At 39.9% G+C, this 130,590-nt stretch overlaps 1 protein-coding gene and 1 long non-coding RNA gene across 2 annotated transcripts; one reads left to right on the top strand and one right to left on the bottom strand.

Annotated features, from left to right (window-relative positions):
- Positions 1-28,629: 28,629 nt before the first annotated feature.
- On the top strand, positions 28,630-100,656 carry LOC140629714 (BCL-6 corepressor-like). Its single transcript, XM_072819293.1, has 12 exons — positions 28,630-28,769; positions 57,810-60,598; positions 62,735-62,921; positions 72,582-72,830; positions 73,298-73,540; positions 75,646-75,944; positions 76,340-76,594; positions 77,694-77,860; positions 94,649-94,794; positions 97,488-97,565; positions 97,772-97,931; positions 99,522-100,656. The coding sequence occupies exons 2-12, from the start codon at positions 57,857-57,859 to the stop codon at positions 99,811-99,813; spliced, it is 4,818 nt and encodes a 1,605-aa protein (XP_072675394.1). The 5' UTR covers positions 28,630-28,769; positions 57,810-57,856; the 3' UTR covers positions 99,814-100,656.
- LOC140629715 (uncharacterized) lies at positions 62,706-70,151 on the bottom strand. Its single transcript, XR_012027521.1, has 3 exons — positions 70,056-70,151; positions 69,632-69,756; positions 62,706-62,842 (listed from the first exon to the last, which is right to left on the bottom strand). It is a non-coding gene; the product is annotated as an uncharacterized lncRNA (long non-coding RNA).
- Positions 100,657-130,590: the final 29,934 nt, after the last annotated feature.

The following is a 130,590-nucleotide window of genomic DNA, read 5'->3' as shown; positions in this document are numbered from 1 at the left end:
ACAGCAACATGAGGACAGGTCTCTGTGAGCTTATGGTTCTCCAGAGGAAAGAAAGAACCCAGAGTGGGCAACTAGCCCCGTCCCCCTCCCTGCCACTAGCATTGTGGGTCACTTGTGGGAGGTGCCACTCTGACCTCACAACATGTAGACTGCAAGGGAGTCTGCAGGACCCAGCCACTGGGAATCTGACTGTGATGGAGAAGGGGGAGGGGCTCGCAACAACCAGCAAGCACAGCGGTCTTGGCAGACCAAGTGCATACCTGCAGTGCCCAATATTCCCAGCTGGTGGCTTTGCTCATCTGCAGAACCAAGCTGAGGCTCTGCTCTGATTAAGGAACCCAGCAGGATGCAGGTCTGTGTGACTTGGGTCCTTGAGTGCTGCCAGCCATAAAATTTGGTTGGCTCCTGTGCAGCAAAGGTGCTGAGTCACACACACCCCCGTCGCCCCCCCTCTGCTGTGGAGACTGCTTTCCAGCCCCAGCTGAACTTCAGGGATGCTGACAACTTTTAGAAGTTGTGTGACCCAGTGGCAGTTGAACTCAGAAGCTGACAGGTGGAACCAATAATTTGCAGAACAAAGTCAGTGGCCCACCTCAACCAGGGAAATTGGGATGCCATTTGGCTTGACTTAAGATGGTAAATGAAGAGATCTGTTGGCTTTAGAACTGTTTCCCCCACTGTGCCTGGGAAGGGAAGCTAAATTATAGTGTCTCTCATCAGTGAATACAGACTTCTTTCAGCCTATCCTACAAAGAAACTTGACAACATGTGAAGCTGTGTAGCCCACTCAACAGCTGTATGTACAGTGGCACTTGAAAAGAGAGCACAGCCTGTGGCCTTCCCCAAATACAGAGCAAAACTGGTGGCCTTCCCTGACTAGGGAATTTAGTGCATACTCAAGCCTCATTTGGGCCCTCTAGCAATGAATGGTACAGGACATGGGTCCCTTCCGGCTGCCCTGCCATGTCAATGCAGCTAATTTATTGTCCCGCTGAGTATAGTACCCAGTCTTCACAATCTACGAAGTGTGGCCACAGAACCCAGGCAATGTAGAGTCCATCTTACAGCCTCACTTGTGTAGTGTTACCTACATGTTGTCAATTAGAGACATACCCTCTACCCCTGTCCTCAGAGCCCCCATGCCTGCCCAAAAAATATGCTCTAATGGTTGGTTGGCTCCATTTCCAGCAAAGTAAACCTGTAAAGTCTAGAAGAGGAGCCACATTACTCAAATGCACAGATGCCAACGTAAAGAATCAAAAGATGACAAGAAATCAGGGAAACATGCTATCACTAAGTTTCAAAGGAAACTAATACAGCTCTGATAACTGACCTTAAAGAAATGGAGAACAGTGAGCTCTCAAAGAATTCAGAATAATCTTGTTAAGGAAGGTTACAGAACTACAAGAAAACACACAAAAACAAGTAAATGAAACAGAAAACAATGCAGGAACAAAATGAGAAATTTGCCAAGGAAATAGTAACCATGGAAAAAGCCAAAAGAAATCCTAGAGCTGAAAAATACAACAGCTCAAATGAAGAATTCAACAGAGTTTCAAAATCAGACTCAACCATGCAGAAGAAAGAATAAGTGACCTGGAAAATGGACATTTGAAATGCTCCCCTGAGAGAGGAGTGAAAAAAAGAAAAAAATAAAACATGAGAAAGAGAAAGCCTATGGGATTTCTGGGACACAATGAAAACAGTATTTGCATTGCAGGAATTGAAGAAGGAAAAGAGAGAGAAAAGGACAGAAAATATATTTGAAATGCAAGCTTCCTGAGTCTGGGGAGAAAAATGGGAGAAACATACAGATGCATGAGGGCCAAATAGGGTTACACAGAGACACACTGTAATTAAATTGTCAAAGACAAAAAGAAGGAATTCTGAGAAGATGGAGGATCCTATTCTCATGTCACCCCACAGACGCACCTTGATAACACCCACATCAGAGCAGATAACCCAGAAACAGACCCACAGGACTGTCCACAGGAGGGAGGGACACCTTGGGTTTGAAAAAGGATGAGGACCACATCCCCACACCACTACACCTGGCACCCAAGGCGTGGGTGACCATAACTGTGAAGACAAATGTCCGTAACATTTGGCTTTGGAAATCAGAGGGGTTTAACTTTACGAATCCTTAAAACTAGCACAGTTCAACACCTGGAACTTTTTAAGTATCAGTGGGCTCAGCTCTGGGGAAGTTAGAGGGTGTGAGGAAACAGTCTCTACCCATAAAAAGACAGTACGACAAACAGCACAACTGAGATACAGCATAGGAGCAGCAGTTTAAAAAATGCATGGGGGCGGGGGGATCCCTGGGTGGCTCAGCAGTTTAGTGCCTGCCATTGGCCCTGGGCGCAATCCTGGAGTCCCAGGATCGAGTCCCATGTCGGGCTCCCGGCATGGAGCCTTCTTTTCCCTCCTCCTGTGTCTCTGCCTCTCTCTCTCTCTCACTCTCTATCATAAATAAATAAATAAATAAATAAATAAATAAATAAATAGGAAAAAGAAAACAATGCATGGCGTATTTGGGAGGGACATTTGTTTGCTAATCTCAGAAGCATGTGCTGGAGGGAGAGGGATCTTTGGGGGACTCCTCCAAGAACAAGAGCTGGAGGGCATCGTTTCAGTCCCCTGCCCTGGATACTCAAGAAATCTGCACAGCATGAACACTCATCATCTAGTTGGCTAATAGCACACTCTGCCTCCATACTCTTCTGTAGGCCTGCATCCTCTGACTTTCCCTGAGCAATTCTCCAAAGCACCTACGGTTGCCTCCCACAGGAGACCTGTGCAAACCTTGCCAAAACCATGCACCCCAGCCCTGCATTCTCCTGCAGACCTGACATCTCCCTGCCCCTCTTGACCAGAGTCCAAATCCATAGAGATGCCACAGTATGGCAGCATGTAAGCAGCCCCTACAGGGACCAGCACCACTCTGATGTGACCCTTGCCCCAGGAAAAGATCACTATACACATCCGTCAGACTGTAGTCTTAGCAGTGAGCTGGGTGCATATATCTGGTCTGACTGCAGAGAGAAAATGAGGATGTAGAGGAATACCAAAATCTCAAAAGAAAGAACAAGGCAAAATCACAGCAAGAAAGCTAAATAGAATAGAGATAAGTAATATATCTGATGAAGAATTTGAAGTAAATGTCAAAAAGATATCACTGGACTTCAGGAAAGAGTGGAGGATTTCAGAGACCCTCAACAAAGATAGAAAACAACAACAAAAACAATCGGAAATGAACTCATTAGGAAATTAAAAATGCGCTGGAGGGAATAAAGAGTAGACTAGAAGAAACAGAAGAATCAATCAATGAGCAGCTGCAAGACGGAGTAATGGAAAGCAACCAATCTGAACAGGAGAAAGAAAAACAGGATAATAAAAAAATGAGAATAGGCATGGGGTGCCCGAATGACTCAGCTGAGTGTCAAATTTTGATTTTGGCTCATGTCATAATCTCAGGGTCATAAGATCAAGACCCACATCCAGCTCCATATTCAGTGGGGCATCTGCTTCTCTCCCTCTCCCTGTGTCCTTCTCCCTTACCTCCTCACCCCCTCCCCCTCACATAAATAAAGACATTAAAGAGAGAGAGAGAGAGAGATTAGGTTAAGGAAATCAGTGACTACATTAGGCATAATAACATTCACATTTAGAGAATCCCAGAAGAGAAGAAAGAGAAAAGTGGGAAGAAAGTTTATTGAACAAATAATAGCTAAAAATATCCCAAATCTGAAGAAGGAAACAGAGTTGAATCCAGGAGGCACAGCAAACTCTCATCACAATTGCCCAAGGACATCTACGTCAAGACACATAGTAATTAAAATAGCACATAGTAGTGATAAACAGAAAAATTTTAAGAAGTTACATTCGAGGAGAACTTCTAAAGGGTTTAAGTTGATTTTTCAGCAGTAGCACCGCAGGTGAGAAGGAAGTGGCATGATATATTCAAAGCGTTGGAAGAAAAACAAAAAACAAAAACAAATCTGAAGCCAAAAATACTTTATCCAGCAAGGTCATTTTTCAGAATAGAAGCAGGGATAAAGAGTTTCAAGGACAGAGAAAAGTTAAAGAAATTCATCACCATCCACCTGGCTTTACAACAAATATTTCCCTGAGTGGAAACAAAAGACCATAAGCAGGAGTAAGAGAAATAGGAATCACAAAAGCTATGAGATTTAACATATCAATAAATATACACAAGGGATTCACACAAATAAGAGAATTTAAAGTATGACTTCATGTACCTAAACTGTTGGGGCAAAGGAGTAAAAACTTTTGTGATTTAAAGATGGGTTAAATTTAAGTGGCCATCAAATTACCAAATACACCAAAGGGCAGCCACAAATCAGGCACGGATAATAGATATGCAAAAATAAAACTATTCCAAGTACAACAGTAAGAATCTTCAATCATGAGAGAACTAGAGAAGCAAGAAACAAAGAACTACAAAAACAATCATAAAAACACAAGTAACAAAATGGCAGTGAATACATACCTATGAATAATTAATTTCCATCTAAATGAATTAAACACTCAAAGTGGGGATCCCTGGGTGGCGTAGTGGTTTGGCGCCTGCCTTTGGCCCAGGGCGCGATCCTGGAGACCCGGGATCGAATCCCACATCGGGCTCCTGGTGCATGGAGCCTGCTTCTCACTCTGCCTGTGTCTCTGCCTCTCTCTCTCTCTCTGTGACTATCATAAATAAATTAAAAAAAATTAAAAAAAATTAAAAAAAACACACTCAAAGTAAAAGACATGACAAAAGAAACAGCTCTCACATTTGGGGAATATAAATAATAGTGAAAGGGAATAGAGGGGAAGGGAGAAGAAATGGGTAGGAAATATCAGAAAGGGAGACAGAGCATGGAAGACTCCTAACTCTGGGAAACGAACTAGGGGTCATGGAAGGGGAGGAGGGTGGCGGGTGGGGGTGACTGAGTGGCGGTCACTGAGGGGGGCACTTGACGGGGTGAGCACTGGGTGTTATGTTGGCAAATTGAACACCAATAAATATAAATTTATTATTTAAAAAAAAACGAAACAGCACTCATCTCTATGCTGCCTACAAGACTCAACTTACTTAAGAAACTTGCAGATTCATATATCACGATTAAACATTAGCAAATTATTTCCATTTCAGATAGTTAACTTGGCTTGGGAAATTAAACTTTAAATAAATTTTAAATAAATTTTTCTAGAATAAGAAACTGGATTCTATAAAATCTTAAGGAAAAGAGCCAAGATTAATTCTTAATCTGTTAGATATTTTGTAACATTACAATATTCCTTATCTTAAAAGAATTTGATTTATTTAAGTTGTTTTCATCACCAACTACAATCCACATACATGTGTGGCTATGGATATGAACTCTCAGTGTACCACTGCTGGCAAGTTTCTGGCCACAGTAAGGGCAGATTTTCTCCTTTTCTCCTGTATGTGTCTAAATGGAAAGGAATAAAAAGGGTTCATGATAAATATAAAGATTTCGGTAAAGATGATTAAGTGCCTCTGACAATGTAAATCCTTTTTGTCCAGGATTATGTTTCATTAAAACGATATAGTATCACAATGAGATTTTAAACAATTTATCGGGAGTATTCCCACTGGTTCGAAAAAAAAAAAAAGGCTCAAACCCTTAGATCATAAATTAGTGCTAATTTGAAAATAATTCTGCAGTTTACTTTTTAAGCTTCTATGGAGCCCCCAAGTAAAAATGATTAAGTTATACAAAAACCAGTATATGTTGGCAAAACCACGTAATCAAAATGGGATTACAGCTGCCCTTGGCTGCTGTCAAGAAACACTTCCTTAGAAACATTTTCCACATTCTTTGTGTGTATTTAACTCTTGAGAACAGAATTAATCTCAATAAAGTAATCTGTTATTTGCATTAAAAAAATGAAACTTGCAGATTCAGAGTGAGGTGATGGAGTAACATGTATCATGCAAATGGAAGTGAGAACTCTAGGGTAGCAATACATATAAAAAAATAGGTTTTAAGGGTGGAGAAAGATAGCAGAGGAGTAGAGTCTTCAATCACCTGATCCCACCAACTTTAAAAAAAAATTTCTTTAATTGGACTTCAATTTGCTAACATATAGCATAACACCCCAGCTCATTTCATCAAGAATCCCCCACAGTGCCAATCACCCAGTTAGTCCAACCCCCCACCCACCTCCCTTCCCGCTACCCCTTGTTTGTTTCCCAGAGTTAGGTGCTTTCATGGTTTGTCACCCTCATTGATATTTTCACTCATTTTCTCTCCTTTCACTTTTATTCCCTTTCACTAACTTTTCTATTCCCCAAATGAATGAGACCATGTAAGGTTTATCCTTCTCCGATTGACTTATTACACTCAGCATAATATGCCCCAGTTCCATCCACGTTGAAGCAAAAGGTGGGAATTTGTCGTTTCTAATGGCTGAGTAATATTCTATTGTATACATATACCACATATTCTTTATCCATTCATTTTTCAATGGACACTGAGGCTCCTTCCACAGTTTGGCTATTGTGGACATTGCTTCTATAAACATCGGGGTGCAGGTGTTGCAGAGTCTCACTGTATCTATATCCTTGGGGTAATATCCCAGCAGTCCAATTGCCGGGTCATAGGGCAGATCTACTTTTAACTCTTTGAGGAATCTCCACACAGTTTTCCAGAGTGGCTGTACCAGTTCACATTCCCACCAACAGTACAAGAGGGTTCCCTTTCTTCACATCCTCTCCAAAATTTGTTGTTTCCTGTCTTGTTAATTTTCCCCGTTCTCACTGGTGTGAGGTGGTATCTCATTGTGGGATCGATTCGTAGTTCCCTGATGGCAAGTGATGCGGAGCATTTTCTCATGTGGTTGTTGGCCACATCTATGTCTTCCTCTGTGAGATTTCTGTTCATGTATTTTGCCCATTTCATGATTGGATGGTTTGTTTCTTTGGTGTTGAGTTTAAGAATTTTTTTTTATAGATCTTGGATACTAGCCCTTTATCTGGTAAGTCATTTGCAAATATCTTCTTACATTCTGTAGGTTGTCTTTTAGTTTGGTTGGCTGTTTCATTTGCTGTACAGAAGCTTTTTATCCTGATGAATTCCCAATAATTCATTTTTGCTTTTGTTTCCCTTGTCCTCATGGATGTACCTTTCAAGAAGTTGCTGTGGGTAAGTTCAAAAAGGGTGTTGCCTGTGTTCTCCTCTAGGATTTTGATAGATTCTTGTCTCACATTTAGATCTTCCATCCATTTTGAGTTTATCTTTGTGTATGGTGTAAGAGAGTGGTCTAGATACATTCTTCTGCATGTGGATATTCAATTTTCCCAGCACCATTGATTGAAAAGACTGTCTTTTTTCCAGTGGATAGTCTTTCCTGCTTTGTCGAATATAGTTGACCATAAAGTTGAGGGTCCACTTTTGGATTCTCTATTCTGTTCCATTGATCTATGTGTCTGTGTGCCAGTACCACACTGTCTTGATGACCACAGCTTTGTAGTACAACCTGAAATCTGGCATTGTGATGCCCCCAGCTACGGTTTTATTTTTTAAAAATTTCCTGGCTATTGATGGCAAGGAAGGAAGCTGAGGAAAAAAGAGAAACAATTAAAAGATCATGAGAAAAGGTTAAGGGAAATAAACAAAAGCCTCAGAAGGAAAAATCTATGTTTAATTGGGGTTGCAAAGGATGCCGAAAAGGGACAGAGGACCAGAAAGTGTATTTGAAGAAATATAGCTGAGAACTTCCCTAACATGGGGAGGGAAACAGGCTCAGATCCAGGAAATAGAGAGATCCCCCTCCAAAAAAAAATCTGTAAAAACTGTTCAACACACCAACATTTCATAGTGAAACTTGAAAATGCCAAAGGAAAGAGAAGTTCCTTTAAGTAGCAAGAGACAAGAGATCCCTAAACTTTATGGGGTGAAGTATTAGGGTAACAGCAAACCTATCCACAGAGACCTGGCAGGCCAGAAAGGGCTGGCAGGATATTTTCAGGGTCCTAAATGAGAAAAACCTGAAGCCAAGAATACTTTATCCAAGGCTCTCATTCAGAATAGAAGGAGAGATAAAGAGCTGCCAAGATAAGCAGAAACTGAAAGAATATGTGACTACCAAACCAGTTCAGCAAGAAATATTAAGGGGGACGCTATAAAAGAAAGAGGAAGTCCAAAGAAACAATCCACAAAAACAGGGACTGAATAGGTATCATGATGACACTAAATTATAACTTTCAATAGTAACTCTGAACGTGAATGGGCTTAGTCACCCCATCAAAAGGCACAGGGGTTCGACTGGATAAAAAAAGCAACATCTATCTATTTTCTGTCTACAAGAGACTCATTTCAGACGTAAGGACATCTACAACCTGAAAAAGATTAGGGAACCATGTACCATTCAAATGGTCCTCAAAAGAAAGCAGGGGTAGACATCCTCATATCAGATAAATTAAAGTTTATCCCAAAGACTGTAGTAAGAGATGAAGAGAGACAATATATCAGACTTAAAGTATCAATCCAACAAGAGGACCTAACAATTATGAATATTTATGCCGCTAATGTGGGAGGTGCCAAGTATATCAATCAACTAATAACAAAAGTTAAGATATACTTAGATTATAATACACTTATACTTGGTGACTTGAATATAGCACTTTCTACAATGGCAGATCTTCTAAGCACAACGTTTCCAAGGAAAAGGGAACTTTAAATGATACACTGAACCAGATGGATTTCACAGATATCTACAGAACTTTACATCCAAATGCAATTGAATACATATTCTTCTCAAGAGCACATGGAACTTTCTCCAGAATAGACCACATACTGGGTCACAAATCAGGTCTGAACCGATACCAAAAGACTGGGATCATCCCCTGCATATTCTCAGACCTTAATGCCTTGAAATTAGAACTAAATCACAACAAGAAGTTTGGAAGGACCTCAAACACGTGGAGGTTAAGGATCATCCTGCTAAAAGATGAAAGGGTCAACCAGGAAATTAAGGAAGAATTAAAAAGATTCATGGAAACTAATGAGAATGAAGATACAACCGTTCAAAATCTTTGGGATGCAGCAAAAGCAGTCCTAAGGGAGAAATACATCGCAATACAAGCATCTATTCAAAAACTGGAAAGAACTCAAATATAAAAGCTAACCTTACACATAAAGGAGCTAGAGAAAAAACAGCAAATGGATCCTACACCCAGCAGAAGAAGAGAGTTAATTAAGATTCAAGCAGAACTCAATGAAAGCCAGACTAGAAGAACTGTGGAACAGATAGCCAGAAGCAGGAGTTGGTTCCTTGAAAGAATTAATAAGATAGATAAACCATTAGCCAGCCTTATTAAAAAGAAGAGAGAGAAGACTCAAATTAATAAAATCATGAATGAGAAAGGAGAGATACTACCAACACCAAGGAAATACAAACTATTTTATTTTATTTTATTTTATTTTATTTTTACAAACGATTTTAAAAACATATTATGAACAGCTATACGCAAATAAATTAGGCAATCTAGAAGAAATGGACGCATTCCTGGAAAGCCACAAACCACCAAAACTGGAACAGGAAGAAATAGAAAACCTGAACAGGCCAATAACCAGGGAGAAATTGAAGCAGTCATCAAAAACTTCCCAGGACACAAGAGTCCAGGGCCAGATGACTTCCCAGGGGAATTCTATCAAACGTTTAAAGAAGAAACCATACCTATTCTACTAAAGCTGTTTTGGAAAGATAGAAAGAGATGGAGTACTTCCAAATTCATTCTATGAGGCCAGCATCACCTTAATTCCAAAACCAGAAAAAGACCCCACCAAAAAGGAGAATTAGAGACCAATATCCCTGATGAACATGGATGCAAAAATTCTCAACAAGATACTAGCCAATAGGATCCAACAGTACATTAAGAAAATTATTCACCATGACCAAGTAGGATTTATCCCTGGGACACAGGCTGGCTCAACATTCATAAAACAATTAATGTGATTCATTATATCAGCAGGAGAAAAATCAAGAACTATATGATCCTCTCATTAGATGCAGAGAAAGCATTTGACAAAATACAGCATCCATTCCTGAATAAAACTCTTCAGAATGTAGGGATAGAGGGAACATTCCTCAACATCTTAAAGCCATCTACGAAAAGCCCACAGCAAATATAATTCTCAATGGGGAAGCACTGGGAGCCTTTCCCCTAAGATCAGGAACAAGACAGGGATGTACATTCTCACCACTGCTATTCAACATAGAACTGGAAGTCCTAGCCTCAGCAATCAGACAACAAAAAGACATTAAAGGCATTCAAATTGGCGAAGAAGAAGTCAAACTCTCCCTCTTCACCGATGACATGATAGTCTATATAGAAAACCCAAAAGCCTCCACCCCAAGATTGTTAGAACTCATACAGCAATTTGGTAGCGTTGTAGGATACAAAAAAAATGCCCAGAAATCAATGGCATTTCTATACACTAAAAATGACACTCAAGAAGAGAAATTAAGGAGTAAATCCCATTGAAAATTGCACTGAAAGCATAAGATACCTAGGAATAAACCTAACCAAAGAGGTAAACGATTTATACACTAAAAACTATAGAACACTTCTGGAAGACACAAAGAGATGGATAAATATTCCATGCTCATGGATTGGCAGAATTAATATTGTGAAAGTGTAAATGTTACCCAGGGTAATTGACACATTAAATGCAATCCCTATCAAAATACCATGGACTTTCTTCAGAGAGTTAGAACAAATTATTTTAAGATTTGTGTGGAACCAGAAAAGACCCCGAATAGTCGGGGGAATTTTAAAAAAGAAAACCATCTCTGGGGGCATCACAATGCCAGATTTCAGGTGGTACTACTAAGCTGTGGATATCAAGACAGTGTGGTACTGGCACAAAAACAGCCACATAGATCAATGGAACAGAATAGAGAACCCAGAAGTGCACCTTCAACTTTATGGTCAACTAATATTCGACAAAGCAAGAAATACTATCCACTGGATAAAAGACAGTCTCTTCAATAAATGGCGCTGGGAAAATTGGACATCCACATGCAGAAGAATGAAACTAGACCACTCTCTTTCACCATATGCAAAGACAAACTCAAAATGGATGAAAGATCTAAATGGGAGACAAGATTCCATCAAAATCCTAGAGGAGAACACAGGCAACACCCTTTTTGAACTTGGCCACAGTAACTTCTTGCAATATACATCGACAAAGGCAAAAGAAACAAAAGCAAAAATGAACTATTGGGACTTCATCAAGATAAGAAGCTTTTGCACAGCAAAGGATACAGTCAACAAAACAAAAAGACAACCTACAGAATGGGAGAAGATATTTGCAAATGACATATCAGATAAAGGGCTAGCTTCCAAGATCTATAAAGAACTTATTAAACTCAACACCAAAGAAACAAACAATCCCTTCATGAAATGGGCAAAAGACATGAAGAGAAATCTCACAGAGGAAGACATAGACATGGCCAACAGGCACATGAGAAAATGCTCTGCATCACTTGCCATCAGGGAAGTACAAATCAAAACCACAATGAGATACCACCTTACACCATTGAGAATGGGGAAAATTAACAAGGCAGGAAACCACAAATGTTGGAGACGATGCGGAGAAAATGGTACCCTCTTAGACTGTTGGTGGGATGTGAACTGGTGCAGCCACTCTGGAAAACTGTGTGGAGATTCCTCAAAGACTTATAAATAAACATGTCCTACGACCCAGTTATTGCACTGTTGGGGATTTACCCCAAAGATTCAGATGCAATGAAACGCTGGGACACTTGCACCCCGATTATTACAGCAGCAATGTCCACAATAGCCAAACTGTGAAAGGAGCCTCGGTGTCCATCGAAAGATGAATGGATAAAGATGTGGTTATGTATACAACGGAATCGTCCTCAGTCCTCAGAAAGGACAAATACCCGCCATTTGCTTCGACGTGGATGGAACTGGAGAGTATTATGCTGAGTGAAATAAGTCAATCGGAGTACAAAAAGTGTATGTTCTCATTCATTTGGGGAATATAAACATAGTGAAAGGGAATAGAAGGGAAGGGAGAAGAAATGTGTGGAAAATATCAGAAAGGGAGACAGAACATAAAGACTCCTAACTCTGGGAAATGAACTAGTGGTGGTGGAAGGGGAGGAGGGCGGGAGTTAGGGGGAGAATGGGTAATGGGCACTGAGGGGGGCACTTGACAGGATTAGCACTGGGTGTTATTCTGCATGTTGGTAAATTGAACACCAATAAAAAATAAATTTATTTAAAAATAAAAAGAAAAGAGAAAGGAGAGATCACTACCAACACCAAGGAAATACAATTGATTTTAAAAACATATTATGAACAGCTGTACGCCAATAAATTAGGCAATCTAGAAGAAAAGGACGTATTTCTGGAAAGCCACAAACCACCAAAACTGGAACAGGAAGAAATAGAAAACCTGAACAGGCCAATAACCAGGGAAGAAATGGAAGCAGTCATCAAAAACCTTCCAAGAGACAAATGTCCAGGGCCAGTTGGCTTCCCAGGGGCATTCGATAAAACGTTTAAAGAAGAAACCATACCTATTCTACTAAAGCTGTTTGGAAAGATAGAAAGAGATGGAGTACTTCCAAATTCATTTTATGAGGCCAGCATCACCTTAATTCCAAAACCAGACAAAGACCCCACCAAAAAGGAGAATTAGAGACCAATATCCCTGATGAACATGGATGCAAAAATTCTCAACAAGATACTAGCCAATAGGATCCAACAATACATTAAGAAAATTATTCACCATGGCCAAGTAGGATTTATCCCCGGGACACAAGGCTGGTTCAACACTCATAAAACAATCAATGTGATTCATTTTATCAGCAGGAGAAAAATCAAGAACTCTATGATCCTCTCATTAGATGCAGAGAAAGCATTTGACAAAATACAGCATCCATTCCTGATCAAAACTCTTCAGAGTGTAGGGATAGAGGGAACTTTCCTCAACATTTAAAAGCCATCTATGAAAAGCCCACAACAAATATAATTCTCAATGGGGAAGCACTTGGAGCCTTTCCCCTAAGATCAGGAATAAGACAGGGATGTCCACTTTCACCACTGCTATTCAACATAGTACTGGAAGTCCTAACCTCAGCAATCAGACAACAAAAAGACCTTCAAGGCATTCAAATTGGCGAAGAAGAAGTCAAACTCTCCCTCTTCGCCGATGACTTGATACTCTACATAGAAAACCCAAAAGTCTCCACCCCAAGGTTGCTAGAAGTCATAGAGCAATTCAGCAGTGTGGCAGCATAGAAAATCAATGCCCAGAAATCAGTAGCATTTCTATACACTAACAATGAGACTGAAGAAAGAAAAATTAAGGTACCAGTCCCATTTACAATTGCACCCAAAAGCATGAGATACCTATGAAGAAATCTAACCAAAGAGATAAAGGATGTATACCCTAAAAACTACAGAACCCTTCTGAAGGGTATTGAGGAAGACACAAAGAAATGGAAAAATAATCCATGATAATGGACTGGAAGAATTAATATTGTGAAAATGTCAATGCGACCCAGGGAATTTATACCTTCAATGGAATTCCTAACAAAATACCATGGACTTTCTTCAGAGAGTTGGAATATCGTTTTACAATTTGTGTGGAATCAGAAAAGACCCCCAATAGCTAGGGGAATATTGAAAAAGAAAACCAGAGTCAGGGGCATCACAATTCTGGATTTTAGGTTGTACTACAAAGCTGTAGTCATCAACAGAGTGTGGTACTGGCACTAATACTGACACATATACCAAGGAACAGAATAGAGAATCCAGAAGTGGACCCTAAAATCTTTGGTGAACTAATTTTCAACAAAGCAGGAAAGACTATCCACTGGAAAAAACAGTCTCTTCAATCAATGGTGCTGTCAAAATTGGACAGCCAAGTGCAGAAGAATGAAACTAGACCATTCCCTTATACCATACACAAAGATAACTCAAAATGGATGAAAGAGCTAAATGTGAGACTAGAATCTATCAAAATCCTAGAGGAGAACACAGGCAACACCCTTTTTGAACTTGCCCACAGCAGCTTCTTGCAAGGTATATCTAGGAAGGAAGGGACACAAAAAAAAAAATGAATCATTGGGACTTAAGATAAAAATCTTCTGCACAGCAAAAGAAACAGGCAACTAAACTAAAAGACAACCTACAGAATGTGAGAAAATATTTGCAAATGCCATATCAGATAAAGGGCTTGACCAAAATCTATAAAGAACTTATTAAACTCAACAGCAAAGAAAGAAATAATTCAATCATGAAATGGGCAGAAGACATGAACAAAAACCTCACAGAGGAAGACATAGATATGGCCAACAAAGCACATGAGAAAATGTTCTGCATCACTGGCCATCAGGGAAATACAAATTAAAACCACAGTGAGATACCACGTCACACCAGTGAGATTGAGTTAAAAATAGAACTGTCCTAGGACCCAGCATTTGCATTGTGGGGATTTACCCCAAAGATACAGATGGATTCAAACGGCAGGACACTTACACCCCAATGTTTATAGTAGCAATGTCCACAATTACCAAACAAGGAGCCTCAGTGCCCATTGAAAGATGAATGGATAAATAAGACATGTTTATATACACAATGAAATATTGCTCAGCCATTAGTAATGACAAATACCCACCTTGTGCTTTGATGTGGATGCAAAGAGTGTATTATGCTGAGTGAAATAAGTCAATTGGAGAAGGAATATGGTTCATTCATTTAGGGAATATACAAAATAGATTAAGGGAATAAAGGGGAAAGGAAAGAAAATTAGTGGGAAATATTAGAGAGGGTTTTAGAACATGAGAGACTCCAAATTTTGGGAAACGAACCAGGGATAGTGGAATCAGTGGTGTGTGGGGTGATTGGGTGATGGATACTGAGTGGGGGCACTTGACGTGATGAGCACTGGTGTTATGGTGTATGTTGGCAAATCGAGCTCCAATTAAAAATATATATACGGGCAGCCCATGTGGCTCAGTGGTTTAGTGCCGCCTTCCACCTAGGGTCTGATACTGGAGACTGAGATCCAGTCCCATGTCCTGCTCCCTGCATGGAGCCTGCTTCTCCCTCTGTCTTTGTCTCTGCCTCTCTCTTTCTCTCTCTCTCTCAGTCTGTCTCTCATTAATAAATAAATAAAAATCTTAAAAAAAATAAAAAAATATATACAATAGATAAATAGATAGATAAATAAATAAATAGATAAATAAATAATAAAATTTGGGGACAAATATATGAAAATAAAAGGATGGGAAAAGATATACTATACAAACAGTATCTTAAAGAGAACTGGAGAAGATGTGGTCTGTATACACAATGTAATATTATTCAGCCTTCAGAAATGATGAACACCCACCATTTGCTTTGAGGTGGCTGGAACTGGAGAGTATTATGCTCTGTGAAGTAAGTCAATTAGAGTAGGACAATCATCATATGGTTTCAGTCATACTGAGAATATAAGAAATAATGAAAGGGATTATAAGGAAAAGGAGGGGCTACGTGGGGAAAAATTAGACAGGAAGACAAACCATGAGAGACTCCTAAGTCTGGGAAATGAACAAATGGTTACAGAAGGGGAGGTGGGTGGGAGGTTGGGGTAACTGAGTGATGGGCACTGAGGATGGCACTTGATGGAATGAGCACTGGGTGTTATATGTTGGCATATCAAACTTCAACTAAAAAAATTAAAAATAATTTTAAAATAAATAAAAAATAAAGTATAGGTTAGCCCCAGTGGCTTACTAGTTTAGTGCCACCTTTGGCCCAGGGTGTGATCCTGGAGACCCGGGATCTAGTCCCACATCACACTTCCTGCATAGAGCCTACTTCTCCCTCTGCCTGTGTCTCTTGCCTCTCTCTCTCTCTCTCTCTCGCCCTCTCTCTTTCTCTCTCGCTCTGTCTTTGTCTATAAATAAATAAATAAATAAAGTACATATCTTCATTTAATTTGGAAAAAAAGATAAACTAGAAAATACTGCATTTTATGAATGTGTCATCAAAGTCATTGCTGGACATTTAGATAGTTTGTAGAACTATAACAACAATACTATGTTCAACCTTATGCATCATCTTAGAATATCTTCTAACTAAAAAAGTGTTTGAATTTTATTAGAGTAGGAGATAAGGAAGTTGGCTTCCTTGGGAAAGCAGATAGTAAAGGTTAGGATTATTAACATTGGAGCCTGCCCTGGATGACTGCAGTAATGTGATTTACCACATGGCAAAGTGTGGGCTTAAAGGCCTGGCATGTGGTAGTTTCTGCAGAGAACTCAGCTGCACCAGCCAGACTCACTCTCTTCCTTCAGGTTCCTAGTTTGTTGGTAACTGTGTGATTACCAACTTGGAGTCAGGGGCTTGCACTTGTCCCATAGACTCAGCTGTGGTTACTGCTTTTTCTCCCGACCTGCCTTATCAGGGAGTTCTCAGTGTCTGTATGCAATATGCCAGAACATAGTTGCTTGCAAAGAGCATAAAATCTGGAGAGCTTGGGGTTACCAGGAAAGGGAAAATGCACAACAGATGGCAAACAGCAGCTGCTTGATTAGCACCTCCCTAAGTGGCTCAAGACAAGTCTGGAGTCAACCTACTAGAATCTGGACTGAAAACCCTTGTCCAGTGAAGGGAGACTGGATAAAAGCCACACATGATGAACAGACCACCAGATTTCCTGAATAAAACAGTTAAGAGACTGAATAAGAATACATTGTATGTCACTGCTTTAGATTGTACCATGTTTTATAATCACAGGATCCCCTACGAGCAAAACTCTTATGTTTGTCTGTCTGATACCCTCCATTTCTCCCAATTGCTGGTTATACTTTGTCTGGATACAATTAAAATATAATTTCATCCTTGCATAGCAACAAGTGTACATTTCACATTCCATCCTCTAAGCTGCTGAGGTTTAATTTCCCTAATAATATGGCAACACAATATGCAGGATAAGAGGTCTTTATGAAGCAGCTCAGTCTCTGCTTCTTAATTGTATTTTTTAACATCCTCATTTTATTTATTTATTTACTTTTTAATAATAAATTTATTTTTATTGGTGTTCAATTTGCCAACATACAGAAAACACCCAAAGTTCATCCCGTCAAGTGCCCCCCTTAGTGACTATCACCCATTCACCACCACCCCCCCTTCCATCACCCCTAGTTCGATTCCCAGAGTTAGGAGTCTTTATCTTCTGTCTCCTTTCTGATATTACCTACCCATCTCTTCTCCCTTCCCTTCTATTCCCTTTCACTATTGTTTATATTCCCCAAATGAATGAGAACATACACTGTCCTTCTCCGATTGACTTACTTCACTCAGCATAATACCCTCCAGTTCCATCCATGTTCCATCCATCCATCCATCCATCCAAATACCCAAGCAAATGGTGGGTATTTGTCATGTTCCATTGTATACATAAACCACATCTTCTTTATCCATTCATCTTTCGATGGATACCGAGGCTTCTTACACAGTTTGGCTGTTGTGGACATTGCTGCTAGAAACAACAGGGTGCAGGTTTCCCGGTGTTTCATTGCATCTGTATCTTTGGGGTAAATCCCCAGCATTGCAATTGCTGGGTCGTAGGGCAGGTCTATTTTTAACTCTTTGAGGAACCTCCACACAGTTTTCCAGAGTGGCTGCACCAGTTCATATTCCACCAACAGTGTAAGAGGGTTACCTTTTCTCCACAACGTCTCCAACATTTGTGGTTTCCTGCTTTGTTAATTTTCCCCACTCTCACTAGTGTGAAGTGGTATCTCATTGTGGTTTTGATTTGTATTTCCCTGATGGCAAGTGATGCAGAGTATTTTCTCATGTGCATGTCGGCCATGTCTATGTCTTCCTCTGAAAGATTTCTCTTCATGTCTTTTGCCCATTTCATGAAGGGATTGTTTGTTTCTTTGGTATTGAGTTTAATAAGTTCTTTATAGATCTTGGAAGCTAGCCCTTTATCTGATATGTCATTTGCAAATATCTTCTCCCATTCTGTAGGTTGTCTTTTTGTTTTGTTGACTGTATCCTTTGCTGTGCAAAAGCTTCTTATCTCGATGAAGTCCCAATAGTTCATTTTTGCTTTTGTTTCTTTTGCCTTTGTCGATGTATCTTGCAAGAAGTTACTGTGGCTGAGCTCAAAAAGGGTGTTGCCTGTGTTCTCCTCTAGGATTTTGATGGAATCTTGTCTCACATTTAGATCTTTCATCTATTTTGAGTTTGTCTTTGTGTATGGTGAAAGAGAGTGGTCTAGTTTCATTCTTCTGCATGTGGATGTCCAATTTTCCCAGTGCCATTTATTGAAGAGACTGTCTTTTTTCCAGTGGATAGTATTTCCTGCTTTGTCGAATATTAGTTGACCATAAAGTTGAGGGTGCACTTCTGAGTTCTCAGTTCTGTTCCATTGATCTATGTGGCTGTTTTTGTGCCAGTACCACACTGTCTTGATATCCACAGCTTAGTAGTACCACCTGAAATCTGGCATTGTGATGCCCCCAGAGATGGTTTTCTTTTTTAAAATTCCCCTGGCTATTAGGAGTCTTTTCTGATTCCACACAAATCTTAAAATAATATGTTCTAACTCTCTGAAGAAAGTACATGGTATTTTGATAGGGATTGCATTAAATGTGTCAATTGCCCTGGGTAATATTGACACTTTGACAATATTAATTCTGCCAATCCATGAGCATGGAATATTTTTCCCTCTCTTTGTGTCTTCCTCAATTTCTTTCAGAAGTGTTCTATAGTTTTTAGAGTATAGATCCTTTACCTCTTTGGTTAGGTTTATTCCTAGGTAACTTAGGAGCAATTGTAAATGGGATTGACTCCTTTTGGTGCATTTGTCAATGGGATTGACTCCTTAATTTCTCTTTCTTAAGGCTCACTGTTAGTGTATAGAAATGCCTCTGACTTCTGGGCATTGATTTTGTATCCTGCCACACTGCCAAATTGCTGTATGACTTCTAGCAATCTTGGGGTGGAGGCTTTTGGATTTTGTATGTAGAGTATCATGTCATCGGCAAAGAGGGAGAGTTTGACTTCTTTTTTGCCAATTTGAATGCCTTTAAGGTCTTTTTGTTGTCTGATTGCTGAGGCTAGGACTTCTAGTACCATGTTGAATAGCTGTGGTGAGAGTAGACATCCCTGTCTTGTTCCTGATCTTAGGGGAAAGGCTCCCAGTGCCTGCCCATTGAGAATTATATTTGCTGTGGGCTTTTTGTAGATGGCTTAAGATGTTGAGGAATGTTCCCTCTATCCCTACATTCTGAAGAGTTTTGATCAGGAATGGATGCTGTATTTTGTCAAATGCTTTCTCTGCATCTAATGAGAGGATCATATGGTTCTTGGTTTTTCTCTTGCTGATATGATGAATCACATTGATTGTTTTATGAGTGTTGAACCAGCCTTGTGTCCCGGGGATAAATCCTACTTGGCCATGGTGAATAATTTTCTTAATATACTGTTGGATCCTATTGGCTAGTATCTTGTTGAGAATTTTTGCATCCATGTTCATCAGGGATATTGGTCTCTAATTCTCCTTTTTGGTGGGGTCTTTGTCTGGTTTTGGAATTAAGGTGATGCTGGCCTCATAGAATGAATTTGGAAGTACTCCATCTCTTTCTATCTTTCCAAACAGCTGTAGTAGAATAGGTATGGTTTCTTCTTTAAATGTTTGATAGAATTCCCCAGGGAAGCCATCTGATCCTGGGCTTTTGTGTTTTGGGAGATTTATGATGACTGCTTCCATTTCTTCCCTGGTTATTGGCCTGTTCAGGTTTTCTATTTCTTCCTGTTCCAGTTTAAGGTAGTTTGTGGCTTTCCAGAAATGCTTCCATGTCTTCTACATTGTCTAATTTATTTGCGTATAGCTGTTCATAATATGTTTTTAAAATCGTTTGTATTTCCTTGGTGTTGGTGGTGATCTCTCCTTTCTCATTCATGATTTTATTAATTTGAGTCTTCTCTCTCTTCTTTTTAATAAGGCTGGCTAATGGTTAATCTATCTTATTAATTCTTTCAATGAACCAACTCCTGGTCTTTTTTATCTGTTCCACAGTTCTTCTGATTTCTATCTCATTGAGTCTGCTCAAATCTTTATTAACTCTCTTCTTCTTCTGGGTGTAGGATCTATTTGCTGTTTTTTTCTCCAGCTCCTTTAGATGTAAAGTTAGTTAGCTTTTGTATTTGAGTTCATTCCAGTTTTTGGATGGATGTTTGTGTTGTATGTATATCCCCCTCAGGACTGCTTTTGCTGTATCCCAAAGATATTGAATGGTTGCATCTTCATTCTCATTAGTTTCCATGAATCTTTTTAATTCTTCCTTAATTTCCTGGTTGACCCTTTCATCTTGTAGCCAGATGGTCCTTAACCTCCACGTGTTTGAGGTCCTTCCAAACTTCTTGTTGTGATTTAGTTCTAATTTCAAGGCATTATGGTCTTAGAATATGCAGGGGACAATCCCAATCTTTTGGTATTGGTTAAGACCTGATTTGTGACCCAGTATGTGGTCTATTCTGGAGAAAGTTCCATGTGCACTTGAGAAGAATGTGTATTCAATTGCATTTGGGTGTAAAGTTCTGTAGATATCTGTGAAAACTATCTGGTCCAGTGTATCATTTAAAGCTCTCGTTTCTTTGGAGATGTTGTGTTTAGAAGACCTACTGAGTATAGAAGGCACTGGATTCAAGTCACCAAGTATAAGTGTATTATTATCCAAGTGTGTCTTAATTTTGGTTATTGATTGATTGATATATTTGGCAGCTCCCACATTCGGGGCATATATATTGATGATTGTTAAGTCCTCTTGTCGGATAGATCCTTTAAGTATGATATAGTGTCCCTCTTCATCTCTCACTACAGTCTTTGGAGTAAATTTTAGTTTATCTGATATAAGGATGGGTACCCCTGCTTTCTTTGAGGACCATTTGAATGGTAAATGGTTCTCCAACTTTGTATTTTCAGGCTGTAGGTGTCCTTACGTCTAAAACGAGTCTCTTGTTGACAGCAAATAGATGGGTCCTGCTTTTTTATCCAGTCTGAAACCCTGCGCCTTTTGATGGGGTCATTAAGCCCATTCCCGTTCAGAGTTACTATTGACAGATTTGAGTTTAGTGTCATCATAATATCTATTCAGTCATTGTTTTTGTGGATTGTTCCACTGGACTCCTTCTTAATGGGGAATTTTGAGAGTCCCTCTTAAAATTTCTTGCAAAGCTGGTTTGGAGGTCACATATTCTTTTAGTTCCTGCCTGTCTTGGAAGCTCTTTATCTCTCCTTCCATTCTGAATGGAGCTTTGCTGGATAAAGTATTTTGGTTGCATGTTTTTCTCATTTAGGACCCTGAGTATATCCTGTCAGCCCTTTCTGGCCTGCCAGGTCTCTGTGGAGAGGTCTGCTGTTACCCTAATATTCCTCCCCATAAAAGTCAGGGATTTCTTGTCTCTTGCTGCTTTTAGGATCTTCTCTTTATCTTTGGAATTTGCAAGCTTTACTATTAAATGTCAAGGTGTTGAACGGTTTTTATTGATTTTAGGGGGTGATCCATTTCCTGGATCTGAATGCCTGTTTCCCTACTTAGATTAGCAAAGTTTTCAGCTATGATTTGTTCAAATACATAATCTGGACCTCTCTCCCTTTTGGCACCCTAGGGAACCCCAATTAAATGTAGTTTTTTCTTCCTCAGGCTGTCACTTATTTCCCTTAATCCTTCCTCATGGTCTTTTAATTGTTTGTGTCTTTTTTCCTCAGTTTGCCCTCTTTGCCATCAACTTGTCTTCTATGTCACTCCCTTGTTCTTCTACCTTGTTGTTAGGATTTCTAGTTTGGATTCCATCTCATTCAATTGATTTTTAATTTCTGCCTGATTAGATCTAAATTCTGCAGTCATGAAGTCTCTTGAGTCCTTTATGTGTTTTTCTAGAGCCACCAGTAGCTTTATAATAGTGCTTCTGAATTGGCTTTCTGTCATTGAATTGTAATCCAGATTTTGTAACTCTGTGGGAGAGAGGACTGTTTTTGATTCTTTCTTTTGAGGTGAGATTTTCCTTCTAGTCATTTTGCTTAGTGCAGAGTGGCCAAAAACAAATTGTGTTGGGAAAAGGAGAAAAAGAGAGAAGAGAAAGAAGGAAAGAAAGGAAAGAAAAGAGAAAACAGGAAGAAAAAAAAACAAGCAAACAGAAATCAAAAAGCAAAAAAAAAAAAAAAAGAAAAAAAAAAAAAAAAGAAAAGAAAAAAAAAATGAAAGGAAAAATAAAAAACACGGGGGAGTATCCCCTGATTCTGTATACTGTAAGTCCCTCGACTTCCCCTGGAACTTTCCAGTGCTGCTTGGTCAATAATTTGTTTTTGCCCTGTCCATGTAGCTCGTCTTTTGGCTAAATCAGTTGTGCTGATTTTCAGGTGTTAGCACTTGTGGGAGCTAACAAGTGCCTGGGAGCCCCCTGCCTGGTGCAGGGCTCAGTGGGGGTTGTTTACCCCGTGAGGCCCCAGGAGGAACAACCCCAGTGGCGGGGCCAGCTCTGGAGCCCTGGGTTCAGACCCTGCAGTATCTCCGGAGCTCTCCGTCTGCAGGGCCTGGAGGCTCCGGGGCGGGGCCGCTGATCTGCTCAGCTCCGGGCAGGAGCGTCCTTGCTGTCCTGGGCCCTCCCGGCCTCTGCCTGTCCCCGGGGGAGGTCGGATCCTAGGGTGTGTCCCGGCGCCCTGTGCTCGGGGGCCTGCACTGTTGTATTCGCGCTCCCGGCCGCGCAGCCCTCTCTGTGGAGCCGCTGCCCGAGCCCCTCCGACCTGCTCCCGGAGCCGCGCAGCCCCCTCTCCGCGGAGTCGCCGCCGATCCCCTCCGAGCTGCTCCCGGCCGCGCAGGCCCCTCCGCACGGAGCCTCTTCCTCTGCCCGAGCCCCTCCGACCTGCTTCCGGGCCGCCCAGTCCCCTCAGCGGAGCCGCCGCCGAAGCCCCTCCGAGCTGCTCCGGGTCCAGCCGGGCATGCTGCAGCCCTTTAGGGAGCTCCGCCGCGGGTTGTGGGGCTCTCCCCCGGGCGCAGGTGTCTGTTAGTGTCCCAAAGAGCCCGAGGGCATCCCCGTCCTTTCTGGGGTCCTGCTCTAACTCCCTGCGAGCCCCTTTCCTCCCGGGAAGGTTGGTGCAGCTCCTGCTTCTCCGGATCGGAGATTTCCTGCCCTGGGGACACTCGCCCCGGCCTTAGCCGGGCTCCTTGAGGGGCCCCTCCCCCTTGGATGCCTTTTGTATCTTTATTTCCTTTTTCCCTGTCTTCCTACCTTGATAGAAGCGGGAACTTTTCTCACTGTAGCATTCAGCTGTTCTCTCTTTAAATCTCAGGCTGAATTAGTAGATTTTCAGGATGGTTTGAACGGTAATTTGGTTCGCACAGGTGACTTGGGGACCCTACTCTTCCTCCATCTTGCTCCTCCCCCTGCTTCTTAATTGTATTGATGGTAGTTGGGAAGTTGTATAAAACAGTATTGTTCTTCAGCTTTTGTCTCTCCAAATCTCATCTAATCAGATTCAGGACTAATTAAATACTTGACCATCTGAAATAGATGAAGAAAATATCACATTCTAATTTCTACCAAGTTCCATTCAATCTCCTGTAGAATTTTGTTTCCTGACAATGATATTTTTTAAATTTCATGGAGTTGAAAAATGTATTTCTTACAAATGAAATTTAATTCCACCCACCTACTATAAAGTGGAGATCACTTTTAAAAATAACGAATGGCTGAAAGAGCAAATTACATCAAACACAAATTTGCTGGCCTGTTGGTCTCTATGAACAATTTTTCCTATAGTCAGCCCTTCACACAGCCTTTCCCCTTTATAACATCCCTCCTATTCATTGTACTACAGTACTTTGAAAGTTATACAAGGAGACTTCTGTCAGCACCCCAGACCCCTACCCTGAAGGACATAGGACTCAGAGAAGCAGTAGGCCTCAGGCTGTTGGTGAGTTCCTGGGTTTGCTATATAAAAATAAATAAATAAAATAAAACAAAAACCAAACAAAAGCTACAGGCCCCAAAAAGCATCACTTAGGCCAAGTCAGCAAATTAGGTCTTAAACATCCAATTTAATTGCAGTTGCAACACCCACTCCTCCCAAAATGTAATCTTAAGTGGTCAATCAGGAACTTTATGGTAGGTAAGCACTCTTTATCCAATGAGGTGATTTACCTAATAAAGCCCCTTGTCTACCCCTTTTCCTGAAAGAAGTTGACCTTGGTCTGAAACAATTCTGAAATAGTATCTGCTAATTCTCCTGCCCATTTTTGCATATAAAAGACACCATTTTTTATATGAGGAATAGAGGAGAACTCTGAGGAAGCTCCCCTGTACTTGCAAGATGGGATGCTACATGACTCGCAAATCATTATAAAACCAATTTGATCTTCAAATTTATCTAGTTGAATTATTTAACACATAATCAAAACTTTGGGGAAACTTTGCTTTTCAAGCAGACTGGAGAAACAAGAATATGTTTCTGTACCTCCTCGGTGTAGCCTGATGCACTTTGAAGAAGCTGTGGTGAGCTTTGTTCACCCAGGCCAGTATTCCCCTGCAGCTCACAGACTACTTCCTTAGAGCCAAGATCGGAGAGTTTCCTCAGAAATACCCAAGTACATCATTAAATTGTTTTTGAATGGTTTTGATTTTAAAAAATGCTTTAAGTCTTTTCTCTGTAACTTTCCTGTGTTAAGTCTAATTTAGTGTTCATACCTAAATGTCTTTGTAAAAAAATAGTTTTATAGCATAATAATATCCTTACTTTGTGCTTGTTAAGATTTTTTAAATCTGTTGGATTAGTTAATGGAGAGACAGTCACCATTAAAAAGGAAAGAAAAGAGTGGTGTATTCTATTTTGCCTTTGAGCTGAGAGTGTACACAGAATCTTCATTGGCATTCCAGGCCACTACTTCTCTGAGGTACTTTCGTTTTGCATCAGTTGTTATAAGTAATTCTGGAGCATAAATAATTAGTAGTGTCTTTATCTTAGGATTTCAAAGGGTTGGGATGTTTAATTTCTGATATGAATATGGACGCTATTATACCTATGTGCTGAAAAGTAAGTAGAATGAATACAACCCAACCTAATTCCTATTGTTAGTAGTATATATAACTTTTAAAAGGGTAAATTTTTGGATGCCTGGGTGACTCAGAGGTTTAGAACCTGCCTTCAGTCCAGGGTGTAATCCTGGAGACCTGGGATTGGATCCAACATCAGGCTCCCTGCATGGAGCCTGCTTCTCCCTCTGCCTATGTCTCTGCCTCTCTGTGTCTCTCATGAATAAATAAACAAATAAAAATTTTAAGGATAAATATTTTCTAACTAGAGCTGGTTTTAGTCTTGCAAATAACTTGATGTGCTGTTATTTCTAAAATGAGGGTACTCCAGGATATTTTAAAACTTTCTTTCACTGTAAATTTAGGACCCGCCTCAATTTCAGATTTATGGTCTCACCCAGGCAGTACTATCCTAGTACATAGGCAAAGAGACTTCTCAAAGAGAAGATACATGTGATGCCTTGGACACTGATGTTCTAAATGGCAGTGCACTTAAACACTGTGCACTTAAACAGGGACATTTCTTGCCAGTCCTACGTTTGCTTCAGTTTCATGAACTGGGGCGTCTCTGCTCAGTATAGGGGTCGTGCACTATAGGAAGATGAGAACTTTGCATTTTCTTTTCCCCTTCTCATCTGGAAATTCTCTCCCTTGCCTCATACCTAGAGCAGTACTGTACAGATTTGTACCATCTTACAAGAGTAAAATTAGAAGATGAGAAGTGTAAGCCAAAAACTCCTAACAACGAAAAATAAAACACTTAAGAAAATCTTGAGAGGGTAGGAATAGGAATCAGGACAGATAGTCCAGTCATGTGAGCTGTACATCCAGAAATGCTTGTGAATCATGAGAAATTAAGGCAGATGTGGGCTACTCTACCATCTGTACCCCTACATTACCATATGTTCCACTGGTATTAACATTTTTCCTCATCGAAATGTTTATTTATTTTTTAAAGATTTTATTTATTTATTCACTAGAATACACAGAGAGGAGAAAGAGAGAGAGGCAGAGGCACAGGCAGAGGGAGAAGCAAGCTCCATGCAGGGAGCCTGACGGTGGAATTCCATCCCGGGTCTCCAGGATCATGCCCTGGGCTGAAGGTGGCGCTAAACCACTGAGCCACTGGGCTGCCCTCATTGAAATGTTTAAAAACAATTTTTACATGATTGAAATGTTGGAGGAATTCAGACATCGAATATGGGGAACCACCACACTGCCTGGGTGTTCTCTTGTAGGTCTAAAGAGAGAAACGTGAAACGTGAAGAAACGGTCCTCAGGTAAGAAGCCAAGGTAGGGGTGGGCTCGGATTTATCAGCCTTAGCTAGTTTCAAAGGGTAGCAGATGCAACCACAGTAGCGCCAGAGGAGAGAGGTGGCTGACACTGGTATTTGGTATCACTGGCTGAGTGATTTGGTATCACCGGCCTTCTGGAATAGTGAATAGATAGATGGGGCATGTCGGAGGGAGCCAGCATTGTAACTTCAGATTCCTGCTGCTCAGGCGCTATGAGTAGTGGTGTCTACCACTGCCACGCAATTGGTTTCTTATAGTCAATTTTGCCTGAATGAGGAAGGGGAGAGCGAGAGTTATGTATTATGCTGAGTGAAATAAGTCAATCGGAGAAGGACAAACAATATATGGTCTCATTTATTGGGGGAATATAAAAAGTAGTGTAAGGGAATACAGGGGAAATGAGAAAAAATGAGTGGGAAATATCAGAAAGGGAGACAGAACATGAGAGACTCCTAACTCTGGGAAATGAACTAGGGGTGGTAGAACGGGAGGTGGGTGGGGGGTGGAGGTGACTGGGTGGCGGGCATTGAAGTGGGCACTTGACAGGATGAGCACTGGGTGTTATTCTGTATGTTGACAAATTGAACACCAATAAAAAATAAATTTATTAAAAAAAAGTAAACGGTTGTTCTGAAGCGACGCTTGACTCAGATAGATTAACTAAAGTGAAACGGGTATGATTGGGAATCATGATTGCCAATGAAAGAGCCAAATATTCCTTCTGTTATCAATAACATCTTCGGAAACCCCACTGCCAAGATGTCGAGGAATAAGACAAGCCTTGGGGAGTTCACACCTGGAACTGGAGATAGCAGAGGGAAAGGTATGGCAGAAGACAGTTTTCTGAGCTCTGCACCTGTCAGGGGTAGGTGTGTATAGATGGGAAGGAAAATAGGCCAACATGGAGTGCAGTAAGATGCTGTGAGATTTTAACAAAGAATAGGTAACTGACAAAATTGTATGCCTAGGTCAGGAGGACCAGAGCAAGCTCATTTCCTGTTATTTGTGTGCTGACTGTTTTCGTGGAAGATGATCCAAGGCCCATATAACAACCAAGAAAGTGAGGCAAAGAGGAAGCCCATATAACAACCAAGAAAGTGAGGCAAAGAGGAAGCTCCCAACCTTCTTCAGGGTCTCACGAGGCTGTATTTATACACCAAAAGGGAACGTGCAGCCATTTATCCACTTAGGCTGAGCCCAGAACTTTTTTTTTTTTTTTTTTAGATTTTATTTATCTATTAATGATAGACATAGAGAGTGAGAGGCACAGAGACAGGCTGAGGGAGAAGCAGGCTCCATGCCGGGAGCCTGATGTGGGCTCCATCCTGGGTCTCCAGGATCGCGCCCTGGGTCAAAGGCAGGCGCCAAACCGCTGAGCCATCCAGGGATCCCCCCATAGTTTTTAATAGTCAAGCAGAAGGCCACTTAGATGGGTACAAACTGGCCAAAGAAGCAAAATCATGTGACGCACCCAGAAGAGGCTAAATGGCTCAAGTCACCCTTTGTTAGCTGGTTTCCGTGCTTCATAGCATAGGTCTTTTGATTTTTCAAATGCCCCCAGTCATGAAACCGTCCTTCCCATCCAGTTTTTGCCACTTGTAAGCTCCTGGGTGTGTGTGGGAGGGAGGGTCTCAAGTTTTGTTTCTACTCAGTGTTTGAGTACTACAAATCACTGTGGTAACATCTTCAGGTCGGTGAGGTCAGTGGTGAGCGGACGCATTGTAGGCTGTGGCTGACTGCATCCCCTGGGGCTCCAGTCTAGGTTTGTTCAATTATATCATTAACCTGTGAAGGTTTTTGTCTTCATATTTATCTTTAACTTTCTTACTCACTTTACTTACTTTCGTTTTTATTTATAGCTATAAGTAATTAAAAACAGCCAGTTTAGCAGCCCCATGTAGGTAACCAGGAGGGAAGCCTGTGAAAGGGAATCTGCGATTTTGGATAGGAGTAAGTCGCAGGAGACATTTTTTATGACGAAAGAAGTGATGTAGGATGGAAAGATTTCCTCAGTTCGCTCTGCAGCAATATTATAGTGGGTGGGAAAGGCAGTGCACTTCAGCTTGCTTTGTTCTCTGACTGGAGGAAATGCACAAAACACTCTGTGTTCCGCACTGTGCCTTTCCGCCGCCGCCAGGTAGTTCCCTCCTAATTCAAGCTACCGCGCGTGCGTGCGTAAGGTTCTGTTACTAGCGGTGCTAGAACCGTAGACGCCTGCTTACTCGTGGCGCAGTGTTGTGGGGGCGAGAGTCACGTTTTTCTTTCTTTGCCTTCTCGGCTCTTCTGGACATAGAAAACCAAAGATCGGGAAACAGTACAGCAAGAGATTTGGATTCTCTTCATTGGCTGTCAGAATAGTGTATTGGTAAGTACATGGGCTTTTAAGGTTGTTTCCACCCTCCGGCGTTCATGTTTTTAGTATCCGTTACGCGTTATTCGACTTGGCGGTATAATACAGTTGTACTTGTCCAACAAGGCAGGAGGATGAGCACGTATGCAGAACTTTACTGTACTAACTGCGCTGCTTGCCACAAGCGTTCTTTTGCACTTTCATTCCTAAAGGTACTTTCCAGCTTTTTAGAGAGAGAGAGAGATCTCCGCTAGTTTACGGTTTAGTATGAGAGAGACAGAAAGATATGTATCGGCGCCCGTCTATACGCTGGGACTAATTAAGACATAGTTTAGTATTATGATAGCGAGATCTCCACTAGTTTATACACTACGATATATTAAGACATAGTTTAGTATTATGAAAGAGATCTCCGCTAGCTTATACTCTGGGACTAATTAAGACACGGTTTAGTATTATGATAGAGCCAGACACACATATCTCCGCTCGTTTATTGGCTGGGACTAATTAAGACATAGTTTAGTATTATGATATATATATAGAGAGAGAGAGATCCCCTATAGCGGAGAGAATGGGCTCCGCTAGTTTATACTCTGGTATTAATTAAGACATAGTTTAATATTTGAGAGAGAGCGCGCGCGCTAGATCTCCACTAGTTTATATGCTGGGACTAAATAAGACATGGTTTAGAATTACGACAGACAGACAGAGAGAGAGAGAGAGAGAGAGATATCTCCGCTAGCTTATACTCTGGGACTAATTAAGACATGGTTTAGTATTATATATATATAGAGAGAGATATCTCCGCTCGTATTGGCTGGGACTAATTAAGACAAAGTTTAGCATTATGATACACATATATAGAGAGATCTCCGCTAGCTTATAGGCAAAGGCTAATTAATTAAGACATAGTTTAGTATTATGAGAGAGAGAGATATCTCCACTAGTATATACTCTGGGTCTAATTAGCATTGAGAGAGAGAGAGAGAAGTCCCCTAGTTTATACGCTGAGATTAATTAAGACATAGTTTAATATTTGAGAGAGAGATAGAGAAATAGCTAGATCTCCGCTGGTTTACATGCTGGGACTAAATAAGACACGGCTTAGAATTATGACAGACAGAGAGACAGAGACAGAGAGATATCTCTGATAGTTTATATGCGGGGACTAATTAAGACGCGATTAAGTTTTATGAGAGATAGGGAGGGAGGGAAGGAGGGAAGGAATCTCTACTAATTTATACGCTGGGACTAATTAAGATATAGTTTAGTATTGTGATAGAGAGTGAAAGAGACATATCGCTATTTTATACGCTGGGACTAATTAAGTAGCGGTTTAGTATTATGACAGAGCTCCCCTAGTTTACAGCTGGAACTAATTAACTCATAGTTGAGTATTATGACAGAGAGATCTCGTCTCCTCTAGTGTATACAGTGGGACTAATTACAACACAGTTTAGTATTATGAGAGGGAGAGAAATTTCTCTGCTAGTTTATACACTGGGACTAATTAGGACATAGTTCAGTATTATGAGAGAGAGAGAGAGAGATCTCTGCTAGTTTATACACTGGGACTAATTAAGACGTGGTTTAGTATTATGAGAGGGAGAGACAGAAGAGATATCTCCGCTAGTTTATACACTGGGACTAATGAAGACATAGTTTAGTATTATGACACACACACACACAAAGACAGAGATATATCCCTGCTAATTTGTATGCTGGAGCTAATTAAGACATAGTTTAGTAATATGATAGAGAGTGAGAATCTGCTAGTTTATACGCTAGGACAAATTAAGACATAGTTTAGTATTAGAGAGAGAGAGATCGATCTCCGCTAGCTTATACTCTGGAACTAATTAAGACATGGTTAAGTATTATGATAGAGAAAGAGAAAGAGATATCTCCGCTCATTTAAGGGTGGGACTAATTAAGACAAAGTTTAGTATTATGATACATATATAGAGAGATCTCCGCTAGTTTATAAGCTAGGGCTAATTAAGACATAGTTTAGTATTATGAGAGAGATAGAGAATGAGATAGAGAGAGAGAGAGAGAGAGAGAGAGCTCCGCTAGTTTATATGCTGGGATTAATTAACACATAGTTTAATATTTGAGAGAGAGATAGAGAGATAGCTAGATCTCCACTAGTTTGTATGCTGGGACTAAATAAGAAACAGTTTAGAATTATGAGAGAAAGAGAGAGAGAGAGATCTCCGAGAGTTTATAGGCTTGGACTTATTAAGACACAGTTTAGTATTATGAGACATAGAGATATATCTCTGCTAGTTTATATGCTGGGACTTATAAGGCATAGTTTAGTGTGATGACAGATTGGGGGGGAGAGAGACAGAGAGAGAGAGATATCACTGGTAGTTTATACACTGGGGGTATTAAGACATACTATAGTATTATGATAGAGAGAGAGAGATCCCCACTAGTTTATATGCTGGGACTAATTAAGACGCGGTTTAGTATTATGACAGAGAGAGAGAGAGAGAGAGATCTCCACTAGTTTATAGCTGGGACTAATTAAGTCATAGAGCAGTATTATGACAGAGAGAAAGAGAGAGATATCTCCGCTAGTTAATAACCCGGGAATAATTAAGATACGGTTTAGTATTATGAGAGGGAGAGAGGGATCTCCGCTAGTTTATATGTGAGGACTAATTAAGACACTGTTTAGTATTATGAGAGAGAGAGATCTGCACTAGTATTTACACTGGTCCTAATTAAGACATAGTTTTGTGTTATGAGAGATAAAGAGAGAGAGCGCTCTACTAGTTTATACAAAGTGATTAAGACAGTTGAATATTAGAGAGAGAGAGAGAGAGAATCTCCACCAGTTTATATGCTGGGACTAAATTAAGACACATTTAGTATTATGAGAGAGAGAGAGAGAGACATATCTCCGCTGTTTATATGCTGGGAATAATTAAAACATGGCTTAGTATTATGAGAGTGAGAGCCAGATCTCCGCTAGTTTATATGCTGGGCCTAATTAAGACATGGTTTAGTATTATGCGATGTATCTCCATTGGTTTATATGTTAGGACTTATTTTTTTATTTTTTTATTTTTAATTTTTTTTTTTAATTTTATTTATGATAGTCACAGAGAGAGAGAGAGAGAGAGAGAGAGAGAGAGGCAGAGACACAGGCAGAGGGAGAAGCAGGCTCCATGCACCGGGAGCCTGACGTGGGATTCGATCCCGGGTCTCCAGGATCGCGCCCTGGGCCAAAGGCAGGCGCCAAACCGCTGCGCCACCCAGGGATCCCTATGTTAGGACTTATTAAGACAAGATTAGTATTATAACAGCGAGAGAGAAGGGGGAGGAAGAGAGAGAGAGAGGGAGTGAGGGAGGGAGAGAAATTCTGCTAATTTATACGCTGGGACTAATTAAGATATAGTTTTGTATTACAATATAGAGTGAAAGAGATATATCGCTAGTTTTTACGCTGGGACTAATTAAGATGTGCTTTAGTATTGTGACAGACACAGATTCCACTAGTTTAGAGCTGGAACTATTAACTCGTAGTTCAGAGCTGGAACTATTAACTCGTAGTTCAGTATTAGGACAGAGAGAGAGATAGAAAGAGATCTCTGCTAGTTAATAGGTGGGACTAATTAAGTCATAGTTCAGTATTATGACAGAGAGAAAGAGAGAGATCTTCGCTAGTTTATACAGTGGGACTAATTAAGACACGGTTTAGTATTATGAAACAGAGAAAGGTATCTCCACTAGTATACGCTAGGACCAATTAAGACATAGTCTAGAATTCTGAGAGAGAGAGAGAGAGAGAGAGAGGAGATATCTCCGCTAGTGTATACACTGGGACTAATTAAGACATAGGTTAGCATTATGAGAGAGAGAGAGAGAGAGAGAGAGAGAGAGAGAGATCTGCTAATTTGTACGCTGGGGCTAATTCAGACATAGTTTAGTATTGTGATAGAGAGCGAGGTCTCCACTAGTTTATTTGCTAGGACTAATTAAGACATAATTTAGTATTATCACAGAGAGAGAGAGAGAGAGAGAGAGAGAGATCTCCCCTAGTTTAGACTCTGGGACTAATTAAGATACAATTTAGTATTAGAGAGAGAGAGCGATCTCGCTAGTTTATACGCTGAGACTAATTAAGACGTGGTTTAGTTTTATGAGATATATATATATATATATCATGTGTATATATATATACTAGTTTATACGCTGAGACATATTAACACATAGTTTAATATCATGACAGAGAATGAGAGATCTCCGCTAGTTTATAACTGCAACCAATTAAATCATAATTCAATATTATGATAGAGAGAGATCTCCACTATTTTATAGCTGGGACTAATTAAGTAATAGTTCAGTATTATGACTGAGAGAAAGAGAGACTTCTCCGCTAGTATACACACTGGGGTTAATTAATACCCGGTGTAGTATTATTAGAGGGAGAGAGAGATCTACACTAGTTTATACGCTGGGATTAATTAAGACACAGTTTAGTATTATGATTGAGAGAGAGAGAGATCTCTGCTAGTTTATATGCTGGGTAATAAAGACACGGTTTAGTAATGTGAGAGACAGATCTCCGCTAGTTTATTTATTTATTTAATTTTTTAAAATTTATTTATGATAGTCACACAGAGAGAGAGAGAGAGGCAGAGACATAGGCAGAGGGAGAAGCAGACTCCATGCTGCTTGGAGCCCAAGGTGGGATTCAATCCCGGGTCTCCAGGATTGCGCCCTGGGCCAAAGGCAGGCGCCAAACCGCTGCGCCACCCAGGGATCCACTAGTTTAAATGCTGGGACTAATAAAGACATGGTTTTGTAATGTGTGTGTGTGAGAGAGAGAGATCTCTGCTAGTTTATACACTGGGACTAATTAAGACACGGTTTAGTATTACGGGAGAGAGAGACATCTCCGCTAGTTTATATGCTGCGACTAATTAAGACATCGTTTAGTAATATGAGAGCAAGACAGAGATCTCCACTAGTTTACATGCTGGGACTAATTAAGACATAGTTTAGTATATGAGAAGAGAGAGAGAGAGATCTCCTCTAGTTTAAATGCTGGGACTAATAAAGACACGGTTTAGTAATGTGTGAGAGAGAGAGAGATCTCCCCTAGTTTATACACTGGACCTAATTAAGTCACGGTTAGAATTATGACAGAGGAGAGAGAGAGAGAGAGAGCGCGCGCAAGAGAGAGATTTCTGCTAGTTTATACGCTGGGACTAATTAATGCACCATTTAGTATTACGAGAGAAAGAGATCTCCGCTAGTTTATAGCTGGGACTAATTAAGTCATAGTTCAGTATTATGACAGAGAGAAAGAGAGAGATCCTAGTTAGTTTATACACTGGGAATAATTAAGACATGGTTTAGTATTATGAAACAGGGAGAGAAATCTCTGTTAGTTATGCTAGGACTAATTAAGACATAGTTTAGTATTATGACAGAGAGAGATATCTGCTAATTTGTATGCTGGGGTTAAGACATATTTTAGTAATATAGATAGCGAGATCTCTGCTAGTTTATACGCTAGGACTAATTAAGACATAGTATTATGAGAGAGAGATCTCCACTAGCTTATACTCTGGGACTAATTAAGATACGGTTTAGTATTATGGTAGAGAGAGAAAGAGAGAGAGAGATCTCCACCAGTTTATATGCTGGAACTCATTAAGACATAGTTTTTTTAAAAGATTTTATTTATTTATGCAAGAGAGACATAGAGAGAGAGAGAGAGAGAGAGGTAGAGACACAGACAGAGGGAGAAGCAGGCTTCACTCCATGCAGGGAGCCCGACATGGGACTCAATCCCAGGTCTCCAGGATCCCACCCTGGACTGAAGGCGGTGCTAAACCGCTGAGCCACCAGGGCTGCCCAAGACATAGTTTAATGAGAGAGAGAGAGAGAGAGAAAGAGAGAGAGAGAGAGAGATCTGCTTGTTTATACGCTGGGAGTAATTAAGACATAGTTTAGTATTATGATAGAGAGAGATCGATCTCCACTAGTTTATATGCTGGGACTAATGAAGAAGAGTTTAGTATTATAAGAGAGAGAGTGCTCCACTAGTTTATATCCTGGTACTAATTAAGACATATTTTAATATTGTATATATATATAGAGAGAGAGATCTCCGCTAGTTTATATTAAGACTCAGTTTAGTATTATGAGAGGGAGAGCCCCATCTCCACTTGTTTATATACTGGGACTATTTAAGACACGGTTTAGTATTATGAAAGAGAGAGAGACAGAGAGAGATATCTCTGCTAGTTCTTTAGCTGGACTAATTAAGACACAGTTTATTATTATGACAGAAAGAGGGAGGGGGGGGAGAGAGAGAGAGAGAGAGAGAAAGATCTGCTCGTTTATATCCTGGAAATATTAAGACATTGTATAGTATTAATATATATATATATATAGAGAGATCTCCACTAGTGTATATGCTGAGACTAATTAAGACACTGTTTAGAATTATGACAGAGAGAAAGGGGGAGAGGGAGGGAGAGAGAGAGAGTAAGAGAGAGATCGATCTCTGCTAGTTTATACACTGGGACTTATTAAGACACAGTTTAGGATGATGACAGAGACAGAGAGAGACAGAGACAGAGAGAGAGATCTGGTACCTTATACACTGGGACTAATTAAGACGGGTTTGGTGTCATGACAGAGTGAGAGATCTCTGCTAGTTTATAGCTGGGACTAATTAAGTATAGTTAAGTATTATGACACAGAGAGAGATCTCTGCTAGTTTATACACTGGGTGTAATAAAGACACGGTTTAGTATTATGAGAGAGAGAGAGAGAGAGAGATCTCCAAGGTTTATATGCTGGGACTAATTAAGACATAGTTTAGTATGATGAGACAGAGACAGAGAGAGAGGGAGAGAGAGAGAGATAGAGCCCACACTAGTTTATACGCTGGGACTAATTCAGACATAGTTTAAAACTTGAGAGAGAGAGAGAGAGAGAGAGATCTGCCTTGGTTTATACACTGGGACTAATTAAGACACGGTTTAGAATTATAACAGAGATATAGAGAGAGGTAGAGAGAGATCTCTGCTAATTTATATGCTGGGACTAATTAAACACAGTATAGTATTAAGAAAAAGAGAGAGAGAGTCAGATATCCGCTAGTTTATATGCTGGGACTAATTAGGTCACAGTTTAGTATTATGAGAGAGAGAGAGCCAGATCTCCGCTTGTTTATATGCGGGAACTAATTAAGACACGGTTTAGTATTATGAGACAGAGAGAGAGAGAGAGAGAGAGAGAGAGAGAGATATCTCCACTACTTTATATTCTGGGACTAATTAAGACATGGTTTAGGGATCCCTGGGTGGCGCAGCGGTTTGGCGCCTGCCTTTGGCCCAGGGCGCGATCCTGGAGACCCGGGATCGAATCCCACATCGGGCTCCCAGTGCATGGAGCCTGCTTCTCCCTCTGCCTGTGTCTCTGCCTCTCTCTCTCTCTCTCTCTGTGACTATCATAAATAAATTAAAAAAAAAAAGACATGGTTTAATATTATGAGAGAGAGAGAGAGAGAGCCAAATCTCCACTACTTTATATGCTGGGACTAATTTGACACGATTTAGTATTATGAAAGAGAGAGCAAAATCTCCACTAGTTTATAGGCTGGGACTAATTAAGGCAGGTTAGTATTATGAGAGAGAGAGAGAGAGATCTCGGTAATTTATAAGCTGGGACTAATTAAGTCACGCTTTAGTATTATGAGAGAGAGAGAGAGAGAGAGAGATCTCCGCTAGTTTATATCTGGGACTAATTAACTCATAGTTCAGTATTATGACAGAGAGAGAGAGAGCGAGATCTCTGAGATCCCTGCTAGTTTATTGTGGGACTAATTAAGTCATGGTTCAGTATTATGACAGAGGGAAAGAGAGAGACCTCCGCTAGTTTATATGTGGTACTAATTAAGACACGGTTTAGAATTATGAGACGTAGAGAGATATCTCTGCTAGTTCATACACCTGGTCTAATTAAGACATAGTCTAGTATTATGAGAGAGAGAGAGATATCTCCACGGTTTATACACTGGACTAATTTTGACATAATTTAGTGTGGAGAGAAGAGAGACAGAGAGAGAGAGATCTCCTCTAGTATATAGCTGGGACTAATTAACTCATAGTTAAGTTTTATGACAAGGAGAAAGAGACATCTCTGCTAGTTTGTACAGTGGGACTAATTAAGGCACGGTTTAGTATTATGAGAGGGAGAGAGAGATATCCACTAGTTTATAAACTGGGACTATATAAGACATAGTTTAGTATTATGACAGAGAGAGAGAGAGAGATATCTCCACTAGTTTATATACTGGGACTAATTAAGACAGTTTAATATTTCAGAGAGGGAGAGAAATTGAGAGAGAGAGAGAGAGAGTTCTCCCAGAGTTTATACACTGAGACTAATTAAGACCTAGTTTAGAATTATGAGAGAGAGAGAGAGAGAGAGAGAGAGATCCTCACTAGTTTATATGCTGGAAAATTAACACATGGTTTAGAATTATGAGAGAGAGAGAGAGAGAGAGAGAGATCTCCGCTTGTTTATGTGCTGGGATTAATTAAGACACGGTTTAGTATTGTGAGATACATCTATAACTCCGGAAGTTTATATGCTCAGACTTATTAAGACATAGTTTAGTATTTTGACTGAGAGAGAGAGAGAGGGAGGGAGAGAGAGAGAGAGAGAGATCTCCTCTAGTTTATAGCTGGGACTAATTACATCATCGTTCAATATTATGACAGACAGAGGAGAGAGATCTCCACTATTTTATAGGCTGGGACTAATTAAGAAACAGTTTTTTATTAGAGGAATAGAGAAATAGAGAAAGAATAGATTTCTGCTAGTTTATCCGCTGGACTAATTAAGACACGGATTAGTATTTTGAGAGCGAGAAAGAGAAATCTGCTATTTTATACACTGGGACTAATTAAGACATAGTTTAGTATTGTGAGAGATAGAGTGCTCTGCCAGTTTATACGCTGGGATTAATTAAGACATAGTGTAGGGATCCCTGGGTGGCGCAGCGGTTTGGTGCCTGCCTTTGGCCCAGGGCGCGATCCTGGAGACCCGGGATCGAATCCCACGTCGGGCTCCCGGTGCATGGAGCCTGCTTCTCCCTCTGCCTGTGTCTCTGCCTCTCTCTCTCTCTCTGTGACTATCATAAATAAATAAAAATTAAAAAAAAAGACATAGTGTAGTATTATGACAGAGAGAGAGAGAGAGATTTCCGCTAGTTTATACGCTGGGAATAATTAAGATCCTAGGACTAACGAAGAGACAGTTCAGTATTATGAGATAGAGATAGAGAGATCTCTTCTAGTTTATATGCTGGGACTAATTATGACACGGTTAAGTACTATGAGAGAGAAAGATAGAGATCGAGAAGGAGATCACCACTAATATAAACTCTGGGACTAATTAAGACCCGGTTTAGTATTATGAGAGAGAGTGAGAGAGAGAGAGAGATCTCCACTGTTTATATGCTGGGACTAATTAAGACACTGTTTAGTATTATGAGAGAGAGAGTGAGATCTCTTCTAGTTTATATGCTGGCACTAAATAAAACAGATTAGTACTATGAGAGAGAGAGAAATCCGCTAGTTTAAACGATGGGACTAATTAAGACATTGTTTAGTATTAGTAGAGAGAGAGAGAGGGAGATCTCCCGTAGTTATACGGTGGGTTATAGAGACATAGTTTAGTATTATGACTGGGGGAGAGAGAGAGAGAAAGAGAGAGAGAGAGATCTGCTAGGTTATTTATTTATTTTTTAAGATATTTTATTTATTTATTCATAGAGACACGCAGAGAGAGAGAGAGAGGCAGAGACACAGGCAGAGGGAGAAGCAGTCTCCATGCAGGGAGCCCGACATGGACTCGATCCCGGGCCTCCAAGATCACACCCCAGGCCGCAGGCAGCGCCAAACCGCCGTGCCACAGGGGCTGCCCAGATCTGCTAGTTTATACGCTTGGCCTAATTAAGACACAGTTCAGTATTATGACAGAGAGAGATATCTCTGCTAGTTTAGATGCTGGGACTAATTAAGAACCATTTAGTATTATGACAGAGAGAGACAGAGAGATCTCCGCTAGTTTATATGTGGGGACTAATTAAGAGGCGGTCTAGTATTATATGCTGTGACTAATTAAGACACAGTTTAGTATTAGAGAGAGAGAGAGATCTCCGCTATTTTATACGCTGCGACTAATTAAGACATAGCTTAGTATTATGACAGAGGGAGAGAGAAATAGAGAGAGATCTGCTAGTTATACGCTGGGATTAATAAAGACACGGTTTAGTATTATGAGAGAGAGAGATCACCATTTGTTTATACACGGGGACTAATTAAGACACGGTTTAGTATTATGAGAGATATGTATATCTCTACTAGTGTATACGCTGGGACTAATTAAGACATAGTTTAGTATTGTGATAGAGATAGAGAGATCTCTGCTAGTTTATACACTGGGACTAATTATGAGAAGGAGAGAGAGAGATATATCTCAGTTTATACGCTAAGACGAATTAAAATTCGGTTTAGTATTATGAGAGAGAGAGAGAGAGAGATCTCCCGTAGTTTATGTGCTGGGACTAGTTAAGTCTTGTTTTAGTATTATGAGAGAGGGAGAGGTCTCTGCTAGTTTATACACTGGGACTAATTAAGACATAGTTTAGTATTCTGAGAGAGAGAGAGAGAGAGATATCTCCTCTGGTTTATATGCTGGGATAAATTAAGACGTAATTTAGTATTATGACAAAGAGAGAGAGAGAGAGAGAGAAAGATCCCTGCCTTTTGTACCTGAGGACTAATTAAGACATAGTGTAGTGTTGAGAGAGAGATCTCTGCTAGTTTATACCCTGGGATTAATTATCACACAGTTCAGTATTATGACAGAGAGAGAGAGAGAGATTTCTGCTTGTTTATATGGTGGGACTTTAAGACTTGGGTAGGATTATGAGATAGAGAGAGAGAAATCTCCCCTAGTTTATATGCTGGGACTTATTAAGCCACAGTTTAATATTATGAGAGAGAGAGATCTGCTAGTTTATATGTTGGGACTAATTAAGACATAGTTTAGTATATTGAGAGAGAGAGAGAGAGAGATTTCTGCTAGTGTATATGCTGGGAATAATTAAGACATAGTTTAGTATTATGACACAGAGAGAGACAGAGAGAGATACACATATCTGCTACTTTGTACCTTGGGCTAATTAAAAAATAGTTTAGTATTATGTGAGATAGAGAGAGATATCTCCATTAGTGTATATTCTGGGACTAATTAAGACATAGTTTAATGTTGAAAGAGAGAGATCTCAGCTAGTTTGTACTCTGGGACTAATTAAGACACAGTTTAGTATTATGAGAGGAGAGAGATCTCTGCTAGTTTATGTGCTGGGACCAATTAAACACGGTTTAGTATTATGAGAGAGACAAAGAGATCTCCTCTAGTTTATATGCTGGGACTAATTAAGACATAGTTTAGTATTATGATAGAGAGATCTCCACTAGTTTATAGGCTGGGTAATTAACACATGGTTTAGTATTATGAGAGAGAGAGAGAGAGCGTGCTAAGGGGAGAGAGAGATCTCCGCTCGTTCATGTGCGGAGACATTAAGACACAGTTTAGTATTATGAGAGAGAGAGAGAGAGAGAGAGATATCTCTGCTAGTTTATACGCTAGGACTGAATAAGGCATAATTTAGTATTAATTAGGTTTTCCCCAAAAAAGGTCATGATTTCCGCATACAAGTTAAGAGTCTCTGTGCTCTACCAGAACAGTGATGCTTCGTGGATAACTTGAAAGAAAGTATGAGGTCAATGTCAACCTACTGTTTCCTTTCTCTCTGTAGAAAGTATGAGGTGATTTTTCAACAAATATATTTAAATACTAGGAAGATTGTATTTGAAAAACAGTTCATAAAAAGAAACTGGCACATTCAAACATTTATGAAGATTAATAGTACAAACCTTTTCACCCTAAGGCATAGAGATCTGTTTGACCTAGGTTCCCTCATCACCTTTTCAGGGAACAGAGTAGGGGAGAACAAGTGATATTTGGATCCTACAGAAGTTTCTTTCCATATCAACAAAGGATAAAAGAGACTCCGTTCAAGGTGATGCTGGATATCACCGCAGGGGTAGTTGAGTTTTACAGATTTGGTGGCCTGAGAGTTAGGTTAGTCTGAAAACTGACACTTCAGGTGTTACATTAATGGTAATAATAGAATTTCATATATGCAAGACTTTTAAATAGACGGTGATTAAATATAGACTTTACTTCTTTGAGCTTCTTCTATGCCCTTTTTAATGATCTTCACACCTGTTGCCTTGTCTGGGCTTTGCAATCTTACTCCTGTTTATTTGGATGTGTATTTCACTGTTTGAAAGAAGATGGGAGATACCAATGGTTTATTTTTTATTTTTTACCTTTATAAAATTTTTTTATTGGTGTTCAGTTTGCCAACATACAGAATAACACCCAGTGCTCATCCCATCAAGTGCCCACCTCAGTGCCCATCACCCAGTCACCCCCACCGCCCACCTCCCCTTCCACCACCCCTAGTTTGTTTTCCAGAGTTAGGAGTCTTTCATGTTCTGTCTCCCTTTCTGATATTTCCCACTCATTTTTTCTCCCTTCCCCTTTATTCTCTTTCACTATTTTTTATATAATATTCATGACTCAAGTTCATTCTAAGACTACACTATAGATCTGTGGCAACAAGTGCACGAATTGCCTATAATGAGGCTATACTCCTAAGGGTTTTCCTTTGGGGCTGAGGGGCCTACAGTGTTGTCATTGGAAGCTCTCACCAGTAGGTATCCAGTGTTTACCAAACAATTAGTTGCTTTGCTCCATGGTCATTCTCTCCAAACATTTTATTTTTTATTTTTTTAAAGATTTTATTTATTATTTATTCATGAAAGACATAGGGAGAGAGACAGACAGACAGACAGAGACACAGTCAGAGGGAGAAGCAGGCTCCATGCTGGGAGCCTGACGCGGGACTCTATCCTGGGACTCCAGGATCGCGCGCCCTGGGCCAAAGGGAGGCGCTAAACCGCTGAGCCACCCAGGGATCCCCTCTCCTAACATTTTAAAGGGCTCCCCAAACTCTGCGTTTGTAGGTTTCAACTGAGAATACAGCTTCTGGGAAGTGTGAATTTGGCAGTCAGGGGAGTATCTCAAGCTAGCCTAAGAAACTTCACTGGCCTCACAGTGCAGTATAGCTAGCAGGTGGACACACTCAGCATCTTGTTTCTTCTCTCAGTCAGTTAGACACAAGTCTTTAACTTGCTGTGGCTGTCATTACAGCCTGTTCCTCCAAGTGTTCTTTCCCAAAATTTCTTTTATTTACAATATTCTTTGGAATATGTTCCTGAAACATTTTAAGTAGAACACTTGTGCTCCTCACCCACTTAGAGATTAAACAAGGTAAAAACAAAGAAAAATTATGTATACTTAGAGACACATACAAAACTCAGAACTGTGGCTGTATATAGGAGACCAGTCAGACCCCAATGCAAGGAACTAAGAAGGAGCATTAGGCACCACTGGCAGCCACGGCCTGTACGTTTCCTACCATCAACATTGAGACTCTCTCATGCTTATTCCTTGTGAAAGATATTGGTCCAGATACCAAAGCAGGTTTTCTGTTTTTTTTTCTATTTTTGATATACCTTTGATATATCTGTCTAGGCACAAATGGAGGCAGCATCTTCACTGAAGAAGCAAGAGAGGAGAGAGTTTGGTAGATGTGGAAACAGTGCTGGAGGGGTCACTGACACTTGGGAGCAGTAATTTTGCAAAAGCTAGCCAGTAATGGCTCCTGGAGCAAAGTGGAGGGAAGACTACTTGAGTGTTTTGCTTTTAACCTGATAAAGTGTCAGTTGTATACTGGAAAACATGGAGAACAGAACCTAGTGGAACATGATGCAGAGTATCCCCCATGGGGAAGGGGACATCAATGTCAACCTACTGTTTTCCTTTATCTCTGTTTCATGTCCAGGCATATCAGCCTGGATTCTCTGACAGACAGAAACCAGGTGCTAAAGGGTCTAGTTTGACTAAGTTAGTACTGATGGAGAAAATGTGAACATATCCAATGGGCATAGTCCCTTAAGAAAGTGACTTTGGCACAGGTTTATAGAAATCTCGGGATTCCCAGAAATTATTAATGCTGGTGTTCTATGGCAGATATACTTGCAGAACTCAGATATCTTCAGAGACCTAGAGAAAACTGATCATCTCAAATATAAACTTGGATATGCAAATACAGAAATGTAAAGTATAGCTCTATTTTGAAAGAAAAACAATTTTATTGAATTTGGGGCACAATATTTGTTGAATTCTAAGCAGAATTTTTCTAAGATGTTTCTAGAAACAAAAGGCAATGTAAATATGTTAAAATATTGTTAAGAATTGATAAACATGCACACACAAAAAAAGAATTGATTAAACAATCCATCTTTAGATAAACAAGCTGAATGAGAAAAATACTTTGATGCCTAGGGAAGACTTCCTTGTTAACTAACACCAACACAGGCATGAGAGTATTAATAATACAAGTACATTCACACAGTCATTCACACTGAAATAATGTACATGTGACCAGAAGGAAACTGAGAAGGCACTCCATTGGAGGTGGCATTCTGCCATACTCTTGGATGGCCTTCAATGGTTATGATTAGTTCTTTTTTTTAAGAATGCATTTTAAAAAAAATTCTTTAAATTCAATTTAGTTAACATAAAGTATATTGTTATAAAATATATTGTTCATTTCTGAAGTAGATGTCAGTGATTCAACAGTTGCATAGAATACCCAGTTCTCATTACATCAAATGCTCTCCTTAATGTCCATCAGCCAGTTACCCCGTCCTCCTACCCACCTTCCCTCTAGTGACCTTCTGTTTGTTTCCCAGAGTTAAGAGTCTCCTACAGCTTGTCTCCCTCTGATATCATCCTATTTTATTTTCCTTGCCTCCCCCTATGTTCTTGTCTTCTGTTTCTTAAATTTTACATATGAAAGAAGCAAATAGTAATACCAACAAATACTTAGTTCTTGGTGTTTCCTTTGCATCTGGTAATAGAGTATGTATTAAACATAATGAAAGTTTTTCAAGAGATTTTGAATTTTTGACCTTCAGTGGATGTGTGATGGTAGAAAATGAGAACTTACCTACCTGTCTTCTTTCCCTCCCTGCCTTCCTCCTTCCCCTCCAACTCTTCCTCCTGCTCTTCCTCCTCCTCCTGCTCCTCCTTCTTTAAGAGGAGAGAGACTATGTGCATGTGTAAGTTTGGATGGTAGTGCATAGGGAGAGGGAGAGAGACCGTCTTAAGCACACTGTGTCCCTGGCATGGAGCTCCATGTAGGGGGTCAAATTCACAACTCTGAGATCATGAGCTGAAATCAAGAGTCAGATACTTAACCAACTGAGCCACCACTCAGGCACACCAAGGAGGAATTTCTACTTAATTGGTCATGAGGATATTACTTGTGGTTCTTTTGCTCAGGTGGTACAGGGCATAGTATGCAAGGAATGATAGAATGGAAAGAAATGAGGCTTCTCGAAGGAATAAAGGGAAGTTATGCTTTCATTTCAAATGCTTTTTCTCAAAGTGATGAGAGGATGGTATGTGTAGAGTAGATTAGCAAATCTAAATAACCCTAGGCAGTCATCTAGGGTGGGGTGGCAGCAAGGCTAGCCTGCAGGCTGGGTAAGTGGCATGTAATGTTACCTGACCTTAGCATAGTGAACACAGTCCTACATCAGCCCTGACATTGCTACTCTGGCAGTTTCGTGGAGGGCCTTGAAACTTGGGGGCCTGCCAGGCCAGGTGGGGTGTGAGAAATATAGTAGTCTACTTTGGTCACTTTATTCCATTCTTCTGCCTCTGGGCCAAACATACCCTCTACCAGTCCTAGATGAGAGGAACTCAGAACACTATTTATTAGGGTCACTTTCCAGCCCTGAGGGCTCAGTGGGACTAGAGAGGGATGCTTCAGCCAGAAAGCAATTTTTTCTGGCTTTCTGCTTACATGAGTCCACAGCAATCCCCTCTTAACAGTTTAGGCCTGGTAGGAAGACACACAGAGGGCATGGTAACCATTGCTGCCTGTTTCTTTGCCATGTTTATGGCCTGTGGGATTACTTGTTTTGCAAGGCCAGCTATTTTGCTGATGCTGGACTGAGAAGCAGTCTCTTTAAGACCTAAGCGAGCCATTGACACATATCTTTGCTTATTCTTAGTGTGTTCCTTGAGAAAGCATATTTGACTATTTTGTTGAGTAAAGAGTCCATTGAGGGTATCAGAAATGAGAGGATACTCCCTTTACTTTTTACAGACATGTTTTCCCTAGCCAACAGCCTTTCAGGGCATCTACACACGGACCTCCTGGTAGATAGGGAATAGGAAAGTCTGGTGAGAGAAAAAATTCTTGATAGAATAAAGTATACTTGTGAGTTAAAGACGATTGGAGGCATGTGAAATTAAAGACATAAAATAAATTAAATCTTTTCAGGTGCAGGCGAGAGCAACTGCACTAGTGTGAGTCTAGTCAGGTTGCCAGGGGCAGAGCTGATGAGGGGTCACTAATTTGGGAGTAATCTTTACCTTTTTGATAATACTAGTTACGTTGTATGGGATGTTTATAGGATCCCTGGTTCTTTAACACCATTTCTGACACCTCCAACTCCTCCAACACAATTAATAAAAACTTACATCTTAAGTGTTATAATTTTAAAAGAGTATTCGATGTAGTGTAAGTGGTCGAGTTTTTTTTTTAATTTATTTTTTATTGGTGTTCAATTTACTAACATACAGAATAACCCCCAGTGCCCGTCACCCATTCACTCCCACCCCCCGCCCTCCTCCCCTTCTACCACCCCTAGTTTGTTTCCCAGAGTTAGCAGTCTTTACGTTCTGTCTCCCTTTCTGATATTTCCCACACATTTCTTCTCCCTTCCCTTATATTCCCTTTCACTATTATTTATATTCCCCAAATGAATGAGAACATATGTTTGTCCTTCTCTGACTGACTTACTTCACTCAGCATAATACCCTCCAGTTCCATCCACGTTGAAGCAAATGGTGGGTATTTGTCATTTCTAATAGCTGAGTAATATTCCATTGTATACATAAACCACATCTTCTTTATCCATTCATCTTTCGTTGGACACCGAGGCTCCTTCCACAGTTTGGCTATCGTGGCCATTGCTGCTAGAAACATCGGGGTGCAGGTGTCCCGGCGTTTCATTGCATTTGTATCTTTGGGGTAAATCCCCAGCAGTGCAATTGCTGGGTCGTAGGGCAGGTATATTTTTAACTGTTTGAGGAATCTCCACACAGTTTTCCAAAGTGGCTGCACCAGTTCACATTCCCACCAACAGTGTACGAGGGTTCCCTTTTCTCCGCATCCTCTCCAACATTTGTTGTTTCCTGCCTTGTTAATTTTCCCCATTCTCACTGGTGTGAGGTGGTATCTCATTGTGGTTTTGATTTGTATTTCCCTGATGGCAAGTGATGCAGAGCATTTTCTCATATGCATGTTGGCCATGTCTATGTCTTCCTCTGTGAGATTTCTGTTCATGTCTTTTGCCCATTTCATGATTGGATTGTTTGTTTCTTTGGTGTTGAGTTTAGTAAGTTCTTTATAGATCTTGGAAACTAGCCCTTTATCTGATATGTCATTTGCAAATATCTTCCCCATTCTGTAGGTTGTCTTTTTGTTTTGTTGACTGTATCCTTTGCTGTGCAAAAGCTTCTTATCTTGATGAAGTCCCAATAGTTCATTTTTGCTTTTGTTTCTTTTGCCTTCGTGGATGTATCTTGCAAGAAGTTACTATGGCCGAGTTCAAAAAGGGTGTTGCCTGTGTTCTTCTCTAGGATTTTGATGGAATCTTGTCTCACATTTAGATCTTTCATCCATTTTGAGTTTATCTTTGTGTATGGTGAAAGAGAGTGGTCTAGTTTCATTCTTCTGCATGTGGATGTCCAATTTTCCCAGCACCATTTATTGAAGAGACTGTCTTTCTTCCAATGGATAGTCTTTCCTCCTTTATCGAATATTAGTTGCCCATAAAGTTCAGGGTCCACTTCTGGATTCTCTATTCTGTTCCACTGATCTGTGTGTCTGTTTTTGTGCCAGTACCACACTGTCTTGATGAAGGTGGTCGAGTTTTATTCTTCTGCTTGTGGCTCTCTAGTTTTCCAAACATTATTTGTTGAAGAGACTGTCCTTTTCCTATTGGATATTTTTTCCTGCTTTGTTAAAGATCACAGAGTTGAGGGTCCATGTCTGAGCGTTCTTTGTTCTGTCCCATTGATCTGTTTTTGTGCCAGTACCATATGTCTTGATGATCAACAACTTTGTAATACAGCTTGAAGTCAGGCATTGTGATGCCCCTAGCTTTAGTTTTCTTTTTCAATATTCCCCTGGCTATTTGGGCTCTTTTCTGGTTCCAGATAAGTTTTATGATTATTTGTCCTAGATCTGTTAAAAATGCTGGTGTTATTTTGATAGGGATTGTATTGAATATATTGACTGTTAGGGGTAGAACAGGTATTTTAACAATGTTCTTCCAATCCATGAGCTTGGAATGTTTTTCTATTTGTGTCTTTCTGTTTCTTTCAGAAGTGTTCTGCAGTTTTCAGAGTACAGATATTTTACCTCTTTAGTCAGATTTATTCCTAAATACCTTATGATTTTGTCTTTTGTAATTTTTATTTTTTTTAAATTTTTTATTGGAGTTCAATTTGCCAACATATAGCATAACAACCAGTGCTCATCCTGCCAAGTGCCTCCCTCAGTGCCCATTGCCCAGTCACCCCAATTACCTGCCCACCTCCTTTTCCACTACCCTTTATTTGTTTCCCAGAATTAGGTGTCTCTCATGTTTTGTCACCCTCACTGATATTTTCACTCATTTTCTCTTCTTTCCCCTTTATACCCTTTCACGAATTTTTATATTCCCCAAATGAATAAGACGATATAATGTTTGTTCTTCTCCAATTGAGTTATTTCACTCAGCATAATACCCTCCAGTTCCATCCACGTCAAAGCAAATGGTGGGTATTTATCGTTTCTTATGATTTTTGGTGCAGTTGTAAATAGGATCAATTCCTTGATTTTTCTTGGTGCTCCTTGTTATTAGTATACAGAAATGCATTCTGTATGTTGATTTTGCAGATCTGCAAAATTTTGCAAATTTACTGCATTAATATATCAGTTCTAACAGTTTTTTGGTGGTCTTTTGAGTTTTTTAGATATACTATAACATTATCTGCAAATAGTGAAAATTTGACTTCTTCCTTGCCATTTTGAAAGCTTTTATCTTTTAGTTGTCTGATTGCTGAGGACTTCTAGTATTGTGTTGAACACCAGTGATGAGAGTGGATCTCCCTGTCTTATTCCTGATCTAATGGGAAAGGCTCTGTATTTTCCCATGAGGATGATATTAGCTGTGGGTTTTTCATAGATGGCTTTTTTTTATGTTCAGGTATCTTCCCAGAAACCTACTTTGAAGATGTTGTACTTTGAATGGATGGACCATGAATGGATGTTGTACACTGTTAAATGCTTTTTATGCATCTATTGAGAATCATATGATTCTTACCCTTTCTTTTATTGTGGTATATTTTGTTGATTGATTTGTGAGGGTTGAATCACCCTTGCAGTGATCAAGTGGAATGATTCTTATAATGTACTGTTAGATTTCGTTCACTCTTATATTATTGAGAATCTTTGCATCTGTGTTTATAAGAGCTAATTAACCTATACTCTATCATGGTGGAGTCTTTGTCTGCTTTTGGATTCATGCTGGCTTCATAGGATGAATTTGAAAGTTTTCCTTCCATTTCTATTTTTTGGGATAATTTGAGAAAAATAGATATAAATGCTTCTTTAAATGTGTGGTAGAATTCACCTGTGAAGATGGCTAGTCCTAGACTTTGTTTTTTTTTAATATATTTTTAATTAGTGGTTTAGTTTCTTTCTTTGTTAGTTATTGATCTGCTTAAGTTTTCTGTTTTTCTGTTTTGGTAGGTTTGCCTGTTTCTAGGAATTTGCCCGCTTCTTCCAGATTCAGAGCCCTTGTTTCCTTAGTGATCTTCTGCTTAGATGATCTGTCCCGTTCTGAGTGGGGTGTTAAATTCTCTTACTATTTTTTTTAAAGATTTATTTATTTATTCATTCAGAGAGAGCGAGAGGCAGAGACACAGGCAGAGGGAGAAGCAGGCTCCACACAGGACGCCCAATGTGGGACTCGATCCCGGGTCTCCAGGATCACACCCCGGGCTGCAGGCGGCGCTAAACCGCTGCGCCACCAGGGCTGCCCTCTCTTACTATTACTGTATTATTATCAGTGAGTTATTTTATGTTTGTTATTATTTTATTTATTTAGGCTCTCCCATGTTGAGAGCATATATATTTACCAGTGTTAGATTTTCTTGTGAGATTGCTTTCATTATTATGTAGTGTCTTTCTTTATCTCTTGTTATAGTCTTTGGTTTAAAGTATTTTGTGTGATATAAGTACTGCTACACCAGCTTTCTTTTGAGGTTCATTTGCAGGTAAATATTTCTTCATCTACAAGTTTCAATCTGCAGGTGCTTTTAGATCTAAACAAGTCTCTTATAGGCAGCATATAGATAGGATTTGTTTTTTTAAGTCCATTCTGACACACTGTCTTTTGATGGAGTGTTTACTGCATTTACATTCAAAGTAATTGTTGGTAGATACATACTCAGTATCATTTTATTGTTTGTCATTGTTTCTGGAAATCTTCTCTGTTCTTTTTCTCTTTGTCACTTTTGATCATCCTTTCCACTCAGAGAGTCCCATTTTATATTTTTTAGAGGGTTGTTTTGGTGGCCTTTAGGTTTTTGTGTTTTTTTTTTTTGAAACTGTATCCCTCCTTTTATGCTGAATAACAGCCTTGGTGGGTAGAATTTTCTTGGTTGCAGATTTTTCTCATTCAGCATGTTGAATTTGGCCTGCCACATTTCTGTGGAGTGTTTTGTTGCTAGCCTTATGGGCCATCCTTTGTCAGTTTGGGACTTCTTTTGTTTTTCTAATTTTTATTATTTTTCCCTATCACTATATTTTACAAGCATAAGCAGATTGGTTTTGTTGTTGTTGTTGTTGTTGTTGTTGTTGTTTTGGATTTGCCTTTTGTTGATTTTGATACCAGTTCTCTGTGTCTCTCTGTGTTCTTCAGATTTTTAGATGTCTTCAGCTGTAATTTCCTCATATAAACTTTTGCTTGCTTTTCTCTCCTTCAGAGACTCCAATGATATGAATGTTATCATATTTGATGGAGTCATTTGGTTCAGCAAGTATATTCTGTTCTATAATTCTTCTCACTTTTGCTCATTGATTTCCATAATATTGTGCTTTATGTAATTTATTCATTTCTCCTTCTTTTCATCTTTGTGTTCATTCCATCCAGCCTGTTGAAGTCTCAGTCGTTGCATTTTTCATTAGTGATTTTTAAAATACTTTTATCTCTGTGGTCAGGAACTCCCTGAAGTCTGAAGTCTTCTGTTCTTTTCTGAAACCTGTAAGTACTCTTATTGTTTCTTTACATTCCACATCAGGCAGGCCATGTATATTTGCTTCTCTTACATATTGGACCACCACCTTATCTTCTTTCTTTTGAGATTATTTTCTCCATCTTGACATTTTGTCTAAGTCTCTGCCTTGTCTGTGTTAGAAAATTCTGTTGTGTTTCCTGCTCCTGGCTCTATAAAGAAGAGGTCAGTAATGTCCACTCCAGGGAGTATCTCTCATGTGTTCTGTGTCACTCTGCTGCTGTGTTTTGGCTGCTCTGTCCTTCATGCTGGTGATCTGCAGAGGCTCTCCTTGCCTGTATTGGGCATTGTTTGGTCCCTGGCATGAAAGGGTTTTAATTGGGTATGCTCTGGTCTGCTTTGGGAGTGATACCTAACACGACTTCCACCAGAACTGAGGTCTTGCAGAAGTCTCTGGTGATGTGGACAGGGCTTTGTGCTGGTCTTCTTGGGAAGGTGTCCACTTCCCTAGGAGTAAGGCATGCTTGACGGACTAGGTCAGAGCCATCAGAGTGCATGATATGTGACTTGGTTTAAGCAAGTTAGGCAACCAGGGTGGATGCTGTGCTGCTTCCAGTGATTGGTTCTGTGTTTATACTGAAGGGTAGGGAGGGAGAGGTACCAACCAGTTGATTCATCTTCCGAGAGGTGATTCCATGAATACTCTTCTTAGTGATGCACTCCAAGAAGAGCACATAATCTTGATGTATGTGCCACAGGTATTCTTTATATCCTTGTTTCCATACTGTCTGTTCAAGGGTTATTTGCTTGCCTTCTCTCCAGGAACAGGGCAGTACCTCAGGGTTCTATCTTAAACCTTAGAGCTCCACACAGAAGAACCTCACAAAAAATAAGCTTCTCTCATTTTTCTAGCAACCACTCTGGGAAAGTGTTCTCCTTTGTGTTTACTTAACTCTGTGTGCTCTTATCTCTCTTCCTTGTGCTCAAAGCATCAAATTTCTTTGTTAGTTATTGATCTGCTTAAGTTTTCTGTTTTTCTGTTTTGGTAGGTTTGCCTGTTTCTAGGAATTTGCCCGCTTCTTCCAGATTGCTGCTCCACAGCAGCTGTGATCTGTGTCTTCCCTAAATCATGTCTCTGTATGTCCTACCTTATTCATGTGGCTTTTTCTCTCCCTTGCATTGTGGAGTTCTCTCAATCTTCAGATTGACTTCTGGAGAATTTAGGACGATTTTATCATTATTAGTTATATTCAAGGGACGAGATGAGTCTAGAGTCCTGTTACGATGCTTCTAATTAGCTACTCACTAAAAAAAAACCTTGTAATAATAAAGTTCTTGTAACAGAGTGTTTTGTTAATTTCACTTTTAGATTGTTTTCTGTTAGTCTACAGAAAAACACAACGTATTTGTGTGTTGATTTTGTATACTCAACTTTCCCAAGTTCTTTTATTAGTTTTAGCATTAATATGTGCATGTCTTTAGGATTTTCTGTATTTATATATCATGTGATCTAGAAATAGAGATAATTTTACTTCATTTCTAACTGGATTCCTTGTATATATTTTTTCTCTTGCTTATTTTGTCTACTTTGACTTCTAGTACTCTGTTAAGTGGAAGTGGAGAGAGCAAGCGTCCTTGTCTTGTTCTTGTCTTTTTTGTTCCTATGGAAAATCTTACAGTCTTTCAGTACTGAATATAATGTTGTGGATTTTTTTTCATTTAGCTTTTATTATGTTATTACTACCTTTTCACTTCCATTTGCATGGAATATCTTGCTCCATCCTTTACTTTGAGTCTGTATGTTTCTTTAGGTCTGTGGTAAGTCTCTTGTGGGAAGCATATAGATAGGTCTTTTTTTATCTGTTGAGTCACTCTATGTTTTTGATGAAGCATTTAGACCATTACATGAAGTTAGTTTTTTGGTAGCTATGTACTTATCACCCTTTCTTTTTTTTTTTTTAATTTATTTATGATAGTCACAGAGAGAGAGAGAGAGGCAGAGACCACTGGCAGAGGGAGAAGCAGGCTCCATGCACCGAGAGCCCGACATGGGACTCGATCCCAGGTCTCCAGGATCGCGCCCTGGGCCAAAGGCAGGCGCCAAACCACTGCACCACCCAGGGATCCCTTTATCACCCTTTCTTAAGTATTTTCCGGCTATTTTTATAGTTCCTCTCTGGTTTTTGTCATCTTCTTTTCTCTTCCTTCCCACTGACTTTCTTCATTGTTATGCTTGCAATATTTTCTGTTTATTTTTTGTGTATTTTTTATTTTGTGATTATTTTGATACTTATGCATGATCTATACATGTCACAGTATATGTTAGGTTGATAGTTTATGTTTGAAAACATTCTGAAAGCAGTGCATTTTTATTCTCTTTGATTTTTATGATTTCATGTTTTGTATCTTTATTTTTCAAGTTCCTTAACTATTTTTTAAGATACAGTTGATTTTTAGTACTTTTATTTTTAGCAGTTATACAGGTCTTATGAATTACTAATATGCTACTTTTTCTGTGTTTTTGCTTTTACCTGTGAGTTTTCCTCTTTCACATTTTTCTTCTTTTTCTGCCCTTCCTTTTCTACTTAAAGGAGTCCCTTTAACATTTTTTAGTTTGGTTTTGCGCTGATCAATTTATTTAACTTTATTTTCTCTGGAAAACTCTGCATATCCTCCTATTATGAATGATAGCCTTGCTAGATAGAGTATCCTGGCTGGAGGTTTTTCCCCTGCAGCATGTTGAATATATCATGCCATTTACTTCTGGTCTGCTACCTTACTGCTGAAAAAACAGCTAATAGCCTTTTGGGTTTTCTTTGTATTATCTGTTTTCTGTTGTTGTTCTTAAATTTCTCTCATAATTCTCTCTTTATATGCAATCTTTGACATCTTAATCATACTATATCCTGTCCTGATGTGTCTGTTTTCTGGGATGATACTTGTTTTCTCCCCCAAGTTAGGGAAGTTTTCAGGTATTATTTTTTTTAATGATTTTCTGCCTGTTTCTTTCTCACATCTTCTTCTGGGACCCCTTTACTTCATGTTAGCACACTTCTGTTGTCCCAGAGATCCTTAAAATATCCTCATTTTTAAAAATTCTTTCTTTGGTCTCCAGCCTGAAAGTTTTTCTGTTACTCTACCTTCCAGCTTCCTGGTATGTTTTTCTGCACTTGCTCATCTACTTTATCCTCCAGTACATTTTTTTCATTTAGTTATTGTATTCTTGAACTCTGATTGGTTCTTTTCAATATTTTTATTTCTTTTTTGTAGTTCTCTCTAAAATAATCCATTTTTCTCTCAAGGCTTATGTGTGTGTTTACGACCATTACTTTCAACTTGTGTCACACAGGTTGCTTATCTCTATTTCATTAGGTTATTTTTCTGAAGTTTCTTATTCTTTAATTTGGAGCATACCTCTGTGCCTTCTTTTTTTATTTGTCTTTGTGTTTGTTTTTATGAATTGGCAGTGTCTAGGATTGTCCCCTGGATAGACCTACATGTGCCTTGTGGCTTTGACTGCCAGATTGGAGCTATAGCAGGCAAGGGCTGAAGGTCTTGGGGCACTCCACACCAGGGCCACCTGCTAGGATGTCTGAAGCTGCATTGGGCATGGGCTGGGGTTCCAGGGTGCCCCATATGGGGAGAACAGCCAAAGCAGGGGAGGCTTGCTTGAAGGGGAGGGTGTCTTGGAGCATTCAGTACAGCGGTTGCCCTGGCAGGATGGTGGGAGCAGGTGCAGCATGGCAGGTTGAAGGGCACTCAGGGTATTTTGGCAGGTGTAGGTCTAGGATGTCTTGGTATTGTTTTACACATGTCACCTTGGCAAGATAAATGGATCGTAGTGGATGCTGTTCAGGGCTATCTTAGTATGCATTGTTCTGTAGGTGCTTTGTGGAACTACCACAAAGTTGTGGGATAACTGGACTTCTGACAGTCACTGGTGGGAGGATATCCTTGGAGCGTGGCTGGGGATATAGTGTGCTAAGAAGCTGGGATCTCATAGAAGGCACAGAACTGCTACGGAGCCTGGGCCCTGCTCCCATCTGTGCTGTGAAGGTGGAGAGGGGAATGTAAACAATTTGCCAGGCCTCTGACCCCAGAGTATTCTAGCAGCAACCAGACACTTGGCAGGTATTTAAGACTGGTCCTTTAAATTATGTTTATGTTTTTGATCAGTGGCTTTTTTCTGTGCCCAGGGAGGATGAATCTCTTATCCTTAGTACTGCTTTCTCAGTAGTGACACTGAGTAGTACTCAGTATTCACTGCAGTTCACAACTTTGACAGTGTGGCTCCATGCCTGGCATTCTGCTGATGATTTTTATCCTTTCTTGTACAGAACCATATTTTTCAGTCAGAATTGCTCTGTTGGTAGTTATAGATTCAGTGTATCAATGAAGTGAGGGTATGTTTTTGTACATCATCGTCTTGGGTCCTTCCCCTATTTAAAGTTTTTATTTTTGCAGTATATATATTTATTTAATATGTCTTTCTGGGAAATAATAACCTAAAAATAAATTTAGAAGTCTTTTTTCTGTTAAATATTTTGGAAGAGCTTCAGATAAGGTGGTATAAATTCTTTTTTAAATATTTGGTTCAATTATCTAGTAAAGCTACATGATCTGCCTTTACTTTTCCTTACTGGAAGGTATTTGATTCTTTTTATGGGGGCATTTGATTCTTAATTGAACTTCCCTACTGTTTATAAGTTTGTTCATGATTTCTATTTCTATATGATTCAGTCCTGGTAGATTGATAGTTGTGGTAGATTGATAGCCAGAAATCTGGTAGATTGATCTTTTTTTTTTTCTCTCATTTGACGTCAGTTATTTAAATTTATCCTATTTTTTCTTAGTTAATCTAGAATTGATCAATTTTGATATATTTTTAAAAACGCAAGTTGTTAGTTGTGGTAGATTGATAGCCAGAAATCTGGTAGATTGATCTTTTTTTTTTTCTCTCATTTGACATCAGTTATTTAAATTTATCCTATTTTTTCTTAGTTAATCTAAGAATTGATCAATTTTGATATATTTTTAAAAACGCAAGTTGTCATTTCATTGATTTTTTTCCCATTGTTTTTCTATTCTGGATGTCTTTGTGTCTACTCATCTCTATGGTTTCATTCATTTTGCTACTTTTGGGTTGAATTCTTATTTTTCTAGACACTAAAATTAAGTTGCTGCTTGATTTCTTATTTTTCAGTCTAAATGGTGATAGCTGTGAACTCTTTTGTTTCACTATTTTCGCTGCATTTCATAAATTTCATACTGTTGTGTTTTCATTGTTATTAGTTGAGTATTTTCAAACCACCATTCTGATTTCCTTTTTTAATTGTGATGTTTAATTTCCACATACTTTTTAATAGTTTTTTTTTTTTTAGTTTTCTTCTGCTGTTGATGTCCAGTTTCATTCCACTGTAGTCCTGAAAGATGATTAGTACTATTGACATCTTTTTAAATTTATTAAGGCTTAGTTTGTGGAGTAACATATGGTTTGTCCTAGAGTGTTCTTTGTGCACGTGAAAAGAATGCAAATTCTTTTATTGGGCATTGTGTTATACGTATGTATATGTGTTAACTCCAATTTATCTAAAGTATTCTCCAGGTTGTTTGTCTTCTTTTTTCATCTTCTGTCTTGTTATTCTGTCAGTTATTAAAAGTGAAATGTCCAATACTCCTACTCTTTTCTGCTTATTATTTATGTGGAATATTTTTCACAGGCTTGCACTTTCAGCCTGTGTGTATCTTAACATGAGTCTGTTCTTGACAGTGTATGATTAGATTCTATATTACATGTAGTCAAGATATGTCTTTAGTGTGGGGATCTTAATCCATTTACATTTAAAGTAATTATTTTTAGTGAAGCACTTACTATTGCCATTTCATTGTGTTATGTGTGTATTGAGTATTTTTGTTCCCCATTTCCTCCCTTATTCTCTTTCTTTGTGTTTTGTTGACTTACTGTAGTGACATGCTTTGATACTTCTAATTTTTTGTGTATATTCTCTAGATATTGTCTTTGTAGTTAGTGGGGATTATAAAAACATTTTTTTAATTATTTATTTATTTATTTATGATAGTCACACACAGAGAGAGAGAGACAGGCAGAGACACAGACAGAGGGAGAAGCAGGCTCCATGCACCGGGAGCCCGACGTGGGATTCGATCCCGGGTCTCCAGGATCGAGCCCTGGGCCAAAGGCAGGCGCTAAACCGCTGTGCCACCCAGGGATCCCCTATAAAAACATTTTAAGTTAAAACTATCTATTTTAAACTGATAGCTTTAATAGCATATGAAAACTTTGTAGCCATGTTTAATTTCCCTATGTGGATATCAGAAATTGTCATTCAAATAGGTTATTTATTCTCTCATCTTGCAAAATACATTTAATATTTAAAAATGGATTTGTAGACCTTTGTGACAGTAATACTGGTGTTCTATTTAGATATATTGTTATGTCTACCTGCAAGTCTTATGATTCAGACAATTTTGTGTTGCTGTGTAGCATCTTGTTATTTTAACATGGACTACTTTTAGCATTTCAGTAGGGAAGATCTTACAGTAATGAACTCCTTTAGAATTTTTCTCATCTCAGAAAAGTTTTAATTTCTCTTTCAGTTTTGAATGATAGTTCTGCCAGATACTGTATTCCTGGTAAAACTTATTTTGTCTCACACTTTTAAGTTATCTATTGCCTTCTTACCTGCAAGAGTCATGATAAGATATCTGTTAATAATTTTATACAAGCTTTGTTGTATGTGATGTCTTTATTTTCTACTGCTTCCAAGATTCTTTGTCAGTGATCTTAGCTAGATAAATTTCTGCCCTTCAAATAGACATTAGGGTTTACTTTTTAAGTAAGATAATAATCATAGAACTGTATTCAGATATTAAGAGAGAAAATCAAAAGATACCACCACAATTTGACTTTTAGAGTCTTTACTGAATAGAAAGGAGGCAGCTAAAGTGCAATGTTCAGTTGGCCTATGGAAGATAGTTATTTTCTCTTTGTATGAAATATTGCCTTCCAACATCCTACAAGCCAATCCTAACAGGCCTAAAGAGGGGTAGTGTGAGTTATATGCTCCCTGAGGGTATTTCAGAGAATATTGGAAATCCTGTCTTATCAATTGAAACAATTAGTTTTTGCTGAGAAGATAAAATTTCTATAGTGTAATAGATGACCTAATTAACATACAGGCTTTAAGTGAAAAAGTATCAAAACTTTAATGAAGTTAAAAAAAAAGTGAAAAAGTATCAAGCTTTAATATTGGTTGAATGGAGGTGTGAAGGAAACAGTCACCAAAGCAGCCCATTGCCCTAAGAAAGACATTTTTAAGGGGAAAAAGCAAGCCTTTTGTATATATTATTTTTAGTTTATCTTTAATGTTTCTTGCTGTAACGTTAGGCTACCGTTACAGTAAACCAATTTGCAGATTCTCTTCAGCTTGGATGCTGCTGCTTTTAGAAATGTCTAAGTAATATCCATGTTCTTCTTTTGCAAAGGTGAGTGTGACTACAGCCCATTAGATTGTGGCTTACAAGCACTGCACATGGACCACACACACCTGATTGGGGAAGGGCCCAATGTCCCTGAAAACATCATCTGTTCTAGCCTTTGTGGATTAAACTCAGAGAAAGGTCAAGAGGCTGTAATGAGCACTTCAGGTGGTCTTGGATTTTCTCCTGAGAGCAGTCCAGAAATACAGTTTAATCCAGATACATCTGAGACAGCCACTGTTTCTGGAAAACCACCAAATGACTTAAGTGCTATTAACAAAACACCACCTACAATGCAAAAAAGTGCTATGCCCAGAGCAGAAACAGTAAGCTTGAATAGTCCTCTCAGTGAAAAACAGAGCCCTTTCAACATCAGTCATGCTAGTTATTTGCAATTGCCCTGGGTCAGTGGTTACATGGCAGGTGCCACACCAGCTGTCTACCCTTTCCATGACTCACCAAATAAATATTCACTGAACATGAACAAGACCTTGCAACCTCAGCAGTCCTGTAACTTGGCCCGGCCACTGTATTCTCCAGTCTGCACAAATGAAGAGCATTTTCTTTACTTGCCACCACCTAAATACATCAGTCCTAACGTGCCATCATCCCTGGCTTCACCTGTAAGGCTTTCAGTGCCTTTGGCCTCCCCAGATATCTCACCTTTGGTCCACTGCACAGACAAAAAACTGCCCTGGAACATGGGTATCAGTCCTGCAAACCCCATCAATTCCCAAGCTTATCCTCACATGCAGAACAGTGAGCAGCCTGGGTTGATCTCTGCCAAGGTAGTAACCAGTGACCTGGTAGGAGACACATCCCTACTGCTATCTTCCTTGCCTCAGCCTTCATCACGAATCCACCTTCCCTCCCAAGGTGCAGAAACCTACCCGGAACTCCACAAGCAGTACACCAGCCTTTCTCCCTCTGTTTTAGGTACCATGTCAAAGCCAGACATGCTACTTAGCTGCAAGTTTTCTACCACTAGTTTTTCCAACAATACATATCCAAAGGATCTTGAAAGTGCTCAGCAAGTTCCTGAGCTTACCCAGAAAACAGCAAGTCAAGACAGAATAGATGGCAGCTCATTTCCTGTGTTGGAGAAGGAGATTGTTGAGAAAGACATCATTGATAAACCCATAGACTTGTCTACCAAAGTGGTTGATGTAGATACTTCCAAAGCTGACTACTTGAAAAAGAGAACTCCCATGATCATTGCTCACAGTAAAACTGGAAGTGGCTTAGTTCTCTCTGGAAGTGAGATTCTTAAAGAAACATTACCTCCAGAAGGTGGCTGTACTATGTATAAACCTGAAATCATTAGTACAGCTTCCTTATCCTGGGTGGTGCCTGCGCAGAGTCCTCATGAAGACAAGAAAAGTAAAGATATACTACTGAAAAACAAGGCTTCAGACTGGGCAATACCACAGCACCAGAATTTTTTATATCCCAATATGGGTGTCACAGATGCTGTAATAACTAACACTTTGGGGTCAGCATTTACTACAGGCCAGCAACCCTGTGTGTTGCCAGCCCTGAATGCTAGTACAGATGGATGCAAGGCCAGCAGTAGCTCCACAGACACAATGCCATCCATCATCTGGCATATGGGCCAATGCTTAACCATGCCTGCACAGTACAGTGGAGATAACAACATCAAGGGTGCCAAACACAACAACTCAGATCCAGGCTGCAGAGGAATCCAGAATGACTTCCTGTCAAGCTCAATATCTCCATCTCCAAATAAGGCTCTCATTAGGTCCCCAGCAGTTCTCTACCCCAGGAGTTACATACCTTTTCCTTTGCCTGAAGGCACTCCTATAAGTACTGTCTCCATACATGGCAGGGGACTTGCCTATCCTCACTCAGTTTTGGGACCCAGTCTGTTTCCTGAGAACCTTGCCCCAAAGTGTGGGCTGTCCCATAGGTTGCCCAAAAGCTGGCCTGAGTTTGGAACCTATGAACATACATTGAGGGAGTTTGGCATGGTGCATCCTGTATCTCAAACACCCAGAGAGATTACTAAAGAGGAGAAATTAGAGAAGTGGTCCCCGTCTCATGAGACAGCTCCATACAAGGACTCAACTCTCCAGAACCAGTTTTCCAAGATGTTGGAAACTAGCAACAGCAAGTTACATTCAGAAGTGCCTCCTAACATAGAACCAGGCCCTCCTGTTGTCAAGTGTGGCAAACCTCTGTATGTAGATCTTCTGTGGAAAGAGCCAGATGCTAAAACCTACTCGAATATGTCCAAATCGGGCTTCAGAGATGAGAATGTGGGCCAGAACATTGAGTCCATCAAGTCCCCTACTGACACAGACTTGCAGCCACACCACAATTTCATTACCCTCAGAGAGAAGTTGGGGAGCATCAGTGATATCCATGAAGCTTATGCTGTCAAACAGGTCCCAGGCCAGTCACTGTTCAGTTTAACGAAGGAGAATATTCCAGCAGAAACCAAGAAGGAGGAGCTAGGGTTGGAAGTCTCAACTCCATTCCTGGAGCCAGCTCTGGGTAGTGGGGGTCACATTGTGACTTTTGGTAAAATCCAAGAAGATCCCAGGGCATTTTGTGTAAGTAGTGCTGCATCAAGTGTGAATGTTGCCCTCACTCCTAAGAAGGATGAAGCTGCTGAGGCAGAATCCAATGATGGCAGAGTCCTGAAACGAAAGTCATCTAAGCTGGCAAAGAGAATAGCAAACTCTGCTGGTTATGTTGGTGACCAGTTCAAGTGTGTCACTACTGAACTATATGCAGATTCTAGCCAACTTGGTCGTGAGCAACGGGCCTTGCAGGTAAGCACCTCTACTCAGATTTCAGTAGCTTTTCCAATTCTCACGTTTTTTTTTTAATATGTAATGGTGTCTGGGGGAGTATAATAGGGCAGGACATCAGATTTAGTTAATAAAGCTTACGATAATATAAATAATATAAATGTATTAAATGTGTCCACTAAGGGGACATAAATGATTGCACTCAGGAGGTTTATGTGTCTGGATACATTAAGTTGTTCTGCAGATATTAAGAGGAATCCAGTCAGGGAAGCCCAGGTGGCTCAGCGGTTTAGTGCCGCCTTCAGCCCAGGGCGTGATCCTGGAGATCCAGGATTGAGTCCCACATTGGGCTCCCTGCATGGAACCTGCTTCTCCCTCTACCTGTGTCTCTGCCTCTCTCACTCTCTCTGTGTGTTTCTCATGAATAAATAAATAAAATCTTTAAAAAAAAAGAGGAATCCATTCAAACACTGCTAACATAAGTTTTAAATATTGCAAAGGATATAAAAATACTGCATGATGTTCACATATCAATTTGATTTATCCACTCTTACTAAACATTAGAAAAATGTCAAGAATGGTTCTCCTTACACTGCCTTACATGAGTCTTTTGGAGATTTATAGCAGCAGGATGTCTGGAATTCATGCAACTTTCCTGCACATAGACACAAGATCCCTTAAATGGGATGTGACTTGCACTTTACTCTCTAAGTGAATTATAGTTCACTTTGTTTTTCAAATATTCCTTTTTTTAAAGTTAAATAAAGCCAAATTGGTTTTGTAATATCATGAGAAGAGTGGGTTCATATTTTTAAAAAATGAAGTAAGGATGAATGTAAATATTAAGAAACTATTATTTTGTTTGTCTGCCACTTAGTATGGGTTGTTTCTGTTTTCAAATTTAATTATGGTAATATTATGTAAACTTTTAGACTTAAATTTCATTTTTAAGTACATAAAGATAAGTTTATAGTATGTTTATCTTTATTTTTTTCCATTTTGTTTTTTTTTTTTTCATTTTTTTTATTGGAATATCACCCAGTGCTCATCCCATCAAATGCCCCCTCAGTGCCTGTCACCCCATCACCCCAACCCCCCACCCACCTCCCCTTTCACTACCCCTGTTTATTTCCCAGAGTTAGGAGTCTGTCATGTTCTGTCATCCTCACTGATATTTTCACTTATTTTCTCTCCTTTCCCCTTTATTCCCTTTCACTATTTTTTATAGTCCCCAAATGAATGAGACTATATAATGTTTGTCCTTATTCAATTGACTTACTTCGTTCAGCATACAGTTCTATCCACATCGAAGCAAATGATGGGTATTTGTCTTTTCTAATGGCTGAGTAATATTCTATTTTGTTCTTATATGTATTTTTATTTAACTTATCCTCAAAACCAGATGTCTGATAGACAGGGCCAACAAGCACAAGAGAAAATGTTCCACATCACTGGCCATCAGGGAAATACAAATCAAAACCACCTCACACCAGTGAGATACCACCTCACACCAGTGAGAATGGGGAAAATTAACAAGACAGGAAACAACAAATGTTGGAGAGGATGTGGAGAAAGAGAAACCCTCTTGCACTGTTGGTGGGAATGTGAACTGGGGCAGCCACTCTGGAAAACTGTGTGGAGGTTCCTCAAAGAGTGAAAAATAGATCTGCCCTGCGACCTAGCAATTGCACTGCTGGGGATTTACCCCAAAGATACAGATGCAGTGAAACACCAGGATACCTGCACCCCAATGTGTATAGCAGCAATGTCTACAATAGCCCAACTGTGGAAGGAGCCTTGGTGTCCATCGAAAGATGAATGGACTGTATGTTGGCAATTTGAACACCAATAAAAATAAATTTATTATTAAAAAAAAGAAAGATGAATGGAGAAACAAGATGTGAGAGAGAGATATATATATAGGCAAATTGAACTCCAATAAAAAGAAATTTAAAAAAAGAAACAAAAACAAATGTCTGTTTACAGTAGTGTATGTAGATATGCAAAAAAAAATATATATAGCATGTTTGGTTATACCTGAGACATTATGAAAAAATTAGCAAAACTTTATTTCATTAATTGCAAGTTTTTCTTAGTAAAGTGACTTAGTTTTAAGAAAAGTACTTTTATTTAAATATACCTCCATTGTCTTTCTAGCGTGCAATGATGCGCTTCTCAGAGTTGGAGATGAAAGAGAAGAGAGGTAACCTCCCAATGACCAAAGACTCTGAAGTGTGTACATTTAGCTCTGCTGACTGGGGAAGGCTGAAAAGAAATAAGGACAAAAAGCCAATGTTATTAACATCGGAGGAGGCCATCACTGGCCAGAATAACAGTGAGACATGTAAGTAAACTCAACCAGCTTTTGTGTTGTGCTACAACTATGAGAATGAATTGACTCAATTTCGAGCTGAGAAAAGTTAAGATGATTACATTCTATAATTTTAGGTTAAGAGCTTTATTACAGCTTATTGTCCAGTTAGTAGCTGCTAGGCTATTCTTCCCAGCCATGAATCAAGGCCTCTTGTTCTTTTAAATGTTGTGGCATCTAGTAATAAAACACCTAGGAAAAAAAATCCTAGGACATATTTTTAATTAATTAATTAATTAATTCTCTTTTTTTGAATTTAAATTCTGGGTAGTTAACATACACTACAATATTGGTTTCTGGAGTGGAATTTAATGACTCATCATTTATATTTAACACCCAGTGCTCATCACAACAGGTTCTAAATCCCTCTCACCTATCTGTTCCACACCCACTGACCTCCCTTCCAGCAACCCTCACTGTGTCCTCCACCATTAAGGGTCTTTTATGGTTTGTTTCCCTTTCTCATTTTTTATTTCCCTTAACTATGTTCTTATTTTTTTTCTTAAATTTCACATATGAATGAAACCATATGATGATTGTCTTTTTCTTATTGACTTATTTTGCTTAGCATAATACCCTTTAGTTCCATCCATGTCATTGCAAACAGTAAGATTTCACTCTTTCTGATAGATGAGTAATACTACATTGTATATATGCCATATCTTCCTTATACATTCATCAAAGGACAGATGCATTCTTTATCCCTAGTTTGGTTAATGTCAACATTGGTGCTATAAACATTGGAGGGCAGGTGCCCCTTTGAATCAGCATTTTTGTATCCTCTGAATGAGGATACAACCTACCTCTAGTAGGGTAACTGCTAGGTCATAGGGTAGCTCTTTTTATAACTTCTAGAGGAATCTCCATACTGATTTCCGGAGTGGCTGCACCAGCTTTCATTCCCACTAACAGTGTGAAAGGGTTCCCTTCTGTCCCCATTCTGCGAACATCTGTTATTTCCTAAATTGTTGATTTTAGGGATTCTGACATGTGTGATGAAGTAGTACCTCACTGTGGTTTTGATCTGTATTTCTGTGATGATGAGTGATGTTGAGAATCTTTTCATGTGTCTGTTATCCATTTGGATGTATTCTATGAAAAAAATGTGTCTATTCATGTCTTCTGCCCATTTCTTAATGGATTATTTGGGTTTTGGGTGTTGAAATTGAATAAGTTCGGTATGCTTTTCCATTTCTTTCTGTCTATTCAATTTTTTCATAAGTGTTTCAATTCTTCAGAGTACAGATCTTTAGTTAGGTTTATTCCTACGTGTCTTATTGTTTTTGGTGCTGTGGCAAAATGGGATCCGTTGATTTCTTTTTCTGCTTTTTTATTGATGAATATAAATTCAGCAGATTTCTGCACATCGATTTTACAGTCTGCAGGATTTCTATATCAGTTATAGGAATTTTGTAGTGGAGTCTTTTGGGTTTTCTACATACAATATTATGTTGTCTGCAAATAGTGAAAGTTTGGCTTCTTCCTTGCTAGTTTGGATGCTTTTATAAATTCTTTCTGTTATCTGATTACTGAGCCTTGTTAAATAGTAAGACTGAGAGTGTTCTTGCCCCTCAGGAAAAGCAGTCAGGTTTTCTCCACTGAGGAGGAGGTTAGCTGTGGATCTTTTATAACATGGCCCTAATGATGTTTATGTATGTTACATCTCTAATACTTTGGTGAAGGCTTTAAGAACAGATGCCATATTTTTGTCAAATACTTTACTGCATCTAATGAGAGGATCCTATGGCTTGTATCTTTTCTTGTATTAATGCAATGTATCACTTGGATTTATTTGCAGATGTTGAACCAACCTTACAGACCAGGAATGATTTTCACTTGCCTGTGATGAATAAGTCTGTGTTCTTTTTTTTAGGTTGTATTTATTTATTCATGACACACATAAAGAGAGAGAGGCAAAAACATAGAGGGAGATGTAGGCTCCTTATGGTGATCCTGATACAGAACTCGACCCTAGGACCCTGGGATCATGACCCAAGCCAAACGCAGACACTCAATGACTGAGCCACCCCAGCCGTCCCAATAAGTCAGTTTTTAAAAGGTTTTATCTTTATATATATTTGCAAGATTAGAAGACAAACAGAGAAGGACAAACAAACACTGTGCTGAGTGTGGATCATAAAAAGGGGCTTGATCCCACAACCTTGAGGTCATAAACTGAGCCAAAATCAAGACTTGGACTCTTAGGATCTGAGTCATGCATAATTCTTTTAATGTACTGTTGAATTTGATTTGCTAGTGGGATCTTTGTCTTAATTTAGATTATACTGGCCTTGTAAAGGAGTTGGGAAGTGTTTGTTTCATATTTTTTAGAAAAGTTTGAGAAGAATAGGTATGAAGGCTTCCTTAAATGTCTGGGAGAGTTCCTCTGGGGAGCTATCAGCCTAGGACTTCTATTTTTGGGGAATGATTTGATTACTGATTCAATTTTTTTCTGGTTGAGGTGTAATCAAATTTTCTATTTCTTCCTGCTTTAGGTCTTGTAGTTTGTATGTTTCTTGGAATTTGTCCACTTCTTCCAGAATGCTCAGGTTATTGGTATATGATTTTTCATAAGACTGTCTTATAATTAATTATATTTCCGTGGCATTGGTTGAGATCTCTCCTCTTTCATTCATGATTTTATTTAGGTTCTTTCTCTTTTCTTTTTGTTAAGTCTGTCTAAGAGTCTAGCAATCTTGTTAATTTGATTTAACGAAGAGCCCCCCCCCTTTTTTTTAATCTATTCTGCTGTTTGTTTGTTTTATATCATTCATTTCTGCCTCCTCTTGTTTCTCTTTTCCTGCTGGATGTAGCGTCTCCTTGCAGTTCTTGTCCCAACTAACTTAGTGTCAGGGTAGGTTGTGTCTTGAAGACTTCTGCTTCTTGATGAAGGCCTGCCTTGCTAGAGACTTCCCACTTAGGACCACTTTTGCTGCATGCCAAAGGTCTTGGACTTCCCAGTTTTCCTTTTCCTTTGCTTGCATGTATTTGGGCTTAAATTCTTTGATTTCCTGCTTGACCCATCCATTCTTTAGTAGGACATTCCCTAACTTCCATGTCACTCTGGTCCTTCCCAATGCTTTCTTGCCATTGATGTCAAGTTTCATAGCATTGTGGCCTGAAAATATGCATGGTAGTATCTCAGTCTTTTAGTACCAGTGGAGCCCTGATATGAGACCCAGATTCTTCCATGTGCTTTGGAAAAGAATGGATATTCTGCTGTTTAGGAGGAAATGTTCTGAATATATGCATTAGGTCCATCTGGTCTAGGGTGTCCTTCCAAGCTCTTTTTCCTTCTTGATCTTCTACTGAGAGCAACTTTCCATTGCTGTCATGGGGTTTTCTCTCCCCTCCTATTATTATCGTATGATTATTAATGAGTCTTTAAGGTTGTGATGTATTGAGTTCCATACATGTGGCTTTTTCCATGTCAGAGGCCTAGATATGGTCCATTGTTAAGATCTTCTTTTTTTTTTGAGAGAGAGAGAATTTTAAATTTTTATTTATTTTTATTTTTTTAAGTAATGTCTACATCCAGTGTGGGGCTTGAACTCCTCACCCCAAGATCAAGAGTTGCATGCCTCACAACTCAGCCAAACAGGTGCTCCCCCCAAAAAAATTTTATTTGAAAAATGATAAGGTAAACTTTCTAGAGGATGCATAATCAACTTAAAAACGAAAGAAAGGGGGCCAGACATCATTGTTAAAACCTTCTTGTTTGGCAGACCCCTTTAGTAGGACATAGCATCCTGCTGCATCTCTTCTAACATTTTTTGGTCAAAACTCTAATTTGTTCAAAAGAAGTATGGCTATTCTAGCTCTCTCTGGATATTCCTTAGCCTGGCAAAGCTTCTCCACCCTCTCTCTGTCAATGAGAAGGTGGATTTGGGTTAAAAAGGAGTCTGTTGTAGGCCAGATATCGGTAAGTCTTGTTGTTTTCTTTTTTTGTTTGCTTTTTGTTTGTTTTGTTTTTTATCAATTCTGCTGTCCTAAGTCTGTCAACTGAAGCATTTAGTCCTTTAATATTCACAGTAGTGATGGAGAGAGATGCATTTAGTGCCACTGTATAACCTGTCAAGTCGTTGTTCCTGTAGATTGTCTGTGTTTCTTTCTAGTTTTTGTTACATTTGGTCTCTAGTTCAACTCAGAGGGTGCCCTTTATTAGTTGTAGCATGGCTGGTTCAGTGATGCTAAACCCCTTTTGTTTTTGTTGGTCATGGAAACTCTTCATCCCTCCTTGAATTCTGAATGACAGCCTTGCTGGCTCAGGGAAGCTTGGCTGCATATATTTCCCATCTAGCATACCAGTCTATCATGCCAGTCCTTTCCTGGCCTGCCAGATCTCTGTGGACAGCCCTGCTGCCAACCTTATGTGTTATCTGTGTCGGTTCCAGACCTCTTCTCCCCAACTGCTTTCAGAGTTTTCCCTTTCTCTTTGTCATTTGCAAGTTTCCCTCTGATAGGTCATGGGGTTGACCTCTTTCTGCTGAATTTGAAGGTATTTCTCTACGTAGGCCTTTTGGACTCAAATGCCCATGTCCTTTCATATGTTAGGGAAATGCTCAGCTGTAACTGGTTCCAGTAAATCTTCCTCACCCTTTCCCTGCGCTGTGCTCTCTTCTTTTTCCTGAGTCTAGTACAATGTGGATATAGTTTTATGGAATATCCAAGTTCCCTCAGTGTACTTTGTGATCTAGGAGTTTTCTTGTCCTGTTCCTCCTCAACCTCATTCCGCCCCCCCGCCCCCAATTAATTTCTCAACTAGGTCACTGATGGACAATTTTGATTCTTTCTTTGTTTTTATGGTCTCCACATGGCACTGCCTCTTGGTTCCACAAGTTTTATTTCAGCCCAACTAGATTTGAGGGGGTTTTGTCTCTAGAGTGAGGGGGGTTTCTAGTGTCTTCACTGCTTTTTTGAAAGCTCTGGTAGTATGTTTCAGTTGTTTCAAATGCTAGTTCTTTCATCTGACTTATTTCCATATGGGATCCATCCTTGGCTGTGGGGAAGACATCTTCTTCTTCCATTAGGGGTAAATTTCTCCATCAGGTCATTTTTGTCCAGAAAAGGAGAGAAAGGAAAAAGACCTTTAATAGCAAAACAAATATAACAGTAGTAGTACCCGCAGCGGCAGCAGCCACAACATGAAAAACCTCAAAAAGAGATCCTGGGTGTGTTTTGGCCTGCTTATTCCAGAAAGAAGATCACAAACTAAGAAGAAAAAGCAAGAGCACTTCGAAAAGAACCTTAAATGTAATAGCTATATAGATGTGTATCTGGAAAGTATAAAAATGAAAAGAGAAAGAGAAACCCCACCCTGCAAAAAGGAAAACCATGAAAAAAGCAAGACATGTTTAAGTATAAAGTACAGCTGAAAATTTACAAAAGGTATTTGAAGATGAAGAAAACAATGAATAGAAAACAGCTGAAGATCACAAGTATGTGGAATGCTTGGTCCCTGTCTCCCTGAGGGTGAGAGCAGAAGCTTGGCAGTTTCCTACACTGGAGAGACATGCTGGTGCGAGCCTGTGAGCAGGAGCAGGCATCAGTTGGTGCTGGGCTTGCAAGGAAGGGGCCTGTGGCACAGTTGGGCTGCTCTGGTGGCCTTGCCTCAGGGGAAGGGCTTCTGGCTCAAGGGCCTGGGGAGGCAGGGCTTGGTTGTAAGTGGCTGCGGCCTGCCCTAGATTGCGCTGTGTTTCCATGACCTGCATGGCTTCTGCATGGGTGGCTGGGATGTTTCTGGTGGGGGGCCTCCCTGTGCAGGCCCCTTCTGACAGGTCGTAGCCCCTGAATCCCCAGTGAGCCCTCATGCAGGAGCATCAATCACCGTGGTATCCCCAGTTTCCATCAGAAATCGGCGTACCTTCTGCGCATGCGCGCATGCCTCTGTGTGTGTGTGTGTGTGTGTGTGTGTGTGTGTGTATGTTCACGGACGTTCTTGCCCGCAGTTTCCGCCGTCGCGGGCAGGCGGCTAGGTTCCTGAAGTGCAAGTCTGATGCACCCAGTGGGCAGACCCCCACCCACACCCGCACCCTCACCCCCAGGTGCTGTTCCTCCCTCCAGTCTTCTGCCTTTGGCTGCACGCCTCCCAGGAAGGCACTTACAGGACGGCGCAGCCCTTGCCACCTTCAGGCAACACAGAGCCCAGGGCTCACCTCACTGTTTGTTGTGAGATGCCCTCCAGGCTGCCCCTAGGGCATGAGGAGAGGGCAGCCCCCAGACAGCACCCCTTCTCCTGACCCTGCCCAGGAACCTCAGGCTAACTGCGCTGTCACACTGTTGATAGCGCTCCAAGTTGCCATCTGACCACCTAGGGGTCAGGTCGGGGCATACCCATCCTGGCCCACGTCCACATGGTTGCACTCCCTGTGCTGCCTAGGATCCATGGCGGTGGCCACCTCACACTGACTCCCCACCTGCTGCCAGATCCCTGCCTGGGTCTCTGGCGATTCAGGTCTGGGCATCATCTCCCTTCCCAAATGGGGTGGCCCTTCTCCCAGTACATGTGCCCGGCCCTGCTGCTGGGACCTCGCCCTCAGTGATTTGTCTTGGGGGTTCACAATGATCTGACGGCCAGCAGATTCTGTGTGTTGGAGCCAACACGCTTTGTGTCCCCAGACATATTCCCCTTGATAACAACTCCAGAAAAATTGTTTTCCCAGTTGTAATGACCTTGAACTTACTAATAATTTATTACAGAAGTCCACTTTTCCTGAAGGCCATCTTCAAAAAGTGAGGAAGCCTGAAAGTACCATGGTCTTGATTTTCTTTTTCTCTGTATTGTGCAGGGACCGCCATTAAATATTTCCTTTTTAAATCGAAAAATGAGTTAAGATTCTCTTCAAACCTGGGAGATTTGTTAATAGGAACAATATTGATAAGGACCTAGTCAGTTAGATCCCCCCCTTTTTTTTAAATTCAGCATATTCTTGTCTGCCACCTATTTGCATGCAGAAGTCTAGCATCTGTTTGTTCACAATGTGCGAGCTGTATAGATGGAAGGAACTGGAAGAAACTTGAGACAAAATCAATGGAACATTGGCATGCCTCTTCTGTGGAGGTTCTTAATGTTAACAAGATTAATATTTGCTCTGGTATTGTAGTTACCTGCAGGACAGGTACTTTGGTAACTCTGAAACTTATCAATACTCTACCATTAAGCCCTAAGTAGGCATGATGGAACAGACATTACTTTGCTGCCATAGCGACATGTAAATATTGCTCTGGTGATGCTTTTGTGAGGTAGTGGTATGGAACTATGATGAATTATGGGATGCGTATGCTGTGAGAGAGCCAGTGTTAAGCTATGAACACAGCCACTGTCATATATGCCTAGCTGGCATGTCCAATGGTACATGACTTCCTGCTTCTGAAGGGGTGAAAAGTAGGAACAAGGATGGCACAGTCTGATGCTTTGGAGTCATGCATCTTTCTTTCTCTTGTATCAACAAGGGTAATCCTTTGGGTAGTAGTTAAATTTACCTTATTTGACAAAGTCTAAGTTGAGATGTACTGTAGTTACTGTAGTGTGCCATGGAGCCCCTGTGCCCTGGAGGTGATAGCCCATCTGTCTTAGGCAGTTTGGGGTGGTGTTTATCATGACAATGATGAAGGTGGTGATGATGATATTTAATGTCTTGGGATGACTTCAGTTATTGAATAAGGATCCTTGCCACGAAAGGTGATACTGAAAACTTCTCAATTATCATTCATTTTTTCTTATAATGGCTCAGGGGGCAGTTTGGGGGAAGGTGTGGGTGGATCTATCTTGGTAAAAGAATGTCTTGCAAAAAAATGGAAAGAATGCAGCTACACCTGTTTATGGGAGAGTGATTTCAGTGTATCCCAAGTCTTCAATGGAAGGTTCCTGATTATACACCAGGATGAGGAACTACAGTTATCATATTGAGGGGTCCCTGGATACAAGACAGGAGAGGACTATCTGGGATATCAAGGACAGGAATGTCATTCCTAGCTGAACACCCATGGCAAGTGCCTGTATGTCATGCTTCCTGTCTTGGTGGGTGAAGGGGTGCCCTCCATACCCAGGCTGATTTACTAGGTCAGAGTAGGAGATACTGACTATTATGGCAAAAAACGCAGGCATGTTACATATAAACTAATTTCTTCTGCGAGGATGATGGAGTGATGGTGAAAACTTCATGGGAAAACCATTTGGAGAAAGGTGCCTCTTTAGGAATAGTCAAGACTCTCAGAGATCAGGTGGCCACAACTAGACCTGGAGTTAAAATGTTAAATGTGAGGCACCTGGATGGCTCAGTTGGTAAAGCATCCGCCTTAAGCTCAAGTTGTGATCCAAGGGTCCTGGGATTGAGAGGGGTCTACATCGGGCTTAGCAGGGAGCCTTCTCTCTCTCTCTCTCTCTCTCCTTTTATTGGTATTTTTTATTGGAGTTCGATTTGCCCACATATAGTAATAACACCCAGTGCTCATCCCATCAAGTGCCCCCCTCAGTGCCGTCACCCAGTCACCCTGCTTCTCCTTCTCCTGTTCCTCCTGCTCCCCATGCTCATGCTCCCTCTCTGTCAGATAAATAAAATCTTTTTTACAAAATGTAAGATGTGGAGGTGGAATTTGAAATACTAGGTGTTGAGAGATTCTTAACATGACCCTAAGGTATGTAGCAAGGGGGATAGAGTGATGTTCTGTGTTGCTTAAATAGTCATTCTGTTTTGCATTTGAAAGGCATTATGATATCAGCTAATTCTGACTTCAGCCACTTAGTTTCTGCCAGATGTGAAAGGAGACATGGACAATGAAGGGAATAGAACGTTGTTTTTTAGAGTGCCCTGAGATAGTTACATGTAAAGGAAGGGATAAGAATAAATTAGTGTTCTTATGGATATTCATAATGTCATTGAACTCTACTAGAGTCTAAAGGCCTTCCTCTGGGACAGAAAATGGGATGATCCCTTGAGTAACGTGAGAAAACAGGAGAGAGAAAGATTTGCAGTAATCAGATTGAGTTATGTTAAAGTTGCCTTTGAATTTCTACACATGCTAAGAAATATTTCCTTTGCCTTTGCTAATAAGCTCTTCTTCCCAGTACTCTTAGACTACTAGATATCCTTCCTTCCTCTCTTGCCAGTTTCAGCAGCAGCTTAGTCTCTAGGTCCAGAGCTCTGCAGCCATTCAAGAGAGACCATTGCTTCTGTCCATGAAGGACCTTACTTTCTTCTGGCACTATTTATCTGTCCAGTTTACTCATTATCTGTCCTCTCAACCCAAGTGAATATTGATATTTTCGTTTGGAGATATGGCATGTCAGAGTTATGTCTTTATTACATTGGCTTTCCATTTACTGAAAGAGATAGCATTCCTGCCCCATAATGTCTCTTCTCATCTCCTTTCTTGGTTCTCTCATGCCTCCAACTATAAAAATGACAAAGTCACAAGTGTATGTGGTATATGAGGTATGGTATATGCAGTTCCAGTCTTGCTTTCTGCTTTAATTGCTACTTGTCTTTACCTGGGTTTCCTCTGGGGATCTGTTTCTGGGGATTTTATACTTCCAATGTGAATCTGTAGTCTATTGGCAGCAGATTATTTTGGGTATGGGAGTTCTGTTTTCTCATGACATTTGGGCCTTCATTGTCTTTTCTCCAAATCCAGGTGAAGATAGTGCTGTAAAGAAAGACAGTGTGTTTAAGGCCCCCAAAGACAAAAATCTTCCAGTGAAGAAGTACTTCATGAACAGGTGGCCCATGAACAAGTCACCTGCTATGAATATATTAAATGACCCTACCCTCCAGCTGGACAGAAAACGTAAACTATCAGGTAACAGCACTGACACCGAAATCACTGTTGAAGAAACTCCAGAGGAACCTCTGCAGAAAGCCAAACAAGGATGGACTTCCAAAGGTAAGCTTTGGCTTTTGCTGTGTGTTCAGTGGCCTGTGGGTGTAGCTGAAGTGGATCATCATGAGTCTTGCTGTTGTCCCTTCATATGGGCTGGGCACCCAGAGGAAGTCCTGCTGCAAAGTAGTGGACATCCTCATTTCCATCCTGGAGAACCACTCATACCTCTCCCCAAGCCAGATGTAGGAGGTCAAGGCAGAACATAGTCAAAGATGAATAGGTCCTCTCCCAAGACTTGGTGACATATATTAAGTGGAGGTGGTGACCACAGCCATCCACTCTACCACATTCATCAGTGATGTGGTAGGGGTCAGTTTGCCCTCTTCCAAAGAAGAAGGCTTTTTGATTAATTTGTGGTTATTTCTCCATTATATGAGTGATCTGAGGGTAAATGACAATTCTTCTTAGCAACCTAAAAGACCTACATGGTAATGACCTGACCAGACTGAGTGTGTGTTGTGAATTATCAGGGCTCCAGCCTAAGAAACAACAGCAGCTGCTGCACTTTAGAAAACGGTGGGAGCAACAGGTGTCAGCAGAAGAGAGCAAACCAGGCCAGAAAGGTGGGAAAGAAAAGGCTCAAGAGGTTCAACCTGATGTCACTGCCCAGGAGAATAGCTGCTCCAAAGAGAAACCTCGCAGGGAAGGGGCAGAGGCCAAAACTAACAGAAACTTATCAGAAGAGTCCTTCAAATCCAGTGACCATCAACAAGGTATGCACAGTGCCTAACAGCTAGAGGATTGATCACCTACTGTGTTTGAAAGAGTACCCATGATCACTTAACTAAAGTTGACTAAGATGTAACAGGCAGAGAGTTTTCTCCTAACACTCCTCCAAGTCCACATTTTCTTCCACGATGTACAGTGCAGAGCACAGTTGACAGGGAAGAAGCTTCTCTTTCTCCAAAGCTGCCCACCCATCTGTTAGGTAGGAAAGGAAGTCTGAGTGACTCTGGGTGCTTGCCAGCACTCTCATTCCAGCCTCAGAGTGAGTCTCATTGCTAGGTCTGAGCATGCAGATTGGCAATCCTTGTGAAAGTCCTGCTCCCAAGCCCAGTGAGTTTGGGTAGGAAAGCAGCAAGGGTTACCATTTACTTCCTTGTCCCTGCCATATGAAGAAAGTTTTAAGTGGGAATTTTCTAGGTTAAGTGGGAATTCAAATTGTTGTTTGAATGTGGGATAGCCAAAACACTTAGGCTTTGAAATATAATTAGTATATCTTTAAAAACTTGAAGCTTATTTTTTTCCTTTCCCCTTTATTCCTTTTCACTATTTTTTATATTCCCCAAATGAATGAGACTGTATAATGTTTGTCCTCCGATTGACTTATTTCACTCAGCAGAATACCCTCCAGTTCCATCCACATTGAAGCAAATGGTGGGTATTTGTCATTTCTAATGGCTGAGTAATATTCCATTGTATACATAAATCACATCTTCTTTATCCATTCATCTTTCCATGGACACCAAGGCTCCTTCCACAGTTTGGCTCTTGTGGACATTGCTGCTAGAAACATCGGGGTGCAGGTGTCCTGGCGTTTCATTCCATCTGAATCATTGGGGTAAATCCCCAACAGTGCAATTGCTGGGTCGTAGGGCAGGTATATTTTTAACTCTTTGAGGAACCTCCACACAATTTTCCAGAGTGGCTGCACCAGGTCACATTCCCACCAACAGTGCAAGAGGGTTCCCCTTTCTCCACATCCTCTCCAACATTTGTTGTTTCCTGCCTTGTTAATCTTCCCCTTTCTCACTGGTGTGAGGTAGTATCTCATTGTGGTTTGATTTGTATTTCTCTGATGGCAAGTGATGCAGAGCAATTTCTCATGTGCGTGTTGCCCATATCTGTGTCTTCCTCTGTGAGATTTCTGTTCATGTCTTTTGCCCATTTCATGATTGGATTGTTTGTTTCTTTGGTGTTGAGTTTAAGAAGTTCTTTATAGATCTTGGAAACTAGCCCTTTATCTGATATGTCATTTGCAAATACCTTCTCCCATTCTGTAGGTTGTCTTTTAGTTTGGTTGACTGTATCCTTTGCTGTGCAAAAGCTTCTTATCTTGATGAAGTCCCAATAGTTCATTTTTGCTTTTGTTTCTCTTGCCTTCATGGTTGTATCTTGCAAGAAGTTGCCGTGGCCAAGTTCAAAAAGGGTGTTGCCTGTGTTCTTCTCTAGGATTTTGATGGAATCTTGTCTCACATTTAGATCTTTCATCCATTTTGAGTTTATCTTTGTGTATGGTGCAAGAGAGTGGTCTAGTTTCATTCTTCTGCATGTGGAAGTCCAATTTTCCCAGCACCATTTATCTGGGTGGCTCAGCAGTTTAGTGCCTTCCTTCAACCCAGTGTGTGATCCTGGAGTCCCAGGATCAAGTCCCCCATTGGGCTCCCTGCATGCAGCCTGCTTCTCCCTCTGCCTGTGTCTCTGCCCTTCTCTGTGTATGTGTGTCTCTTGTGAATAAATAAATAAAATCTTTTTAAAAATGGAAAATAAAAACTTGAAGCTGGGCAGCCCTGGTGGCGCAGTGGTTTAGCGCCGCCTGCAGCCCAGGGTGTGGTCCTGGAGACCCGGGTTCGAGTCCCACATCGGGCTTGTTGCATGGAGCCTGCTTCTCCCTCTGCCTGTGTCTCTGTGTCTCTCTCTCTCTCTCTCTCTCTCTGTGCCTCTATGAATAAATAAATAAAATCTTTAAAAAAAAAAAAAAACTTGAAGCTGCTCTAGTGACCAGTCCCAGTGATGGGTTTTTATTTCTTTACTGGCTGCAGTTGTACTTCATTCTTCTCATACTCTCTTTCTTCTGCATACCACCCCCCATTTTTAGGCTTTCCTATATTCTCTACTGCTCTGCCTGTGAAGAGTCTTTTATCCACCAGTATATGCACTCTACCGGCATCAAGTCTGCGTTCCAAACTACAGAAAATTAAAGAAAGTCAGAAGACACATGTGCTCTGCACAGATGAAAAGGATCGCCAAGCTGCCTCTGTACTGCAGAAATACACCAAGAACACTGAAAAACCATCTGGGAAGAGATTATGTAAAACCAAGCATTTAATCTCTCATGAATCCAGGCAGGACTTGGTAGTGCCAGCAGACAACTCTGTGGGCTATGGTGATGACAAGGTATTTCCTCACACTTGTTGGCTACTACCTAGACAGTCCCCTTCAAATCAGGCTTGTACAGGCTCATCACACATTCCCTCCTTGCTAGTCCATTTGCTGACTGCTTTTCAAGAATAATACTTTTCCTTTTCCCGGCCTCCTCCCCCAAAAGTTACTTTCCTGTCCTAGGAGGCATGTCTCCTCTTTGTAGGGTAAGTGTCAAACTGGTAAAAATGAAACCTCTTCTCAGAACTCCTCTCTAAAAGCCTCCAAAATCACAACCCCTCATCCCTGCTGCCTCCCCCAAATGAAAGGGAAAGCTACATTCTTCCATGATGATTTCTGACATAGGTAGGAGGGGAAAAGGCAGATGTGAAAGATAGCCTTCAAAGTGTGTGCTACTTGCTTTTTAATAGGTGACCATTGGAAGAGTCAAAAAGCAGGAGAGGCCTCGTTCCAAGTATTATGTGCCACCAGGCAACTGGGATGAGAAGCCCATTTGTAGTTTGAAACAAATACTGCCAGCTTCCCAGTCCTCACAGTTGCTACACTCAAGGTCCTCTCCAGAGACTACCCAGTCACAGCCTATTCTGCCAGAAATGCGGAGACCTATGGTCAATAAGAATGCTGGTGAGACACTCTTGCAGCGGGCTGCCCAGCTTGGCTATGAGGTTGGTATCCTTGTTGGTGTCTAGATTCAGAAGATACTGATACTCCTCCCTGAGGCTGTATATGAGGTATACTGGCTGGGGCTGCACAAGGAGGGGCAAGGAACTCAGCACAGCCCCTTCTCCATCAGGAGCCCAGCTGGGAGTTCCAGCAGGATATTTGCATTAGCACCCCTTTGTGCTCCTTTGCCTTGGTAGTTTATTCATTAGTGTGAAAAGAAAGGCTTCTGAGATGTTTAGCCCATGTTCAGGTTTGTGGGCTAGGTTGTCATCTTCCAGTCTTGCTCACATATTTCTGATATAAACCCTCACATGACACAGGCTTGATGACTGTGGGAATTTTATTTTATTTAAAATTTATAAAGATTTTATTTATTTAATCATGAGACACACACAAACAGAGAGAGGCAGAGACACAGGCATAGTGAGAGGTAGGTTCCCTTCAGGGAACGCGATGCAGGACTCCCATCACAGGACCCCAGGACCACACCCTGAGCCAAAGGCAGACACTCAACCACTGGGCCACTCAAGTGTCCCAACTGTGGGAATTTAATGATCCCTTTTGGATTCTGATTAGCAAGGGAGAGAGAAGTTATTGACTTTGTCATGGATTGTTTGTGCAGGGGTATACATATGGGAGAGCAGGTTAGGTGCTGAGGCAGATGCTGCCGGAGTGGGCAAATCCTCTTCTCTGTTTTCTGTTTTGGAGATTTCTGAATTGTCTGGAGAGAAGTCTCTGGAAGGGTTTTGTAGTTAACTCAGTTACTTGAATATGAGATCCAGGGACAGCAGTTGGTTTCCCAGGAGCTGAGAGGAGCACTACTACAAAGCCAGGGTAGATACTACATGTGGTATTGAGTACTTCTGATATGCCAACTGTTCTCTTATTACTAACTGTTTGTCAGGAAATAGATATGCTTGTAGCAAACTTGTGGTTATGCTCCCTCAGTAACATGTATACACCACCTACCCAAGCGGCAGGAGGTTGTTAGGCCTGAGGGTCATTGTCTTTGAAAGTAGGTAGTGCCAAGCTACAGAGAAGTCATTATGAGGTTCATTCTGCATTAACTTCTGGCAGCATTCCCCTTTCTCTTCTACACAGGAATTGGTGTTGTACTGCCTGGAAAACAACATTTGTGATGTGAATCATCAAGACAATGCTGGCTACTGTGCTCTGCATGAAGCTTGTGCAGGAGGATGGCTCCACATTGCTCAGCACCTTCTTAAATATGGTGCTGATGTCAACTGTAGTGCCCAGGATGGAACCAGGTTAGTGGACCTTGAGTGTCTTGTTGGGGCATAGGCAGTCATTCTCAGGTATGTGAAAGATACTCAAACCAAAGATGAGTGAAAACATTGATGGCAAGGTCCTGTAAAACTGCAAAATTCTGGAAACATACTTAAAACTTTCTAAGTTTATGGTACAAGAAAAAACTTTACCGAGTCAAAAGCACCACAAATAGTACTTCCCTAGACAGCACTGTACTGGCAAAATCTGGCCCATAGAACATAACTACCTTGGAACCATTCTGTAGTCTATTGCAACTTCCAAGAACGCTTCAGTAGTTAATCTTGTTCAATTTCCACTCTTAGCACAGTAACAGATATCTGTCCTCCAGGAGTAATGCAGCTCTGTATCAGGCAGCTGTGTATGTGTTTTTGGAGCTTTATCAGTCAACTTCTAAGCACTATGGTGGGTACAGAAATATCTTATTACACAGATACTGGAAATCTGTGCTCATTGCTGCTTCTCTTCATGGAGGTACAAAGAGAGAGGAGGGTAGCCATTGCTATAGGCCCCTCTTCCTCTAACTAAAGTGCTTTGTAATAGATGTAAAGAGCCCCTGTTAACTTTGTCTTTTACTCTTTTGCAAATTAAGCATTTAACAACTAGGACATTCAAAAGCAACCCCTTATGCAAGTGTATTTAGAATGTAACTGTAGACCCCAAGGAAAAGCCATGGGCCAGAATAGACCTGAAAGGACTTCATTTAAAAAAAAAAAAGAAAAGAAAGGACTTCATTTTACTGCATGTTCCTCCCTGGCAATGAAGATACTACAATTAAAACAACAAACAGCAACAAAAAGACTGCAGCAAGGTAGTAGATTATATGATTTACTTCTGTACTTTTCAACAGCAACAAAATCATAAGACATATAAATGAACAAGTTTATATACAAAAGTATCACACATTCAAAGGAAAAACTCAGTAGAATTTGTCCTTGAGAAAGAATTCTGAAAGTGCCTCGATGGGTCAATCTGTTAAGCATCTACCTCCAGTTCAGGTTGTGATCCCAGAGTCTTGGAATCCAGCACTGAATGGGACTCCATGCTCAGCGGGGAGCCTGCTTTTCCCTCTGCCTCTGTGCCTCCACTTGTGCTCTCTCTCTTTCTCTCAGATAAATAAAGTCTTAAAAAAATAAAAAAAAAAACAATTATGTCTAGTAGACAAAAGTGGTAAAATAACTTAGCAATGCTCCAGAAACTAAAAGAACATATAGACAAAGAAAACAATGTATAAAAAGTGAAAATATCATTAAAGATGTAGGCCAGATAAAAAGGAACAATTCTACAACTAAAAAGTATGATAACTGAAATGAGAGCTGACCAAATGATTCAAAGGCTGGCTTCAGCAGGCAGAAAAATCACCAAAGTTGAAAATAGGACAATTGAATTACCAAATTGGAAGAACTCAAAGGAAATAGACAAAGAGGTAAAAGAACTAAGTATACTTGTTGAATACAGTCAATTGGATTAACATATGCTGCACAGGAGTTCCAGAGAGAAAAGAGAACAGAGAAAGGAGGCAGAGAAATTGTTGGTGAAACTTTTCCAAATTTGTTGGCACACATGCATATAAAGTAAGAAGTTCGGTGATCTCCAAACAGGATAAATTCAGAGACTCACATTACAATGAAATAGTTAAAAGCCAAACAGGGGAGGGTAGCAACAGAGAAGTGACCCTGCTCACGCACTTCTTTTCCTTAAGGTTATCAGTCTATTTCTCAGCAGAAGGTTTACCTTGGAAAGGGTACAAAGTAGATATACTCAGAGGGCTAAAAGAAAAAGTGTAAACCAGGTATCCTATATCTATGAAAATGAACCTTTAATAATTAGGACAAATAGAAAAAAGCTCCGGGGCTTTGTTAGTTGTAGAAGCGTACTATAAGAAATGCTAAACAGAGATCCTTCAAATTCAAATAAACCACAATAGATGGTAAGTCAAAGTCCTATAAAGAAATAAAAATGTGTGAAAGGTATATACATAGAAAATTTAAATCTAGTTTTATTTTAAGTTTGGTTAGTAACTCTTTTGTTTTTGTTCTTTAAATGATTGAACAAACTAACTTACAGAAAATGCAATATTACTCCCTGTTTTGGAAAACATTTTGTATCAAGATAGAAGCCTATCACATCAATAACTGAAACAGGGATCCCTGGGTGGCGCAGCGGTTTAGCGCCTGCCTTTGGCCCAGGGCATGATCCTGGAGACCCGGGATCGAATCCCACGTCGGGCTCCCGGTGCATGGAGCCTGCTTCTCCCTCTGCCTGTGTCTCTGCCTCTCTCTCTCTCTGTGTGTGTGACTATCATAAATTAAAAAAAAAATTTTTTAAATAACTGAAACAGTTGTGGACTGAGCAGAGGGATTTTGGTTGATTGTGTTAATGACGTTAAGCTAGCGTAAATTCAGTTTAGGTGCTATAGCATAAGTGTGTTAAACGGAATCCCAAGGAGCAACAAAAGTCACTTACTACAAGCAAAAAATGAAATGAGAGGAGAATTAAAAGGGGTTAAAAGAATGGATGAAATACAGTCCATCCAGCTGTACGCATAAGACATTCACTTTTCTTCAAAACACATAGATCATATCAGATGATGGAATGGCACATTTCATACAAATACTACCCAAAAAGATAGAGAAGTACATATAGTCTTAGGCAAAATACAGCCTTAAACCAAAAAAAAAAATGACAAGGGACAAAATACTTTATATATTAATAAGAGTTTTAAGATAGCAAGAAGATAAACACAAATTATTGTGTAATAACACACAATAAAGATATACGAACCAAAACTAATGAAATTACAAGTAGAAATACAAAGTCATGCAGAAATGCTTAAGGATTCCAATGCATTCCTTTTAATGCAACCACAGCATGGCAAAACACAAGACTGCAATGACACAATATACCGAAAGCATCATGATACTATACCCAGTAACACTGGCATATACCTATTTCAAAGTGCACAGAGGACATTCTCCACATTATACCACATATCAGGCCACGAATAAAATCTCACTAAACATAAAAACATACAATTCATATAAAGCACTTCTCTGACTGCAGTGAGAGGAAGTTAGAGATCAGTAACAGGAACAAAACAGAAAAATTAGAAAATTTGTGGAAATTAAACAATATAGACAAAAGAACCACTGGATGAAAAAAATAAGAAGGAAAATTGGAAAATAATTAGATATAATTATTAATAATAATTATAAGATATAATTATTAATAATAACCATAAGATACCTAGGAATAAACCTAACGAAAGAGGTAAAGGATCTATACCCTAAAAACTACAGAACACTTCTGAAACAAATTGAGGAAGACACAAAGAGATGGAAAAATATTCCATGCTCATGGATTGGAAGAATTAATGTTGTGAAAATGTCCATGCTACCCAGGGCAATGTACACGTTTAATGCACTCCCTATCAAAATACCATGGACTTTCTTCAGAGCGTTAGAACAAATTATTTGAAGATTTGTGTGGAATCAGAAAAGACCCCAAATAAGCCAGGAGAATATTAAAAAAGAAAACCATAGCTGGGGCATCACAATGCCAGATTTCAGGTTGTACTACAAAGCTGTGGTCATCAAGACAGTGTGGTACTAGCAAAAAAACAGACACATAGATCAATGGAAAAGAATAGAGAATCCAGAAGTGGACCCTGAACTTTATGGTCAACTATATTCAACAAAGCAGGAAAGACTATCCACTGGGAAAAAAGACAGTCTCTTCAATCAATGGTGCTGGGAAAATTGGACTTCCACATGCAGAATGTAACTAGACCATTCTCTTAACACCATACACAAAGATAAACTCAAAATGGTTGAAAGATCTAAATGTGAGACAAGATTCCATCAAAATCCAGGAGAACACAGGCAACACCCTTTTTGAACTTGGCCACAGTAACTTCTTGCAAGATACATCCATGAAGGCAAAAGAAACAAAAGCAAAAATGAACTATTGGGACTTCATCAAGATAAGAAAGAAGCCTCTGCACACCAAAAGAAACAGTCAACAAAACTGAAAGACAACCTACAAAATGGGACAAGATATTTGCAAATGACGTATCAGATAAAGGGCTAGTCTCCAAAATCTATAAAGAACTTCCTAAACTCAATAGCAAAGTAACAAACAATCCAATCATGAAATGGACAAAAGACATGAAGAGAGATCTCACAGAGGAAGACATAGACATGGCCAAAAAGTACAAGAGAAAATGTTCCGCATCACGGGCCAAGAGGGAAATACAAATCAAAACCACAATGAGATACCACCTCACACCAGTGAGAATGGGGAATATTAACAAGGCAGGAAACAACAAATGTTGGAGAGGATGTGGAGAAAAAGGAACCTTCTTGCACTGTTAGTGGGAATGTGAACTGGGGCAGCCACTCTGGAAAACTGTGTGGAGGTTCCTCAAAGAGTTAAAAATAGACCTGCCCTACGATCCAGCAATTGCACTGCTGGGGATTTACCCCAAAGATGCAGATGCAATGAAACGCTGGGACACCTGCACCCCGATGTTTATAGCAGCAATGTCCACAATAGCCACAGACTGTGGAAGGAGCCTCGGTGTCCATCGAAAGATGAATGGATAAAGAAGATGTGGTTTATGTATACAATGGAATATTACTCAGCCATTAGAAACGACAAATACCCACCATTTGCTTCAAAGTAGATGGAACTGGAGGGTATTCTGCTGAGTGAAATAAGTCAGTCAGAGAAGGACAAACATTATATGGTCTCATTTATTTGGAGAATAAGAATTGGAGAATATAAAAAATAATGAAAGGGAATAAATGGGAAAGGAAAAAATGAGTGGGGAATATCAGAAAGGGAGACAGAACATGAGAGACTCCTAACTCTGGGAAATGAACTAGGGATGGTGGAAGGGGAGGTAGGCCGGGGGTGGGGGTGACTGGGTGATGGGCCCTGAAGGGGGCACTTGATGGGATGAGCACTGGGTGTTATTTTATATGTTGGCTAATTGAACACCAATAAAAAATAAATTTATTTAAAAAACATACAAAAGCAACAAAACTGAATAGTTCTTTGAAGGACTAACACAATTGACAAACCTTTAACTACATTGACTAAGATACAGACAAGTCTCAAATTAATGAAATATGAATTGACATCATTAAGACAGAACATGAGAGACTCCTAACTCTGGAAAGAAACTAGGGGTGGTGGAAGGGGAGGTGGGCGGTGGTGGGGGTGACAGGGTGATGGGCACTGAGGGGGGCACTTGATTGAATAAGCACTGGGTGTTATGCTATATGTTGGCAAATTGAACACCAATAAAAATTAAATTTATAAAAAAATAATAAAGTGAAAAAATTCATGTCATGAATTCATGAATATGAATGAAATATGAATTGACAATGGAATCATTACTACCTATTTTACAAAATAGAGGACTCAACTAATATCAATAATAAAGTGGCATGACAAACTGACACAAATCTAGTGATTACAAGATACTATGAAAATTATATACATGGTGTTTTTAAAAACAAAATTCTTGCTGATATGAGGTCTTTTGATTTTGTTTTAAAAGATTTTATTTATTCATGAGAGACAGAGAGAGAGAGGCAGAGACACAGGCAGAGGGAGAAGCAGGCTCCATGCAGTGAGCCCGATAATGGGATATGGGATTTGATCCTGGGACTCCAGTATCAAGCAACCCAGGTGTCACAAGGCCTTTTGATTTTTAAATGTGTTGACCACCATTACTTACCTCTTAGTATTTACTCTCACTGTTCCAATAAGTTTGGCAGTTCTATTTCCATTATTGTTTATATCAAGCTATTTTTTTTCCTATTTTCCCTTGTACGTACTTCTTAGACACATTGGTTGTTTAAAAATTTGTTTTCAATTTCCAGGTACTTGTGAATTTTACATTTTTCCTTCCAGTCTTGGCTTTCATTTTCATCCCATTATTGGGGAAGGTACATAATGTGATTTCATTTTACCTAAAGCTTTTTCTAATAACATGTGTTATGCTGCCTACTGGTGGAGATGACAATGTGTAAATATGGTGTCTATACATACAGGTAAATATGAGAGAAACTACAGGTAAGGAGTTTTTATACCTGTGATTTGTGAATAATGGCAACATAACTTGATTTTTGCAAAATTTCTGTTCAGTTATTATACCAACAGCAGCCCCCATTTTGGTTGAAGAGTAACACATTTATTTATTGTTGGTAAATGTTTTCTAATTGGAGTATAGTTGACATAGTTGTTACATCAGTTTCAGTTGTACAGTATAGATTTAAGTGGACAAATCTAAACTTTGTGCTATACTCCTTCAAGAATGGCTGCCACCTGTCCCCATTGAGATTACGATATCAAGGACTGTGCCTCTTATTATTTTCTAATTTTTTATAAGTTTATTTTTTATTGGTGTTCAATTTGCCAACATTCTTTTTCTTTTTTTTAAAGATTTTATTTATTTATTCATGACAGAGACATAGAGAGGCAGAGAAGCAGGCTCCCTGTGGGGAGCCTGTTGTGGGACTCGATCACAGCAGTGTGGGATCACACTCTCAGTTGAACTGCTCAACTACTGAACCACCTAGGCATCCCTGTGCCATTTATTCTTGAGACTTACTCATTCCATAATTGGAAGCCTGTTATCTTCTACTCCCATCATCCATTTTGCCTATCCTCCCACTCTCCTCTGGCAACTATGAGTTTGTTCCCAGTGCTAATGGATCCAATTCTGCTTTTTGTTTTTTTATTCGTTTTGTTTTTGTTAATTTCTTCGTTTTAGTTTAGTTCTGCATATAATATTTATCATAAGGTTTCCATATGGTAGCTCTCTTTTTCTTCTATTGGGACCGCACCAGTTTGCATTCCCATCAACGTGCAACAGGGTGTCCCTTTCTCCACATCCTCACCAGGGACATCTGTAGTCTCCTGTTTTATTAATTTGAGGCACTCTGACAGGTGTGAGCTGGTATCTCATTGTGGTTTCAATTTGCATTTCCCTGATTAGTAATGTTGAGCATCTTTTCATGTGTCTGTTGGTTATCTGAAGATCTTCTTTCAGAAAACATCTATTCAGGTTCCCTATCCATTTTAACTGGATAATTTGGGGGCTTTTTGGGCTAATTATATAAATTTTAGGTATTTTTGGATATTAACTGCTTTTAGACACATCATTTGCAGATATCTTCTCTATTCAAGTAGATTGCTTCTTTGCTTTGTGTTTCCTTTACTTGCATAAGCTTATTTTTAGGATACTTAGCTTATTAGCATAGTTCATTCTGCTTTTATTTCCCTTGCCTCTGGAGACTTGTATAGGTCGATGTTGCTATGGCCATCATCCAGAGTTTCTGCCTGCATTCTCTTCTAGGATTCTGATGGAATCCTGTCTCTCGTTTAGGTCTTTCTCCCGTTTTGAGTTTATTGTTCTGTATACTTCAGGAAATTGCTCCTGTGTCTGCATGTGGCTGTCCAATTTTCTTAGCACTGTTTATTGAAGACTTTCTTTTTTCCATTGGATATTCTTTCCCACTTTGCAGAGGATGAGTTGACCATAGGATTGGGGGTCCATTTCTGGGTTCTCAGTTCTGTTCTACTGATTTCATGTGTCTGTTGTACCCGCAACATATGGATGTGTGTGTGTGTATGATTAAAATGTTTTTCTTCATTTATTTAAGAGAGAGCATGTGTTCCAGTGCAAGGAGGAGCTCAGGAGGAGAAACAGACTCCCTGCTGAGTAACGAGGTGGATGTGAAGCTGGATCCCAGGAACCTAAGACCATGACCCAAGCTGAGGGCAAATGTTAAACCGACTGAGCCACCCAGGCGCCCCAGTAACATACTGTTTTGCTCATGGAATGAATTTGGAAGTTTCCCTTCCATTTCTGTATTTTGGAATAGTTTGGGAAAAATGGGTATTAGCTTTTCTTTAAGTGTTTGATAGAATTTAACCAAGGAGCCATCGGTCCCTGGCTTTGTTAGTTTTTTTATTACTGACCATTTCTTTGCTGATTATTGGCCTGTTCTAGTTTTCTGGTTTTCTGTTTCTTCTTGTTTCAATTTTGGTGGTTTGTACGGTTCTAGGAATTTATCCATTTCTTCTAGATTGTTGAATTTGTTGCCATGTAGTTTTCATAATGGTCTTCATAGTTTTTTGGGGGGCGGATTTCAGTGGTGTTGGTTGATTTCTCCTCTCTCATTTGTGATCCTGCTTATATGGATCCTTTCTCTATTATTCTTTTAAGCCTGGCTAGAGACTTTTCAGATTTATTGATTTTTTTCCCAAAGAATACTGTCCTGGTATTGTTGATCTGTTCTGTGTTCTTTGGTTTCTTAGGTCCGCTCTCATCTTTATTATTTCTATCCTTCTGCTGGCTTTAGGTTTTGCTTGTTGGTTTTCTTTTTCCTAGCCCCTCTGGATTGAAGGTTAAGTTGCTAATTTGGGATTTTTCTTGCTTCATGAGGAAGGCCTGTATTGCTCTTTACTTGCCTCTTAGGACCACCTTTGCTTCATCCCAAAGGTTTTGGCTGTCATCATTTCCTTTTCTTTTGTTTCCCCGTAGTTGTCAATTTCTTCCTTGATTTCCTGGTTAACTCATCTTTCTTCAGTAGTGGGTTCTTTATCCTCCATTTATATGTCGTCTTCCCAATTTTTTTTCTTGTCATTGACTTCAAGGTTCATAACATTGTGGTCTGAAGATGTGCATGGCCTGAGGTCAGTCTTTTTTGTAGCTGTTGAGGCCTGTTTTGTGACCTAGTATGTGATCTGTTCTGGAGACTGTTCTCCATGTGTACTCAAAAAGAATGTGTATTTTGCTGCTTTAGGATGAAATGCTCTGAAAATTCCTGATTAAAACCATCCACTCCGTGGGGTCTTTCAAGCCGTTATCACCTTGAAGATTTTCTGTCCCTTAAATTGCCATTAAGTGGAGTGTTAGTGTCCCTTGCCATTATTATATTATTATCAGTAGTTCTTTTATGGTTGTCATTAACTGGTTTATCTATTTGATTGATCATATGTAGTTTGCATAAATATTTATTACTGTTAGAACCTTTAGTTGGATTGTCCCTTTTTTATTATTATGCAGTATTATGTGGTGTCCTTCTTTGTCTCTTGTTACAGTCTTTGTTTTAAAGCTTATTTTTGCCTGATATAAGTGCTGCTGCTACATTACCTTGAGAGAGGTTTCTCCATCCTCTCACTTTAAATATGCAGGTATCTTTAGATCTGAAATCAGTCCCTTGTGGCAGCATAGATGGGTCTAAAATAGTTTCTTATTCATTATGATACTCTGTGTCTTTTGACTGGAGCACTTAATCCATTGACATCCAGAGTAATTATTGATGGATGTGGGTTTAGTGCCATTTTAATCCTTGTTTTGCCATTGTGTCTGGAGATTTTCTCTCATCTTTTCAGTAGTCTTCCTCTCTTGGATTTGTTGCTTTTGGTCTCTCCATTCGACCGAAAGAGTCTCTTATCAGATCTCTTGCAGGGCTAGTTAAGTGGTCACAAACTCCTTTAGTTTTTGTTTGTCTGGGAAACTCTTTATTCTCCTATTCTGAATAATAGCCTTGCTTGATTGAACATTCTTGGCTGCTTATCTTTGAATATCTGCATACTTTGAATATCTCATACCACTGCCTCCTGATCTGCCAAGTTTCTGTGGACATATCTACTGCTAGTCTGATAGGTCTTCCCTTATCAATTAGGGAATTCTGTTCTCTTACAGCTTTCCTCACTATATTTCACAAAATTAATCACAATTGTCTTGGTGTTGGCCTGCTTTTGTTCATTTTGATGGCAGTTCTGTGTGTCTTGGATGTGGATGTCTATTTCCTTCCCTATATTAGAGACATGTACAACTGTGGTTTCCCCAAATAAATTTTCTGCCTGCTTTTCTTCAGGGATTCCTGTATTCTGGATGTTATTATATTTGATGGATCCGTTAACTTGCCTAAATCTCTTCTCTTGTTGTAGAATTCTCTCTCTATTCTCTTCACCTTCATTATTTCCTATGTTTTCTTTAATTTGTTCTTTTGCTTCTTTAGCATGCTGTTCATTGCACTGACTGTTTTTGATTTTTCTTTATTGCATTTTTCATTTCTGACTGCTTGTTATTTTTTTAACTCTGCTGACTCTTGGGTAAGGGTCTCCCTGACATCTTCTGTTGCTTTCTGAAGGCCAGAGAGTAGTCTTAGGCCATTGTTTTATATTCTCCACCAGACATATTACTTATAACTGTTTCAGGTAGCTCTGACACCTTATCTGATTCTTTTGTGTGGATTGAATTCCTCACTCTTGGCATTTTTTCTAACTCTGTCTTCATCTCTGTGTTAGAAAAAGCTGTTTTTGTTTTCCTCCTGAGAGTTATATTCTATGAAGAAGAGGTCATGTATTGTCCAGGGCCTTTTATCCAGGGAGTATCTCTGGCATGTATGTGTGTGCACACTGCTGCTCTGTTTTGGCTGCTCTGTCCTTCAGGCTGGTCACCTGCAAGGGGCTCTCCTTACTTGCAGTGGGCATTGTTTGGTTCTTGGCCTGAAAGTGCTGAGTTTTAACTCGGTGTACTCTGGTCTGCTTGTGAAGTGAGACCTGGGGCTTGGTGTAAGCAGGTTAGGCAACAAGGGTGGGTGCTGTGCTGCTCCCCACAAGTGGCTCCATGGTTATGCCGAGAGGCAATGAAGGGAGATGGCACCTGCCAGTGCCTTTGTTCCTGGAGAGTATCTCCATGAATGCTGTCTCATAGGGCCATTCTCTAACAGGAGTGAATAATCTCCCCGCTGTGTGCCTCCATGTATCCTTTGGGTGGATGTTTCAATGCTGTCGGTGCCCGGGTTGTTTGGCTACCTTCCCTTGAGGAGCAGCACAAAGCCTTCGGGGCTCTATCCCAGCCAAACCCAGTTCACTTTTAAAACTCTAGGCTTTAAGCCCTGCTGCTTGCAAGAATTCAAGAAATTCAGCCCGTCTAGTTCTCCCAGCCATTGGCTTTGGGGAAGTGTTCTCCTTGTGTGTTCCCTGTGTGCTTCTGCATTTCTCACCCTTCTCCATGGCCATGGGTCCCTGCCCTCCACAGCACCTGGAGTCTCTCTTCCCTAAGCCATGTCTCTGCACTTCCCATGTTCCTTAATCTGGCTTCTTCACTCCCTGTAGTTCTGGAGTTTGTTCTCTCAGTCTTCAGCTTGGCTTCTGGGACACTTAGAATGATTTTATAGTTATCTGGTTCTGTTCATAGGATTAGGTGAGCCTAGGGTTCTCCTACTTTGCTGCCATCTTCCTCTCTGCCACATGGAAGATTTTTGATTACTGAGTCAATCTTTATCCGTTACTGGTCATATTTTCTGTTTTCCCTGAGTCAGTCTTGTTAGTTGTGTGTTTCCAGGACTCATCCATTTGTTCTGGGTTATCTGATTTGCTTATACATAATTGAGTATAGTAGTCTCATATGATCCTGTTTCTGTGGTATCAGTTGAAATGTTTCCTCTCTCATTTCTGACTTTTTTTGGTTGCATATTCTTTCTTTTCCCTAAGTGAGCTAAAAGTCCGCATATTCAAAAGTGAATTCTTTGTTTTGTTGATCTTTTTGGTTGGATTTTCCTAGTCTCTTTTTCACTTATTTTTGTCCTCTGATCTTTGTTATTCCTCTCTTTCTGGTAATTTTGTCTAAGTTGTTCCTCTTATTCTAGTTCCTTGAAGTGTCATGTTAGATTGTTTATGTTAGTAGTTTCACATATTTATGCATTTATCTCCCACCAGCAGTGGTTCCCACCAGCAGTGGTTGCTTTCTCTCCATAGCCTCCCCAACACTGTGTTTCCTGTGGTAGTGCTGATTTGCATTTCCCTGATAATGAGAGATGGTTAGGTGTTTGTTGGCCATTGGGATATCTTCTTTTGAAAAATGATTCTCTGGTTCTCACATTCTCTGCCCTTCTTTCAATGAAATTATTAGTCTTTTTGACTAATAATTCTTTATATAGATTGGACACTAGGGATCCCTGGGTGGTGCAGCGGTTTGGCGCCTGCCTTTGGCCCAAGGCGCGATCCTGGAGACCCGGGATCGAATCCCACATCGGGCTCCTGGTGCATGGAGCCTGCTTCTCCCTCTGCCTGTGTCTCTGCCTCTCTCTCTCTCTCTCTCTCTCTGTGACTATCATAAATAAATTTTAAAAATTAAAAAGAAAAGATTGGACACTAACCCCTTATTGGATATATCCTCAGCAAATATCTTCATCCAGTCAATAGGCTCACTTTCTGTTTTGTTTATGGTTCCCTACTCTATGCCAAGATTTTTAAAATTTTGGTGTGGTTTCCAACAGTTTGATTTTTGTTTCTATTCCCTTGCTATGGGAAGTTGAGGGTTTTTTTTTTTTTTTAATCATGAACGGTTGTATGAGATGTACTGATTTTCATCCTTTGTTTTGCTTGTATGGTGCATCACACTTATGGCTGACTAATTTGCAAATATAAAGCCATCCCTGCATCCCCTAAAAAAGAATCCCACTGATTGTGCTGAGAGATCCCATTGGATCCCCATAATATTTATATACCTTGATGGTGTCCTGTAAATACCTTAGGTTTTGTTCACTTTTCTGAATTTTTCTGTTGCTGCTTTGACTCAGGAATGCAAATGGCTTGTCTTTGTGTTCATTTATTCTTTCTTCTGCTTGATCAAGTTTGATGGCAAACCTTTCTAGTGAATTTTTCAGTTACTGTATTGTTCATGTCTGTGCTTCTGTTTATTTCTTCTTTTATAGTTTAGTTTCTCTTTGTGGATATGTTCTCATTGTACATAGGCATCATTCTTGATTTTATTCTGTTGTCTGCCTTCTCTTTTAGCTGATTGTTCATCTTTGGGTTGGTTATTTTGAATTCTTCGTCAGGTATTTCTTAAGCCTTTTCTTGAGGGCCATTTATTTTCTCGAGTGAGCCATGTTTTCTTGTTTGTGTGTGTGTGATCTTTGCAATCTTTTATTGGCACTTCATTTGGCATTTGGGGGAAAAATCTGTGTTTCTCAGTCTTTTCAGAGTGGCTTCATACAGGGAAAGACCTTCACCAGTCAGCTTTAGTACATCATCTGAGGCCCTCTTGGACTTTGTGAGAATAAGTGTTTTCTTGAGTTGTACATGTAGTTTCCCAGTGAAAGGTGCCTCTGTTCTTAAGACCCAATAATCTTTTAGTGTCCTCTCTGTGGTACAGCAGGCTCTCTGGTCTCTATCCATTGGTCATTTTCTTACTGTCAGTTCCAAAGCATGGGCTCTGATATGAATTGTGTCAATCTAAAAATCGTATGTTGAAGCCTTTAGTCCTAATGTGACTGTATATGGAGATGAGGCCATTAGGAGGTAATGGATGTTAAATGAGGTCATAAAAGGTATGTTTCTATCCCAATAGAACTGTGGCCTTATAAAAAAAAAAAGTGGCCATTTTCCAATTCTTGTGAAGAGTGTGTCACTAGAAAAAATCATCCAGAATCCTTACTAATACTTTCGAAGGTTCCAGAACTATAAAAAATAAGAATAGTTTAAGTGTCTCAATCTGTTTTATTCAGTTAAGGTAGCCTGAAAAGTTAATACAGCACTGAAAGAATGCCCCATTCACTTCAGTGTTCTGAATCAGCCACTACAAAGCTAGAGAATTTGACACACATTCCACTCTTACCTTTCTTTGTCTAGGGAGAAGCTGGGGTTTTATTCCCTGATTATCCTTGCATTATGCTGAATGAGGATACTATCACATGTAAATTCAACACATTTTCTTACCTACTTCATTGCTGCTCTTATAATGTTAAGTCAGTGTTTCCATGGGACAGTGTGAGCTTGAGGTTTCCAATTTCTCCATCTTGTTCTGGTCACTCAACTGTGGTTTTAATATAGTCTTTATCAAAGTCTCAGCATTTTTGGATAAGTTGAAAATCCATCCTAAAATTCATATGAAATCTCAAGGGACCTCAAATAACAAAAACTACCTCATAATTAGCAAATCTTTTGTCTTGATTTTTCCTGATTCCAGAATTCACCGTAAAGCTACAGTAAGCAAAGCAGTATGTTACAGCATAAAGGCATATGTATTGAACAATGGAATGCAATAGATAGAGCTGAAATAGACCATGGCATACGTGGTCAAGTGGTCTTCTACACATATTCTCAGACAATTCTGAGAGGTAGTGGGATATTATGTTGGCCAGTGTTTTGTTTTTCATAAAACAAAACAAAAGCTTTGTTTTGTAGAAGCTTTCTGATCCCATGAAGCCCATGTAGGCCCCGTAAGTCCCTCTCTGCTCTGCACGTTATGCCTGGATTCAGCAGTTTCAACCTCACACTTCTCATTGCCTCTCCTCTAACCTCCAATTTTGGACTCCTCTTCGACAGTTATGGGCAAATTGGAGACCTCCCTCTGCCTACTCTTCCATGTGTGTTTCTTTCCATCAGCTAGCTAATAGAACCAGAGCACGAAGTCTTGGCCAGTCTTCTAATGGTCATGTGGCTCAGAAGAGCCTCCAAATATGAAGGTTTACACATGCACAGCATTGGTTGAGACGCTGGTCTCCATAATTTATTTAAGTAAGCATGCTTAAAGGATAAGTTAGAAAGTACTGCAAGTACAGAAGGCCACTGTTGGTTTCATGTAAGACCTGCTGTCATAACCCACATTCTCAGAGCTGGCCCCCATCCTATCCTTGACAATGTTTTATCAATCAGAGGCCCAGGTCTGAGGAACCCGGGAAGTGTTTCTGGGATTCTGTGCAGAGAGAGCTACTACAAGGCAAGGCCTGACATTTCTGAAATTAGCAAAAACTGAGATGTATTTGATCTGTCACATTTCCAAAACAGCATTCCTTCAGGATGAGACTGCAGGCAACATTCCACAATTGAGTAGATGTGAATGGGAAGATTTTGTACTTTCGTGAGAACTCATCACAGTAAGTCTCAGTTCAGGCTAACTTTAGAGAACTATTTTTTTCTCTTTCCATCATTTCCAGAGCATCAGGGTCAGAGGGGTTGGTCATTAATCTCTGTGAAGGTTCTGGGTCTAGCTTCCTCAAGAGAGTTTACACTAATCACTGATGTCTGTGATCTGGTTCTTTAATAAGGGGGTAGGCATTTGTTATTTTTAGAATTTTCCATTTAAATTTTGGGTAGTTAACATACAGTGTTATATTAGTGTTTCAGGTGTACAATAGCATAATTCATTCCTTCTATAGGTCACCTGAGGCTCCTCACAAGTAAGCTGTTAGTCCCCATCACTTGTTTCACCCATGCCTCCACCCACCTCCCCACACCCACCTTCCACACCATCAGTGTGTTCTCTCGGGTCAAGAGTCTGTTTCTTGGATAGACTATCTCTCTCTCTCTCTTTTTTCCTTTGCTCAGTTGTTTCTTAAATTCCACATATGCATGGTCATACGGTGTTTGCCTTTATCTGACTGACTTGATTGTCTTAGCGTTATACTCTCTGGCTCCATCCATGTCATTGCAAATCGTAAGATTTCTTTTCTCTTTTTTCAACATTTTATTTATTTATGAGACATACACACACACACACAGAGACAGAGAAAGAGGCAGAGACATAGATGGAGAGAGAAGCAGGCTCCATGCAGGAAACACGATATGGGACTCAATCCCAGGACTCCAGGATCACGACCTGAGGGGAAGACAGGTGTTAAACCACTGAGCCACTTAGGCTTCCTGCAAATGGTAAGATTTCATCCTTTTTGGTGGCTAAGAAATATACCATCATATCTTAGAGTGTACATGTATCTCTTAGAATCTGTATTTTTTTTGTTCTTTGGGTAGATAACCTAGTATTACAATCACTGGGTCATAGGGTGATTCTTTTTAACTTGATGAGGAACCTCCATACTGTTTTTTAGTGTTGCCGCACTGATTCCCTTTCCCACCAACGGTGTAAGATGGTTAGCTTTTCCTCGGCATTCTCACCAATATCTGTTGTTGCTTGTGTTGTTAATTTTAGCCATTCTGACAGGTGTGAGGTGATATCTCACTGGAGTTTTGATTTGCATTCCCATGATGTTGACTGATGTTGAGCACCTTTGCATGTGTTGTGGGCCATCTGCATGTGTTCTGTGGACAAATGTCTTTTCGTGTCTTCTGCCCATTTTTTAACTGGATTATTTGTCTCTTAGGTATTGAGTTTGGTAATTTTTTATTTATCTTTGCATACTAGCACTTTACCTGATATGTCATTTGCAAATATTTTCTCCCATTCTGCAGGTTGCCTTTTATTTTGTTGATCATTTCCGTCCTATGCAGAAGCTTTTTATTTTGTTGAAGTCCAGTAGTTCATTTTTGCTTTTGTTTCCCTAAAAAATGAAGTCTCTATAAAAACTGAATACCAATTCTTTGTTGTATTGGTTTCATTTTCATTATGGTGGGATTTCTTCCCCCTTCTGTTATTAACCTTACATAGTCTGTCACTGCTTGATGTCCTTGAATGTTTTCACTTTTGTCTTGAACTAGGGTCTTGAATTACAATAGATTTGCATTTGAGAATTAGTTCAGAAATAATTCCTTCAAAAGCCATATAATGGACCTGAAAGAAATAAGAGTATTTATCACCTCTAATCTTGGGTGTCACCATATCTGTTTCCTGATCTGCAGAATGACTCAACAGTACATATTTCTTGGTGAAATATCACATACTGTAGGACGCTTATCATGCATGGTACACACCCACCTTCTGTAGCCTGTTATTAAAGGAAACAATGTAAGAAGTATGTGTGCACACTTTAATCCACCTGCATGTCTCTTCCTAGGCCACTCCATGATGCAGTTGAGAATGATCACTTGGAAATTGTCCGCTTGCTCCTCTCCTATGGTGCTGACCCCACTTTGGCTACATACTCAGGTAGAACCATCATGAACATGACTCACAGCGAACTTATGAAAATGTTTCTGGCAGGTAGGTCACTTCAGGAAACAGGAATGGCAAAGTTTAAGAAGTATTCTTTATTCAAATTCAAATGGTAACTGATTTACATTTTACTAAGAAATTAAAAAGCTTTAGATTTTAGGACAGCAATAAGGTTGCCTTTTGTGTGGTATAAGACAGTACTCTACTTAAGCTAATTAGTTTGGTGATCGGCTATTGCTTCTACACTTACTTTGGCCAACTTGTACTAATGTTTACAAAGATTTCCTAAATATATACATGTTCTACATGTGCATTTTTAAGTTAGGATTTTTTGATACATTATTTTATTCAAATACCAGTCTGATCACACAGGGTCCAAGAACACTAAAATAATAAGCCACATAGAAAGAGATGTTAAAGGTTGGTCTTCAAACATAGCCAATGATGTTATGCTTGCCTGTGACCTCGCCAACATCAAACCACATCCACACCTTGGTGGCCACCAAACCATTCAGTAGAGCTTCCTTAACCATGAGCTGTTTAAAGCTACCAGTTTGAGCACTCTTGACAATTTTTTTCAAGCTCTGAATAGCTGTAGGGATCTCAGCAAGGGTTGGAGGAACCAACTCAATAAGCACAGTGCCAAAATGTGGCCAGTCAAGGCTCCCAGTAAGTCACAGCAGCATTCTCCAGCACCAGAGCCTACTCAGCGAGGTTACTGACAACCTGGGCATGGTTCCAGATGGAAGTAGGTGAGGTATTTTTACATATCAAGTCTGGGAGATAGCAAAGATTCATACATCCCAGTCTTGAAATTTTTAGGGTGATTCCATTACACAAAAGCTGTTGTTTAAGGCACAGTCATTAGAGGATCCCTAAAACACAGCACAAGTTTTTCATAAATGCGAGGAATGTGTATAAATTTTTTTTCATTCACTTACTGTCAAACAATGCCACTGACTCAGATGGTAATAAACCCTCATTTATCTTAAGTTAGTCTTATGGTGGAAAAAAAAACATGTTAGTGTCAAAGAAGAGAGAGGGAAATGCAGCACTTCTTTCTTTTTGCAGAAAGAAATTACTTTTTGCTAAGTAATTCTTAGCTTGCAATCTGGTGTTTGTGGTGTGCTAGCTACTGTTAGAGGTGGCCCATATCTAGCGAATAGCAGTGATTTGGTGTGTAGATTCTTGCCAGGTAGAGCCAAACTATTCTTTATTTGTTTGAGAGTTGTAGCAATGTGCAGCAAGAAAATTCTCTCAGATATGCAGGAAATGACATGCTAGCCTCTTGCGAATTCATAGGAGAATGCCTCCAACTCTGTTTGCATTATTTTCTATCAGCAAGTTTTACTGTTCTTTTTAAATTCATTTTAATTGTGGTTACAAACATATAACTTTAAATTTTCTTATATATTAAAATTTTTTAACATTTAAATTATTTATTTGAGAGAGACACATAGTGCATGAGCAGGGCGAAATGGGGAGGACCGGAAGAGGCAGAGGGAGAAGCAGACACTGCTTTGAGCAGGGAGCCCAATGAGTGCCTCCATCCCAGGACCCTGGGATCATGACCTCTTCTTTCAGTGTCATATCCAAGAAATTATTGGATTGCAATTTTTGAGTCTTTTCCCCTACATTGTTACAGTTTTAGGTCTCATGTTTAGGTCTTTAATACATTGGGAGTCATTTTGTGCCTACGGTGGAAGGTAAGTATCCAGCCTCATTCTTGTTTTATGTATATACAATATTCCCAGGACTGTTTGTTAAGGAGATGGTCCTTAGCAGCCTTGTCAAGACCTTTTCACAGTTTGTTATCAGCATTCTGTTCTTTCCCACTAGCCTATATGCCTGTGTTTAAGCCGATACGATACTGTCTTGATTCCTGTTGCTTTATAGTATGATTTGAAATCAGAACTGTAAAGCCACTATGTTTGTTCTCTTTGAAGATTACTTTGGCTATTTGGCATCCCTTGAGATTCCACATGAATTTTAATATAGGTTTTTCTATTTTCGAAACAAAACAGTGTCATTGGGATTTTGATAGAGATTGCATTCAATCTGTAGTTTGCTTTGGGTTGCAAATTTAAAATATTAAATTTTATAACCCATGTGCATGGGTTATGGATCTCTTTCCATCTATCTGTACTTTCTTAGAACTTTGAAGCAAAGTTTTATAGTTTTGAGTATACCAGTGTTTTGCCCCCTTGGCTGATTGAGTACTTACTCTTATTTTTTTTATTGGAGTTCAATTTGCCAACATATAGCATAACACCCAGTGCTCATCCCATCAAGTGCCCCCCTCAGTGCCCATCACCCAGTCACCCCCACCCCCTACCCCCTCCTTTCCACCACCCCTTGTTCGTTTCCCAGAGTTAGGAGTCTCTCATGTTCTGTCTCCCTCTCTGATATTTCCCACTCATTCTCCACTTACTCTTTTTGGATGCAATTGTGCTATTTTATTTTCTTGTAGGATTGTTAGTGGAAAAGCAACCAGTTTCTGTGTTTTGCCTATGTATCCTGCAACTTTGGTTAAATTGTTTTTGTTGGGTTTTTTTATTTTATTTATTCATGAGAGACACGGAGAGAGAAGCAGAGACATAGGAAGTGGGAGAAGTAGGCTTCCTGCGGGGAGACCGAAATAGGATTGGATCCCAGGACCCCGGGATCATGACCTGAGCCACCCAGGTGTCTGAAATCATTTTAAGTTTTAAAAAATCTTGTTACTTTCGTTCCCTCTTCAGATTATTTCAGTGACCTCCGGGGTCACAGTGATGATGAGTTTATTGCCCCTTGGGAGTTCTATGGAAGCTCTGTGTGTGGTAAGCAGTATGATTTTTTTTTTAAGTTTACTGGGAAATGAATGTATTACATAACATTTCTCACTGGTGTGGGTGAAGGGTAGCTGGATGGTGGGTGCTACAAGCAGAGATCATTAGGAAATGTTCTCTGCTTCTCTAGAATCAATTAATAAGACGTAAAATCTTGATGGAGTGTACTGATTCCTTTTCTCTTTTCTTTCCATTAGAACCAGATGAAAAAGCTGGACATAATGTTTTGGCAAACCCTCCGGGACCAGAGGACCAGGATGATGAAGATAAGGCTAACAACAGTGATATGTTTGAATTTGAATTTTCAGATAGCCCCCTCTTACCATGTTATAACATCCAAGTGTCTGTCTGTCAGAGGTAAGCATTTATATCCTAGGATTGAAAAGTATTGAGTGTTGGGTTAGCTGGGCCTGAAAACCCTTTTAAGCCGAGGAGAGTGGGTGAGTGCATTTTAAGTGTCCATGAATCTCACTTAATGATCCTGTCCTGAAAAGATTAGCTATTCATAGTGGGGTCACATGGATAGTGCAATATAAACTGTCCCTATGAGAATACTGCCAAGGCTAATAAGACCCCAGAGTCCAAAGCATTAAAGTTGTGATTAACTGGAATCCACAGAAGAGTTGGTCCCTAGGATACCTCAGTACTACATACTAGAGGCTTGGCAACATGCCCTTATATGTACCTTCTTAGGCACACGAAGTGTACTTCACTATGTTGTTAATCTCCCTTTCCTAATTGTGATTAGGAAAGTCATCATTCATGGTTCCTGGAATCTTTGTATATAAGATTTGCTTAAATCCAGTCTTGCCCTCATTGTGGAGCCAGCAAGCCCTGGTAACCAGTCTCTCAGGATATCCATATCAACAGACCTGTGCTCTGCTGCATGTTAACAAAGATCAGTGAATATTTTCAACCTTGGTTTCTCAAGTTATGAGTATGCCTACTATTATAAGCCATGAATTTTATTAGTGATCATACATATATGTAGACATATATCTGTACACATACATATATATATGTATACTTAAGTATATGTGTGTATGCATGTATGCATATCGCAGGATATATTAAATAATGTGACAATTTGCAAAAACATCAGCCTCAAAAGACGTGAGTAATGGGGCTAGAGATATGTGCAAGGGACAAAACCCGAGGTAGCCTTCTATATTTGGAATGCCCTATTGTAGGAAATATCAGAAAGGGAGACAGAACATGAAGACTTCTAACTCTGGGAAATGAACTAGGGGTAGTGGAAGAGGAGGAGGGCTGGGGGTGGAGGTGAATGGGTGAGGGGCACTGAGGGGGGGCACTTGATGGGATGAGCACTGGGTGTTATTCTGTATGTTGGCAAATTGAACACCAATAAAAAATAAATTTATTATTAAAAAAACACAGGCAGTTGATTAACACACACATACACACACACACACAGAAAAGAATGCCCTATTGTGGCAGAGGGGGTGAAGAGATCAAAAAGATGTTTGTAATCAGTCCTCTTTGGTTGGGACACAAACTTCTCTCAGTGACTATAATGGGACACATTGTGTTATTAACTAGAATTATTATTAACTAGAATTGTGGTCAGAGCTGAGTGAGTAGGACTTTGCCTATTTTTGTCAGCAGTGAGAACAGTAAAGTGGCATGTTGATGAGTCTTGTTATGATGTCCCTCTTTTATAAAAATGTTTTGGTCTTCTCTAGATGAGAAGCCAGATGAGTCCATATTTACTTCCACTACAAGCAGATGCTTTTGCTCACCTAGACAGAAGACTGTTTGTTGGTCCCTGTGTGGTCATAGGAAGAAATGGTAGGGGTGGAGGTAGAAGTGGAAGAAACTGATGCTTTTGTTAGAGCTATACACTGGTTTACTGGGGATGCTAATTAATTACCAGAAGAAATTTTTGTTTTACCAGAAATTTGAACCCCTTTCCTTTTTATTTTGTAGGGCGCGAAACTGGTTTTTACTTTCAGATGTCCTTAAAAAATTGAAAATGTCATCCTCCATATTTCGCTGCAATTTTCCAAATATAGAAATCATTACAATTTCAGAGGCAGAATTTTACAGGCAGGTTTCTGCAAGTTTCTTATATTCTTGCTCCAAAGAACTGGAAGCCTTCAATCCTGAAAGCAAGGAACTATTAGATTTGGTTGAATTCACAAATGAACTTCAGACTCTGCTTGGCTCCTCCATGGAATTGTTAAATCCTAGTGACATGGCCTTGGAGAAGGACGACTGATGAGCAGCAGTATAGTCGCACTGTGGACAGGTGGTGTTGTGTCAATTCCATGCATATTTGTTCAAAATACAACTGTTTCTTTAAAAAATAAAAGGACACTTTTACTTATGAAAATATCTGTGCTTTATATAAGACTCCAGTTGGAAGACTTTCGTTTTATTTTTTATTTTTATTTTTTTAAGACTTTTGTTTTAAATTAGTTTGTATGAAATTGCTGATGTGTCTTACTTCTAAATGTACAGACGCTGCTTTGGAAGGTTCATTTTCACTTGAAACATTGTTTCTTTTCCTTTCTCTTTAAAGGAGAAAGTTAATTAGGTAAGACCCGCTCACATGAGACTCTTTTTCATACAAATGCCTGATGACAGATTGTCAAATATCAAAGTGAGGCCATCAAATTGAAAAGGTGTTTGGAAGAACACAATTGGTGAGGGCACTTGAGGTTGTAACTTTTTGTTTTATTTACACAGTATATGCTATTGGCCATATGTATGCTTTTGGATATAAATCAAATTAAGACAACACCCTCACACAGCAATTAATTATATAAACTTCCTATCCTACCTTAAAAGCTACAGTATTAGTTTCATGCTTCAACTGGATTCTTTTTTGTATAATATTGTCTTAATAAAGAAGACTCTGACCTATTTTTCTGTCTGCTATTCAATATTGAAAATTAACTGGAATTTGCACTTAAAAATGTGCAGAAAATGCACTTTTTCTGAATGGGGTATTTTCAACTCGCATTTTGACTTTTACAAGAAAATCCTGCCTTTTTAACAGCTTTATTAAAATGTCCTGAAGAGGCAATAAAACTATTGAATAAATGAGAAAATGGAAGTATTTTGTGTTTGTGTTCCTAAAATACATGGTTTTTAGTATTTAAGAAAAAATACTGGTGTTCAGATTCTTAGCTTATATAAATTTATAGCCTCTGTAAAACCAAAGCAAAATGAAGATATCCAAGGAAATACGCTCTGGTTATGATCTTGAGTCCCTCCTCACCCCCTGCCCTAAAATCTCAACTCTAGGAGTGTGCACCCTATGCCTGCATACATACATATAAATGAACACAAACGTGTTATTTAGATAAACATTCTTCAGCTCCCCAATTTTTATTGTTGTAAAATATATATGTTCTAAAATTTACTATCTGAACCATTTTCAAAAGTACGTTTTTTTAAATGTACAATCATAATGGTATTAAATATAATGTGCTACCATCCGTCCATCTCCACCATCCATCTCAAGAACTCTTTTCATCTTGCAAAACAAACGGCTAAACAATAGCTGCCCATTCCTCCCTACCATACTCCCTCGTACAATATTCTCGGTCTCTGTAATTTTAACTCTTCTCCGTATCCCATAAAAGAGGAATTACGCACTATTTGCCCTTTTTGTGACTACTTAATTTCCCTTAGGCCAAATATCCTGAAGGTTCGCCATGTTCTAGCACATTGCAGAGTTTCCTTGCTTTTTAAGGCTGACGGACATTCTATAGTACATTCCAAGCATGTTTTGCTTAACCATTCATCTTTTGAGGGAACCTGGGTTGCTTCCATGCTTAGCCACTGTGAACATGGATGTAACTAACCATTCAAGATCCTTTAAAATTCTGTCAGGGGGATACCTCAAAGTAAGAATTTCTGGTTTATAACATAATGATAGTTTAATTTTTTTTTAGGGACCGACATTCTGTTTTCCATTTTTACATTATAGCCAACAGTGAACATGGCTCCATTATCCACATCCTCACCAACACATGTGTTGCACAAATTGGTTTAACAATATGAATCCAGTTTGTTGTCTGTTGTCTGAGCTTTTGGTACCATATCTAATTATTGCTAAAAACGATGTCATGAAGCTTTTGCCCTACTTTTCCATCTAAGAATTGGCAGTTTGAGCTCTTGGGTGAATTTTGAACATGGTGTTTCTTTAGGCCCCAACTTCATTCTTTTCCACGTTAGGTATCCCATTTTTTGAGCACATTTGTTGAAAACAGTCATTTCGTTGAATGGTCTTGGCCACCTTGTGGAAACTCATTTGACCAGGTATTTGAGGACTTACACTGGGCTTTATTTTGTCCTATTAGTCTTTACAACTTTCTTCATGCAGTACCACTGTTTTGAGTACTGTAGCATTCGCACTAAGATTTAAAATCAGGAAATGTTATACTAGCCCTCCCCTTCAGTTCTGTTCTTTCTCAAGGTTGTTTTGGAAGTTCATGGTCCTGTGAGATTGCACATGAATTTTAGGATGAGTTTCTGTTTCTGGAAAACAAAACACAAACAAAACACATCTTTGGGACTTTGACATAGATTGCACTGAATCTACATAGCTTTGGGTATCATGGGCAGCTTAACAACATTAACTCCACTAGTTTATCAGCATGGTTGGTCTTTCCACTTACTTGTGTCTTTAATGTCTTTCAGCAGTATTTCACGGTTTCATTATACAGTTCTTTCACTCCCTTGGTTAGCTTCATTCCTAAGTACTTACTCTTTCTGATCCTATTATAATTGGAGTTATTAATTTTCTTTTGGTTATGCTTACTGTATAGAAATGCAACTGATTTCTTTTTCATTTAGGTGTGATAAACATACTGTAAAAGTGTCAGGAGTAGAATATAGTGACTCATCACTTTCTACGATACCCAGTGCTAATCACAACAATTACCTTCCTTAATACCCATCACCCACCTTGCCTATCTGCTACCCACTCACCTTTGGTAACTAACCATCCGTTCACTAGGGTTCTGAGTCCCTTAATGATTTGTCATCTCTCTCGTTTATTTCCTTCTGCTTGTTGATATTGTTTCTTAAATTCCATTAATCAGTGAAATCACATATTTGTCTTTCTCTGATTGACCTGCTTTACTTAACATGATACTCTCTAGCTCCACATTGTTGCAAATGGCAAGATTTCGTTCTTTTTTAAGGCTCAGTAATATTCCATTATAAAAAATAAATTTATTATTTAAAAAATAAATAATAAAATTATAAACATAGTAGGAAGAGCTATATGCCAATAAGCTAAGCAATCTGGAAGAAATGGACGCATTCCTGGAAGGCCACAGACTACCAAAATTGGAACAGGAAGAAATAGAAAACCCGAACAGGCCAAAAACCAGGGAGGAATTTGAAGCAGTCATCAGACACCTCCCAAGACACACAAGTCCAGGGCCAGATGGCTTCCCAGGGGAATTCTATCAAACGTTTAAAGAAGAAACCATACCTATTCTACTACAGCTGTTTGGAAAGACAGAAAGAGATGGAGTTCTTCCAAATCCGTTCCTTGAGGCCAGCATCACCTTATTTCCAAAACCAGACAAAGACCCCACCAAAAAGGAGAATTAGAGACCAATATCCCTGATGAACATGGATGCAAAAATTCTCAACAAGACACTGGCCAATAGGATCAAACAGTATATTAAGAAAACTAACTGTTCACCATGAGCAAATAGGATTTATCCCTGGGACACAAGGCTGGTTCAACACGTAAAAAAAAAAAATCAATGTGATTCATCATATCAGCAACAGAGAAAACAAGAACCGCATGATCCTCTCGTTAGACGCAGAGAAAGCATTTAAGAAAACACAGCATCCATTCATGATAAAACTCTTCAGAGTGTAGGGATAGAGGGATCATTCCACAACATCTTCAAAGCCTGGTACGAAAAGCCCACAGCAAATATTCTCAATGCGGAAGCACTGGGAGCCTTTCCCCTAAGATCAGGAACAAGACAGGGAGGTCCACACTCACCACTGCTATTCCACAAGAGTCCTGGAAGTCCTAACCTCAGCAATCAGACGACGAAAAGACCTTGAAGGCAATCAAATTGGCAAAGAAGAAGTCAAACTCTCCCTCTTCACCGATGACATGACAGTCTACGCAGAAAACCCAAAAGCATCCACCCCAAGATTGCTAGAACTCATACAGCAGTTTGGTAGCATGGCAGGATACAAGATCAATGCCAGAAATCAGTGGCATTTCCATACACTGACAATGAGACTGAAGAAAGAGAAATAAGGCGCCAATCCCATTGACAACTGCACCCAGAAGCGTAAGATACCTAGGAATAAACCTAACCGAAGAGGTAAAGGAGCTATACCCTAAAAGCTATAGAGCACTTCTGAAAGCTATCGAGGAAGACACAAAGAGATGGAAACGTATTCCATGCTCATGGATTGGCAGAATTAATCTTTTGAAAGTGTCCATGTTACCCAGGGCCATTTACACATTTAATGCACTCCCTATCAAAATACCATCGACTCTCTTCAGAGAGTTAGAACAAATTATTTTAAGATCTGTATGGAATCAGAAAAGACCGCGAATAGCCAGGGGAATTTTAGAAAAGAAAACCATATCTGGGGGCATCACAATGCCAGATTTCAGGTGGTACTATAAAGCTGCGGTCATCGAGACAGTGTGGTACTGGCACAAAAACAGACACATGGATCAGTGGAACACAATAGAGAATCCAGAAGTGGCCCCTGAACTTCATGGTCACCTAATATTCGATAAAGGAGGAAAGACTATCCACTGGAAGCAAGACAGTCTCTTCAGGAAATGGTGGCCTGGAAAATTGCACATCCACAGGCAGAAGAATGAATGAAACTAGACCACTCTCTTGCACCATACACATTTCGAGATAACTCAAAATGGATGAAAGATCTAAATGGGAGACAAGAGTCCATCAAAATCCCAGAGGAGAACACAGGCAACAAACGCCTTTTTGGAAATCGGCCACAGTAACTTCTTGCCAAGATACATCCATGAAGGCCAAAGAAACAAAAGCAAAAAGGAACTATTGGGACTTCATCAAGACAAGAAGCTTTTGCACAGCAAAGGATACCATCAACAAAACTAAAAGACAACCTACACAATGGGAGAAGATATTTGCAAATGACGTATCAGATAAAGGGCTAGTTTCCAGGATCTACAAAGAACTTCTTAAACTCGACACCAGAGAAACAAACAATCTGATCATGAAATGGGCAAAAGACATGAAGAGAGATCTCACAGAGGAAGTCATACGCATGGCCAACATGCACATGAGAAAATGCTCTGCATCACTTGCCATCAGGGAAATACAAATCAAAACCTCAATGACATACCACCTCACACCAGTGAGAATGTGAAAAATAAACAAGGCAGGAAACCACAAATGTTGGAGAGGATGCGGAGAAAAGGGAACCCTCTTACCCTGTTGGTGGGAATGTGAACTGGTGCAGCCACTCTGGTAAACTCTGTGGAGGTTCCTCGAAGAGTTAAAGATAGACCTGGCCTACGACCCAGCAATTGCACTGCTGGGGATTGACCCCAGAGTTTCAGATGCAATGAAATGCCGGGACACCTGCACCCCGATGTAACCAGGGAGGAATTTGAATCAGTCATCAGAAACCTCCCAAGTCCAGGGCCAGATGGTTTCCCAGGGGAATTCTATCAAACATTTAAAGAAGAAACCATACCTATTCTACTACAGCTGTTTGGAAAGATTTGAGCTCTTGGGTGAGTTTTGAAATGGTCTTTCTATAGGCCCCAACTTCATTCCTTTCCATGTTAGGTATCCCATTTTTCCAGCACATTTTTTGAAAACACTCATTTCATTGAATGGGTTTGGCCACCTTGTGGAAGCTTATTTGACTCGGTATTTTGGGTCTTACGCTCGGCTTTATTTTGTCCTATTAGTCTTTACAACTTTCTTCATGCAGTACCACAGTGTTTTGAGTACTGTAGCATTTGCACTAACGTTTAAAATCAGGAAATATTGTCCTATCCCTCACCTCCAGGTCTGTTCTTTCTAAATGTTGTTTTGGAAGTACACGGTCCTGTGAGATTGCACATGAATTTTAGGAATGGTTTTTATTTCTGGAAAAAAAAAAGAACAAACAAAACACATCTTTGGGACTTTGACATAGATTGCACTGAATCTGTAGATAGCTTTGAGTATCATGGACAGCTTAACAACAGTAATTCCACTAGTTTATTAACATGGATGGTTTTTCCACTTGTGTCTTTAATGTCTTTCAGCAATATTTCACGGTTTTCATTATACAGTTTTTCCACTCCCTTGGTTAGCTTCATTCCTAAGTACTTACTCTTTCTGATCCTATTATATTGGAGTTATTAATTTTCTTTTGGTTATGTTTACTGTATAGAAATGCAACTGATTTCTTTTTCATTTAGGTGTGATAAACATACACTGTAAAAGTGTCCGGAGTAGAATTCAGTGACTCATCACTTTCTACGATACCCAGTGCTAATCACAATTACCCTCCTTAATGCCCATAACCCACCTTGCCTATTTGCTGCCCACTCACCTTTGGTAACTAACCATCCATTTACTAGGGTTCAGAGTCCCTTAATGATTTGTCCTCTCTCTCCTTTGTTTCCTTCTGCTTGTTGATATTGTTTCTTAAATTCCATTAATCAGTGAAATCACATATTTGTCTTTCTCTGATTGACTAGCTTTACTTAACATGATATTCTCTAGCTCCACGTTGTTGAAAATGGCAAGATTTTGTTCTTTTTTATGGCTCAGTAATATTCCATTATATATGTAATATGATATAAATATGATGTAATATAATATAACGTAATATATGTCAATCACATCTTCCTTATCCAGTCATCAATTGGTGGACGTTTGGAGCTCTATCCATAACTTGGTGGTGTTGATAATGCTGCTATAAAGACTGACGTGCATATACCTCTCCGAATTAGTATTTTTGTGTAAGTTGGGCCAATGTCTAGTAATGCAATTGCTGGATTCTGCAGTAGTTCTATTTTAACTTTTTGAGTAACCTTTATACTTTTATCCAGAATGGCCGAATGAGCTTGCATGCCGCCCCCCCAGGAGTGTAAGAGCGCTCCCCTTTCTCCACATCCCCACCAGCACCTGTTGCTTTTTTCTGTTGTTAATTTTAGCCCTTCTGACTGGTGTGGGGTGACAACTCTCTGGAGTTTTGATTGTATTTCACTGATGATGAGTGATGTCGAACATCTTGTCATGTGTCTAATGGCCATCTGGATGTCTTATTTGGAGAAATGTCTGTTCATGTCTTCTGACCACGTTTTAAACTGGATTATTTGTATTCTGGGTGTGGAGTTTTAGACATTCTTTTTTTAAGATTTTATTTATTTATTCATGAGAATACACAGAGAGGAGGGAGAGAGAGAGAGAGAGAGAGGCAGAGACACAGGCAGAGGGAGAAGCAGGCTCCATGCAGGGAGCCTGACGTGGGACTGGATCCCGGGTCTCCAAGATCACGCCCCGAGCTGTAGGCAGTGCTAAACTGCTGAGCCACCAGGGCTGCTCTAGAAGTTCTTTATATACTTTCCATACTAACCCTTTATCAGGCATGTCATGTGCCAATATTTTCTCCCACTCCATACGTTGGCTTTTAGTTTTTTGGATTTAGTTTTTTTTTGGATTTTAGTTTCCTTTATGCACAGAGGTTATTTATCTTGATGAAATCCCAATAGTTCATATTTCCTTTTGTTTCCCTTGCCTATGGCAACACATCTGGGAAGAAGTTGTTATGCCAAGGTTGAAGAGGTTACTGACTGTATTCTCTAGGATTTTCATGGTTGTGTCTTATATTTACACCACTCGTTTTGAATTTATTTTTGTGTGTGGTTTAAGAGAGGATTCCACATTCATTCTCATACATGTGGCTGTCCAGTCTTCCCAACACCAACTGTGGAAGAGACTTTTCCACAGGATGTTCTTTCCTGCTTTGTCAAAGATGAGTTGACCATATATTTGTCACACAGGGTCCACTTCCTGGATTTTTTTTTTAGTTTCTATTTATTCATGAGAGACACACAGAGGCAGATACACAGGCAGAGTGAGAAGCAAGTCCTCACAGGGAGCTCAATGTGGGACTCGGTCCTGTGACCTGGGGACCATGCCCTGAGATGAAGGCAGATGCTCAACTGCTGAGCCACCCAGGCATCCTTACTTCTTGGTTTTCTATTCTGTTCCACTGATCTGTTTCTGTTTCTGTTTCAGTACACATTTAGCTTTGTAATATCACTTGAAACCCAGAATTGTGATGCCTCAGCTTTACTTTTCATTTTCGAGACTGCTTTGTCTATTTTGGGTCATTTATGGATCCATACAGATGTCAGGATTGCTCTAGCTCCACGAAAAATGTTGGTGGCGTACTTTGATAGGGAGTACATTAAATGTGTAGATTGCTTTGGGTGGTGTATATATTTTAACAATGTTTGCTGTTCTAGTCCCCTTTGGTGCCCTTTTCAACTTGTATCATCAGTGTTTTATAGTCTTCAGGGTACAGGCATTTTAAAACACTCTTCAGTTGGGTTTATTCCTGATATCTTATGTTTTTTGCAATTTGCAATTGCAAATTGATCCTTGATTTCTCTGTGTCTGTTTTATTGGTGTAAAGAAATGCCACAGACTTTTGTACATTGATTTTTTTTATCCTGTGACTGAATTTGTGTATGAATTCTAGCAATTTCTTTTGAGACCTTTCTGGTTTTCTATATAGAGTATCATGTCATCTGCAAATAGTGAGAATTTGATTTCTTCTTTGCCAATTTGGATGCTTTTTACTTCTTGTTGTCTGATCACTGAGGCTGGGATGTCCACTAAGTATTGAACAAGAATGATAAGAATGGTGAGAGTGGGCATCCCTGTTGTGTTCCTGACCGTAGGAGAAAAGCTCTCATGTTTTTTGCCCCTGAGGATGATATTGGCTGAGGGTTTTTCATATACGGCCTTTATGATGTTCGTAAACATATGTTCCCTCTAAATTTACTTTGTTGAGAGTTTTCATTGTGAAGGAATGTTGTGCTTTGTCAGATGCTTTTTCTGCATCTATCGAGAGGATCACATTGTTCTTTTTTATCCTTTCTCTTACTAATCTGTTGTGTCACATTGATCAGCTTCCAAATATTGAACCATCCTTTGCAGTGCAGGAATAAATCCCACTGGATCATGGTGAGTGATTCTTTTATTGAATTGTTGGGTTAGATTTGCTAGTATTTTATTGAGAATTTTTGCATCCCTGCTCATCAGGGATATTGGCCCGTAGTTCTCTCTTTTGTTTTTTAGTGGGGTCTTTGGTTTTGGAAACAAGTTCATGCTGGTTTTGTAGAAGGAGTTGTGAAGTGTTCTCTCCATTTCTATTTCTTGGAACAGATTGACAAGAAAAGGTATTTTTTAAGATTTCTTTTTAATTCATGGGAGATAGAGAGAGAGAGGCAGAGACATAGACAGACGGAGAAGCAGGCTCCATACAGGGATCCTGATGTGGGACTCAATCCCGGATCTTCAGGATCAGGCCCTGGGCTGAAGTCTGCATTAAACCACTGTGACACACAGGCTCCTCCCCAACAAGAATAGTTATTAACTCTTCTTTAGATGTTTTGTAAATTCCTCCGGACTTTACTGGACTCTTGTTTGTTCAGAGATTTTGGATGACTGATTCAATTTCTTTACCTCCTTATTAGTCTGAACAGGGAGGTATTCTTCCTGTTTCAGCTTTGGCAGTTTGTATGTTTCTCGGAATTTACCCATTTCTTCCAGATTGCCCAGGTTATTGGTGTATAATTTTTCATAGTATTCTTTATACTTGTTTTTCTGCAGTGTTCAGTGGGATCTCTCTTTCATGATTTTACCTGAGTCCTTTCTCTTTTCTTTTTGATAAATTGGCAAGAACTATCTAAAATGATCTTTCTGACATCCCTAACCTTTCAGGTGCAACTTCTCTGTATTTCATTGTGGAGTACACTGTACTCTGCCAGCCTTCAGACTGCTCTCTGGTTTATGGACTTGGATGTGGATAAAACCTGGTTGTAAACATGGGATGCAGTGAACTCGGTCATCCTTCTTGGTAACTTCCCTAAACTTCCCCTGTCACCTCATTTAGAGTATCACTCCATGAAGCAGGAATATTAATTAAACATGCTGCTATAACACATGGCATAATGGCATTGAGGAACCCCCAATCTAACCCGTTTCTTGCTGTCTTGTAGACTCTCCCCACTTCTAAAACACTGTGCCTACAACAGCCCGCATTTGAACCCTAAGGAAGATGGTTTAGAAGGAGTACAACACCCACCAGGAATCACTCCTTATGATATAGTATGTAGATTGAAGGGATACTAAGGTTCAGGTCCCTGTTTGATAATGGGACAGCTAGCCTCTGGGACCTCTTTGGCTTCATGTGGTGAACTTGGCTGAATCCAGGCCCATGTTGCTGGTGATGACAGCATTAGCTGCTGCTCTACTGCTTTGTAGCTTTGGTTTATCATCAACAGAAAGACTGTTCTTTCTGCCCATGCATAGAGTCAGCAGGAGTATGGGGCCCATAAAGCCCAAGACAAGCATCCGTGGAAGGAGTAAGGACTTCAGGAATCCTGTGACATGTGCATATGGGTCTAGGTACCAGGGTGCCATTTAAGGGGATGTCTATCTTGTAAAGGACCTATACTCAGTGTGATTTGGGGACTTTAAGGTGGAATTTTGGAGTATTTTTGGAGGACTACCCCCCTCCTGGTTAAGATTTAGAGATTATTTGGTAGGACGTATTTATTGTTCATGTTTACATAGCATACAGTGTTTGAGTTGTTCTCCAAAGTGGAGGTGGAGGGTTCCTAACAAGTCAGGCTTTTAGAAGGTTTTTTTGTTTGTTTGTTTGTTTGTTTGTTTGTTTGTTTGTTTGTTTGTTTGTTTTAGTGAGGGTCCTGGGGAAAGTGTTTGGAAACTTGCCAAAGTGGCCTTTGTGACCCGGGTTGCATGAGGGGGTCTTTTTTGCACTTGGGAACTCAGGGGTAATGGCATTGGATATACAAGGGCCAATGTTTTTCTTCTGAAGAATTGTTCTTAATAACTCTGTCTGAAAATGGAAACTAGAGCACAGTCCACTCTTGCTGAAACAGATCCACATTGGCTGCAAATTTATTCATCATTCATAAGGAGATTCAGAGAAAGAAGAGGTGCTAAAAGAGCAGAGATATTATTGGCCTAAACTATATGAATTGGTAATTCAAGAGGGAGAGTAGAACCCCAATTTAGAGATTCTTTTTCAGACAGCTGTACATGTATCACAAAAGGTATGGCCTTTGCTTCTTCACATACTTAAGCTATGTAAGTGTTCCCCATATGGGTTATAGGGTCTTATTCCCTGCGTTTAGTGATAGAGTGGGTGCCTTTGCATTGTGGAGGGCAAAGCCTTATGATCTAGTATGCGAGTCAGCTGAAAAGGCTCTCAATGAAAATTCTAGCATTATTCTTTGCTAGCTGTGTGATCTTGGACAATTTATTGTAGCACCCCCTGGTGGCTATGAAGGTAATAATAGTAACAAATGCTTATTAAGCTGTCTGTGGAGTAACCCCAGAATGTAAGTCTTAGGCAGATCATAATTCCATGCAATGTAATATTACTGCTACTGTTAATGTCAATTATGTATCACTTACTGCCTATCTTACACTGTTCCATAGGCATGTGGAACATATTTACTCATTTAAACTCTATCAGAAGATAGGAAGCTATTCCCATTTGGTGGACAAGGAAAGTCAGGCCCAGAGAAGTATAAGGTATCTGCACTCAGATCATACAGCTATCAATTAGTGGATGGAAAAGGTTCTTGTAAGGGTCCAAGACATCTCCTAAGTCACCTTTGAGGTGAGATATAAAATAACCTCTGTTTCTTTAACAAAAAGGAGAGCTAATAGTGTCAGAATTTTTTTGGAGAGAGGGACCTTCTCTCCTCCACAGAGCAAAGTTCTTCAAAACAGCTTTTTGAAAGCTCTACAAATTGAAAAAAAAAAGTTGTGGCAACCAGGGAAATGTTTACTTAAAAATACTTAAAAATTAGCTTGGTAAGAGTATCAAAGTATAGGTTTTAATTTGTCCTAATCCCATCCTCCACTTTTGAGCTCCATGATAGCCTTGGAAAACTGTAACTTGCATTCCACTTGCATCCTTGCAGCCACCAAAGGAGGAGAACAAAAGTACAGGTCTTTTAAAACCTAACCTCCAGGGGATCGCCGGGTGGCTCGGCAGTTTAGCGCCGCCTTCGGACTGGGGTGTGATCCTGGAGTCCTGGGATCGAGTCCCACATTGGGCTTCCAGCGTGGAGCCTGCTTCTCCCTCTGCCTATGTCTCTGCCTCTCTCTCTCTCTCTCTTTCTCTGTCTCTGTGTTTCTCATGAATGAATAAATAAAATCTGAAAAAACCTAACCTCCAAAGATTTTTCATTATTTGATGTATCTGAGATGTTCTTTGGGAGATGCCTCTTGCAAGGCTGCCTATATTGACTTGCTTTAGAACTTTCTCAGTGCCAGTTATTCTCCTTGGTAAGTTACCTAAACAGTTACAAGAACAGAAAGACCAGCTGAATAAGTAATGGAGGAGTTAAGATGATAGAGGAGCAGGGGGACCCTAAGTTTGCCTCCTCCCTCGAACACAGCTAGATCAGTATCAAATCATTCTGAACACCCAAGAAATCGAGAACTGATAGAACCAACTGTACATCTATAAGTAGAAAAATGACCACATCGTGGAAAATAGAAGCTGCAGAGAGTTGATTTGGGGGAGAGAAGAACTGTGGGTGCTGGAGAATGCAGGGGGCCCTGATCACGGAAGAGAGAGAGAGAGAGAGAGAACTCACACGGAGGATAGCACAAGAGAAAAACTTTTCCCCAGAACCACTGACTGGGAAAAGGAGAGGGGCTGACTCCTGCGAGTCATGATAAGCAGTGGAGCTCAAAGTCTGAAGCTTTAGCAGTCTGCACCAACACTGGGCTCATCGCTGGGATCACCACCAGTGGGGAAGGAGAGCAGAGACCCGGGACACAGGCAGCACCGTCTGAGGACACCCTGTGTCTGGGTTGTGGGGAGAAAAAATTCCCCTTCTTGGAGTGCATTTAGGAGAGGTGACACTACCTCTCAAGGGACAAATGAACTGGCGGTGCTAACATGCTGCCCTGTTCATTGGCACAGGAAGAGAGCGCCTGAGCACAGTATGCCTTGGTACCAGCTTTTTGCTGTATTTTACCACAAATTTGGAACTGCTGTCCAGTCCTGCAGCTGCTTTCCTGGCACAATTCAGCACTGCTACAATGCAGTGAGACCCTCCCCCAAGAGGTCCAGTCTGGGTTTGCACTGTACGGGTCCCCCAATTTTGTGGTTTTGAATCCCAGCTGTGCCTGAGGTAACACACAGGACTACTGTACTTGGGCAGGCAGACAACTTGGACACAGACAGGGTGAGGGCAGCGTCTGGCAGAAGCTGGGGACCCAAGAGGGGTGTGTGTTTGCTCTTCTTGAGGGCTTCCTGGAGTGGTGGGCATGAACTCCTGCTCTGGGGAGGAGAGATGGTGGAGCAATGCCATTTCTCCCCACCCAACCATCCATGCTGACTGACCTCAGTAAGCAACACGGTGCCTCCCAGTGCAGTCTGGAGCCACTTACACCAAATCCCACTGCCCTGCACTTTTCGGGTGCATCTTTACTGAGCCAAGTTCACCTGAGAATCAGAACGGTAGAAGACCCTGCACAAACCCTTTGCATACACTAAGTCTACTGATCATAGTGCTGCAAAGCGTCAGCTCTAGGGGAAGTATAATCTAGGCTCTTTTAACAATGAGAACAAGACATGCATAGTTAAAACTTGCCACAAGACACTGGACAAGGTCCAAAAACTGCACACTGCAAGCAAGGAGAAACTCTGCAGAGGTTTACCTGAGAAAAGAGGTACCTAATACACAGCAGCAGCAAGCACAGTCTGAAACACTTCCTGAAGCACCAGGTCCAAGACAGTATAGGGCCTCTTCCATTTTTAAAAAGATTCGTATTTCTTTACTCAAGAGAGACATAGAGAGAGAGAGGCAGAGACATATGCAGGGGAAGAAGTGGGACCCCTGTGGGGAGCCGGCTGGGATCCTTGATCTCAGGAACTTGAGATCACACCCCGAGCTTGAAGGCAGATGCTCAACCACTGAGCCACCTAAGCATGCCTAGTGTAAGGCCTCTGCCTAATATAGCTATTACTTTCAGGAGCAGGAATATAACAGGCTTCCCTAACACAGACACACACACACACAGACACACACACACACACACAGTGACATAGACAAAAATAACAAGATGGAGGAATTCAACCCCAAAGAAAGAACAGGAAGAAGTCACAGCCAGGGATTTGATCAAAACTTGTAAGTAAGATATCTGAACCAGAATGTAAAATGGCCATCATAAGGATACCATGTGGGCTAGAGAAAAGCATGGAAGACACCAGGGAATCCCCTACTGCAGAGATAAACGAACTAAAAACTAGTCTGGCAAAAATTTAAAAAATCCTATAGATGCAAAAAACCTACCTGGATGGAATGACAATGAGGGTGGACAAAGAAGAGGAAAGATTCAGAGATACAGAGCTTAAAATTAAAGACCATAAGGAAGTTGAAAAGAAGAGGGAAAGAAAAGTATTGAATCATGAATGTAGACTTAGGGATCTCAGCAAGTCCTTAAAACATAATAACATTTCTATCATGGGAATCCCAGAAGATGAAGAGAGGGGAAAGGAGGCAAAAAGTTTATTTAAGAAAATTATTGTTGAAAACTTCCGGAATCTGAGGAAGGACACAGACATCAAAAGCCAAGGAGCATAAAATCCAACCATCACTAAGTCTAATTCACAAAATACATAGACAAGGAAAGAATCCTGAAAGTAGCAAGTGGGGGACAATGTCCTTATCCTACCGGGGAAGACAGCTCAGGTTCACAGCCAGTCTGTCCACAGAAACTTGGCAGGCTAGAAGAGAGTAGCAGCATGTATTCATTTTGAATGGGATAATATGCAGCCAAGAGCACATTGTCCAGCAAGGCTGCCATTCACAATATAAGGATAGATAAAGTTTCCCAGACAAACAAATACTAAAGGAGTTCATGACCACTAACACAAACATGCAAGAAATATTAAAGGAGAGTCTTTGACGGGGAAAGAAAGGCCAAAGACTAGAAAGAAAAGAAAAGAGAAAATGACCAGATACACCAACTTTGGAGTTAACATAATGGCACAAGTTCATATGTATCAATAATCACTCTGAATGTAACTGAATTAAATGATCCAATCAAAACACACAGGGAAGGTATCAGAATAGATTAAAAAAAAAGACCAGTGTATATGCTGCCTACAAAAGGCTCATTGTAGACCTAAAGACAACCGCAGATTGAAAGTGAAGGGATGGAAAACCATCTGTCATGTTAATGATGTCAGAAGAAAGCCAGAGTAGCCATACTTGTACCAGACCACTCGGTAGATATATTTTTTTTTTTCGGTAGATATTTAAAAACAAAGACTGTAACAAGAGATGAAGGAGGACACTATATCATAATTATGGGGTCTATCCAAAAAGAAAATGTGACAATTGTAAATATTTATGCCCCCAATTCAGGAGTACCTAAAATATAAATCAATTAATGAGGAACATACAGAGACTCACTGATAATAATACAACAATGGGAGAGGCCTTTAACACCCCACTGCCATCAATGGACAGATAATCCTAGCAGAAAATCAACAAGAAAATGATGGCTCTGAATGACATTCTAGACCAGATGGGACTTCGAGATATGTTCAGAACATTTCATCCCAATGTGGCAGAATACACATTCTTCTCAAGTGCACAGGCAATATCACCAGGATAGAGCACAGACTGGGTGACCAACCAGACCTCAACAAGTACAAAAAGACTGAGGTCATACTATGCAAATCTTCAGACTGCAGTGGTAAACCTGAAGTTAACCACAAGAAAATATTTGAAAAGACCATAAATACATGGAGGTCAAAGAACATCCTAGTAAAGGATGAATGCAATTTCTAGGAAATTAAAGAAATTAAAAAGAAAGGGTCAAAACCTTTGGGATACAGCAAAGCCTGTCCTATGAGGGAAGTATATTGCAATACCATCTTACCTGCAGAAGCAGGAAAACTCTCAATACATAATGTAACCTTACTGCTAATGAAACTAGAAAAAGAACAACAAATAAAGTCTAAAGCCAGCAGAGGAAGGGAAATAATAAAAATTAGAGCAGAAATAAATGCTACAGAAACAAGCAAAAACAAAAACCAGAAAAAAACAGCAGAACAGATCAATGAAACTAAGAGCTGGTTCTTTGAAAGAATTAGTAATATCAATAAACCTCTAGCTGGATTTCTCAAATAGAAAAGACAAAAGACTGAAATAAATAAAGATGTGAATGAAAGAGGAGAGATCAACACCATGGAAATAGAAACAATTATAAGAGAAGGTTATGAAAAATCATACACCAACAAACTGCAACCTAGAAGAAAGGGATAAATTCCAAGAAATATACCAACTACCAAAGCTGAAATCTGAAGAAATAGAAAAATTTGAACAGATCCATAACCAGGAGAAAGGAATTGAATCAGTGGTCAAAGATCTCCCAATAAACAAAAGTCCAGGGCCACGTGGTTTCCTAGGGGGACTCTGCCAGACATTTAAAGAAGAGTTGGTTACAAATCGAATTCAGCACTATATTACAAGAATTATTCACTGCAGTGAAGTGGGGTTTATTCCTGGAGTGCTGGAGTGCCTCAATTTTCACAAATCAATCAGTGTAATGTACCATGTTAGTAAAAGAAAGGATAAGAACTGTACAATCTTCCCAACAGATGTGGAAAAGGCATGTGACAAAATATAGCAACCATTTTTCATAAAAACCCTCAACAGAGTAAATAAAGGTGGAAATGCCACAACATCAAAAAGGCCATATATGAAAGACCCATGGCTAATGTCATCCTCAATGGGAGGAAAACAGAACTTTTCCTCTATGATCAGACACAAGACAGGGATGTCCACTCTCATCACTGTTATTTAACATAGTACTGGAAGTCCTAGTCTCATCAATCAGACAACAAAAAACAGAAATAAAACGTATCTAAACTGGCAAGGAAGATGTCAATCTTTCTACTTGCAGACAACATGATACTTTAAATAGAAAACCTAAACAACTCCACCACATAAATTGCTAGAAGTCATAGAGGAATTCATTAACATTGCAGGACATAAAATCAATGTACAGAAATCCGTTGAATTGTCGTACACCAATAAGGAAACAGCAGAGAAAGAAGTCAAGGATTCCGTCCCATTTAAATTGCACCAAAAACCAGTAAGATACTTGGAATAAACTTAACCTAAGAGGTAAAAGATCTGTAGCCTGAAAACTGTAGAACACCTATGAAAGAAATGGTAGATGACACAAAGAAATGGGAAAAACATTCCAGCTCATGGATTCAAAGAGCAAACCTGTTAAAATGTTTATACTGCCCAAATCAACCAGGGCATGTAATGCAATCCCTTATCAACACACAAAAGTGTTTTCCACACACCTAGAACTAACTCTCTAAAATCTGTGTGGGAGAGCGTGAAGAGCTCCTGAAAGACAATCCTGAAAAAGCAAATGAACAACAAAATGAAAAGGCCGCCTTGCAGAAGGTCAGAAGTTATTTGCCAATGATATATGTGGTAAAGGGCTAGTATCCAAGATCTATAAAGAGCTCATCAAACTCAACACCCAAAAAAACAAACAATCCAGTTAAGAAACAGGCAGAAGCCATGAACAGTTTACCAAAGACTCAGAAAAGATGTTCGACATCACTCACCAGCAGAGAAATACAAACCAAAACTAGGGTGAGACACCACCTCACACCTGTCCGACTGCCGAACATTAATAACACAGGAAACAAGAGATGCTGGTGAGGATTGCAGTGTCTGCAGGAATGCAAATTGGTGCAGCCACTCTGGAAAACAACTCCTCAAAAAGTAAAAAATAGAGCTACCCTACAACCCAACAATTGAACTACCACGTATTTACCCAAGGATAGAGAAATACAGGTTTGAAGAGGTATATGCTCCCCCATGTTTATAGAAGCATTACCAAAAATTTAGAGAAAGTGAACACTCAGACACTGTTGGTGGGAATGTCAACTGGTGCATCCACTCTGGAAAACAGTGTGAAGGTTCCTCAAAGTGTTAAAAGTAGAGGTACCCTACAACCCAGCAATTGCAGTACTAGTTATTTATCCAAAGGATACAAGAAAAGAGAGTTGAAGGGACACATGGACCCCAGTGTTTATAGTGGCCGTGTCCGAAATAGCCACACTCTGGAAACAGCCCAGATGTCCACGGACAGATGAATGGATAAAGAAGATGTGGCATATACATGATGGAATTCTACTCAGCCATCAAAAAGGAAATCTGGCCATTTGCAACAATATAAATGGAGCTAGAGGGTATCACGCTAAGCAAAATAAGTCAGTCAGAGAAAGACAAAAGTACCATATGATTTCACTCCTATATGGAATTTAAGAAACAAAACAGATGAACATAAAGGGGGTGGGGAGAGGGGGAAGCAAACCATAAAAGACTCATAATGATAGAGAGCAAACTGAGGGTTGATGGAGGGAAGTGCGTGGTGGATGGGCTAAATGGGTGAAGAGTATTAAGCAGTGCATTTATTCTTACGAACACTCTACATAAAGTGATGAATTACTAAATTCTACTCCTGAAGCCAACATTACATGTTGGCTGGGTATGGGTGGATATGTTACCTAAGGAGAATTTAAATAATAATTAAAAAGAATAAAGTCTATAAAAGCAAAACAAAACACAACCCAAAACAAAAAGAAATACCCCAAATTTGATGAAAATCTTCAATACACATACCTGACCAACTAAACAAACTCAAAGTACAATAAATTCAAAGAGATCCACATTAAGACATATTATAATTAAACTATTAAAATCAAAGACAAAGGTAGAATCTTGGAAGCCCCAAGAGAGAAGTAATGCATCACATACATGAGATTTCCAATTAGAGTAACAACCTATTTCTCATTAGCAATCATGCAGCCAGATGCAGTGGGATGATATACTCAACTAGCGAAAGAAAAAAATTTCACCAACAATTTTAAACATGGCAAAATTACTTTTGACAATGAAGACAAAATTGCAACAATCCAAGATAAACAAAAACAAAGACTTCATTGTTAACATATCTGTTCTGCAAGAGGCAAAGACTCCTGAAGGGCGCCATTCATACTGAAATTACAGGATTTTAGACAGTAACTCAGATCTATAGACAGAAGAAGCATCAGTAAAAGTGTATAGGTAAGTACAACTGATAGCTTAAATGTATTTTTTTTGCTTGAGTTATCACTCATAATACACAGAAAATATGTCCACCTTCTAGACACCAGAACCTGTGCATCTTATATTATCTAGCAAAAAGGGGTGTTACAAATACAATTAAGAGCCTTGAGATAAGGAAGTATCTTGGGTTTTGATATTTTGAGTTGTCTCAAAATGTTCTTTGTAAGAGTAGAAAGTCTGAGTAGAAAGACAAGTAGAAAGACAAGTCTGAGTAGGAAGACACACAGCAAAAAGAGCAATGGAGTGATGTAATTGAAGATAGAGAAAGGCACCACAAGTGAAGGAATACATGCAGCCATTAAATTGAAAGGGGTGAGAATATGTATTATCCCAGCAGAGTCCCCAGATGAGCCAGTCCTGACACCTTGACTTTAGCTTAGAAAAAATGGATTTTGAATTTTGATATCCATAACTGTAAAAGGAATCATTTGTATTGTTTTAACCCAAAATATTTGTGGAAATTGGTTACAACAACAATAGCAAATTTATGCAAGTAATTTCTTCTCTCTTATCTGAAACCTTGATGTACAGAGAAGTAATTATAAATCTATGTTGATGGGAATACAGTATAGAAAGATGCACTTTGTGATAACAAACCAACCAACCAACCAACCAAACAAACAAACAAACAAAAAAAACCCAAACCCAAGGTGGTGACTTAGAGAGAAACAAAGTTTTTACACATTTTTAAAACTGATGTTAGCATTGAAGTAATTTAAGAGGTCAATTTTAATATCCAAGGCAATTTCTTTTTTTTTTAATTTTTTTTTATTTATTTATGATAGTCACACAGAGAGAGAGAGAGAGAGGCAGAGACACAGGCAGAGGGAGAAGCAGGCTCCATGCACCGGGAGCCCGACGTGGGATTCGATCCCGGGTCTCCAGGATCACGCCCCAGGCCAAAGGCAGGCGCCAAACCGCTGCGCCACCCAGGGATCCCTCCAAGGCAATTTCTAATAAAATGACTCTAAATTATATAATAAAAAGCCAAGACCTAAGATAAAAAAAACCTTAAGGTATCTAAAAACAGTTCACTAGAAGATGACTAATTAAAGACAGAGATTATCTACTCTCACAGATTTTATTCCACATAGTACTGGGAGTCCTAGCTGCAGCAATTAAACAAGAGAAGGGAATAAAAGGCATCCAATTTGGTAAAAATCCAATTTCACTATATGCAGACGACATGATAAACATGTAGAGAAAACTCTAAAGACTCCCCCCAAAAGCTATTAGAACTAATAAATGAGTTCTGTAAAATTACAGGACAGAAATTAATTGCATTTCTATACACTCACTCTTTCCATACACATTTCTTTTTTTTTTTTTTTTTTTTAAAGATTTTTATTTATTTATTCATGATAGTCACAGAGAGAGAGAGAGAGAGGCAGAGACACAGGCAGAGGGAGAAGCAGGCTCCATGCACCGGGGGCCCGATGTGGGACTCGATCCCGGGTCTCCAGGATCGCGCCCTGGGCCAAAGGCAGGCGCCAAACCGCTGCGCCACCCAGGGATCCCCTCCATACACATTTCTATATGGTAAGTAGCAGAAAGAGAAATTAAGAATAATCCCATTTGCAATTGAACTTTTTGAGAATAAAATACCTAGGAATAAACTTAACCATGAAGGTGAAAGACTGTGACTCTGAAGATTGTAAAACGGATGAAAGAAATTGAGGACAACACAAACAAATGGAAAGATATTCCATACTCATAGGCAGGAAGAATTAATATTGTTAAAATGTCCATACTACTCATGAGAACCTACAAATTCAGTATAATCCCTATCACACCAAAATCATTTTCACGGGACTAGAATAATCCTAAAATTTTTATGGAACCACAAAAGACCCTGAATAGCAAAAGCACTCTTGAGAAAGAAAAACAAAGATGGAGATATGATGAGCTTCAGATTTCACAAATACTACAAAGTTATTGGAACAGCATACTAAATCACTCTATTTTATACCTGAAGCTAATACAATATTGTATGTCAATAATACTTCAAAAAACCCCACAAAGAAATGGTTTATCTGTTCAGGAGAGAAAAAGTGTAAATAAAGGAAAAGATTGGCAAAATGGATGAACCGACTACATGCTGTCTACAACAAATGGTAGAGCCAAGCTAACAGATTAAAGTAAAAAAGATGGGGCAGCCCGGGTGGCTTAGCAGTTTAGCGCCGCCTTCAGCCCAGGGCCTGATCCTGGAGACGGGATCGTGTCCCATGTCAGGCTCCCTGCATAGAGCCTGCTTCTCCCTCTGCCTGTGTCTCTGCCTCTCTCTCTGTCTCTGTGTGTGTGTGTGTGTGTGTGTCTCATGAATAAATAAATAAAATATTTTAAAAAATAAAGTAAAAAAGATGTTTTAAAAAGTTCCACTCAAGTAGTAACCAAAGGAATGCAGTGGTGGCTATTAGCGGACAAAATAGACATCAAGTAAAATATTTTATTATAAAGAAGGACTTGTACTGATGAAGGTCCATTTGTCAAAAGATTTAAGAATTATAAACCTCTCCATCTAACAAGAGAGTTCCAAATATCTGAGTCAAAAGCCGACAAAATGTGAGCAGTAAATAGATATATCCAATATATCCAATAAAGGATAGAGGAATAAGATCCCCAAGGAAGTAGGAGGTATAAACAATAGCATAACCCCTGAGACCTAACTTGTATATTCGCAACACTACTACCAACAATAGAATACACATTCTTCTCAAGTGCCCATGCAATATTTTCCCGGATAGACCGCATGTTAGGCCATAAGCAAGCTTCAGTAATCTAAGTGTATTGAAATTATAGCAGGTATGTTCTCTGACCACAATGGCATGAAACTAGAAATCAATAATGGAAATTCTGAAAATTTGCAAGTATGTGGAAATTAAACAACACATTTTAAAAATATTCAGTGGGTCAAAGAAAGAACTCAAGAGGGAAATTAGAGAATACCTTGAGATAAAGGAAAATGAAAGCACAATATAAAAACCTTGTGGGATGCAAAAAAGCAGTATTTGGAAAGAGATTTGTAGCTGTAAATGCCAACATGAGGAAGAACGATCTCAAATCAATTGCCCAATCTTTCACCTCCAGAAACTAGAGGGGGGGGATTATAACCACAAAGAAAAAAGAAAGAGGAAAATAACAAAGACTGAAGTGGAAATAAATTAGAAAATAGTTTAAAAAGTAGGGAAAATCAACGAAAATCACAAGTTAGTTCTTTAAGAAGATTAACAAAATGGACGAACCTTAGCTGGAGTGAGCAGGAAAAAAGTAGAGAAGACTCAATCACTAAAACCAGAATGAATAAACACCTTACTAGGAACTTTGCAGAAAAAGATTAAAAGAACAAACTGTGTATGCTTACACACCAAGAAATTTCTTAATGTAGGTAAAATATCCAAATTACTAGAAAAACACAAGCCACTAAAACTAACTACTTAAAAAGAAATAATTTGAATTAAGTTTTGACAGATAAAGAAATTGGCCTTATTAATCAAAATTTCCACAGGAAAAAGCCTGAGCCCAGATGGTTTTTAGGGTTAACTGGAGCAAATGTTTTTCTACATTTGGTTGTTAATGAAAAATATGTAATAGATACGGAGTTTGTCATCTAGTAGCAATCAACTAACATGATATTTATTATTATTCATCAGAAATGCATTCTGCCTTGCATTTGTTTGTTAAAGCATGGCGCCCTTGATGGTCTGGGATCTGTGTTCCATATTTAATTGGCATTGGTAAGATTGATCACTTTGATTTCCAGTATCTGTCAGGAAATGTGTCTCAGCAGGGGGCAAGGTGGCGGAAGAGTTGGGTCCCCACCAAATTATCCAGTTATCAGGTCCCCAAGTCAACTGTCCCCACCAAACTACCTAGACAACTTTCAAATCATCCTGAAAACCCACGAACTTGGTCTGAGATTTAAACAGAGAACAGCTGGAATGCTACAGTGAGAAGAGTTTGCGCTTCTATCCAGTACAACTTGTTTTTGGCCACTCTGCACTGAGCAAAATGACTAGAAGGAAAAACTCGCCTCAAAAGAAAGAATCAGATACAGTCCTCTCTCCCACAGAGTTACAAAATCTGGATTACAATTCAATGTCAGAAAGCAAGTCCAGAAGCACTATTATATAGCTACTGGTGGCTCTAGAAGAAAGCATAAAGGATTCAAGAGACTTCATGACTGCAGAATTTAGATCTAATCAGGCCGAAATGAAAAATCAAATAATGAGATGCAATCCAAACTAGAGGTCCTAATGATGAGGGTTAACGAGGTAGAAGAACGAGTGAGTGACATAGAAGACAAGATGGCAAGGAGGGAAACTGAGGGAAAAAAACAAAAACAATTAAAAGATCATGAGGATAGGTTAAGGGAAATAAATGACAGCCTCAGAAGGAAAAATCTATGTTTAATTGGGGTTCCCGAGGGTGCCGAAAGAGACAGAGGTCCAGAATATGTATTTAAACAAATCACAGCTGAGAACTTTCCTAATTTGGGGAGAGAAACAGGCATTCAGATCGAGGAAATAGAGATCTCCCCCGCCCCCTTAAATCAATAAAAACTGCTCAACACCTGGACATTAAGTAGTGAAACTTGCAAATTCCAAATGTAAAGAGCAGCAAGAGACAAGAAATCTCTAACTTTTATAGGGAGAAAAATTAGATTAACAGCAGACCTCTCCACAGAGACCTGGCAGGCCAGAAAGGGCTGGCAGGATATATTCAGGGTCCTAAATGAGAAGAACCTGCAGCCAAGAATACTTTATCCAGCAAGACTCTCATTCAGAATAGAAGGAGAGATGAAGAGCTTCCAAGATAGGCAGAAACAGAAAGAATACATGACCACGAAGCCAGCTCTGTGAGAAAGCAAGGGGGATTCTTTAATAGAAAGAGGAGGTCCAAGGGAACAATCCACAAAAAAAGGGACTGAATAGGTATCACGATGACACTAAATTCATATCTTTCAATAGTAACTCTGAACGTGAATGGGCTTAATGACCCCATCAAAAGGCACAGGGTTTCAGACTGCATAAAAAAGCAAGACCTATCTATTTGCTGTCTACAAGAGACTCATTTGAGACAGAAGGACACCTACAGCCTGAAAATAAAAGGTTGGAGAACCATTTACCATTCAAATGCTCCTCAAAAGAAAGCAGGGGTAGCCATCCTTATATCAGATAAACTAAAGTTTATCCCAAAGACTGTAGTAAGAGGTGAAGAGGGGCATTCTATCATGCTTAAAGTATCTATCCAACAAGAGGACCTAACAATCATCATTATTTATGCCCCGAAAGTGGGAGCTGCCAAGTATATCAATCAGTTAATAACCAAAATTAAGACATACTTAGATAATAATACTCTTATACTTGGTGACTTGAATGTAGTGCTTTTTACAATCAACAGATCTTCCAAGAACAACATCTCCAAAGAAACAAGAGCTTTAAATGATACACTGGGCCGGATGGATTTCACAGATATCTACAGAATTTTACATCCAAACCCAACTGAATACACATTCTTCTCAAGTGTACATGGAACTTTCTCCAGAATAGACCACATACTGGGTCACAAATCAGGTCTTAACCGATACCAAGAGATTGGGATCGTCCCTTGCATATTTTCAGACCATAATGCTTTGAAATTAGAACTAAATCACAAGAAGAAGTTTGGAAGGATTTCAAACACGTGGAGGTAAGGACCATCCTGCTAAAAGATGAAAGGGTGGCTCAGCGGTTTAGCGTCACCTTCAGCCCAGGGCCTGATCCTGGAGACTTGGGATCGCGTCCCACGTCAGGCTCCCTGCATGGAGCGTGCTTCTCCCTCTGCCTGTGTCTCTTCTTCTCTTTCTCTCTCTCTCTCTCTCCCTGTGTCTCTCATGAATGAATGAATAAATAAATAAAAGTCTTAAAAAATAAAGATAGATCTTCGGACTTCCTATGGTGAAAAGGTCAACCAGGAAATTAGAGAAAAATGAAAAAGATTCATTGAAACTAATGAGAACGAAGATACAACCGTTTGAAATCTTTGGGATACAGCAAAAGCAGTCCTGAGGTGGAAATACATTACAATACAAAGATCCAAGCAAAAACTGGAAAGAACTCAAATACAAAAGCTAACCTTGCACCTAAAGGAGCTAGAGAAAAAACAGTAAATAGATCCAACACCCAGAAGAATAAGAGAGTTAATAAAGATTCCAGCAGTCCTCAATAAAATCAAGACCAGAAGAACTGTGGAGCACATTCACAAAACCAGGATTCGGTTCTTTGAAAGAATTAATAAGACAGATAAGCCATTAGCCAGCCTTATTAAAAAGAAGAGAGAGAAGACTCAAATTAATAAAACATGAACGAGAAAAGAGAGATCACCACCAACACCAAGGCAATACAAATGATCTTAAAAACTTATTATGAGCAGCTATACAACAATAAATTAGGCAATCTTGAAGAAATGAACACATTTCTGGAAAACCACAAACTACCAACTGCATCAGGAAGAAATAGAAAACCTGAACAGGCCAATAACCAGGGAGGAAATTGAGGCAGTGATCAAAAACCTCCCAAGACACAAATCTTCAGGGCCAGATGGCTTCCCTGAGGAATTCTATCAAACGTTTAAAGAAGAAACCGTACCTATTCTACTAAAGCTGTTTGGAAAGATAGCAAGAGATGGACCACTTCCAAACTCATTTATGAGGCCAGCGTCACATTAATTCCAAAACCAAAGGCCCCACGAAAAAGGGGAATTATGGACCAACATCCCTAATGAACATGGATGCAAAAGTTCTCAACAAGATACTAGCCAATAGGATCCAACAACAACTTAAGGAGATGATTCACCATCACCAAGTGGGATTTATCATTGGGATGCAAAGCTGGTTCAACACTCGTAAAACAATCAATGTGATTCATCATATCAGCAAGAGAAAAGCCAAGAACCATATGATCCTCTCATTAGATGTGGAGAAAGCATTTGAGAAAATACAGCATCCATTCCTGATCAAAACTCTTCAGAGTGTAGGGATAGAGGGAACATTCCTCAACATCTTAACACCATCTACGAAAAGCCCACAGAAAATATCATTCTCAAAGGGGAGGCACTGGGAGCCTTTCCCCTAAGATCAGGAACAAGACAGGGATGTACACTCTCACCACTGCTATTCAACAGAGTACTGGAAGTCCTAGCCTCAGCGTTCAGACAACAAAAAGACATTAAAGGCATTCAAATTGGCAAAGAAGAAGTCAAATTCTCCCTCTTCGCCGATGACCTGATACTCTACATAGAAAACACAAAAGCCTCCACCCCAAGATTGCTAGAACTCATACAGCAATTTTGTAGTGTGGCAGGATACAAAATCAATGCCCAGAAATCAGTGGCATTACTATACACTAACAATGAGCCTTAAGAAAGAGAAGTTAAGGAGTCAATCCCATTGACAATTGCACCTAAAAGCATAAGATATCTAGGAAGAAACCTAACCAAAGCGATAAAGGATGTATACCCTAGTAACTATAGAACACTTCTGAAAGAAATTGAGGAAGATACAAAGAGATGGAAACATATTCCATGCTCATGGATTGGCATAATTAATATTGTGAAAATGTCAATGTTACCCAGGGCAATTTACACATTTAATGCAATCCCTATCAAAATATCATGGACTTGGGGATCCCTGGGTGGCGCAGCGGTTTGGCGCCTGCCTTTGGCCCAGGGCGCGATCCTGGAGACCCGGGATCGAATCCCACGTCGGGCTCCTGGTGCATGGAGCCTGCTTCTGCCTCTGCCTGTGTCTCTGCGCCTCTCTCTCTCTCTCTCTCTCTCTGTGACTATCATAAATAAATAAAAATAAAAATAAAAATATCATGGACTTTCTTCAGAGAGTTAGAACATATTATTTTAAGATTTGTGTGGAATCAGAAAAGACCCCGAATAGCCAGGGGAATTTTAGAAAAGAAAACCATATCTGGGGGCATCACAATGCCAGATTTCAGGTTGTACTACAAAGCTGTGGTCATCAAGACAGTGTGGTACTGGCACAAAAACAGACACATAGATCAATGGAACAGAATAGAGAACCCAGAAGTGGTGCCTGAACTTTATGGCCAAGTAATATTTGATAAAGGAGGAAAGACTATCCATTGGAAGAAAGACAGTCTCTTCAATAAATGGTGGCCTGGAAAATTGGACATCCACATGCGGAAGAATGAAACTAGACCACTCTCTTTCACCATACACAAAGATAAACTCAAAATGGATGAAAGATCTAAATGGGAGACAAGATTCCATCAAAATCCTAGAGGAGAACACAGGCAACACCCTTTTTGAACTTGGCCACAGTGACTTCTTGCAAGGTACATCCACGAAGGCAAAAGAAACACAAGCAAAAATGAACCATTGGGACTTCATCAAGACAAGAAGCTTTTGCACAGCAAAGGATACAGTCAACAAAACGAAAAGACAACCTACAGAATGGGGGAAGATATTTGCAAATGACGTATCAGATAAAGGGCTAGTTTCCAAGATCTATGAAGAACTTATTAAACTCAACACCAAGAAACAAACAATCCGATCATGAAATGGGCAAAAGACATGAAGAGAGATCTCACAGAGGAAGACATAGACATGGCCAACATGCACATGAGAAAATGCTCTGCATCACTTGCCATCAGGAAATACAAATCAAAACCACAATGAGATACCACCTCACACTAGTGAGAATGGGGAAAATTAACAAGGCAGGAAACCACAAATGTTGGAGACGATGCGGAGAAAAGGGAACCCTCTTACACTGTTGGTGGGAATGTGAACTGGTGCAGCCACTCTGGAAAACTGTGGAGGTTCCTCAAAGAGTTAAAGATAGACCTGCCCTACCACCCAGCAATTGCACTGTTGGGGATTGACCCCAAAGATTCAGATGCAATGAAAGTCCGGGACACCTGCACCCCGATGCTTCTAGCAGCAATGTCCACGATAGCCAAACTGTGGAAGGAGCCTCGGTGTCCATCGAAAGATGAATGGATAAAGAAGATGTGTACAATGGAATATTACTCAGCCATTAGAAACGACAAATACCCACCATTTGCTTCAACATGGATGGAACTGCAAGGTATTATGCTGAGTGAAATAAGTCAATCGGAGAAGACAAACATTGTATGTTCTCATTTTTGGGGAATATACATAATAGTGAAAGGGGATAGAAGGAAGGGAGAAGAAATGGGTAGGAAATATCAGAAAGGGAGACAGAACATAAAGACTCCTAACTCTGGGAAACGAACTAGGGGTGTTGGAAGGGGGTGTGGGCTGGGTGTGGGGGTGACTGTGTGACAGGCACTGAGGGGGGCACTTGTCGGGATGAGCACTGTGTATTGTTCTATATTTTGGCATATTGAACACGAAAAAAAATAAATTTATGAAAAAAAATAGAAAGCAAAAAAAAAAAAAAAAAAAAAGGAAATGTGTCTCAAGGCATTGTAGTGAGTTAATGCTCCAAACTGGAAGTGTCTTAGATACCTGAGGTCATCGTAACGATAAATAATTATATGTTAATGTAATAAATGAATTACACATTAATAAGAATATAAATGTTTACTGTAGGTAAGACAGTGCTGTAGTAAACTTTTTAGGTAACATCATATTTTTCATTTCATACCATTCTCACCTAATTAATATTTCCGATTTCATAAGTCATCTTGACCTACAGTGATGGATGATGTTGTCACAGCTGTACAGAAGGGGAAACTGAGGCACTGGTCTTTAGTCCTGTAGGCAGCTCAAGAAGGAGATTTGAAAATTTGAAGTCTTAAATTTCCTGACTCTTCTAAAAGCGTGAGTTTCCCCCCTGTGGGAAAGTTCATTACCTCTTCAGTTTCGGCTGCCAGTTTTTTTGTTTTGTTTTGTTTTGTTTACTTATTTATGATAGACATAGAGAGAGAGACAGAGACAGAGACACAGGAGGAACCAGAAGCAGGCTCCATGCCCCGAGCCCGATGCGGGACTCTGACTGGATCCCGGGACTCCAGGATTGCGCCCTGGGCCAAAGGCAGGCGCTAAACCGCTGAGCCACTCAGGGATCCCCCGGCTGCCAGTTTTTGCAAGTGTTTTCAGGTACGGACTGACTTCCTCTGAATTCAGTATTATGTAGTGTCATACATAATTCGTGAGCATGAAACGTGCATTTCACGTGGACTGTTCTTTTCCTGAGTTTTTCACTGACGGAATGATCTGTATACTCGTTTGCAGCCATTTTCCTGGACGCAGGCATGAGAGGGAGTTGAGCTCCTCCTCCTGGCAGCCTGTGTAATGAGTCACACAAGGGCCGCTGACGTCATACGTGAGTCAGCAGCTGGCGCAACAGGAGTAGGAGCAAAGGACTCCTTGGAGCCTCTGGCTCAGCAGCAGCCATCTTGTTTCGGCGGTTGAGGTAAAGGAGGAGTGGTCAGTGGAGGGGAGTGTGGGGAGAGGGGGGAAGCTGTGGCAGTGAAATTCTCGGCCAGCCAGTCAGCGGGAGAGGAGGGCTAGAAGGAGGGAGGCGGCTGGGCTTGGTTTTGACTGCATGAGGACTTGGCGGCGGAGCGAGTAGTGGAATCAGCATTGGTAGCAAACGGTCTTTGAAGGCGCCTCCCCGGCGTGTTTTTCGGGAGACTTTGGAACGGTCTGAGCTGGGTTGATATAGCGGTGGAGGGGTAGACCCTGCGGGGCTCGGGGGACTGGGGACTGGGGTTGCGGCGGGGTGGGGCGGGAGGGGGGGGGAACATTTGCCTTTAGAAATCCGACGTTGCGTTTCTGAAAACCGGGTATGAGCTTTTAAAGTTTCAGGGCACACGTGCATACGCAGAATTCTCATTCTATAGCAGACCTAGCATTTTGTGACCGCAAGGTGAACGTATGTAGGGAATATATATGCCATTAACGGTTTTAAATAGAAATTACCAGTTAGTCCACCAGTATTTGTCCTCACAGCGTCCAACACGGCACCAGACCATCCTGGGACCTTCTGCTTGACCCCAGAAAAGGTTGTTGTAACCTCTTGTTCTGAGACATCATACTACTTTCTCACTTTATATTCATTCCCAGTCACCATCCAAGCCAAAAACAAGGGACCAGACTCTCTGCAGACCATCTGAGCTTGATTATAGTTTCTTCCATACGTATCTGATTATATACTTTATTCTCTGTCATCCTCTGGACCGAGCATTTCTATTTAGGTATTTGTTTGTTTTAAGGCTTGCCTTTAGTACATATTCCTAAAGAGTTCTTCCTTTCTAGATCCTGCATTTCTATTCAGTGGCCCACATCCCTCAACTCCTTAAGATCTTAGCATTTTCTGTGCTTTGGGTACAACCTTGTCCTCCAGCGACAAGCCCTTAGTATCTACTTTTGAAGACTCTCCCTTTTTCATGCTCCCAGGATTCTTTTCAGACAAGCCTGAGGTTTCTTCCCTCAGGGGCTCCTCAGACACAAACATAGTCAAAGATTGTTAGGGCAAAGCTGTCCTTCATCCGAGGATTCCCCCACTGCCACCTTCACTCCCAGAAGCATCTGACCTAATAGATGCTATCAGATTTTGTTCCT

The sequence above is a fragment of the Canis lupus genome, assembly GCF_048164855.1.
Source record: "Canis lupus baileyi chromosome Y unlocalized genomic scaffold, mCanLup2.hap1 SUPER_Y_unloc_5, whole genome shotgun sequence".
NCBI classification, from domain to species: Eukaryota; Metazoa; Chordata; class Mammalia; order Carnivora; family Canidae; genus Canis; species Canis lupus.
The sequence above is the reverse complement of the archived record's forward strand: the minus strand, read 5'-3'. Positions and strand labels throughout refer to the sequence as shown.

Excerpts from the sequence above, each read along its gene's own strand:
- LOC140629714 (XM_072819293.1), top strand. The coding sequence starts at position 57,857 with ATGGACCACACACACCTGATTGGGGAAGGGCCCAATGTCCCTGAAAAC. Across the intron at positions 77,861-94,648 it reads AGTGCCCAGGATGGAACCAG|GCCACTCCATGATGCAGTTG; the intron begins GTTAGTGGACCT and ends GTCTCTTCCTAG. Across the intron at positions 94,795-97,487 it reads TATGAAAATGTTTCTGGCAG|ATTATTTCAGTGACCTCCGG; the intron begins GTAGGTCACTTC and ends TTCCCTCTTCAG.